At 41.2% G+C, this 144179-nt stretch overlaps 5 protein-coding genes across 9 annotated transcripts in view; 3 read left to right on the forward strand and 2 right to left on the reverse strand.

Moving 5' to 3' along the window:
• Window positions 1-10902: 10902 nt before the first annotated feature.
• On the reverse strand, window positions 10903-57264 carry LOC135468572 (protein-glucosylgalactosylhydroxylysine glucosidase-like). 2 transcript variants are annotated; one of them, XR_010444235.1, is made up of 13 exons: window positions 57145-57264; window positions 55022-55378; window positions 54082-54293; window positions 53670-53892; window positions 51041-51225; window positions 49125-49348; window positions 47808-47982; window positions 47011-47220; window positions 46341-46550; window positions 40628-40728; window positions 39682-39810; window positions 38560-39057; window positions 10903-11260 (listed from the first exon to the last, which is right to left on the reverse strand). XR_010444235.1 is itself a non-coding variant. In XM_064746908.1 (12 exons), the coding sequence occupies exons 1-12, from the start codon at window positions 57171-57173 to the stop codon at window positions 38674-38676; spliced, it is 2427 nt and encodes an 808-aa protein (XP_064602978.1). In that variant the 5' UTR covers window positions 57174-57258; the 3' UTR covers window positions 35372-38673. The 2 variants fall into 2 exon arrangements, 1 of the variants encoding a protein (XP_064602978.1); XM_064746908.1 differs by lacking the exon at window positions 10903-11260 and having other exon boundaries at window positions 35372-39057; window positions 57157-57258.
• LOC135468570 (uncharacterized) lies at window positions 56461-91311 on the forward strand. 4 transcript variants are annotated; one of them, XM_064746904.1, is made up of 17 exons: window positions 56461-56635; window positions 59128-59328; window positions 64132-64258; window positions 74366-74491; window positions 78477-78675; window positions 79123-79232; window positions 79761-79973; window positions 80568-80675; window positions 80991-81083; window positions 82533-82721; window positions 82988-83178; window positions 83512-83620; window positions 84093-85017; window positions 85560-85881; window positions 86283-86540; window positions 88387-88444; window positions 89282-91311. In XM_064746904.1, the coding sequence occupies exons 5-17, from the start codon at window positions 78633-78635 to the stop codon at window positions 89447-89449; spliced, it is 2787 nt and encodes a 928-aa protein (XP_064602974.1). In that variant the 5' UTR covers window positions 56461-56635; window positions 59128-59328; window positions 64132-64258; window positions 74366-74491; window positions 78477-78632; the 3' UTR covers window positions 89450-91311. The 4 variants fall into 4 exon arrangements, with proteins under 4 accessions (XP_064602974.1, XP_064602976.1, XP_064602977.1 ...); XM_064746906.1 differs by having other exon boundaries at window positions 78481-78675; XM_064746907.1 differs by lacking the exon at window positions 80991-81083.
• A 9472-nt stretch (window positions 91312-100783) lies between these two features.
• LOC135466761 (cytochrome P450 10-like) lies at window positions 100784-107519 on the forward strand. The gene is made up of 9 exons (XM_064744426.1): window positions 100784-101375; window positions 101952-102142; window positions 102674-102877; window positions 103365-103525; window positions 104544-104710; window positions 105046-105124; window positions 105606-105765; window positions 106666-106709; window positions 106953-107519. Exons 1-9 carry the CDS (start codon window positions 100822-100824, stop codon window positions 107064-107066), a joined length of 1674 nt encoding a protein of 557 aa, XP_064600496.1. The 5' UTR covers window positions 100784-100821; the 3' UTR covers window positions 107067-107519.
• A 7719-nt stretch (window positions 107520-115238) lies between these two features.
• On the reverse strand, window positions 115239-118183 carry LOC135468744 (cytochrome c oxidase assembly protein COX16 homolog, mitochondrial-like). The gene is made up of 4 exons (XM_064747149.1): window positions 118088-118183; window positions 117638-117712; window positions 117259-117333; window positions 115239-116775 (listed from the first exon to the last, which is right to left on the reverse strand). The coding sequence occupies exons 1-4, from the start codon at window positions 118160-118162 to the stop codon at window positions 116662-116664; spliced, it is 339 nt and encodes a 112-aa protein (XP_064603219.1). The 5' UTR covers window positions 118163-118183; the 3' UTR covers window positions 115239-116661.
• A 7688-nt stretch (window positions 118184-125871) lies between these two features.
• The window catches only part of LOC135468202 (cdc42 homolog), a 20789-nt gene continuing 2481 nt past the window's right edge, over window positions 125872-144179 (forward strand). Inside the window, exons 1-4 of the mRNA XM_064746324.1 lie at window positions 125872-125884; window positions 126268-127068; window positions 140705-140763; window positions 143849-144179. The exon at window positions 143849-144179 is cut by the window's right edge and continues 2481 nt beyond it. Coding sequence (XP_064602394.1) covers window positions 126933-127068; window positions 140705-140763; window positions 143849-144179 — 526 coding nt within the window. The 5' untranslated portion in view covers window positions 125872-125884; window positions 126268-126932. The remainder of the gene's footprint in view (window positions 125885-126267; window positions 127069-140704; window positions 140764-143848) is intronic.

The following is a 144179-nucleotide window of genomic DNA, read 5'->3' on the forward strand; positions in this document are numbered from 1 at the left end:
TACATACATGCAACATATTTGTAGACCTATAAAAAGGCAAGCTCAAATATAATCATTTTTTGGGCCCACAGTATGTAAAACCATGATATATTTAAAGACGTACGGCAAAGAGCATAGCTATCAATTGTTTATCCATAGGTATCGGCCAATACAGTTGTTCTCGTTGGAGTGAGTGAGTGCTTGGGGTTTAACGTCGTACTCAACAATTTTTCAGTCATATGACGACGAAGGAATCTTTAGGGTGCATGTACGCGTAAAGTGCCTCCTTGTAGCAGGACGGATTTCCACCGCTCTTTTATTTAGTGCTGCTTCACTGAGACGACTTACCGAAGGCAAGTAAGCCGCCCCGCCCGAGCCATTATACTGATACGGGTCAACCAGTCGTTGCACCATACCAACTGTGCTATCCGGGCCGGTGTTCTCGTTGGATATTAACACTGCGGCAACACTGGAACAGGTTTGGGTTTACACGGAACTGACCAGTTTCATCTAGGACAAATTACTGACGACAGAATCACATAGCTAATTTACTATGCTGACAGGAATTACCAATAGTATCACACCGATATAGTTCTGGGAGGGACGGAGAATTTCACGCGGAAAGATGGAACAAGGACGCAGGCCTGTCCACAGTATCACACAGCCTGACCGACAAAGGTATCACACAAACATGAGGAACGGCCACAGGACTGAGAACTGTATCATACTCACACAGATGGAGCATTATCGTTTCTGACATCGGAACAAGAACGAACGCCTTCCGGAATTATCGTTTCTGACATTCGAATACTCACGGATGACTTCCGGTATTATCGTTTCTAATACTGGAACAGGTATGAACGACTTCCTGTGTTATCTTTTCTGTCATTGGAACAAGCATGCACGACTTCCAGTATTATTGTTTCTTAACAGGTGACGCATTGAACTGATTGTAAATATCTTTTTTTGAAGATTACAACATACTAGTAGCTTTGCTGGAGCAGAAGTCAGAGGTATATTCATGGTAAAGAATTCCAATATTCGTTTCCAAGAATTCTCTTGGGCTTTAGCATGATAAGGTATATCTCCTCCCCAGCGAATCCGTAAACCTACAACATACAGGGAGATTAAACAACTCAATCCCCACACAAGCATTGCTATGTGTATATAATCTGAGATGTGCTCTATTATTACCAGCTTATGACTTTCAGAAATACAGTAACCTCCCATTCTTTAAACTTGAACTTTAATCCCACAGTAATACTGACATTATACCACCTGGTTATTGGTGAATAATAAAGACCATAACGTCACAATTAAACTTGGCTAATCGCCATTTTCGATACGAGTCTACCACACTGGACAACGTCTGGAAAAAGAGATAAACTCCTGAAACGTTTGGATTGAAACCAAGAAAATTTCACTATTATAAAACAGTGAATGGCATCTTGTATGGGAGTCTTAGCATTAAGTTTTATTTTTAGAAAAAAAAAACACAGAAAAATATAAGCAACTTTTAAGAAAATAACTGATCCTAATTTTGCAAAGACCAGCTGTGTCCACCCTAGTTACATGTGGATATGTGGTTCGAACATGGCAATCTGCAAAGTGGGGATTTTGTCCCAGTGGGTGTGTCGGTTATATTTGTGTTACCTCCGACATTATGGTTTTCCTTATTTTTCATAAAAAGGTGATATGAATTTTAGAATTACTTTAAGATCACACGGGAAACCTGTTTTTGTCCCGACAGCTTTCACGCTCAAAGGGCAGCACAGGCAACTGGATCGAGTTCCAGGCTAGTGAATGTAACAATTTCAGACAGGTCAACGTGGAAACTGGATCGAGTTCCAGGCTAGTGAATGTAGCAAGTTCAGACAGGTTAACGTGGGAAACTGGATCGAGTTCCAGGCTAGTGAATGTAACGATTCAGACAGGTCAACGTGGAAACTGGATCGAGTTCCAGGCTGGTGAATGTAACGATTCAGATCAGTTAACGTGGAAACTGGATTGAGTTCCAGACTAGTGAATGTAACGATTCAAACCGGCCAACATGGAAACTGGATCGAGTTACAGGCTAGTGAATGCAACGATTCAGACCGGCCAATGTGGAAACTGGATCGAGCTCCAAGCTAGTGAATGTAACGATTCAGACTGGTCAACGTGGAAACTGGATCGAGTTCCAGGCTAGTGAATGTAACGATTTCAGACAGGTCAACGTGGAAAATGGATCGAGTTCCAGGCTAGTGAATGTAACGATTCAGATCGGCCAACGTGGAAACTGGATCGAGTTACAGGCTAGTGTATGTAACAATTTCAGACAGGTCAGCGTGGAAAATGGATCGAGTTCCATGCTAGTGAATGTAACGATTCAGACCAGTTAACGTGGAAACTGGATCGAGTTCCATGCTAGTGAATGTAACGATTCAGACCGGTCAACGTGGAAACTGGATCGAGTTACAGGCTAGTGAATGTAACAATTTCAGACAGGTTAACATGGAAACTGGATTGAGTTACAGGCTAGTGAATGTAACAATTTCAGACAGGTTAACGTGGAAACTGGATTGAGTTACAGGCTAGTGAATGTAACGATTCAGACCAGTTAACGTGGAAACTGGATCGAGTTACAGGCTAGTGAATGTAACGATTCAGACCGGTCAACGTGGAAACTGGATCGAGTTCCATGTTAGTGAATGTAACGATTCAGACCGGTCAACGTGGAAACTGGATCGAGTTACAGGCTAGTGAATGTAACGATTCAGATCAGTTAACGTGGAAACTGGATTGAGTTCCAGGCTAGTGAATGTAACGATTCAGACCGGTCAACGTGGAAATTGGATCGAGTTCCAGACTAGTGAATGTAACGATTCAGACCGGTCAACGTGGAAATTGGATCGAGCTCCAAGCTAGTGAATGTAACGATTCAGACCGGTCAACGTGGAAATTGGATCAAGTTCCATGCTAGTGAATGTAACGATTCAGACTGGTCAACGTGGAAACTGGATCGAGTTCCAGGCTAGTGAATGTAACGATTCAGACCGGTCAACGTGGAAATTGGATCGAGTTACAGGCTAGTGAATGTAACGATTCAGACCGGCCAATGTGGAAACTGGATCGAGCTCCAAGCTAGTGAATGTAACGATTCAGACCGGTCAACGTGGAAACTGGATCGAGTTACAGGCTAGTGAATGTAACAATTTCAGACAGGTTAACGTGGAAACTGGATCGAGTTACAGGCTAGTGAATGTAACGATTCAGACCGGTCAACATGGAAACTGGATTGAGTTACAGGCTAGTGAATGTAACGATTCAGACAGGTCAACGTGGAAACTGGATCGAGTTACAGGCTAGTGAATGTAACGATTCAGACTGGTCAACGTGGAAATTGGATCGAGTTTCAGGCTAGTGAATGTAACGATTCAGACCAGTCAACGTGGAAATTGGATAGAGTTCCATGCTAGTGAATGTAACGATTCAGACCGGTCAACGTGGAAACTGGATCGAGTTACAGGCTAGTGAATGTAACGATTCAGACCAGTTAACGTGGAAACTGGATTGAGTTCCAGGCTAGTGAATGTAACGATTCAGACCGGTCAACGTGGAAATTGGATCGAGTTCCAGGCTAGTGAATGTAACGATTCAGACCGGTCAACGTGGAAATTGGATCGAGTTCCATGCTAGTGAATGTAATGATTCAGACCGGTCAACGTGGAAATTGGATCGAGCTCCAAGCCAGTGAATGTAACGATTCAGACCGGTCAACGTGGAAATTGGATCGAGTTCCATGCTAGTGAATGTAATGATTCAGACCGGTCAACGTGGAAATTGGATTGAGCTCCAAGCTAGTGAATGTAACGATTCAGACCGCCCAATGTGGAAACTGGATCGAGCTCCAAGCTAGTGAATGTAACGATTCAGACCGGCCAATGTGGAAACTGGATCGAGCTCCAAGCTAGTGAATGTAACGATTCAGACCGGTCAACGTGGAAACTGGATCGAGTTCCAGGCTAGTGAATGTAACAATTTCAGACCAGTTAACATGGAAACTTGATCGAGTTCCATGCTGGTGAATGTAACGATTCAGATGGAACGTGGAAACTAAGCTGGGAACGTGACTCGCCGATCTTTGAGCTAGTTTCCACACTGAAATATCTTGTACAGAAAAAAAACCCCATAATAATCATAGAAAGACCGCTGCAGAGTGTTTCCACAAGGTATAGTGCACCTATACGTATAACAGTGATATTTGATATATACAAATAGATCATGTTCTACAATGCAATGGTCAGAGCATCCGCCTCGAAGTTGGGAGACCCGGGATCAAACCCAGGTCGGGTCATACCAAAAACTTTAAAAATGGTACTTGTTGCTACCTCACTTGGCGGTCAGCACTGAGAGACTAGAGCAAGGAAACAAGACTGGTTGGCCCAGTGTCAGTATAATGTGATGCACAGTGGAGGCAGCACTTTGGTTGGCCCGGTGTCAGTATAATGTGACTTCGGCATTATGCTTCAGTGGAGGGATGACCTTGCCCTGCCACAAGGAGACACAGTAAATGAACACACACCTAATGATTTCTCCTCGCCATATGATTGCTAAGTACGACGTAAAACCCAGAGTATAATTCATACAAATGCATAGACAACACAATGAAAATTGCTTCAAATCTGCCAATATATTTGTTATCCTTACCTTGTTCATGTAGTGTTTTAGCTACTTGATATAATCTTACCTACGACCTTGTGGTATGTGTTGGTCATCACGGGTGTATAAGGTGGCTCAATAAGGTGCCCCGTCCTTGGGTAAACCAATGAGGTGAACTTTGACCTTTGCGCCGGGGTCAGTTTCGCCAGGGCTGGGTCGTGCATCCCTGGTCGCAAGGAGCCATCGTCGTCACCGGCCACAAACAACACACGGCCATGTATTTTGGAGTACTTAGAAAGACAAACACTAAAAGATTACGGAACCGCTACCTGCCAACTCTGTCTAGCTACTATGTTTTTCTGTTAGCCGTTTTATTTAGTAAACATATATTTGTTGTACAATATGCAAAAAATATAACACAAAAGTGAGCCGTATGGGGAAAGGTCTTCCAGCAACGTGCAGATGGTTGTCTGTTCCTATGGGGGCAAGTCGATTGGGAATATTTTCTCTGTCCATGCCTTTAGTGCTACAGGCATAATGTTTGCAACAGTGTGGCACCTATACTACCAACAACACGAGTTTAGATGCCCTCAGAGATGTCCCCAGTGTTCTTCTGAATGACCAACTTTTTCCAGCGTCACTGTAATCTAGGTTACATATTATGAAGATGGTAACATTGATTTACACATACATTTAAACGGGCTTTAACGTAGTGCTCATGAATATTTAAGTATTAGGACAGATTATGTGTACCAGAAACAGCGCAGATGTTCTACATACTACATATTAAAATCTAAAGTGTTTTAAAGACCACTGACTACACTAAAAAAATGAATGTTAATTTTAACAGTCAAGTCTGTTGTCTAAGTGATGCCAGAATGTGTTCTGATATTGCAGCAGATTGTTTAAATAAAACACACATATTCCATGAATTCAGCATAACGATTTTATTATACTAACAGAATGTTATGTTATGATAACAGAATACATTCTAGCATCAATCAGAAAACAGACTTTCTGTTAAAATTAACAGATTCATTTTTTGAGTGTAAAGTACATCAGTACTAACATGACTGCAGTTAATGGTGCTCGGTGAAGTTGCTGCAATTTAATGTGAACAGTTAGAATAAAACTTGGTTATGCGTGACCATTTGGCAGCCATCACACTGGTTTTACTCTTTTGTGCTAAACGGTCTTGGGAAGCCACTGCACCTTAAGAAATACTTCATACAGGCCTCCTGACGTTAGGCCGCAGTTCAGCCTGTTGTTAGACTCAATCGCATGACCACTTTGTATAGGTGGGATGGTCACCTAAACGGTACCGTCAAAATCCAGACTAGTTGTTATGATTTAAATCATTAACCCTAGCAACCTACATCGAATAGACTATCATCATCGTGTTGAAGTGTGTCTCTAGCCATGACCCCCTCGTCTGTTTCTTCATATTTTGCGTTCCAATTCACCCTGTTCGATTTACATGTAAAGAAAGCAAGTTAAAACGTTAGCAAAGAGCACAGAGTCAATGTGGTATAAAAAAAATTTTGTTTGGATGTGATCTGCCAGAGAAGATATATAGTGCTGGTCAAGTCCACTTTCCAACAGAATCGTTGAAACCATGGCATGCGTGATGTAGGCATATATAATGATCACAGTGATAACACTGACGGAAGATCACGTTACCACTATAAACACATACTGGTCAAGGCAGCACGAAAACGATGTTAGAAATCTATGATGTTAGAAACAACACGAACATGTCCTGGAGAAAATATTCGTATCAATATGGATAGACCACTTACGCCTGTACTGCCCCCGACACTCGACACTCTGAGATGCATGGAACAAGACTGGTTCAACAGTAAAGTCGGCTTGATTGCACAATTTACCGACAGTCTGTTGCCATGGAAGCCTGCAATCTAGGAGGAAGACAACAGGAAAACGACCGAAAAGACATCCTAATGGATCAAAGGTCTGATTGGGGCAGAGAATATATGTGTATATACTTTCCAAAATTATTAAAATCATTCATGGTGTTCTGTAAAAGTACGTTTCCTGAAATGTCGATATTAATTGTCTATGATGTTACCGACTGATCTGATGATGTTTTACTCCCTACTCAATAATATTTCACTTTTACCACGGCACCCAGTATTATATCACCATCTACCTGATTGAAGCCCCATTTCGAGCGAACACACCAGAGGCCCAAAAACTCAGCACAGCCAATAGTTTTGGCCTATCCCCTGGATACCATGACCTACCATCCCAAACCTAAAATAGCTCTGCCCAGCTACACCATTAACTCTATATGCTGATTTCCAAGCCTTTGAGATCTGCTGACTGGTCTCCATGAGTAAGTTATGGAGTTAATCCTGAAGTCTACACCGCGAACTCTTACTCTACACTTTAGCACAAACTTACGGTGCAGATTTTAGGTAGACATCTCCGAACTTCAGGTCGTTGAACATAATGAAGGGCGTGCCTCCAATACTCACAACAGCCTTCACCTGTTGAAAACATTAATGAAAAATAATAACTATCAATATAATACTTTAGATGATTGAAAACATTTCTTCAAATGTTTCTGTAGACCAAAATTGTTTGTTCATTTGTTTTTGGATTTGGGGTAGCTTTTTGCATTATTCATACCACTTCTGTGGCACCATATAACAGAGTCCCAATGCTGACATAGTTTCAGTGTTACCTAACCCAAACGTCATGCGCAGGACACCAGACATGACGCCCCATCTACCAGTGTACTCAAACCGTGCCCACCAGTACATGGCCCATATTTCCTTCACTGAGAAGACGGGATGCACCCTGATTGCCCATTTTCACCTCTTATACAAAATCTGGTTTGGGATTGAACTGGATGAAATGTGACGGTTATGAACAACATTTACCTCCGGGCGAGTCATTGCCAGTAACAACGCAAAGTCTGAGCCTTTGGAAACTGCCATCACGCCTATGCCCGAAGAACATACTTCCCGTTGAGATTTAAACCAGTCAATGGCTTCCTGAAGAACATGATCAACCTTTGACAACAAATGTTATGAAACTGAATTTAACCGATTAATGTTGACAGTGAAAGTTACCCAATAGCAATAAAACCTAACGGCATAATTTGTCTTCAGAAACTCTACCACAGTACACATATGTAAGATGGCATATTGTTGCATGCCTTGAAAGCACTGCCTGGACCTCTTCAAAAGCATTAGGCGCCATTTACTTTGTTTAATTTTTGGTATACTCTTTCCAATTCCCATATGCACGCGAGCAGAATAAAACTATCCTTCAAGAAGGGCAATAATTGTTATTTAATTCGTCTTTGGCATATTACACCCAGTAATATGTACCTTTCATACAATTTTAATATTTTCGCCTGGTTCCTCGTGGGACTGAAGTAGCACTTCAAAGAATTTTTTAAATATTTTTCTGTGATACCTCAGAGTGCCCTTCTTCCTTTTTTTCTATGTATATATAGTGACAGACTCTATATTCACTTTACTCGTATTTCTTTCTCAAAAGCCCTCTAGTCTCATCCGCTGACTTCCTAGCCGTACTCACGTAAAAATAGTTTAGATCCACATCTTCGAATGATTTTGGCAGGTCCTCAAAATCAAACCAAGCCAAGGCCAAGGTGGTGAAACCTCGAGAGGCGAGGAGAGATGCCTTGTACTCCAACAACCCACCAACAGTCCCAAATATGTCAATCACTCCTCGGTGGGGGCCAGGACCTAAACCCGAAATCGCTCTCCATCAATACATTAGTTTTAAAAGAAATTTGTCAATATTAGTACAAACATCAACTGTATTAGCAATATATGTGGTTGGTCATCGTGCCACAGCCACAATGAGTCATATTGAAAGACTAATCTAGAACTGACACATGGCAGCTTAGAATAGCCTGTTCTCTTTCTGCCTTTTTCAAATTTTGAAGCCATTTATCACCTTATTACACATACTTTGACATTCACATCCATCCATCCAGGATCTGACCACCCGATGGTCACCCTCACTAACTCATTCATTCATTTTGCACAATTCAATCAACGTCTGGGCTGTGTAACATATAAACATCACTGGCTCTTTATGTGAGAATCCGTGAAAAGTCAACAACTACTGAAAAGTTGTCCCAAGCACCTAAAACAATCATCCATTAACACATACAACAAGATTATGTCTTCATGCATCACACTGGCTCTATCTTACGAAGTGGTACGAACACAGTGCCTTGGCTCTATCTTACCGGGTGGTATGAACATGGTGCCTTGGCTCTCTCTATCTTCCCGGGTGGCACGAACATGGTGCTTTCGCTCTATCTAACTGGGTGTTACAGGCATGGTGCCTTGGCTCTATTTTACTGTGTGATATGAATATGGTGCCTTGGCTCTATCTTAACGTGTGGTATAAACACGGTGCTTTGGCTCTATCTTACCAGGTGGTATGAACATGGTGCCTTGGTTCCAGCTTACCAAGTGGTATGAACACGGTGCCTTGGCTCTATCTTACCGGGTGGTATCAACATGATGGCTTGACTCTATCTTACTGGGTGTTACAGGCATGGTGCCTTGGCTCTATTTTACTGTGTGGTATAAACATAGTGCCTTGGCTCTATCTTACCATGTGGTACAAACATAGTGCCTTGGCTCTATATTACTGGGTGTTACAGGCATAGTGCCTTGGCTCTATTTTACTGTGTGGTATAAACATAGTGCTTTGGCTCTATATTACTGGGTGTTACAGGCATGGTGCCTTGGCTCTATTTTACTGTGTGGTATGAATATGGTGCCTTGGCTCTATCTTAATGTGTGGTATAAACACAGTGCTTTGGCTCTATCTTACCAGGTGGTATGAACATGGTGCCTTGGCTCTACCTTACCAAGTGGTATGAACACGGTGCCTTGGCTCTATCTTACCGGGTGGTATCAGCATGGTGGCTTGACTATCTCACTGGGTGTTACAGGCATGGTGCCTTGGCTCTATTTTACCATGTGATATGAACATGGTGCCTTGGCTCTATCTTACCATGTGGTACAAACATAGTGCCTTGGCTCTATATTACTGGGTGTTACAGGCATGGTGCCTTGGCTCTATTTTACTGTGTGGTATGAACACGGTGCCTTGGCTCTATCTTAATGTGTGGTATAAACACGGTTCCTTGACTCTATCTTACCGAGTGGTATAAACATGGTGCCTTGGCTCTATTTTACCGCGTGGTATAAACATGGTGCCTTGGCTCTACCTTACCAAGTGGTATAAACATGGTGACTTGGCTCTTTTTTACTGGGTGGTATAAACATGGTGCCTTGGTTCTACCTTACCAAGTGGTATAAACATGGTGACTTGGCTCTATCTTACCAGGTGGTATAAACCTGGTGCCTTGGCTCTATCTTACCGGGTGGCATAAACATGGTGCCTTGGCTCTATCTTACCAGGTGGTATAAACATGGTGCCTCGAATGTTCCCATGACGTATTTCCCTTCTTTGGACATCCTTTAATATATACCACCGAAACACATGTTCCCGACACAGGTAATCAAATGACTGCCTAGACAGATTTTCCCAGGAAACGTGTCCGTCGATCACAGATATAGCGATGTTATATGGTGTTGTGACGTCCTTTTTCACCAGTCTCAATCCTTTTTGCTGACCAGGTTCAAACGTCATGCTCCAAAACAGACCCATTGGCTCAACACCTTATCCCAAGAAAGACATGTTAGTATGTATAAAACCAATCAGGACCCATACCACAGATGTTATGTCTTTAATGATATAGAGAACAAGGAAAACTAAACATACACCAGAATATCATAACAAATACATGCAACATTCTTATCCACATTAGTGCTTTAAAGTTTATTCTACCAGATTTTTGATTCACTAAAATATACACAGTTATCTCCCAAATGAATTGTACAATCTGCTATAGCCGTTTACCAACGATGCATCCAACAATCCAACTGTACTTGGGTTGGGTATTATTTAATGTGCTATTTACAAAAGTCTATGGGTTATCCTATTCTGCAGGTTCGTTACCTGTGTATGATCCAGACAAACTCTGCTGATGACTTAAATCCAGACAGCCTTCCATCGTGGCAATGAAGTGCCCGCATGATGCCATGCAAATATCCTTCTCTATCAATCGGGCATGAAGTGTTACAGGTTGCTTTGGTGACAACCCAGTTACTGTGATTCTCACTGGCTCATCCACCAGTGCCTCTGCTGGTATCACAGACAGCGAAGCAAACGACTGTCTAGACATTCTTCCAATGTAACGAATTCTCGACAAATGGTACAATACGCCGAATGTTATGTGAAAAGAAATGCAACTCGTTAATAAGGATTTGACACATAACTTGCATGTAATAGCTAATTAATTCATAGGCACTGGGTTAATCTCTTTTTGATAGGTCAAACATTTTGAAAACAATGAACATTGTCCATTATGATAAGTCAACATGTCACTGGACATTTAAACACAAGTCTGCCTTGAATGAAGATAATCTAAAATACTGAAACAAAATCTGGCCACCAGATACTGACGAGGATATACATACCTCTCACAAACAAATCTGTAAACATAACTAGACCAGATTCAAGTCACCATCAGCAATCATCACAAGAGTTCCCTTGTCATCTGGAACAATATAAGACATCCAGATAAGAACATTGCTACCCACTTTATTATGAATACTTCACCTATAAAGCGTGTCCAAACACATCAATCTACTATTCACATTGGTAATAAAACTATATTCGTGCCAGCTCATGTTTAATTAATGCTGGGGTGTCCGCTCTGTGCACCCGACCCTTCTGGTGCATAAGTTAATTAGGGTTATGTACATGCGCTAGACCAAGATTGCTCTAACGTTAGTTTTGGTAAAATTTTGATCGGCCAAGGTTGGAATCTAAGACAAAACTGAGCGAATAAAATTTTGCCAAACCTATCATCAGAGTAATCTGGGGTATGTGTAAACATCATATAAACACAGATCTTCAGGACAAAGAAATATCTGCAGTACAGAATTACCATCATCTTATGTTTCGTAAGGCTCATAAAGCAACTTACAAACTTAATGCCGAACTTAAATAGGCCTAATATAGGGCCTACACTCTTAAAACCGAAGTGCTGCATTTACACTTAAAGATTCCAAGATCGAGTGACCAAACTTTTAAAGTGTTGTACAGAGGAGTTGCAACTTTTACATATAACATTGCATTGCGTGTATTACATAGCACATTTTCAAAGTGTGGTCACTCCTCTAACCATTTAAATTTCAATGCAACACTTAATTTTTAAGAGTGTATAGTTAAACTGGAGCGGACTGCTGATGCGCTATCTGGGTTAAGTACCCTAAATCTACACAGGATCTACACAATGTATCGTTGTGAAAACTAATCACCAGATGACCTGTTTAAATATGTAACATGTAGAGCAGAGTTTGCCACCTTAGAATTAGGCTTATATAAATTTATCTGACAGAGGAGTATCTGACGGAGGGGACCACATATTCCCATTCCCCCATTTGCCTTATGACCTAATGTAAGCATAGCAATAAGGCCATGTTCCTACACTGGTCAATTTGTCGTATTTCACATCTGAACTCTACACAATGGGAAAGTGTCAAGAACCCGGATCCATTTTAGTCGACAGGAGCCAGCCGTATGAAATAGGCCTTGTTCTATATTAGCACACAAGTTAATTGTTGAATTCAACAAATCCACTTCACAAACCCAACACTGTGAATGTGGCTTTGGGATTTTACTATCCATGCTTAGTACTTCCAGATCTGAGGGACAGACTGAAGAGTAAATAACATTTGCAAAGCTTGGAAACATTTGGAAAAATTATTTATGCAACAAGTCTATGGAGTGGCACTGTGCTATTAATGTGGTATTTTTTTTTTATCAAAGCTTTGAAATTCGATTTTTCACTTCAGAGGGATACAGAATGGATAATGATTGGCTGGAGCGAGAGATAAGGAAGTCCAGGCTGTCCAGGCAAGAAGTATATCAGGTCAGTTTTGCTGCTCGTGGGTATAGGAGGCTGAGGAGGCTGAGTAAATCCTGGGTTATACTTATGGGAAGGTCGGGTGAGTCAGGTGGGCAAGGTGGGCGAGGAGGGGGAGGAGGGTGCGGAGGTGGAGGGGTAAATGGGTCGTTGTAATTTGGGGGGGGTGGGGGTGGTTGTGCGCGTGCGAGGAAGTCATGATGTCAAAGGAAGCGGTATAACATCATGGTGTTCTAGAAGGTGTGTGATGTTCTGGAAGCGTCCTGTGTAGTAGCAGTAGTAACAGTGTTGTAGCACACGATTCAGGTGCACGGCCAGCCTATCACCCAAGGTCGTGGACTTCGCACTGTGGGGCGGGTGCATTCCACGACCTGGTCTGCTGCCTACATAAGCCTGTCATGATGACACACATAAACCGTAAGTGCTCAGATGGAAATATCTCTTTCGGAAAGATATACTTGGCCCTGAAAAGGGCCGTTGGAAAAAAAAAATCCTGAAAAAGACTGCCACGCAAAACTGGCACGGCGAGAGGCAGGTATCCGCTGGGGTGGTGGTACACACGACCCACTGTTTCATTGGAGTTCCCAGTGGGGGGCCGACGTTGTGAGGTTGGTGATGATGGTAACATCCCTGGTAAGCCGCCCCGCCTGAGCCATTATACTGACACGGGTCAACCAGTACTTGCACTATCCCCTTCATGCTGAATGCCAAGCAAGGTATTAGGTCATGATGTCGACATGTGAGCGTCAGTCCCAACTGTGAATTATCTTGGATTCACTGGTTGTAAAGGCTAAAGAATGTGGAAAACATTGGCAGAGGAACAATGTCGAGGTGAACTTAATTTATTAGAGTTTTATCTGGTTAATGCATGCATTGGTTCACTTTGCATGGATTCATGGAGTTTCTCCACACTGAGCTGTTCTTAAATACCAATGTTTTAATTTGGAAGACTCCTCGGCTGTGGTCTAAGCCTAACCCCACATTAAAAGATCACAGCCGAGATCCTTGGTTAGTCATATTGTGGTCGCAGTGAGTAGTGAACACCGAACGCAATCTTACAAAGCGATAGGTCACGTGAGCTGTGATGAACACCTTACATGAATATTCAAAAGGACAAAAATGAGGCCTTTGAAGGCCTTAGCAGATATATGAATAAGTTTTCAAACTAGGTCTCACTGCTGGGAGTTATGAGGTGTTCCTGCAACCTAGCTACTTAGGACGCCTGATGCGGTGAACGGTTTGAGGCTGGGGGCCCTGCTTGTGGCGGATCTGTGTCGATCGGGTGTTTGCGCTAAGCTAGGCATCATTATGGCTACATCGGGGGAGCTTAGTGTATCCAGGTTGTCTGAGGAGGGTACCGGCCCAGGGCGGAGACGCAGCAGACAAAACCTCTCATGTGCAGCAGTAGTGGGATCGCGCCCCTAAATAGGCAAGAGCTCATAGCCCGTCAAACATGATCGGATCCGTGCCTCCTCCCCCCACCCCTCCCCAACCAAACAAATCACGTAAAATTAAATCAATTACCCATAAAATTCAAATTCCATGATACCGATGAAAGCAACAATATACACTGAATAAAACTCAGTGGCGGAAATCAGCATTTGACCATGATTTAATCCAGATTAAGAAAGATGTATATCTCAATCCCAGGTTTAATTAAGGCAGTTAAACTGGGTCATGCACAGACTATATATCAGGTGGGATTAAATTAGCAGATAAGTTAGACTACGTTTAAGAGTGGCATTGTGTCTGCGCAGTCACTGGCGTACATGCCTGTGTCCCACGTGCAATAGTAGGTCTACTAAGCCTACACACGTTTTCCCACGATGTGAACCCACAAATATACAGCCATCTTTGAGGTTAACAAAATTAGTAGAAGGTGTCACATCCACAGGTCTGATACGTTATAGGGCGAGTCAAATTAAAATAGCGAAGTTTATATGGGCGTAGGCTTAGCCAAGAAATCAGCTGTGAACTTCAAATATTAGGTGAGGTCTTGTTCACAGCCGAGAACAGAGCCAGGAACACAATACAAGAAAACAGTTAGGCGTCATCGGCAAAAGTCAAGTGAATTACATTTGCTGACGGCTTCGTGGTCATCTGGACAATTTTTGTCCAATTCCGTGGAGTATACGACTAGTAATTCCATGATATCTCGTTTTTGTCCCCTACTCACAAATATCGTCTTCGTGGTGCATGCGCCTATGTGGTTGACATTTAGCTGGTGAAAAAAAAAACTCGCAGTCGCAGCGTCAATTTCTGGTCATTTTAAATGCATGTGTCCCTTCATACTTCTACTTCACTCAACAATTAGCTTCCAAAACAACACCGTTGTCCACTTCTGTATGCGGAGCTGTTCTATAGATTGGAATAGTTAAATAACGTTGTGATATACTTTTACATGATGTCAGATTCACAACAGACGTCAACGTGATTGACGCCCCAATTTAGGTCAGTCGGGTAGACGGCATCACGTGGTGAGTAGCTCAAAGCAGACCTTATTTTCGAATTCGACTGAGTTTTTCTGAGGAAATATCAAATAAAGGCCAGTGTCAATGGCTGCAAAAAGTGCATAAATGTCTTAGCTTGCGGATAGGCCATGTAATTAGTGGATTTGGATATTGTGGCGATTTTGCTAGAGCTATACACATGCTACCACAAAAAGGATTAATTCCAGTAACTGACTCATGTACATATGTAAATAGCCTACCAACAAACTGCCATAATCTATCAAAAATATTCATGCGTTGAAAAAAAGAATAAAACGCAGATTTGATGGGCCACGATATCCGTCAGGAAAATGACCCTAACACTAGTATTTAAACCAAAAAAAAACTTTTAGTCCCAGATGATCTCTGACGACTGTCATGTTAACATCTCAATTTCCACCTAGTTAGCTTTCTAAGGCAGGTATTTTACATTCATATCAGCAGTTAAAGTAGTAGTTAGACAAGTTGTCAGCACTAAAGTGGGATTTCAGCTTTAGAGCTTACCAGTGGGGTTGTTGAGAGCTTAACATTGGGGCTGTTAGTTCCAAATTGTGACACAAGTGTTCCCAGGCTGTGGGACTGACTTTCCCAGGCTGTGGGAATGATATTCCCAACCATGATTGTGACAGTATATCTCAACAGTTTGTAACTGGGATTTTCTGGACCAAAAGTTTATAATTCCTATGTATGTGCTGAAATATCTATATTGGGAGAAGTTGTCTATACATATAAGTGCCCCTGAGCAACAGTGGGACTGGGATTCACAGCACAGTGAGACGCAGAGTCCCAGATTTTGGAACTCGTTTTCCCAAGTTATCACTGGACCATTTCTGGAACTGTTACTCCCAGAGAAGACCTGGAAGTATTATTTGCTGATAATTTCCCCACATATAGCTGACATATTGTCTATATAACAACAGTTGGACATATCGGTATCACAACAGAACTAGAATTAATACCTCCCTGAGATATCCCCAACAAGTTACCCACACCAACTGAAGTACACGTCATGTGCCTGTATACAGTACCTCCACCTTTACACATATATATTAACATACTCCTGTCACTCTATTTTAATAAAACTGTTCCTGCTGTTTGTTGAACCTCGAAATCGGACTTTTCTTGGTTATTCGAAGTTCAGAGCTAACTAGTGGTTTTCCAACGACTATTTCTTATTGGATCCCATTAACTTTCAATGGAATTGCTATGTTGAGAAATCATTTTCGGACAATTATGTTTAAACTGACCGGTGTTTCCACACATAAAGCATTATACACGCGTGAGTGACAAACTGATTGCCATGACCTAATCATGCCATTCATGGATAATACAAGGCTTTCTAGTATTTCTTCCAGCTTAACAATTTAATTTTACTTTCAGGTAATTCTTAAAAATTCCTTGACATATATGAGGAAGGTTTCCCAAGTTATAGCCCCAAATTCCAAGTGGGTTTTGAGATAAGACCATCTAAAAACACCCTGTAAAGTTCATTTTCAACAGTCGCGAATAGGATATCTGTTCTGGAGGCATTTTTGGATGACCATCTCCGCGTAAAACCAGTCATCCCTTAATGTTTCCCTGGCAATCTTCTTTTTGCAACTAACTGCAAACTTGGCTGCAAGATTTTGGACAATAGCTTTTGAATACACCATACTGCCGTGATGCACAGTACACCATACTGCCGTGATGCACAGTACACCAACATTCCACCCAGAGTAGCATCCAAAGCTCTCCTCATCATTTCAGGATCATACTGCCGTCTTATTTGAATTTTGTGCGGATATCAAAGGAAAGCCTGTTCTTAGAGCATTATTCTAAAATATACATGTTTTAAAAAAATTGAAGTTCTACGTACATACATGTATTTAATTTAATTTATTTAATTTAATTATATTTAATATTTAATGGAGTGTATTTAATATGTAGTGAGGTAAGTGTGGTATGAGCTGCTGTGAGCTGCTAACGAGGAGCTGCACTTCCTCGTTACCCATTTCCACAAGTACGGCCGCCAGAGGGCTTATTCCGCGAGACTCGACGGAAATAGGTCACCCCGCGAAACGACAAAGAACGAGTATAAATTCCACCTTCTGACGCCAATTTGCCACGGGAACTGCTTGACAGTCCTGGTCTTAAATCTGGTTGCAAAGTAATAACAATCTGGAAACTGCAATAGTAGACAGACGAAGGTTGGTTGCATACATACCAGAGACGTCTGGCGATACCGGGCGTCCTGAGTGATAGCTGTGTAGCAGTTCAGAGAAAAAACTTATGCAGTAATTACATCCAAAGGTTGACTGGGATATACGCAAACTCAGAGTGTCAGAAGAGTCTATTCCAGACTGAGGGGGTATGCCTTGTTGTCTTGTCTGAGAGGAGACTTCGTTATAAATAAAAGCATGACGTTCATGTAGGCCCATAGGTCTACTGGTCCAAAAGTTTCGCATATTTATTAAGGTCACCCAGCGCTATACACATTGTTACCATCAATATCCTTTAAACTCTTGATTTAAGATTCAAATGTCACGGTATGAAACCTTGTGCCGTACGTGGTCGTGGGTTTCCTCCGGGCTCTGACCAGTTTCCACCCACCATAATGCTGGCCGCCGTCGTATAAGTGAAATATTCTCGAGTAAGGCGTAAAACACCAATCAAATAAATAAATAAATAAATAAATGAGACTTTGTGCACTTGAAGCACCAGAAGTTAGAACATAACACACCTTGGCTGGCAAAATCATGTCGGAATTAGAAGTACACTGTTATAAACAAGTTGCCATATCATCATATCAAGGCATACATGTATGTATACCATGCTACCATATCACAATAAAACTATAAGATTAGTGCTCAAATAGTCCTGCTTTGACGTCACCATCGCTCCGACATGATTTTAAAGTCACTACGCGTACATTACTCTGGGGTGGCTTTAAAATCACATCTAAGTGAAGGGGCCGTCAAGCGGGACTAGTGCCCCCGACAATCAACGATATGTGGTTACACTTGTTTAGTGAGCATACATGTATATACAATACAGGTAGCTCAGCATGTTGTTGTTGTTGACGTATACCAAAAAGATACTTGTATTGGGACTGTGTGTTAATGCTGGCAGTATATGTGATCCTAATTTCAGTGGCCTGTCACCAAATACTCGGCTTAAAACACCAATCAAATAGATAAATAAATTTCCAGGGATGATTGCTTCACCTTACATTTACTAGTGTTGACAACTTATGTTTCCTTAGATGTCAGTGTTGATGGGCTTTCTGGTTTCATTGGAAGGATTGCCATAAACTGCTATAAGCTATATACTGTTTCGTAACAGACTGTTGCATGCAACGCGTGTTCAGCGTATACCTTACTTATTCGATGTCATGTGTACATGTATGTCTGCCTGTCTGCCTGCTCAAACGTGTACTACATGTTAAACCAGGCTTAAATCTTAATGTCAGTCTTGGCTTAGAACCAATCTAATGTGATTCTAGTCAAGACTTAAGTAGTAGTAGGGGGAACGAGGGTTCTGGCACACTCTCCATTTGGCAAATGGAGGCCCCCAGCCCCTATTCCCGGCGAGGTCCAGAAGTTCTAGTATACACACTATAGGTTCTGGCACAACCCCCACCCCCTTGGGACCCTCCCCAGAACAAAATATAGGCCCCACCCCGCTTTCCCTGCTTCCCCACAAACCCCGCCTTAGGCGCCTCCCCAGCCAAGGCATACACGCTTATTTACAAGTCTCGCCTTCACACACACACATTGATATGAGGCGACCTAGCTGGCATTTAATACGTAAGGATAATAGTCTATATGTAGGCTGGCTGTATTGCACAACAGGGTGATTCAGATGATTTTCTCCCCACTATAGGGCTTAAACCACGGATTTTTATAAAAAATAAATGTGACAGCCTTTTTCAGCGTGCCTTGATTGATAAGATCCAGTATTTTTAGGAGAATTATTTGGAAATATTTTGTTTATGCGGAATAGACTTTCCAATTTAGTCTATGTTTCGTGGGTCGTGGGATATACCTCAATCAGCTGACAGAGGTGGGAAAGGCGCTGTGTGTAAGGGGCGTATTCATATACTACATGTATAAGGGGATGTTTGCTAGCTCAAATCCGGATTTGGTCTCCTGTATATGTAGTATATGAATGCGTTACCTGCATATGGCGCCGGGCTCTACGCACTTCTAAGGAATCTCTGCAACTTTCGACAGTTTCGGGGGCAGAGAGACCTTACCAAGGGGTGTTGTAGATGGCCCAAAGGTAGTGGGATGTGTCAGCCCCAATTAACCCCCCTAACGGTGGGTCGCTAGCGCAAAAAATCCGGAGCCCGCCGTTAGGGTGGTGATTAATTGGTAAAAGGCTGAGCTATAAACCTTTTGCTTTTTTGGACCATGGGTTCGAACCCCACACTGGGCAGAATTTTTTTTTTACCCCCGGGCACCAGGCTAGCCAGACACCCGTCCACCCGTCCAACTGGACGGGCAATCCAGCCAAAGGGGGTATTTTTGACGGGTAAAATTTTGAATCAACAGCCCACAGACCAGTACACTGTTTCAAAGTGTATTAATATTATATGTATGTATACTAGATTGTGAATATTTTTCTAACATGTAAGTTTACAAAGTGTATTCATATATGTATTCAGATGACAGAAATGATGTTTGACATGCACTACTGTGCCCAGAGTTAATTTCTCGACATAGATAGTACATGTATTTGAATTGTTTCTTGTTTATTTCTACCTACTGTGACTTAGGTGCTCAAAACGTATGGTGCCACTACTCTTTTAGTGGTGAGTGACAGTCACAGATTCAGATTCATTTGCCTGTTCTCAGTCTCAGAGCGATGTATACTGTATTCTGATTTGGTTCCGCTGCATGTGAAGTAGTGTAACAAGTTCCCCCTGGGCACCTCCCCAGAACTAGTTTTCGACCGCGATCTATAAGCTGTTTTTTCGTGCTTTCATCGATCTCTACGGCGTTGAATACCTTATGAGACTTAGCGCGTATCTCCTGCTTCAGATCAGAGTAGTTCTTGAGCTCCTGAACGACTTGCTTGAACTCTACGTCCGAAATAACACCATCAGATAATGCCGTAGATACCTGCGCACGGATGATGTTAAGTTTGGCCTCGGCCAACAGCCGTATATCGTTATGTTTCTTGGCCTTTGCGTGAAGCCGGCGGCTAACGAATTTTTTTTTTTTTTTTTTTGATTGGTGTTTTACGCCGTACTCAAGAATATTTCACTTATACGACGGCGGCCAGCATTATGGTGGGTGGAAACCGGGCAGAGCCGGGGGAAACCCACGACCATCCGCAGGTTGCTGGCAGACCTTCTCACGTACGGCCGCCAGCATGAGCTGGACTTGAACTCACAGCGACCGCATTGGTGAGAGACTCCTGGGTCATTACGCTGCGCTAGCGCTTTAACCGACTGAGCCACGGAGGCCCCCGACATTTAAGACACCGCAAGCTAGGGCCGCAGCTTCCATGGCCAAGACAGCAGGGGCTGCAATTATTGTTGTGAGTAGTCCCACGCCTGCAACCCCTAGTCCCAAACCGGCCGTGAGCATGGCCGAATCAAGGGCCTCGGCGGCTAAGACACCGCGCCGGTACTTTTTGTACAAGGCCCGGCGGAGATCTCCCTCAGATTCAAGCTGCCTCTGTATTTCGCTGATATACTGGAGGCGATGGGCGTGCGCCACACCCTCAGGGTGGTTTTCAACCATCGGTGCGGTCGGGGTCAACGGGTGGTCATCCGTCGGCTCTTCATCCTTGATCGCTGGGTACAGGCGTCCCATATTGCTCGTCCTACGAATCAATAACGTCGGTAAACTCTAAATCGTCATCGGGAATACTAACACGAAAGCTGCGAGGGTATATACCGGACTCTAAATAGATTTTCTCAAGATTGACATCGCCCCCTGCAAAGACCCGTATATCCTCGAGAGAGCTCCGGATGACTGGGTCGCCCTGGGCCGGTAATTTGATCATAAGTCTGAGCTCCTTTCCATTGTGCTCTGCAGGCCACTTTAGTCTCACCCCGTTAATCAAGGAGGAACGGCGCTGAGAGTCCGCGCCAAGTATGATGCTGAAGATAAGTATAGATCCAGGATTTATTTCTAACATGGACGTAGATGGGGCGTGCGCTGTAAGACATTCGGTCTCTACACCATCCTTCGCAGCTAGTGCGTAGATACCTGCACCTGGTCTACTACCCCGAGCTACCCTACAGCCGTTGTTTGGCATCCACGACACGAAATAGGTTCCGGAGTTGAAAACTTTTTTCACATCGCCACTAGCGCCCCCGAAGATCGGGACCGTCATCGGGGTCACCTTCAAATCTACAACCCAAGTGGGGTCGCGAGCTCTGGTAAGAACAAAGCGGTCTTCAAAGCGAATTAATGAGAGTTTTTGTTCTTCAATCACCTCAGAAGGTGACCTGCGCTCTTGCTCTACAGAGGATGAGACATCTTGAAGGGAAGCAAACGTGGCAGGTTCTGCTTGCCCCCCAGCAATCTTTTTGCGGTGGTACAAGCCATTTTTTAACTCGAAGGCGAAGATTTTACCTTCCTGGTCTTCGAGTTCGAACTTCGCCACATCTGTCAAGTCGGTTAAAGCCAGGCACGCAGAGCGGGGGCCGAATGCTTCCACCATACTTATTGTATTTCTAGGGTAGCACTGAGGTACTCTACATTAATATACTTACCGTTTTTGTCTAAAGGTGCCACGGTCAAGTGTGTTATATAGTCGGCGCGCAAGGCTTTCTACTGTGGGTTGGGAAATGAAACTGTCTTCCCGCAGTTTATCCCTTCACCAGTCACGGCGACGGCCTGAAGTAGTGTCGAACCGCCACCGAAATCTGAGGTTATTCTCACGTTTTCTGAGGTGCTCAGTTCATCAAAATGGACGAAGACTTCTTTGTGTAGGGCCAAGTTAGGTAGATTTTCACCCTCCATAGTCCCCCCTATGGGCGCAATCCCGTCGGAGAACCCTAAGATGGGGGCAAGCTCTTGGAGTATTATGAAGGTATTTCTAGGGAGGGTAAGGACTAAGCGGACCGTGGCTTCATTCAATCCCAGAGAAATCCCATGCGGGCGGAATATGTCCTTGTCCAGCATACAGACATTGTAGTAGCCCGTCGGCAATTTAACATTTACCATCAAGCAAGAAGCCCATTTTTTGGGGAATATTCAACCAGGCTGGGTAGAATGTTATCTCGTGAAGGGCGGTTTTAAGGCGGCCGTCGAGGTTGTTAAGGGCATGAGGCAGCGTGTGCTGTGCCCCATTTAGAGCGCAGAGCAGCTCACGCGATTTAACATCTACATCGATGAAAAGAAGGTCTTTACAGTCCAGTTCACAGATGTGTTGGCCAAGTACCGGCTGCCAAAGATAACGGCAATGACATTCTTTGGGCCTGGAACACCAATCCTATGCAATTCTGGCAGAACCAAGTGAACTTCGCGGTCTGGTGCGCAACCACGGGCTGTGGCGTCTCTGCAAAAGACCATCTTCTCGCCCCCGACCAACGAATTACCAAGTTAGGCGGTTCTTGGAAGAGATCCAGGCCCCCCTGCTGCAAGACAGAGCGTGGGCGACATTCGAAAACCCCTACGACAAGAGGGCCTATGAGAGGATTTGTAGGGAGTTCCACGTAGATACGCACACAGACTGGAGGCGCAGTGGGGTGAATCACGGCCTCGGAGTAGCATATTACTATGTGATGAGAACGGGCTACAGCCCCATTGGCGATGGGTCCTTCGATTCGAGCAGGATGTCGTTCTCTACAAAGCCTACAGCGCTCCACGTCGACTACATCGAGCAGGACGCCGAGGAGGCTTGGGCGGCGTTCATTGTCGACACATCCCAAGGATTCACGCAGCCGGGCGTAGATATATTCCATCCGGACATATGTGTGGGCTATTCTAAGCGCCCAAGCGCAAACAAGGGCGCGTATTCTAGGCACGGGCACAGCCTTCGACACGCAAAAACAGTTTGCCGCGAACGTTGAAGACGTTATTTCTTCTCCGATCGACCTTCCGTCTGCTATCAAACGCTACCATGACGTGCTACAGTATTCCAGGAGCGCTGTAGACTTTGTGCATGGCATAGGCCTATATATGGCCCCCAGCGACATGCTTCTGCAGATCGGCCATATGGCGAACTACAACAACAAAATCATCGTGGCCACAGAGGACCAGAAGCTAGGCGCCAATGAGGGTGTGAACGCTAAAGTGCCACCCACTTTGCACAAGCGCGCACCTTCCCACGGGATCGTTGAGCCACAAGAAAGCGTCCCACCACCCACCGCGTGCGTTCAGCATGTTGCTGCCGCCGAAGGCAAACAAGAACCCCTATTTCCAAAGTAAAAGAATCACGATGCAGAGAAGAGAAGACAGCCATCGTCGTCGCTGGGGTTGGTATCGGCTTACTGCTGCTGTGGACTATGCGTTAAATACTTGCGAACAGCCACGAGCGTTAGGCCACCTACTGCGACGACTAGAGCCCAGACATTATCGGCCAGCCACCCAGACGCTTTCCCGAGAAGGTTCAGTAGCCAGGACACGATACTGCCAATAATACCTGGAATCGCAGCGGCAGCCTTCCCAGCCAGCTTGCCAAGGGCGCGCGCCAGGGACTGGTAGATTCGTTAGCGTGCTTTATTGATGACGCCCACTGCGTGATTATCTGCGGGCAGACGAACTGCGGCAAAACAGTCTTCGTGCTGGACCTACTTGACGGGCCTTTCTGTGGTTTTTTTCATCACATTGTGATCCTGTGCCCCACTCTTAATCATACTGGCGGCGATGGATACTGTCTGACCCTGAGGTCTATTGTTTTGATCCCGGCGAGCGGCTCAACGACTGCCTCAGAGCTTTCTACAGATTGTTCGAGGGGGAGCCCACCCTATACATCATCGATGACTGTAGCGCGTTAGAGGCGATGAAGAAGAAACAAAAAATGCTGTCATTCATGGCTTTCTCGGGCCGCCATGCAAAGCAAAGCGTCTGGGTCCTCACTCAGAAATACAACGCCGTCCTCAAAGACTTTCGCGAGCAGACAAGGTGGGTGGCTTTATTCCACTGCAAAGATTGGCACTCGTTCAATGAATGCCTGGAGGAGAACCACATCATCGAGGCCGATAGCGAAAAGGCAGAGGTTCGACAGAAGCTCCAGAACAATCCGCATTCTAAGCTCCTGCTAATGACTGATACGCCCGCCACATCTAAGATTATATATTAGACGTAGTCGCCCCTACATATTAATAATGGATACCGACAAGCTTATAGACGATATTCTGGGCACAGAGGAGGAGGAGAAGAAGCCCAGCCAATAGCCCAGCAAACATGCACAGCAGCTCAGGGATAGGGTGGCGGCACTTGCGGTGGGTGGGCAGGTCAAGCGATATCTGGGAAAAGACGTAACAGCCGCTGAGATCGACGCCATGAGCGACAAAGACGTTGAAAGGCTGCACTCCCGATACGAGGCTAAGCTCGGTGCGCAGATGGTTAACGGTCTCGGAGGTATATTCTTGAGATCATATGTAAGGGCGGCCAGCTGGCTTCTACCAATCCCACCTGAGAATTGACCAATGCTCATGGCACAGCTCGCCACCGACCAATTTGTTGAACAGACGCTTAGCAGTGCTAGCTGCTGGCTATACTACTGCTATGGTAAGTACTTGGCACCGTTAACCATGGCGCTAACCACTACTGAGCACTGCTCATTTAAACACCACTGCTTTCCTAGAAATGATGATCCAGAGGAACATGAGTACAACGAATCCGGAAGGCCCGAAGGAAGCGGAGGGGGTGACAGCGGATTCTATGAATGACGGCCCTGCGAAGAATCCCAAAAGAGTCGCTGCGGGTCGAGCGGGTGCTGCAGCGAGAAAGGCCAAGGCTGAAAAGCTCAAGGACGAGCTTTGCGAGGCAAAGGCTGCTTTGCTTGGCGCAGCTGATTCCACCAACAAACAGCTGAAGGAACCGGATTCTACGAAGGAGGGGGGAGCCACAGATTTTGCGAAGGAACCGGATTCTACGAATGCACACCAAATCACCTGCTGGAGGGCGCCCCTAGCATTATTAGGCGTTGGCGGCCTTGCAGTGCTTGTGTTGCTATGCGCGTGGCGCAGCCGCTATACTGCACATGCACAAGGTGCAGATATTACGCCGCATGCACGTGGTGCAGATATTACGCCGCATGCAGATATCACGCCGCAAGAAAAGAATCTCCATTTGAATACACGTCGCGACCCTTTCTATATAGATCAGCATATCTACTCCACCCGGTGACGGAAAAGTGCTAGTCAACGCGGCCTACCACGCCGCTGTGGTCTCTCTCCTGGCTACTGGGTACGCTCGTCTCGGCCAGATGTTCCTGAAAGGAGCCCTTCCGAAGCTGGACTTAACACCCCGTGACGTCGGCATGGTCATTGCAGATGTAGGCCTGGCCATGTTTTCGAAGGACCTGCTAATTAAACAAGGGCTCCTTTCTCCCAATATAATCAAGTAGTAATGGCCTCCATCGCAATGATATTGGGCGGCGCCCTCGTAAACGCTTTGGCCTTCAGCAGGAGCAACTATATGTTTTTGATGCTGAGGAGTTCCGGTGTCGGCGAAGAGCGGAGGCGCCATGACCGCGCTGTAGAGCAGCTCCAAGCCGCCCAGGAAAAATGAGCCTGAAAGCGCACTGAGCGCTTGGACTGGATCAACGATGAACTCCGCCGCCAGGGCCACGCTGTCCAAACGTTCCGGGATGTCGACGCTGCAATCCGCGAGTATTCTAGGGTCACGGGCAAAACTCTTACACGCGATGCACGCGATTCGCTGCTGGGTTCAGAGCCACAGCTCTCAGATTTCTATGTGCCTAGTGAAGATAAAAAATACAGCGAGATGACCTTCGTCATCCTGGGGATGTGTGTGGTTGGGGTTCTGAGTTACGGAATCGCAAAACTCACCAAGTAATCCGAACTGACTGTGCCGGACTCGCCATCGAGCTCCTCGCCAGGCACGATCTTAGTAGTGAGGTGGTTCTGCGCCGCGACGATTAACATCTTTTTCGTCGCAAATCTGTTAGAGGGCTGCTAGAATGCCTTGATGACATGGCTAGTAAGGTGTCTGCTCGCCTGGCAAATATCTCCTACAGCCCTCGTGGGTACTGGAAGGGCCGCGCGGCCATCCAGAAACTTGCCACTGCGGCTAAAGTCTCCGAAGATGTGGTCCGGGCCTGGCTGAAAAAGCAGGCTATCTGGCAGATATACCTGCCTCGTCCCCGAAAAATACCGAGGCCTATGTTCGATGTTTCCACGCCGAATGACATCCACCAAGCTGATCTTCTATTTCTACCACATGATCGGCGAGTACGCGCTGACAGTTGTTGATGTCGCTTCTCGCTACAAGGAGGCGGAACCTCTGGCTACTAAAGATTCCAAAGAAGTTGCTGATGCTCTCTCTTGCATTTACAAGCAGGGGCCCCTGAGATGGCCGAAGCTTCTCCAAGTTGACCCTGGGCGCGAATTTATGGGTGCGGTGAGCCAACTGCTGGCCAAACACGATGTCACAGTCTGCCGAGGCCGCGTGGATATCCACCGAGACCAAGGCATAGTGGAGCGTTTCAACCGTACTCTGGCTGAGCGGCTCTTTGGACATCAGCACGCCCAGGAGATGCGCCTCCCTCCCGAACACCGGTCTACTGAATGGGTGGCTCGGCTGCCCTCTGTTGTGGCCGCTCTGAATAACGAGACAATGAGACTGATCGGTAAAAAGCCGAAAGACGCCATCAAGGCAAAAGGGGTGCCCCATAAGCCTTCCTCGGCGGTTCCAGGTCGTCCAGTTGGACTTAATGAGCGAAAGATCCCCGAGGGTGTTGGCGTTGGTTATCTCTATCAGCCTGGAGAGCTGGAGGGTGGCCGCCGTCGCGCGACTTATCCTGCCTGGTCTCTAGAGATATATCGGCTTGGGCGCTCTGTCACAAAGCCTAATGAACCCGTGCTGTACTATCTAGACGATACGTCGGATTCCCGGGACATCTCTATGGCTGTAAGCCAAGGTGTGGACACTATCTTCGGCGATCCAGCGCTTACTATCGAAGGGGGAGAGTGAGACCTTATTCAGGTGCTGCCCATAGATATGGTGGCGCTCTGATCGCAGCACGTCCATACCGTGTCGGAAGATCTTCTCGAAGAGGGCCTCTTTGTACTGTTTATGGCGGATGCACTTTTCCACAACTCCCTTTTTCATGCCCTTGGCCTTCTTAATGTTGGCTCCACCTGCCTCCAGAATGGAGAACATCTTGGGGCGCAGACCAATGTATTCGGCGATCGGCTGCCCCGCGCACTCGTCCTTCATTTTCCCCAAGACCTTCATATTTGCTACGCTGTGCAGGGGGTGGTCTTGGGGGTAATCTGAGATGTTGTACAGGGTTGCATTCTCAGCCATATCCCTATAAACATCTTCAGTCTGAATCTCGAGTAGCAGACTATCCGTGTCGGTGTAGAGGAGCTGGCAGCGCTCTCCGTACTGGGCGTTCATGTGGTTGTAGTAGAAGTCGTACATCAGGTGCTTGGAGAGATCTAGAATGCTCATGCCCACGTAGATAGGTCGGTTTAGGACTAGACGGGTCTTGAGCATCTGAATCGCTGCAAGGTCATCATCAAATATGTTTGCCCGTGCAAAGCTCGGGCTGGCTATCAAGCGTCAGAGCTTGTCGTCTTCTCCAGAGCGTACCAGCATGACGTCCACACGCTTCCAGAGGTTCTCCATGGTTTTTCCGAAGACCGAGTTGTTCATTAGCTTGTACAGGTCCTTCTCGAATTTACTTGCGGCCGTTTTTCAGAGCTCGGTGTTCATCCTGATATAGGGTTCCATCCAAGGGCTCTGGGCGAATCTCAGGGCCCGGTGAGGCGCATTCCCAGAGATAGATACAGCTGTAGGTTCCGGTAGTGCAGGACGTACCGTTCCTTGTTGCGGAGGTTGGGGACCAGCTTGTCGACCTCGGTAGGCGCTTTCTTGCCTAGGAGGCTGTGCTGATAGTCAGACATCCACTCCTTCTGGACCATGAGACGCTCCGGGGCTAATGGGTAGCTGTTATGTGCGTTATGTAGGCCGGCCGGATACTCTAGGTCGGCCTCGAGGATGTAACCAGAAGGACTGTCGTGGGGGTGGGTAGCAATCGTTTCACCGAGACGCTGCGCGTCACCTACCCACTAGAAGCCGCCCGTTGGAAGAAACTGACTCATAGCCCAGCCATATAGATTATTGGCGTCTAGGTATTGGATGTAGCTGTAGGCTTTCGGGGTTGTATCCCTCCACCTGCAGATTATTGGCTTTGGCGTGTCGCTTACTTACCATGGAGATACCTCCACGCAACCCCTTCTCAATGAAGAGATGTTGGTCGTAGTCAGTCAACAGCTCCAGCTCTACCCCAGTCTTCTTGAACAGCGCATCCCTCGAGAGACCTGGGCTCGTGAAATAGTGAGCGGGGTCCAATCCATACTGCCGTAAAGTCTTCCGGAAGGCCTCAAACACATCAGCCAATAGGAGCACGTCTGTGCGGCAGTAAAGGTATGTGTAGTCCCCCAGATTGGTGCAGTCAAATGCCTTCCATACCTGTTGAGCGTGGATGTAGTCCTCATCGCTAATGCCTCCGAGCTTCCTGTACAAAGCCTCTTTGGGTGGGAGGCTGGACTCGTTGAAGTGCTCCCAGGAGTCCATATACTCATAGGGGTAGACACCATTGCGCATGAGTAGCTTTTGTTTTTCTTCGGCGGGCTCATACCGGGCTGTGATGTGGAAAGCCTCAGGTTTGTTGGCCTCAACCAGGTTGTCAAGGGAAGTCCGTAAGAATTGAACGCTGTCGATGAAGCGGAGCTGCACTAGCGAGAAGGAGATGTACTTTTCCGTGTTGTTGGGGATGCAGGTGATGCGGCCCTCCACCTTACTTATGGCTTGCATCAGGAGGTGCCTGTCGTAGCCTCGTAGGTTGTGGAAGACTACTGGTATGGCTGTCTTGGGACCCAGCCGCAACTTTAGGTTGCATGCGTTATGGGCCGCGCCTCTCTACTTGCTGGTGATATGGCTGTGATCGCGCACAGAATCGGCGCCTAGAGGCTTCTCACACACGTGGCAGGTTGCGGCGTTGTTGTGGGCCTGCCAATCTTGGGGAGTCATATTCATGGCTATTGGGTTGGCTAGAACATTTTTGATTTCCCGCTCCTCCTGTTGGAGAGCTCTGAGGAAGTGTTCTGTCGCGTTAGGGCCTCTGCATTCCACGGGGCGTTTTGTGTGGCCGTCGCAACGCACCACAACATAGAAGTAACTGCAGGGCTCGTGGTGCTGAGTCTTTTGAGTGCTGCTCTCTGTAGGTGATGGCGGCGGGCCTTCAACCTTTCTGGTCAGAGCCTCGAAGTCGGCATATATGATGAACGGAGCCGGTAGCCGTTTGTGGTGGTTCTGAAAGGTGAACTTGTTTTCCCCCTCCTGGGGCATTTCCACCCTCACCGCCGTCTGGCCAATCCCTCGGCATTCCGGCTTATGTGCCTCGAGCAGATCCTCCCTTGTGTAACCGTGTAGGCAGCGCTCGCAGAAGTGTTTGCGATTTCGTTTCTTACTTTCTTGGAACAGGAAACGATCGAGATCTTTTATCTTTTTATTGCCTGCCTTCTCAATCAGCAGCAGATTGATTCGGGGCATGTCGCCGGGCTTCTTGCTGAGGCGGTGCACGATCACACCCTTGTCCCACCCGAACACGTTGATGGCGAGGTTGTTCTTTTCCTCCACTTTAGGGATCTGAGAGATGGGCGTGGGGGCGTCGATCCCACTAAAGTCAAGACCATCATTGGTGGGATACTTTGTTGGTCTCTGAGGGTCCCGGGCAGCTGGAAATAAGGCAGAGCGGAGTGCCCATCGGAGGCAGTCGTCGTCTTTGTTCTTCACATTGATGACTGCTTTCTTGTTACTCACAGCTGCAGGTAGGGGGATGTAGGACCCCCCTCTCAGTGGCTGATACCTTGCAATGTCAAGCCAGAGGGTTTGCACGCTATTGACAACCCACCCTGACCCTCGCTGTGTCCATTTTTCCAGCACCTCCTGGATGGTGGGGAAGGCCTTATCTAGAGCCCCGTCAATGTCACCAGCCTCTAAGAGGGCCTCCTGTTTGCTGTGGAGTACTGGGCTGGTATACTCTTCACTGCCATCGGCGTTGCCCTTTCGCAGCTGAACCCTGAGGCCTAGTTGGAACTTAACCCCGTTGAGTGCCAGGATCTCTTCTTCTAGCTTCTGGCGAATAATGGCTCGAATTTCTTCTAAGAAGGCTATTGGGTCCGTCCAAACGCCTTTGGGTATGCCCATCCCCCAGGCCTGGAGGAGATTCCTTATAGCCCGGCCGGTGTTAGTGAATTCTAGTTTCTTTTCGCCCAGTATTCCGCCTAGCAATTCATCCAACTCCTCGTTACTGAGGAGGTTCTTGGCGTCTTGCTTCAACCCCTCATTACTGAGCGGGTTCTTGACGTCTTGCTTCCTCGTTACTTCGGGAGTTCAACTCAGCCACAGCCGTTTTATGCCTGTCGAGGATCCCCTGCAATTCTTTCAAGGCATTGCGGGACCGTGGGTACTTAGGCCGCACACCTAGGAGCGTCTCAAACTCCCCCTGTAGTGCTCGCGCTTTTTGATGGTGCCTCATTGTACGCGCCGATATCATCATTATACTAATAAAAGCATCTCTCTAATTGTAAATTTCAATAGCCGCCAGCCGTTTGAACTCCGTTTGAAAAGTCTTGAGCCTCTGCTGTCTTTCACGCATCTGGACCCTATTATATCCGCAGGCCATGCAAAGCTGAAATCGGTTTTTAACACCCCGACCACAGCTAATACATGGCAGGGTACCAAGACCCTTGCGCAGACGGTTTAGGTGAACCCCACAGTACTACCCCAGACAACTCTTACCACAGAGCTCCGTGGAGCCTATGGGTAGCCACCGGCAATTATTATAACCCTTTGGCATGTTGCTGTTGTATACACAATTGGTGTAGAAGCATATCTGAGCAATGGGTATGTCTAATAGAACCCCAAATGGGGGGTGGGGCCTCTGTTTTGTTCTGGGGAGGGCCCCAAGGGGGGGTTGTGCCAGAACCTATAGTGTGTATACTAGAACTTCTGGACCTCGCCGGGAATAGGGGCTGGGTGCCTCCATTTGCCAAATGGAGAGTGCGCCAGAACCCTTCTTCCCCCTACTACTTAAGTTAATGTTGGGATCAACAGCTAATATATTTTTGAACAACTGAGCCTTGAATATTATATTTTTCCAATAACAGACTGTTCCGACCCTAACTTATTGAATGTTTAGTAGCTGCAGATCATATCTTTCCAGTGAAAAACTGATCCGCTCCACATATGTACTGTGAACAGTTGCTGGATTCTGTGACAGGCGATTACAGATTCTCATGTCATAGCACATAAGAAAGTATACTGAGACAAGACATCATAAAGTTTCCTGACTCATACTGTATTGTGACAGATACACAGTAAGAGCACATGCACACATATATGCAACCAGCTCACTCCGAGTCTCCTGCTCGACTGACTTTTCGATGTCACTGCACAGCTCTCTTGCTATCGTAGGTGTGAATTTACCCTAAATTTACCAAATGCCAATTATGTAGGGCCTATAGTTGCCAAAGGCTATATTCATTCAAAGACTGCTCTGTACCAAACATTATTAATAGTTTACAGTTGCTGAGTGGCATAACTTTTAGAGAAATATTGCTCCATCCAACACATGTTCAATGTCGAGTTGCTGCATGTCACACTTTTTAAAATAACTGACTTCTTTGCATGTCACATTTTATCAGCACATTGTGACACCATACATTTGCAATCACATACCGCTGTGAGCCGAACTTGTCCAGTGTCTAGTCATACTTTTTCAACTACATAACACTGTGAGCCAAACTTGTCCAGTGTCTAGTCATACTTTTTCCATCACGTACCGCTGTGAGTCAAACTTGTCCAGTGTCTAGTCATACTTTTTCCATCACGTACCGCTGTGAGCCAAACTTGTCCAGTGTCTAGTCATACTTTTTCCATCACGTACCGCTGTGAGCCAAACTTAGCCAGTGTCTAGTCATACTTTTTCCATCACGTACCGCTGTGAGCCAAACTTGTCCAGTGTCTAGTCATACTTTTTCAACCACATAACACTGTGAGCCAAACTTGTCCAGTGTCTAGTCATACTTTTTCAACCACATAACACTGTGAGCCAAACTTGTCCAGTGTCTAGTCATACTTTTTCCATCACGTACCGCTGTGAGCCAAACTTGTCCAGTCATACTTTTTCAACCACATAACACTGTGAGCCAAACTTGTCCAGTGTCTAGTCATACTTTTTCAACCACATAACACTGTGAGCCAAACTTGTCCAGTGTCTAGTCATACTTTTTCCATCACGTACTGCTGTGAGCCAAACTTGTCCAGTGTGTAGTCATACTTTTTCCATCACGTACCGCTGTGAGTCAAACTTGTCCCGTGTCTAATCATACTTTTTCAATCACGCACCGCTGTGTGTCAAACTTGTCCAGTGTCTAGCCATACTTTTTCAACCACATAACACTGTGAGCCAAACTTGTCCAGTGTCTAGTCATACTTTTTCCATCATGTACCGCTGTGAGCCAAACTTGTCCAGTGTCTAGTCATACTTTTTCCATCACGTACCGCTGTGAGTCAAACTTGTCCAGTGTCTAATCATACTTTTTCCATCACGTACCGCTGTGAGCCAAACTTGTCCAGTGTCTAGTCATACTTTTTCAACCACATAACACTGTGAGCCAAACTTGTCCAGTGTCTAGTCATACTTTTTCAACCACATAACACTGTGAGCCAAACTTGTCCAGTGTCTAGTCATACTTTTTCCATCACGTACGCTGTGAGCCAAACTTGTCCAGTGTCTAGTCATACTTTTTCAACCACATAACACTGTGAGCCAAACTTGTCCAGTGTCTAATCATACTTTTTCCATCACGTACGCTGTGAGCCAAACTTGTCCAGTGTCTAGTCATACTTTTTCAACCACATAACACTGTGAGCCGAACTTGTCCAGTGTCTAGTCATACTTTTTCCATCACGTACCGCTGTGAGTCAAACTTGTCCAGTGTCAAGTCATACTTTTTCCATCACGTACCGCTGTGAGTCAAACTTGTCCAGTGTCTAATCATACTTTTTCCATCACGTACCGCTGTGAGCCATTCTTGTCCAGTGTCTAGCCATACTTTTTCCATCACGTACCGCTGTGAGCCAAACTTGTCCAGTGTCTAGTCATACTTTTTCCATCATGTACCGCTGTGAGCCAAACTTGTCCAGTGTCTAGTCATACTTTTTCCATCATGTACCGCTGTGAGCCAAACTTGTCCAGTGTCTAGTCATACTTTTTCAACCACATAACACTGTGAGCCAAACTTGTCCAGTGTCTAGTCATACTTTTTCAACCACATAACACTGTGAGCCAAACTTGTCCAGTGTCTAGTCATACTTTTTCAACCACATAACACTGTGAGCCAAACTTGTCCAGTGTCTAGTCATACTTTTTCAACCACATAACGCTGTGAGCCAAACTTGTCCAGTGTCTAGTCATACTTTTTCAACCACATAACACTGTGAGACAAACTTGTCCAGTGTCTAGTCATACTTTTTCAACCACATAACACTGTGAGCCAAACTTGTCCAGTGTCTAGTCATACTTTTTCCATCACGTACCGCTGTGAGCCAAACTTGTCCAGTGTCTAGTCATACTTTTTCAACCACATAACACTGTGAGCCAAACTTGTCCAGTGTCTAGTCATACTTTTTCCATCACGTACCGCTGTGAGCCAAACTTGTCCAGTGTCTAGTCATGCTTTTTCCATCACATACCACTGTGAGCCAAACTTGTCCAGTGTCTAGCCATACTTTTTCAATCACGTACCGCTGTGAGCCAAACTTGTCCAGTGTCTAGCCATACTTTTTCAACCACATAACACTGTGAGCCAAACTTGTCCAGTGTCTAATCATACTTTTTCCATCACGTACCGCTGTGAGCCAAACTTGTCCAGTGTCTAGTCATACTTTTTCAACCACATAACACTGTGAGCCGAACTTGTCCAGTGTCTAGTCATACTTTTTCCATCACATACCACTGTGAGCCAAACTTGTCCAGTGTCTAGCCATACTTTTTCAATCACGTACCGCTGTGAGCCAAACTTGTCCAGTGTCTAGCCATACTTTTTCAACCACATAACACTGTGAGCCAAACTTGTCCAGTGTCTAATCATACTTTTTCCATCACGTACCGCTGTGAGCCAAACTTGTCCAGTGTCTAGTCATACTTTTTCAACCACATAACACTGTGAGCCAAACTTGTCAGTGTCTAGTCATACTTTTCCCATCACGTACCGCTGTGAGCCAAACTTGTCCAGTGTCTAGTCATACTTTCTCAACCACATAACACTGTGAGCCAAACTTGTCCAGTGTCTAGTCATACTTTTTCCATCACGTACCGCTGTGAGTCAAACTTGTCCAGTGTCTAGTCATACTTTTTCCATCACGTACCGCTGTGAGCCAAACTTGTCCAGTGTCTAGTCATACTTTTCCCATCACGTACCACTGTGAGCCAAACTTGTCCCAGTGTCTAGCCATACTTTTTCAACCAATAACACTGTGAGCCAAACTTGTCCAGTGTCTAATCATACTTTTTCCATCACGTCGCTGTGAGCCAAACTTGTCCAGTGTCTAGTCATACTTTTTCAACCACATAACACTGTGAGCCAAACTTGTCCAGTGTCTAGTCATACTTTTCCCATCACGTACCGCTGTGAGCCAAACTTGTCCAGTATCTAGTCATACTTTTTCAACCATGCACCGCTGTGAGTCAAACTTGTTCAGTGTCTAGCCATACTTTAGCCACTCCTCCAACTTACACTTATCTTACAAGTCTTCTTCTTGTCAAACAACAGACTGCTCTTAATCACACTTATGTCCAGTTGCTGAAGCGTTTAATACAGACCACTCAGTTAAGGAGGAACCCAGTATATGCACCCACTACATGTGTGCGTACTTAATCAGCACTGAGAACATTAGATCTAAACCTTATAGTCTAACGTCCTGTTCCAGTCCGAACCATGTCCGACACACGTGGGATACCACACAAAGGTGTGTTCTGATACACTGTATAAACTTAAAGCCTATCCATAGCACCACCGTCATGGAAATGGGTGGTTTTCATGAGATTTTATTCCACTTTCATATAAAAATACATCATTAAAAGTTGACGTACATAGCAGTTCACTGTTCTATAACAGGCCTATAAAGCATACCTTACACAAATATCATCTCTCAAATGTTCTATTGATTGATGTATAACATGTATAGAGTGCCAAAACACAGCAATACTTGTATAAGTAATGGCCTATCATGGGCGAACAGCACTCACCACTTAATCATATGTGTATGTCTACAATGACATTTGCATACATTGACCTTGTAATCAAATTTGCAGGAAATAATGTTGTATATTTCTCCATGTACAAAACAAAATCATACCTTCAATATCAAATCACACGAGTCCTCTCAACATTGACCTGTGTTTGTAACATATTTGTCCACAGCACCTCCAAACTATCACATAAATAACAGTGTTTACCATGTATGCCATACACCCTGCCAAAAGAATACTTTGGGGAGACCCTAACTGTTACAAAACTGGTTATTTCTAAGAGTCTCTCAGGTACCAGTTAGTAACCAATCATTACTGATCCAGTTTCCCATTTTAGAACAGCAAAGAAGCATCCCCCCCCCCCCCCCCCACCGACCGAGTACATTATTTGACTGGAAGATTAGAATTGTAGGACTGATCTATAATAGTTACCACATGCGTGCATCTAACACCTACTAATGCACATTACAGAATTCATCTGATTGGGATTTTGCATCATGCATACATCATGGCAGTTTCCAGGTGAAACATTCAAGTCCCTTCAGATAAAATGGTGACTGAATCCGCAGGCCCTGGGTTTATGATGTGTAAAGTTAACATTAGAAAGTCTTTTCTCTGACTTACTCCTACTTCCCATCTCTCACACAAGCATGGTTTAATACAACCTCAACTACAGGATCAAACACATGTTAATGATTACAAGCAGTCCATGACAAAAACTGCACAGTGTGAATACCAGTCTGACATATGTAGGCCTACATATCAAAGAACATCTAATCACCACCTGACTTCTCATATCCTCTAAGACTGGAGAGAAACTCAACTTTTACCTCCACTGGTATTGGCTTTGACTAGTTAGTAGGAGACTGCCTGATTGTACCTGGGATATCTAACCATCACCCCATCTATCATATTGCAAAGGAATGACAGACAATATCGGCTCGATTTGAATGCTTCTTCCAGATTAACAATCCAGTATTCCATGAATAAATACCACTTATTTTAACAGTAATGTTCTAACTTCAGTAAAAACTATAATATCGCTTCTCTATAGAGAGGGGGCGTCCGTGACTCAGTTGGTTAGCGCAGCGTAATGACCCAGATGCCTCTCACCAATGCGGTCGCTGTGAGCTCAAGTCCAGCCATCCTCCCACCATTATATATAATGCTGGCTGCCGTTGTATAGGTGAAATATTCTTGACTATGGCATAAAACACCAATCAAATAAACAAATAAATCTCTATAGAGAAATTACCATTTGACTTATGGTATACTCTGACTATACATGTCCATATTTACACCCAAAAAGATAGATATTTCACTAACCAAAAACATACAACTATATTCAACTATAACTCACCCTAACACTAACAGATCAATAATGCTGAGTACATATGGCCAGAAAACCAATGAAGTAAACACAGAAGGTATTCAACTCAAGGGGAAATAACTCTACATTTCCAAGCAATCCTATAAAATGCCTCAGTGAACCAAATTTGAAAGAATTATTGCCCTTGGTGGTGAAAAATATAACACAAAAAGACAACCTTTCAAGCACTAACATGAATGCTGAGAATTCATTTACCACTTTCAAGATGCTGCTTCACAAAGCACAAGGCTGACAAAAAAAAAATCAAAAATTTTGTGGGGTACCTGTACGTATTAATTCGTGTACTTATTTTCCTAGAAAATTATACATAAATATACATTTTTCAGTCTGGGCTCTAAATTTTTTCCCTAAACATTGCTTTGGTCTAAAATCAACCTATCACAGTTTATCTTAATGAGATGACCTAATGACAATATCTTTGGACCAAATCGGTACTTAAACCCATTTGGACAGTTTGTCACACTGTAATGACAGACTACGGACACAAAGGCCTACCGATTTATTAATATCTCATACTATCATAATCTCACAACACATTGGGGCTATTGTCCACTGATTTTTGGTGCATGCTGTAGCACGTATCAACAAATATGGACTAGTCATTATGTGATCATTCAATGGCTGTTCAATAATATAAACCAAAGAATTCAGGGATTAGCCTTTCTCCAGCATGATTTCCGCAGGTAATTTCAAACATAGCCAGTGTTTGGGAGAGGTTTATTCATGAGTAGCCTACACATCCAATGATGTCCTGTCTAAATCACTTGACAGTGCCAGTTTATAATTTAATTTGTACAAAACCTGGTGTAGAAAACTGCAATGTCACCATACGTCATGCCCAATTCTGTTTGATAGCACTTGCTCAACTGGGTACTCTACTCTCCTATAAACTACTTCCTGTTTATCAACTTCTGATCCAGGAATTTGAGACCGTGCATACTCAAGCACTTGTCATTACTGGATACAGACTACTTGCTCAGACACAGAGGTGAAAGTGTTGTCTCAATGACACAAAACACAGGATCAGACAGCTACATCTGTATATTTCCTCGCCCTAACTGTAAGGAGCCTTGATGACAATAAACAGCTGACGATGGTGGTGTGGCAGTTTACACATTCGTCATTCGCCGCAGGCCACTTCATCCATCATTGTCATGGTGTGCATACCTAAGTCACATGGGAAACTCTCAGGTACTTAGCAGAAATGTGTTTTACTATGAGCACTGTACTTTCCTCAACAAAACTGACAGCAGTCTTATAAGTGAAAAATTCTTGAGTATGCGTTAAAAAACAATCAAATAAATCATTACATAATACAAAACTGCTTCAAAGCAGAACTACTCAACACTGTTCCCAATCTGAGTGTGCTAAGCAGATCGTTCTGTTGTAAAACACACTATATGGTAATTTTCCAATATTATCAGGTAATTTTCCAATATTATCAGGTAATTTTCCAATATTATTAGGTAATTTTCCAATATTATCAGGTAATTTTCCAATATTATCAGGCATAATTCTCAGAATATAATCCACTGTCGTTCATTCCATACAGTGCCTTCCCATCTTTCAGCTCGTTGTCTGCTTACCTCTGCCACAAGGTAAGTGAAGTGCCAGGATGTCACCGATACATATTTGTGGCATATGGAATGAGATTGGTGGAAGTTTACTTCAGTATTTCAGATCCCAAATGTTACTTGTCGCTATCTAACCATATCCTTTTGAGGACGAAGCTGTCGAATCACACCCTTCGTTCCAGCTTTTAGCCTCACTGTCCTGTTGTTTTTAAAAGTGTGAGTTTTTGTTGTCTGCAGATCAACCACAATTAACAACAACTGCCGGGTTCTGGAGGGTGTCAAACTTATTACAATGCTATCCTTGGTGATGACGAAAGTTAACGACTGACCCAGATAATCCACACCATGGACTGTGAATTGGGTCACCTTTGGTGGCAAAACTGGGTCAAAGGCCAGCTGTTGTTGTTGTATTCTAAAGCCAGCGTACCCATATAGAAGAGTCTGCAGATAGGCAGCCATGGCTGGCACAAAACTAACGGCTCCTGTCCCGTCTGTGTGCTCTGACCACACCTACAAAAGGAACAATTTAACAACAAAGATGACAATTAGTGTATAATAAACAGAAAATTATAATCTAGCTGTTAGACAGTACATGTAACTAACAAAATGAATAAGACCAATTTGACATCATCTTTATCTTTCATCTGAAGTTCAGATTGTAAACATGCAGTTTTGGAAGCACTTAAAGGCCTTATATAATGCTAAGTTTGATGCATGAACTAAGCTCGTTCTGATAAGAAATAATCAAATATTAACTTTACAATAAAATCTTTAGTGACCCTACAAAATCAATCGAAACCACAGCAAGCAAAATGTGACCTGTTGAAAAAGACTTCTCATGGAAATACAGTAATTCTGCACAACCTGAATGGTTATGGTATTGCAATAATGAAGCACCCTCACACATTCTACTGTCTTCTTGGAAAAGTATGTATGGAACAAAAAACCAAATGTATAGTGGTACACTTTGACATTTGGCACAAAATAACTGACCAATTGTTTTACCCTATTGAGCAAACATGGCAGTACTTTCAATAGTTGGTTTATCTGATTGTTGGTTAAGGCCACTGTATTAAAATCAAGTATATGACCCTCTGATAATTATTAATTTGCACAGTGTATGACTTTACACACCTTGAATGGTCCCCTGACAGACTGTAGGCATCTGCTGAGCGATTCTTCAGCCTTAACTCCATCCTTCACAAAGAGCCAGTTCATTGTGACCGAGGCATGGGTCAGTGGAGACCGGCTAGCACTTGAGCTCTGTCAAGGAAATGGTCATTTATTTATTCATTTTTCAATTGTGGTATAACGTAAAATGCTGTTAGGCACTGACCTCCATCAGGTATACCTGAAAAACTTCTGACTGAAAAAGTAATCCTTGGTTGACATGGAAAATGTCAATCGTCCTGTCATTTGTCCAGCTACAATGGTAATATTACCGGTATGGAGGAAACATTTGCAGGTATGGAGGTAACATTTGCAGGTACGAAGGTAGGGAGGTAACATTTGCAGGTACAGAGGTAACATTTGCAGGTATGGAGGTAACATCTGCAGGTACGGAGGTAGGGAGGTAACATTTGCAGGTACAGAGGTAGCATTTGCTGGTATGGAGGTAACATCTGCAGGTACGGAGGTAGGGAGGTAACATTCGCAGGTAGGGAGATAACATTTGTAGGTAGGGAGGTAACACTTGCAGGTACGGAGGTAACATTTGCAGATATGGAGGATCACATCTGCCGGTATTAATGTAACATTTTCAGGTACCGGGCGTAATATTCTGTAACAGTTTTATCACAGGTGTTATAAAATCCACTAAATTTACTAGGATCTTGACATCCTTTCTGACTACGGATATCTACATTTAGCTATGTAGATGTGCATGTCAGAGGATCTACTGATGTCATTTATATACCAAGTATTACACATAATAACTTTAATCCTACTGTAGCAATACAGATATGGTGTTCATACCAACGGCAAAAATGGCCTAGGATACAATACAGTTTGAGGACAAACTTCTCCAGCCAGATTAAAATACAAGATGTCAGAAATACCAATGATGATTTATCAGACAAACCTTTTCATAAACTTTAAGGTTCTTCTTCTCTACATCAACTCCGATGTCATCTGTCAGGGCTATATTCAACAACAACACCTCAGGTTCTTTTACTGGAGAGCCTGAAGGTTATAAACATTCATTATTTAAGTACTATTTATAAATGCACATCACCATTACCACAAACATATATATATATAAGTACTAATTACAAATGCACATCACCATTACCACAAACATATATATATAAGTACTATTTACAAATGCACATCACCATTACCACAAACATATATATATATAAGTACTATTTACAAACGCACATCACCAATACCACAAACATATATATATAAGTACTAATTACAAATGCACATCACCATTACCACAAACATATATATATAAGTACTATATACAAACGCACATCACCATTACCACAAACATATATATATAAGTACTATTTACAAATGCACATCACCATTACCACAAACATATATATATAAGTACTATTTACAAATGCACATCACCATTACCACAAACATACATATATATAAGTACTATTTACAAATGCACATCACCATTACCACAAACATATATATATAAGTACTATTTACAAACGCACATCACCATTACCACAAACATATATATATAAGTACTATTTACAAACGCACATCACCATTACCACAAACATATATATATAAGTACTATTTACAAATGCACATCACCATTACCACAAACATATATATATAAGTACTATTTACAAATGCACATCACCATTACCACAAACATATATATATAAGTACTATTTACAAATGCACATCACCATTACCACAAACATATATATATAAGTACTATTTACAAACGCACATCACCATTACCACAAACATATATATATAAGTACTATTTACAAACGCACATCACCATTACCACAAACATATATATATAAGTACTATATACAAACGCACATCACCATTACCACAAACATATATATATAAGTACTATTTACAAACGCACATCATCATTACCACAAACATACTATTTACACATGCATATCATCTTTACCACAAACATACTATTTACAAACGTACATCATAACTGTTATCACAAACGTAAGTACTGTTTACAAACGTACATCATAACTGTTATCACAAACGTAAGTACTGTTTACAAACGTACATCATAACTGTTATCACAAACATAAGCATTATTTACAAACGTACATCATAACTGTTATCACAAACATACATGACCACTGCTTACAAATACACCTATGCCTAATTCAAACTTACACATTAAAGTTTATTCACAAAGTTAAACATAGCATGTATTTTCCACAAACATAGATAAATAAAAGTGGATAAAAAACAAACATGTTGACTGACTTAAGGTTTGGTTAAAAGATACAGTACCTCAGGGCAAACTTTTACCATGAAATTGCAAATTTTTTTTTTTTTTTTTGATTGGTGTTTTACGCCGTACTCAAGAATATTTCACTTATACGACGGCGGTCAGCATTATGGTGGGTGGAAACCGGGCAGAGCCCGGCGGAAACCCACGACCATCCGCAGGTTGCTGACAGACCTTCTCACGTACGGCCGGAGAGGAAGCCAGCATGGAAATTGCAAATGGCCCCTTGACTATTCATAAGTCAAGGTTATCTGTTATTGTTAATATCTTTAATATCCTTTATAGGACCCTGCAACATGTTATGTGACTGACTGAATATTGCACATGGCTTGCACTGAAAAGGCATTTAAATAGAAGACAAAACTATCAGATAATTTTACAGTTTAAAATATGTATAAATGCTACTTACATATTGCACATTCATACATAACAGCATTTCAATGTTAATGAGACCATGGAGGTAGAACAGAAGAAGGCACTACTTGGCCTGGTTACTATTGACTGACCCACTGAACGCATGCTGTTCCATTGAATTATGAAAGCGCTTCATGAAATCTTGTACCCGTTTGATAAACACTGTTATTTACAGACGATTAGTTACAGATGATCAGCTAGATTTGCCCAGAAAAGGAGCTTTCTCCAAAGAACACATAAATTACCTCTGTGTAGCATTTTTCCCTCGTGCGTACTTCATTACAAGCTGGTCACCAATAAGGGTTCTAAATTGCTTACAAAATGACCTATGAGCAGAAGTTTGATTGACAGCTGTACGAGACTAGGCTATGTTGTTACAGTAATCTGAAAAAGACCTTGCTGTAAAATGATTTTTTTGTAATTTGAAATACTTTCCCATCAACTGAGAAAAATAAAATTTCGTGTCAATGTATATAACATATCAAGTTATTGACTACATAAGTGAACTGGAGGACGGAAGCATATTTTCAAAGAAAAGCAGTGTTAAGAAATCCAGAAAAGGCCCATTTGATTAACATTAGAAAAACTGAGAAAATCACAATATTGCCTGTCTTTGACAGAGTACTAATATACTTTCTGATCAGCTTTCATGAAAAAAGGTTATGCCAATCAAAAGAGCAAAATAAAGTGTTCACGTACCGCATTATTTGGGATTCGGAAGCCCGAATTCCGAGTTCTTGGAACTAACGCAAGAACTACTTCTGCAATATTTTCTTCTCAGCGCATGAGCACAAGAGCTCAGGGCTATCCATGGTGAACAATTAAATCTATAGGCCTACATATTGTGTAATGCCATTCATATAGAGTAAGGACGTGGTCTAACAAAAGTCACAACAATGCTTTAAGGAAACTCCTACTGGCACGCAGTAGTGTTTAAAAACGTCCACTCTTGTTATATCTGGGGTTAAAACTTAAATAAGCCTGTTGATAACGTAGGAGTCGCAATTAGTGCCTGCTTGGGTGGAGGGGTATATACACATACTGACTGTCAGGCCTGTTGCTCAGCAGCTGCATGAGTGGGGCGGCCAGGTGACTTAAATAATTAGTGCCTGCTTGGGTGGAGTGGTATATACATGTACAGACTGTCAGGCCTGTCGCTCAGCAGCTGCATGAGTGGGGCGGCCAGGTGACTTAAATAATTAGTGCCTGCTTGGGTGGAGGGGTATATACATGTACAGACTGTCAGGCCTGTTGCTCAGCAGCTGCATGAGTGGGGCGGCCAGGTGACTTAAATAATTAGTGCCTGCTTGGGTGGAGTGGTATATACACATACTGACTGTCAGGTCTGTTGCTCAGCAGCTGCATGTGTGGGGCGGCCAGGTGACTTAAATAATTAGTGCCTGCTTGGGTGGAGGGGTATATACATGTAGAGACTGTCAGGCCTGTTGCTCAGCAGCTGCATGTGTGGGGCGGCCAGGTGACTTAAATAATTAGTGCCTGCTTGGGTGGAGTGGTATATACATGTACAGACTGTCAGGCCTGTTGCTCAGCAGCTGCATGTGTGGGGCGGCCAGGTGACTTAAATAATTAGTGCCTGCTTGGGTGGAGTGGTATATACATGTACAGACTGTCAGGCCTGTTGCTCAGCAGCTGCATGTGTGGGGCGGCCAGGTGACTTAAATAATTAGTGCCTGCTTGGGTGGAGTGGTATATACATGTACAGACTGTCAGGCCTGTTGCTCAGCAGCTGCATGTGTGGGGCGGCCAGGTGACTTAAATAATTAGTGCCTGCTTGGGTGGAGGGGTATATACATGTACAGACTGTCAGGCCTGTTGCTCAGCAGCTGCATGTGTGGGGCGGCCAGGTGACTTAAATAATTTGTGCCTGCTTGGGTGGAGTGGTATATACATGTACAGACTGTCAGGCCTGTTGCTCAGCAGCTGCATGTGTGGGGCGGCCAGGTGACCTAAATAATTAGTGCCTGCTTGGGTGGAGTGGTATATACATGTACAGACTGTCAGGCCTGTTGCTCAGCAGCTGCATGTGTGGGGCGGCCAGGTGACTTAAATAATTAGTGCCTGCTTGGGTGGAGTGGTATATACATGTACAGACTGTCAGGCCTGTTGCTCAGCAGCTGCATGTGTGGGGCGGCCAGGTGACTTAAATAATTAGTGCCTGCTTGGGTGGAGTGGTATATACATGTACAGACTGTCAGGCCTGTTGCTCAGCAGCTGCATGTGTGGGGCGGCCAGGTGACCTAAATAATTAGTGCCTGCTTGGGTGGAGTGGTATATACATGTACAGACTGTCAGGCCTGTTGCTCAGCAGCTGCATGTGTGGGGCGGCCAGGTGACTTAAATAATTAGTGCCTGCTTGGGTGGAGTGGTATATACATGTACAGACTGTCAGGCCTGTTGCTCAGCAGCTGCATGTGTGGGGCGGCCAGGTGACTTAAATAATTAGTGCCTGCTTGGGTGGAGGGGTATATACATGTACAGACTGTCAGGCCTGTCGCTCAGCAGCTGCATGTGTGGGGCGGCCAGGTGACTTAAATAATTAGTGCCTGCTTGGGTGAATTGGTATATACATGTACAGACTGTCAGGCCTGTTGCTCAGCAGCTGCATGAGTGGGGCGGCCAGGTGACTTAAATAAAAGAAAAGTAGTTAGGACAGCTGGGACTTACACCGCTTCCAGCATTACCCGGGCTGATCTCCCCTAGATCTAATAAAAACATTAAGGATTAATTAAAACCAACATATACGTATTTATATATAGACCCCAACAGTTTAAGCCCTCTATGCCAACCATGGATTTATATACCACAGTTATATTTTTTTACTTATTATTTACTTTCAACTGCCTGTGAACAAATGGTACTATGACCTCCTCATATACATACAAATGAAAAACGCAAAGACTTACGTCTCAATTTTATTTAGGAAGAGCATGGCTGATTGAGACCCTCAAGCATGGATATTTACGCAGAAAAGCTGTCTGAATACCCTCTTATTTGTGGTGAAAGGGTTGCTGTGCAAAAAAGTCCAGCCAACAAGGCAAAATAGGGGTGACTTACTGAATTTCTTCCAACCTGACATGTGCAATGAGATTATCATATTATCTTTTTGTCCAGCTGAATTCCATCTGAGATCCGTGTCCATTTATCTCAGTGTTGAAGACAAAACTTCCAAATGGATCAAAATAAACAAAATAATGACCAGCGCCTCGAGTTTGTTCCAAACAAACTAGTTAAACCGGTAGGAATGCATCAACTCCAAACATGTAAATTTTAAGCTTTACCGAATCTTATACAATATGTTGATGAATCCATGAAATTCAGTAACTATAGATCAACACTGTAACCATTAGACTACACCCTATCAGTCCTGGAGATTTTGTTACTTATTGCACAGAAGGCATAAAGGATGCTAATTAAAGAACCATCAACAACTCCCATGAATTTCAGAAAAACTTTAATATTACACATGTATGTGTATTTTCTCCTTTGTTCCTGTGATTCCTAGAGCAAAACACCAGCCAGTCTTTTCTTTGTCTTGCTGGCCTGCTTATTTGCCAAAATACAAAGGCTTTAAGGTTCAAAACATTTATTTACTTCAATTTTCACCAAAAACCACAAACAGGAGTACACAAATTTACAGGCGGCATCGGCAAATGCCTGCAAGCTGGACTTTAGTCTTTATCAAAACACGTGCCCTGGCTGTTCGCCTACGACAGCCTCGCAAGAGCACTTGTGCCAAGGCCTGACCAAGCCAGACTGCTCTAACCTCCTGTCACAACAGAGCAGCCCTCGTGGTGTCGGGAACATGCAGTAAACACTTTGAAGCATCACAGTTGTGCTCCTACTATTTTACCTCCATGATGAGACGTACACACCAAGGTGTTATTAAGGTTACACATACCTGGCTGATATTTGTCAAAGGCTGGGTTGAACCGGAGGTTTTCATCAAACGGGATGAATAGGCTGTCAGCATAGGCTTTAAACTTGTCGGAAAATGGTATGCCTTGCTCTGGAAAAAGCTGATGTGGTAACATGAGGCTGATGTTGGCCACGCTGTTTGTATACATGGAGTTATTCACCAAAAACGAAGATTTCCCAGGGGGCATAACTCCTATAAACATAGAAAAACAATTACTGCCTCTATTCATTCTTACAATCTAAATTTATAATGTAATTTAAACTCCATGGATCATTATTTCAGAAAATAAAAAACACCTCTTGTTTTTTACAATAAAAGTCAGGCCTCATTAAAAAATAAGTAATTACTTAAGAAATTATATCATTTCAACTAACAAACTTTTTACATTTGAGAAGTCTGCAAAGCAAACAATTTTTGCATTTGGCAATTACATGTCTACCATGAGGAAGTTGCATCTAACATCTATGTTTCTATTGGAAAGAGGTCCTTGGTGGTAAAGATGTTATGGATGAGACAATGCTGATCACTAATTATCTGCTGCTTTCCACCTCAAAGTAATTAGGTACATGCTGCGAGGGTCATTTACAACAGTCGGATGCACTGGCATACCGCCCTCCATTTATGTACTCAGGTGACACTCAGTCAGACTTACCTGAAATTTTATATAACTTTTTGCTAGTGTCATAGGTAATTCGAGATTCCCAGAATTCCGCAATGGCCTTGACCAGATCTGACCCTTGACCTCTGGTTAAAAAACTTGTATCATTGGTTAGCCACATGTATTGCTGCACGGCTAAAGCTAAATCACCTGTGCTGTAGTGACGATACAAGTCTGCCGACTTGTCAGAGCTAACACTTCGTCCTGAAAGGTAAAGTTGTGCAGACCCGTTGACTACGAACAAGGTTTACCTAAAGTCTTTCATCAGCATTAACATTAATAAACCAATGGTATTTACAACATAGACCACAAACACGTTACACTAAAAGTAGTTGTCAAGCTCAAATGTTTGCATGATAGTGAAGTCACATTTCTTTGTCAGGAAAACTCAAAAGTTACCATATATATCATCCCAATGACTTTTTTTTTTTCTTTCACTGAGACTAGTGTGTTTACATACTTATAAACAGTTCCCTCAGATGAAGTGTATTTCATATATCAGGAGTTTATGGTCATTAATTTGGGACGGTTTCTATTACTGGACGTGCCAACTCATGAGGACTTTTCAAAAAATGCCCTAAATATTTTTACAGCGACAATATCACAGAGTTACATGACTGAAAGTGGAACTAGTACTGAAGCTTTTTTCACACTCACAGGAAAGACTGATAACATGAAAAACCCTTTAACTTGCACGATGCACCTAACACAGAGCATAAACACCATTCTTATTTATACGCTAATCTCGTAGACCACAACCATAACCAAGCATCTGACGACCAGAAAAGTACCAGAATATGCTGTCTCCCAGGAATACAGAGCCCCTTTGTAATGCTGTGATGCTGCCGTTTCCATGGCAACCTTGAGTGTGTGAGCTCGATAATCCAGCATAGACCTGCTCAGGTTAGAATGCAACAATAGGAGTGGGGGGAAGATCCACCGTTCTTGATCCCCAGTCACATGACCCTGAAACATCCAGCAAACATAACACGAAGTTACCATAAGGCATGTTTGTATCATAGTGGTATTTGTTTATTTATTTATTATCTAATTGTTATTTAATAGTCATTTAATTAGTTTCACTATTGTTTAAGGTCATACTGAGGAGTTTTTTCTTATATGATTATGGTCAGCTTTCTGGGTCCAGGATATCCAAGAGCTCAGAGTAAACAACAGACACAGTGGAACAGTCTGCCTGCCTCGGTGCAACCTGCCTCCTTAGTCAAATCGTTTAAAAATTTGCACCAAAGATATCCAAGAGCCCAGAGTAAACAACAGACACAGTAGAACAGTCTGCCTGCCTCGGTGCAACCTGCCTCCTCAGTCAAATCGTTCAAAAATTTGCACCAAAGATATCCAAGAGCCCAGAGTAAACAACAGACACAGTGGAACAGTCTGCCTGCCTCGGTGCAACCTGCCTCCTCAGTCAAATCGTTTAAAAATTTGCACCAAAAGTCTCAGAAAGTGCCAAACACATAGCAAAGCCTTCTCTCTCTCCTTCTTTCTTTCTTTCTTTCTTTCTTTCTTTCTCTCTCTCTCTCTCTCTATATATATGTACATGTTAACTTTGAACTGATTAATGCTTTGTGTAATTTTTTTTGTTTTTTTTTTTATTTTAATATTTTTTTTATTTTATTATTTTTTTTTATTTTTATTTCAATAACCCGTGTGACTGCCGAGTGGTTGTGTGAGTGAATGAAGGGCCTCAGGGAAGATCAATACTGTCATACTGACTGAAATTGTTACTCTCTGAAAATGAAGATATTATTAGTATTATTATTATCTGGCAAGTTTCTGCTGAACTTTTCCACAGGACCCAGATTTCCACTCCATATTGGTAGAAGACATGTAGAATTTGTCCCACAAATGCTCCTGACCACTTGATATCACCAAGAAAAATGGCATTAGGTGGAACAGCTTACGAGGTAGGGCCTAACATATTCTCCATATCACTGACAAATTTGGACACATACAGTTTATGTGAAACTGTCAGAATCATTACTAATGTTATCTCAGAACAGAGAACACACAGTTACATTCTGTAGCTTGAAGTCCATGAGAAGAAATTCAGTTATTCTTCATGTTTTGATTATTTGATTTTAACTCACCTGTCGTTGTTCTCCATTGGCCAACCCTCCTAAAGACATGCCACCAAAGGGGTTGTTTACATCCCATTCCAAGGGCAGACAACTCAGAATATAGTACAGGCTGGAATAACTGAGCTGGGCCAGTTCAGAGTTACTTCCCATATCCATTCGTCCCTCTGCCCATATTGATGCCCAGGCGCTCATGTGACTTCTGCTGAGTGGATGTCTTTGGTTTAAACGGAATCCTGAGATATAGGTGCCAAAGACAGCTTCGTTTAGTCACAAGAAAGCCAGGGTAGTGATTACAGGTGTCAGAAATGCACAGCATTTGCTATTAAATCAAAAAGTATAATCGACAGTATATAGGTCGATGAACAAAAAAGTGTAACCCAGCCATCAAGACAATTTCCTCATCTTGAATACAAAGAAATAAACACAAAATAAAGACACAAGCATACACTTCAGCCTATTGAATGTACACACCGGCTGTTTGACTTATGCAGCAGATGTATGCACCGGATGTTTGATTCATGTGGCCGATGTTTACACGGGATGTTTGATTCATGTGGCCGATGTTTACACCGGTTGTTTGATTCATGTGGCCGATGTATGCACTGGATGTTTCATTCATGTGGCCAATGTTTACACCTAATGTTTGATTCATGTGGTCGATGTTTACACCGGTTGTTTAATTCATGTGGCCGATGTTTACACTGGACGTTTGATTCATGCTGCAGATGTATGCACCGGATGTTTAATTCATGTGGCCGATGTTTACACTGGACGTTTGATTCATGCTGCAGATGTATGCACCGGATGTTTGATTCATGTGGCCGATGTTTACACCGGATGTTTGATTCATGTGGCCGATGTTTACACCAAATGTTTGATTCATGTGGCCGATGTTTACACCAAATGTTTGATTCATGCTGCAGATGTATACGCTGGATGTTTCATTCATGTGGCCGATGTTTACACCAGTTGTTTGATTCATGTGGCCGATGTTTACACCAAATGTTTGATTCATGTGGCCGATGTTTACACCAGTTGTTTGATTCATGTGGCCGATGTTTACACCAAATGTTTGATTCATGTGGCCGATGTTTACACCAAATGTTTGATTCATGCTGCGGATGTATACGCTGGATGTTTCATTCATGTGGCCGATGTTTACACCGGTTGTTCGATTCATGTGGCCGATGTTTACACAGGATGTTTGATTCATGCTGCGGATGTATACGCCGGATGTTTGATTCATGTGGCCGATGTATGCACTGGATGTTTGTTTCATGTGGCGACACACAAAATCTCTAGCCCTCACCCACATGATATACAATTATTCATCCAATGATTCAAACAGGAGAAAATAAGGAGACCAAACCTGGTATTTTTTAAAAAATCTCAAAATTAAGACACTTACTTCTTCAAAACATATTCATCAAGCCCATTTATTTACAAGATAGAGTGAAGTTGACTCAAACATAAAACCTTCCTCTGGGACTATGTGAATATGAACACTAACAAAACTTTCACGTCCATTAAGTTTGCTGAAGATTTAGTGAAAAATGTGAGAAATGTTGACCCAAACATCCGGGGCTAGATGCTTAAAAACTGGCTGAACCACAGAAATTTTGAAGAAAAAAAAAATCATCTATAATCCCAGAATTGAGAGGTCTTTATCTTCAGAGCATGTTCGTCAAGCTGATGTACTGAAAACAAAACAAACGAAAAAGCTAACAGCTGACCTTAACAAAAAAGCTTACCCAGCAAAAAAAAGTGTCATTTTTGGGCATATCTTTCTTAATGTTCCTTAAAACCATAACAAGAACATGTTAACCTGCTGTGGTGGCTATTGTTACATGTATTCACACACTAACATAAGCTCACTATGGGAGCTATTGCTACTACATTATCTACTGCTAAGCACGCAACTGTACCATTGTCAAACTTGTCCTTAGCCAGCCTGGGGTCAGGACTGAGAGACATGAGGTAAAGGTGGGAGGCCTCCTCCACCATCCCATCATCCATGGTGATGTTAGTGGGTATATCTGTGTAGAAGATATGAACTTCTCCAGGCTTCTCGCCCTCACACTCTGGCTGCTTCACTGTTCCATGGACATAACTGAAAAAAAGAAAAATGGACCTGTAGCTTCACCTGCTGACATGCTTGCAGTTCATGTGGACAAATGTGTCAGATGCATATTACCTGTACACCATAGTTATCATCACCCTACATGTATAACTGCCTGCAGTCCATTGTTATGAACGGCCCACATGTAAAACTGCCTGCAGTCCACAGTTATGAACGGCCCACATGTAAAACTGCCTGCAGTCCACAGTTGTGAACGGCCCACATGTAAAACTGCCTGCAGTACACAGTTATGAACGGCCCACATGTAAAACTGCCTGCAGTCCACAGTTATGAACGGCCCACATGTAAAACTGCCTGCAGTCCACAGTTGTGAACGGCCCGCATGTAAAACTGCCTGCAGTCCACAGTTATGAATGGCCCACATGTAAAACTGCCTGCAGTCCACAGTTGCGAACAGCTCACATGTAAAACTGCCTGCAGTCCACAGTTATGAACGGCCCACATGTAAAACTGCCTGCAATCCACAGTTGTGAACGGCCCACAGGTAAAACTGCCTGCAGTCCACAGTTATGAACGGCCCACATGTAAAACTGCCTGCAGTCCACAGTTATGAACGGCCCACATGTAAAACTGCCTGCAGTCCACAGTTGTGAACGGCCCGCATGTAAAACTGCCTGCAGTACACAGTTATGAATGGCCCACATGTAAAACTGCCTGCAGTCCACAGTTGCGAACAGCTCACATGTAAAACGGCCTGCAGTCCACAGTTATGAACGGCCCATATGTAAAACTGCCTGCAGTCCACAGTTGTGAACGGCCCACAGGTAAAACTGCCTGCAGTCCACAGTTGTAAACGGCCCACATGTAAAACTGCCTGCAGTCCACAGTTATGAACGGCCCACATGTAAAACTGCCTGCAGTACACAATTATGAGCGGCCCACATGTAAAACTGCCTGCAGTCCACAGTTGTGAACGGCCCACAGGTAAAACTGCCTGCAATCCACAGTTGTGAACGGCCCACATGTAAAACGGCCTGCAGTCCACAGTTATGAGCGGCCCACATGTAAAACTGCCTGCAGTCCACAGTTGTGAACGGCCCACAGGTAAAACTGCCTGCAATCCACAGTTATGAACGGCCCACAGGTAAAACTGCCTGCAGTCCACAGTTGCGAACAGCTCACATGTAAAACGGCCTGCAGTCCACAGTTATGAACGGCCCACAGGTAAAACTGCCTGCAGTCCACAGTTGTGAACGGCCCACAGGTAAAACTGCCTGCAGTCCACAGTTGTGAACGGCCCACATGTAAAACTGCCTGCAGTCCACAGTTATGAACGGCCCGCATGTAAAACTGCCTGCAGTACACAGTTATGAACGGCCCACATGTAAAACTGCCTGCAGTCCACAGTTGTGAACGGCCCACAGGTAAAACTGCCTGCAATCCACAGTTGTGAACGGCTCACATGTAAAACTACCTGCAGTCCACAGTTATGAGCGGCCCACATGTAAAACTGCCTGCAGTCCACAGTTGTGAACGGCCCACATGTAAAACTGCCTGCAGTCCACAGTTATGAACGACCCACATGTAAAACTGCCTGCAGTCCACAGTTGCGAACAGCTCACATGTAAAACTGCCTGCAGTCCACAGTTATGAACGGCCCATATGTAAAACTGCCTGCAGTCCACAGTTATGAACCGCCCATATGTAAAACTGCCTGCAGTCCACAGTTGTGAACGGCCCACATGTAAAACTGCCTGCAGTCCACAGTTATGAACGACCCACATGTAAAACTGCCTGCAGTCCACAGTTGTGAACGGCCCACATGTAAAACTGCCTGCAGTACACAGTAATGAACGGCCCATATGTAAAACTGCCTGCAGTCCACAGCTGTGAACGGCCCACATGTAAAACGGCCTGCAGTCCACAGTTGTGAACGGCCCACATGTAAAACTGCCTGCAGTCCACAGTTGTGAACGGCCCACATGTAAAACTGCCTGCAGTCCACAGTTGCGAACAGCTCACATGTAAAACGGCCTGCAGTCCACAGTTATGAACGGCCCATATGTAAAACTGCCTGCAGTCCACAGTTGTGAACGGCCCACATGTAAAACTGCCTGCAGTCCACAGTTGTGAATGGCCCACATGTAAAACTGCCTGCAGTCCACAGTTGTGAACGGCCCACATGTAAAACTGCCTGCAGTCCACAGCTATGAACGACCCACAGGTAAAACTGCCTGCAGTCCACAGTTGTGAACGGCCCGCATGTAAAACTGCCTGCAGTCCACAGTTATGAGCGGCCAACATGTAAAACTGCCTGCAGTCCACAGTTGTGAACGGCCCACAGGTAAAACTGCCTGCAGTCCACAGTTATGAACGGCCCACCTGTAAAACTGCCTGCAGTCCACAGTTATGAACGGCCCACACGTAAAACTACCTGCAGTCCACAGTTGTGACCAGCCCAAATGTAAAATTACCTGCAGTCCACAGTTGGTATGTCACAGGTACCTTCTGTAATATCCAAGTCATCGCTACTAACATCAGATTTTACGGACAGCTTCAGGATTAATGGCTCACGGGTTGGATGATCGTGGATTTTTATTTTCAACTCCACAACAAAGAGTTCTCGGTAGGTTCTATGAGCATACGTCAGCTTCTCTATTCTGAAGAATGTTCCCACCGTAGTTTCATTGAAAATTCCTAAAAAAAAGCATTTCATACTGGTTATTTTCAGTTTAAACACACCATTTGTTGGGTATGAGATCTTCATTAAATAGAAAATAACAGTACACATTTAATTTCATTTCAAATAGATCACCCATTGGGTGTGTCATTATTAGAAAATAGAAAACAACACATCACTTCCAATATTATCATCACTGAACCTACCTCCTCCCATCTCTAGAGAATAGGTTTTAATGACTGGAACTTTTGGTGCTGCTATGGAAATTTCAATTGCAATCAAGGCAGGAATCCTTGCCCTGTGAGAAGTTGCCTGAGCACCATTGTACAGTCCATTCATATGTATGGTGTCACTGTTAACGACGGTAGCAATATGACCATTACCAACTGTTGGCCATAAACCTCTATCAGTTGGCATTCTGAAACAATGAAAATACTAGAATCTAGACAGGGCACATTTAGGAACACCACACAAGAATTTAAATTGGGATGTAGCCCCACACAGCAGTAGTTAATCAATCTGTACATCAATCAATACAACCTGTCCAGTTTGACAACATTTTAGGAATATTACTACCCTGTAGAGCTTATATCGCTGAATCACTCTCAGGTATGTGGTACAGCTCAAGGGCCAACTGTAGAAAGCTGTTTCTGACCAAACAGCAAGTCAAATTTAAAACCTCGTCATAATGTCTAGTATTTGGTAATGAAAGTTGATATTTTAACATGTCTGGTTGAAGATAACATTGATGATGTGGTCAAAACCTTGTTTTTTAGGACCATCATTGTGTGTCAAAAGTCAGAATTTATGTCAGAAATAGCCCTGTTAACTTTGCCCCCTGAAACGTTCACAATGATTGCTTACTACTGTTGGACAATAATGTCATAGTCAAAAAACAGTTTGTAGCTCCACAGTAGCCTGGACTTTATTGTGAACCCGGCAGTAACATTTGGCTACGATGTTGTAAGCAGTGCAGAACTGAGCAGAGACCATTATGCCATTAAGTACTTTACTACATTCTTCTCCATGATCGCTTTAGTTGATACAAAAAACGCAGATAAAGAAAAGCCTTCTGTAACAATGGTAACACTAGTCTAGGGCATTAACCACAATGTAATGTACAAGATACAAGATGTGATTTCTTACTGGTCAACCTGGAATATGCTGTCATGTGGAGGTACATTTCCCAGCAGCCTTTGAATGTCATGTGACCTGTGAGGCAACACCTCTGGAGCTGACTCTACATTGTTACTCTTTTTCTCCAGGTCTATGAGATCATTTTGCACAGGGGGCTTGACCTTATCAGGAGGTAACTCGTCCTTCACAACTGGCTGCCCAAACCTGTTACCTGCCCGGTGCTGGATGTTATGAAGCTTTAAATAAGGTTTTCTCTGCCATGGTGAAGTCTTGTAACAGATTCCAGCAAACAGTAGAAAGACCAAGATCAATGTTGCTACTATCACAGTTTTCAGTTTCATATCTAACAACCATTCCACCAATTGCCTACAACATAAATAAAACAAAATTTAAGACAAAGTAAATGAATTTCTGCAGAGGGAGAAATAATCTCTATTTCAAAAACACCAAAAATAGTTTTTACAATTACATCGACATTTTTTTATTTATTTAGTTATTTACATCACATGTGTTTAAAGTTGTACTGGTACTTTCACTTTAATTTGTATACCATTTGTTTCATCATTTAGACATTTTGGGTTTACTACCGGTAGTGACAGATATCAGCCAGAGTGCATAGGAAACTTGACCTTAGCCACTACTTGACAAATGTTCACACATTGAGCTATAGATGAACCATGAGCTGGATTTGAACCATATGACATGACATAATACTCATGGCTTGAAGACAAACAACATTTTTATAAGCAATCACTCAGCAATAAATAAGGTTGTTTCTCTAACGTGAAAGTTTGCAGAAAGTAAGATCAGATTCCCTTTGAACATTTACATAAACAGTTGACCTGTCAAGGTTAAATTTGGCTGTGATCACAGGTCCAAATATCAAAATTGTCACAACCAAGGTTTCTCAGCTACTACAGTCTATAACACACCCATTACATTCTTATCATGTTATGGTGGGATCATATTAGTGAGTGCATTATCAAAACCTTGCATCACGCTCTTTTACATCTTATAGTGAATAATTCTATCAGATCCATCATACATCTCAATCTATAATTTTTTTCTCTTTCAGATTCTACATAGGGAAGAATACAGAAGAGCCACTTGACAGATGTCTTTAATATGGGCACATAACATTTTAGTCTTTGACAAACATATTATCCACTAATTATTTATCGATTCTGACAATTATGTCAGCTGTAAAAAATAAAGCATCGAATTTAAATTGTTGAACTAAATTGATATCTTCAGCCTCTTGAATGTCTTTTACAATGGTGCATACAAAGCATGCTAGCAGGACAAATATCTGTGGACAATCATTCAACAGATGGTTTGCAATGGCAGTCATCTTTGAGGTAAGTTTGTGTATTGCCCACTGGGTGTCTATTGTTGGAGGTGACATAAGCTGGGCAGAGGCCCTTGGCTGGAAAGGGCATACAATGGGCAATATACACAGACTTACCTCAAAGATGGCTACCATTGCAAACCATCTATACAACCAAATATAATCCAATAAAAGATTACAGAATGATTCTAACACATGGTAGGCTTACACCTAGTCAGAGTAGTGTGTGGGGATTTGAACAGGAGATGCTACGACGATGATTTGATCAGCTTAAGGTAAGTTCTTATTCGGGCCGCCACGTGCTCTTCACCATGTAACTTAGGGTGCTCGTATCGACTGGGGTTGAGCAGCCATGAATATGGTGTATACAAATATTTAGTGTTCTTGGACTAGCCTACAGAGCGGTGAAGGCTACACAATGTCTTCTTATTCAACAACGTTAAATGTACTACCTCTACATTTTATATTTCTGACATTCATTCGGTCGATCGGTCGATCGGTCGACCGACCGACAGAGTAAATATCAGAATGATAAACAAGGAGGGAGATCATTTAGCTCCCTGAATTGCATGTTTTCTAATAATTCCAGTGTGGCCCTGTCCTCTCTGTCATTTTAAGTTGCACTTGAGGAACCTGGGTCACAATAAATATTACTGTAACGGACAATAGTAATGTTTTTGTTATCTAAAACAATGACACGTTGTTGTTGTTTTGTTATCATCTTTTGAGAGGAAAACATTCAAGATAACCGCAAATTAATGCTTCGCCATACTTGACTGCGTACCGTTTTACATACTTGCAATTTCTTTCCATAGCAAAACTGCACGTCGCATTTCATCAAGTTTTGACAGTCATTTTTGACAACAGTTTTGAGTTTTAGTAACTTCGTTTTAACTGGACTGGTACAAACGTGGAAATCCCCTTCAAGGGAAGTAACTCATGCTTGGTTAACTGTGAAGCGGATGGCGCCTCGCAGTCATTCGATGACAGATTCGTCTGGCGCCGGTGTGCTGTTCCATGCTTCTGAATATTTGAAGATTAAAATTGATTTTTTTAAATGTTTCAAAGTCACGCTTTAAAAAAAATTCAAAACTTTAAGAATATGGTACTAGGCGGATTATGTCACTATTGGGCCTACATAGGCCTACATGCCAACGGATGATGTATATTAATATATGAAAAATAATTCCACCACACCGATGCCTACAATTTTTTTTTTCACTTTTTTGTGCATTGGTGGATAAAGTAAACTTATGCAGATATCAGTCGACCACGTAATGTATACTGGATTAAGCTCTAATGTATGTTTATGAAACAATGCAGGGCCTATTGTTAATTGTGCTGTATATAGATGCATGTGTCTGCATGTTTGAAAAAATAAATATAACATAGACACTACCGTTATGCCATTTGTTAAGATTGTGAACTTATTGGTCTTTCATTTAGGACTAGATCTGAACAATGTAATTTTTAGATCGACGAGTTTGCTTTGAATATATTTAACACGAATCAATGATATCTGATATGTCGGCCTAATGTAATGTTTATTGGTCTAAACTGTATATATCCACATGCCCTTCACACGCATGTAGACAGTGTATCACACACTTAAACTTAATTTACATGAGTCTGTGCACAAAATGCAACTGTACCCTACGGTGTACAGTTAAATCGAGGAAAAACTGTTGTTGGTTAAACGCAACTTGCGTCCTGATCACCATATATAACTTACGTGCGCATACGTTCGGGACCGGGATATGTAGCGACATACACGTGTATATAATCATGCACGAGTCCAAGATTGCTCTGATGATATAGATTTGGTAAAATATTGCTCGTGGTTTGGGGTCATCCTTGGCAAAACAAAATTTTGCGAAACCTAACGTCAGAGCCATCTGAGACGTGTAGGCCTACATGTGCATGCATATGCATGGCTGCATGTACCTACCTTTGTACGGCTCAGTACGATGTATGCCTCCATTGTAAAGTTCTGCAAAATCAATCACACTTTGCGCAATATAAGGTTTGTTCGAAGCACCGGTCGCCCAGGCTTCAGATTTATGAACTGTGTCAGCCGTTAGGCGGAAACCCGTGTCGGCACAATGTCACCATGCATAGCTCATTTAACTTTTCACATCACCGCCAATTCCTGTGACAAGGGCGAACACCAGCCAATAAAAACTATATCGATACAAATGAATGGTCTGTTGGCGTGCGTAGATGGATGCGTGCTTGACGGACAAGTAGCAACCTGTAAATAATTGCAGACGGGGACCTGCGTGAGTGAGTTGTGGTACCTGTACTAGAATTCGACAGACCGTGCATATAAGTGCATTGACTAATTTAGGCAGACCTGAATAACGGAATGTTCCTTTGATGCATACAACCTAAAGGTAAACTGGAAAACACCTAGGCTATAGATTCATGAAGTATATTAATTACTGCATACCGGTATGTGTTTGGTAATCACGATAATTCTCTTATACCACAACCAGTTCATTTTAACTGGTACATGTATTTACAGTATTTGTTTGTGTACTTTTACCTGAATGATTTATGTGCAAGGAAAAAAATATCTAAAATGATGATTTAGCCAAGTTAGCATCGTTTAATTGTGACATGTAGCCTAATTATATATATTGACTGGTACATATATAGCTCGACGGGAAACAAATGTAAAATGATTATTTAGCCAAGTTATAGGTCTATGTACAGATAATTTACACATGATATATGACTTGCATGGGTATATTTGTATTTACTGCAGAAAAATATCACCAACCGGTGCCATAAACAGAGAATGTATGAGCCATTGCCTGTATAACATAAGGGTACATGTACTGAAAGAACCATGGAATAGGTGGAAGATAACGTCAAGCATCCCGATAGATGGCGCCTCGGTGGAAAAGCGGCGAATGTGATTTCCACACAGGCCTTCGACAGACGAGAGGCTTTGGAAATTTGTGAGGTGAGTTCAGATCATTTATGTCAAGGCTGATAGTTACTGTTTGATTGTAAAACAATGTTATGGCTGTTCGTGAATGCTCTGTTCGATCAGTGGATGATTTATTTCCTGTTAGCCTGAGCCAGGTCTCGGCGGTTTGGTTGATGAACTGCTCATACAATTACCAAATCAAACTGCAATTAGCCAAGGATCTCGGCTGTGATCTTTTAATATGGGATTAGGCGTAGATGGCTAGCGGTCCCCGCGTATCAGTATATGTAAGCCACCCTTAGACCGAGGTCTCAGACTATACTGCGATAGGCAATAAATCGTAAAATTGCACATTTGTTGTATTTTTAGATTTTCAGAGGTTTCATATTTGTTTTCAGAAGAAATCATTTTAAAGGGCATAGGTTCATAAATGAAATTTAAAAACAAAACAGAAAAAAATAAACGTTTATCCTGTATGTTTCACGAAAAACTATTATTAAAACATAGTAAACAAACGATTGAGAAAAGTGAGGAATTGAGGGTTTGTGGACAAGAAGGTCCTGATGGAACGCAATGTCAGTTGTACCTCAGAAAACAGATGAGACATTCAATGTTTTTTGAGTAAATTAGACATTGATTGTTGGATTAATTAGTCAATGAAAATTGCCTGCTGTGATTCTTCAGCCTTTTTCTGAAGGCATTATTTTGTTTAGACTGATAAAATTATACTTTTTATGAAGCCCTGAAACTGGCCAATCCAATAAATGTGCATAAATTGCACTGAAAGTTGCTCTTTCATATAGGCGAAAAGGTTGAGGAATTAGGGTAACATTTTTGACAAGGCACAGTGGGACATTTTTTACCTTTGGGGATAAACTGTTAGAACTCAAAATTCTCTTATTAAATAAGTAGGCTATATTAGATCTTTCTGTACTTAGGTTTTGTTCGTTAGAATAATCATTTTACGGTAATATCAATGCGACTTAATATTTACTGCACATATTTATTTTAAGAGAGGAATTCACTCCTCAGGCATGAATCTGTAATCTGAGACCACTATCACAAAACTTCTACGATTGAAATGCTGTAATATGCATTGATGTAACAACTGCAGGCTAATTAATTTCTGGACTGACGGCTGGTGAATTCAGGTTAAATGCCATTTTGTCCTTCAAGAACATGCGTTAATACATGTACCTATCATTCACTGCATGTTAAGAAAGAAAACCAATTCACAAATCGTGGTAATGGGGGCTTACACTGTAGCTCAGCTGGCCATTCATATGGTAGTAAAGGTAAGACCATTGTACAGTCTGCAGACCAGCTGTATAAGAGGTATATGTATAGATCTTGACATCCTAGGTTTATCTTTAAGCACCTCATTAACGGGGGACCATTTCTTTGTGGCCTGTTTGTTGTGGTGAATACAACATTGATAAGTGAAGAAACAAAACTCTTAAGAGTTGTGCATGTCCAAGAGCTGGGTGATAGCCTAGGTGATCAGCCTGCGAGTGGTGTTTGTTAGACAGGTGTGATGGGCAGGTAACAAGGTAAGGAGGGGAATGGAGTGGGATGGCCTCTGTTCATTCACCTTAAACTCTGACATGTATGCAGTTAGAAAATGTTGCAATAAAGCATTTCTGAAAGTTTCTGTGAGTACCAATTGGAAGTTGTTCTTGGTAAAAAAAAATTTATATATGTAGGTTATTTTGGCCTCTTGCTTTGATAATGAGCAAAAGTGTTTATAAATTAAAGGTTTATATGTGTTAATTTAGAATTTTTTAATTTATGTCTTCTGTACAGTAAATTCTACAGTTGGCTATGACAGTCTTTAAGTGTTAAATAAGCTTGTAGCTTTTAAACTGTGGTGTGTACCAAAGTGTATTTCCTAGTACATAGGCACATATATATATTATATATATGTATATATATATAATATTTTGATAGTAGTTCATAGTATAATTCATGTGATTGATAACATTTTTACTCTCTAGATGTTTGAAGGAACAAAGGAGGCTCTAATATTTATTACTATTTTTAGCGAATCATTAGTCAAAGAAGAATGTTTGCTTTACAGGGTTAATTTGCACCTTACCTGCTTACAGATCTTGTAATAGGACAGCTTAGTGCCTACATCTGGACTATATGAAAGAGTTTGCCGAAGACAAAGTGCCTTACAGTGGCAAAGAGCGGTTCAGTGCTGCGAAACTTGGCATTGTGTACTGGTAATCTTGTTATATCCTTGGATTTTTACCGTTGTTTGTCAGCTTTTTATGAATAGTGCTCTATTGTCCATTCAGTGGATTAAGCAGTGCCTGACTTACCACTTATACAAGCGATAATCTGTTTTTGTAACAGTTTACTGTTATTAGATCATAGTGGTTTTAGTCTAAGTACAAATCCCCAAGGCACGTCATAAATGTGGAATTGAAATTACACACCTGCCACAGTGTCACTGATAATGGATTATTGGTTCATAATGAAGGAGACTCAAGTGACAATGCAACGGATTCTGTGAAGTACATATATGACAGTGAAATCTGTTTTGACATGTCTTACCAGGCTCAGGCATTGACTGATAATCAGATTCAAAACTCTGAGGAGCAAGCATGTGTAAATAGGTCTACACTGAAACAATGTTTGTACTCTGCTTGCTCAATCCACTTTCTATTGAAGGTGGAGAAAACATAAAAATGACATAAAGTTCAGATGAAAGAGCACGAAAAATTATTCCTAAATGTGGATTTCAATATTTTTTTTCAATTTTTCCTTAAGGAGAAAAAGACACTTGAAAATAATTTTTGTATGGTGGGCATATGGGACCACCTTTTGGTATTTATAGTCTTTGTTTAATAATGTTATAAATGAGGATGTAACACAGGTTTAATAAATATTTTTGCACTAGAATTTGTTCTTTTCAACTAACAAATGCATTAACCCTCAATTTGGATCATAGTTATATTTTTGATATGTTCATAAATATTATCGTAATTTAGGTTTCGATATAAACAACAAATTTACATTCAAATTAATTTATTAGACAAGCATCACATCATTATTTATGACGTTGTTTTACAACAACGATAAATACCAAAAGTTGGTTCTAAATACTCACCATACAAAAATATTTTCTAACACCCTTTTCTCTTGAAAAAAAAATCCCAAAAAATATTAAAGATCATATTTGCAAATAAGTTTTGACACTCTTTCATCTGATTTTGGCATCATTTTTATGTTTTCTTCTTTTTTAACCTATTAAATTTAAATGACGTGGGCAGGTGGTACATGTATGTAAGGTGTAAGATCTGGTTTTCTTCTTGAGAAAAGCATGATTTCCCTTTATTAAATTTGGTTAGAACTACAATTATAGTGTAAAATGTGTAACAATTTTGAATGTGCGACAAAAAACCTAATATTGTTATTAAATGTGCCAGTTAATAAATGTGAATAATAATAGATTTGTAACTGCAGTCCACCTATACCCCCCATGGCAGTTTTGTTGTGTTTTATAAACTGTTCTGCTTAAATCAAGATTTCAGTTAATGTAAACAGCCAAGTGCTTGAACCTTGCTACCTAGAAGGTGTGTATTCTGCTTGGTCTCTTGTTCCATAATGGCTTGTGTTACACATGATCATTCTTGTTATGGTCATAATTGTAAACTCTGAAGTTACCATTGAGGAACAACATGGTATGTCATACCGGCACTGTATAATACCGGCACTGTATAAAACCTATGATAGACTCTGTGCACATTGCTGGGTTTACTAGCTATTTTATTGTGTAACAGTAGGTGTTGTATATCCTTTAATAGCCCAGTGTGCTATCTGACTTTTATGGTGGGTAATTGTGAAGAGGTCTGCTGTCAGGATCATCATGTGGGAGGTCTGTGGCTTACTCAGAAAACTGAATATGTCACAAGACAAACATACATATAATTATATATATATATAGCACTATAGCCAGAAAGAAAGATAAGCATCAGTGTTTGTCACATTTTACATTCACAAAGCATTTGCAGTTTCATTTCACTCTGGGATCTAGAAGGAAGCTTTCTTTATCTTTCTTCCCCTTTCCTTAGATTTCTTGTTTAAATTTTATAACATTATTTTTTCTTTTTAATGAAATGTTATGTATTTATTTAATACATTAAATGTCACACAAGCTAGGTGTGTTAAATTATGCATAGATAATACAGTGAATGTTACTTGTACAGGTATAACAACATTTGTGTACAGGTATATGAAGCAACATTTACATTAGCTGAGATATAATTCTGAACTATTTGCTACAAGGAGATAGGAAACAGGCTTTGAGTTAAACTATATTGTACTCTAATAGTAGGTGTATAAAACGTGTGTTTGCAGGTAGAGACCTACACAAGGTCTGTAGAGCATAGGATATTTAAAACTTTAAACAGTACTGATAAAAAAAGCCAAGCCCCAAGCCCTGCCCTTTAGCAGAACAAACAAAAATGGGCAGCGTGAAAAGTTCGGCAGCGGTGTGGCCGTCCAGGCGGTGATTTGTTCTAACTGTGCTCTGCCTGTACAGACTTGACAGAGCCGACAGAGGGGTCTTCCATTGCTCAGGTAGTCAAGGCTGCTCTGGGCTCGTGTTATTGCTTCATGTTACCCACTCCAGGTAACCAGCCCTTAATGGCCTGGCCTGTGCCTTATTACATGTAAGGTGTGCACTGGGTGATTGTTAAACAGGAATGTTTTGAAGAGACAGAGTTTGTGTCTTTGTTGGCAGGCTAGGAGTGTCATTGTGAAGGTCTGGTGTTTACCTCAAGACAATCTGAGCTAATTGTCTTTGTGTACTCTTGGATATGTCTTTAGGAACATACCACCTGGGCTAACGAGATTCTGAAGCAAGTCCCACCTGGTCATTGTGGAGGACAGATCCAGGATCTGCTCAGGAGTGTCGCTGATGGTGTAACCCTACCTAACATTATCTCAGCTCTTAGTAAGTATCCACATATTATAAGATTTTAATTGTCTTGTCAGTTTTAATGAGTTTTTTATGTGTTGCTCTTTTTCATCATCACAATGTCTCCGTGTTTAAAAATTCAGCAGTTTTCCAGCTGGGTCTTGTCTTTCCATTTTGTAATGTTGATTTTACCTATTTTAAAAGAAAAGTCAGAAATATGGTGAAAAGAATGTTTTGTGTATATTTTTTCCTATGTGTAATTAAAAGGATTGTGTTTGATATACTGAAAATGTTACTATTGCTAGTTTATAATTTTGAATACACAAAATAGAAGACTAAAGACATGCTGATAAGTGCATTGACAACTAACTACAAATGAGGGTCAGAGGTTAACCTAAGGTTGATATTAGACAATGCAAGAGCTCTACACTGACTGTGTAATTGGCTAACCACAAATAGTTGAGGCGTAAGGTTTACCTGTACTATTTCTACAGGGTAGAAGCTCTTGTATTGTTTATTATTTTTGGTTTACAGATGAATCATTCATGTGATTATACCTTGTTCAGATTCAAAGTTTATGAATTAAAGACAAAATATAGTTCTTTTTTATCTAAGTTTGTTGTTCATGTACTGAAAAGTGGAGTGAACCAGTTGACAAATTTGCAAACCTTACATTTCATACATGTATGTGAAACTGGGAAATTGTTCATTCATTGGTTAATAGCTCACGAGTAGCATGTACACTCTGGTAGCATGATCGTGGTGGTTATATTGATTGCCAGATTCAAGCTACGTATGTACCTGTGAGCTTAACAGGTAAACAGATACAGGTCTCTTAAAGTTGGTTGTACTTGCTCAGGTGAGATCATAGCCTCAGCCAAATGTGCTGGCTGGGCATGCATCAGGCACACTTCCTCTTACAGGAGTAGTAATTATCATAGGCAAAATGAAGGAAATAACTTAAAGACTGGTGATTAAAACCTCAACATCTATGAATTGTTGATGTATTAATCCAGCTAATTCACACTTTCATGTGGGTAATTATGTCTGTAGACTGAACACTGCGAAAAGCTGATTTTCTCCTAGTTAAATTACTCTTGAGTTGATGACGTGCACCCTGAAGACATTCTGCCCATAATACATATGGTTTTACTCTGACTGCTTTATCCCTTCGTAATAATGAGGGATGCTGTTGTCATCAGTATGAAGTACACACCACATGAAAAAGCTGTAATGATATAGTCGTCCCGGATTGAAGCTTGGATGTAGAACAGCCATTCTGTATCCTGGACTATATGTAGTAATATGCGTGTTAAAGTCATATTATCGTATTGCTGATAAACAAACTGACAAAACTAGGTGTGGTTCAAAGAATGGTAAAGTGGAGCAATTGTTAAGTCAAGTGTAATCAGTCCATTGTCACCTGTAGACGTTGTATAGTCTTTACGCTGTGGCTGTCCACAGTGGTGACATGATTCTCTTTCTGCCTGAACTAGCCGAGTGGCTTCACCTGGACTGACGGCACACCTATGTTACGGTCACCAGCTGTGCAAAGGTAGCATTATTAGACTACAGTGGTACATGTAGCTAGTGTCAGATCTCTAACATCACTGATTTGTGTGATTAAGTGTTGTTAGTCATGGAGTTTGCTCAGAGCCCAGGGCTGTTGATAGCAGTAAATCCCCACCCCCTTCAAAAAACAAAATCAAAGCAAGAAAAAAAAAATCTTCTTTATTCAAGCTTTCAAGCTGTATAAGAAGACATCACTGATGCTAAGGAATCCAATGCATAAAGCTTCACTGACAGAGTTGGTAGTACCTTCAGAAATCCTTACTTTTATGAGGAAAACGCAGCAAAACAGCATGTACATGTATATATGCTATGCTAAACTGCGAATTACAGTATTGATCTGTTGTTTATATTTAAGTGAGGTTATTTTCCGCACTGGTACACATCTACACAATTTTATATTTTCAGTCTATACTGGACACCCATTCACTTTGTAATAGCTTTAGTCAGGTTTTTCTAATACATGATGCACATACATGATGGAGGGTTCTCCCCTCAAGCTGCACTGTTTCTCCACCTGAGGGTAGCAGGGAAGATCAGTTAACAGTGACTATTTGATCACACAGTGGAGTCAGGTTCATATCACCTTTGGCTTGTATGTATGTATGTACATGTACAGTTGTATGTATCACTCAACATGTATGTGTGCGTGCTTTGCCTACATTAACTTACATGTAACAGTGGGTCTACGCCAGCCTGTTATTATGTCTAAAAAAAGAGGTTCAGAAGACTGCCTATCAGCATTTCCAATTGACCAGTTACATCATTATGTTCTTGTGACAGATAGATGTAGGCACTGTCCTATCCTTGTATCTATGTGTATCATGTGCTATCATGGACTTCCCACAAGGGTGTAACTCTGATTTTGAGAAACCTCTTTTTTCAGTCCTAAGGTCTGAAAATCTCTCCTTTATCGCGAAGTTGATAGAATAAAGTCATTCCGTTAATATGGGTGAATAAATCTAATCATGTACAGCTCCTATCAGATCAGTGCTTCAGTTGACTATAATGTTGTACTTGTATTACTTTTTATCATAAATCCTTTCATGTTTTCATAATTATCTTCAGAAGATTTTTGATTTCATAATGATTATCTATGTTAAATACTTTTTGAGTACTAAGATTTCTCAACATGTGTATATAGGGGATCGTAATTCCCATGGTAATTAATATGCATCTTCACAGTTGGGGAGCACAGCGTGATGCATTGGTAAGGTACACAATTCCAAACTCTGATGCACAAGATTTCAGTTGGGCAGCATGTATATATATATATATGGCATTTAACATGATCCAGTTAAATATATAAATGCTAATCTTCACAGGCTATGGTAGTTAAGCCATCAAGTATTAAAGCGTAACAGCTCTCACAGCCTTGCATGCATAATGACTGCGGTAGATTGATGATTTTTTCTGGGCCTGACAGGAATATGTAGGTGATAAAGACCTGATTTAAATTCACTAATTTACATGTTGAAATTTTGGAATGCCTGAAAAAACAACAACTCAGGTATGTAGAAAGTATTTTCTGATGAAAATGTTTTAAACAAAACCAAAGTATAGAATCATGCATTGCCTTGTATCTTTTGTTGGAGTTACCACAATACTCTAGTTTATGAAGCTTATCAGTGGAAATGGAAAAATGTGATCATGATAACACCCTGCATCTGGTGATGAGTATAAGCCATCCTGTCCTGGACATTTTGTCAGGTTTCTGTGCCATTATCTCGTGGCCAGCGTAAGATGGGCGTTTGTTCACTTGTCAGTCTGTAGCTTTGTTCATATACCTGGAAATGTACACAGGCCTCTGGTGTGTACAGGTAAGTGTTTATCAGCTGTGTGCATTAGACACTATGCTTCATTAGATCTGGAGACATAGCCTGGGAGGATAGCCATTTATTCACCAACATGTCTGGGCAAACCCTGTGCAACAGGTAGCACATATCCAGTAAGCCAGGTAAATGCCTGTAACTGACAGTGGGCTATTATTCCAAATCTACAGGTAATGATTTGTGCATGTTACACACCTGGACATTTATACAGTTTGTCTGCATAGCTGTTATGGAGGGGCATGGTTTGTCTGTCTTCCTTTATCCTGGGAAAACAACAGATTTGTTACAGGGCACATGACATTTAGAGCTTTTTTTGCCTTTAATTTGTAATTTGTTTATCGAAGTACGTTGTGGAAAATCTGAAGAAAAAGTAAAATAACAAATATTTAATAACTTTGTAAATAGCTTAAACTTTTGATAACTTTGATTGGCTGATATCAGTGTATAAAGTCTAGGTGAAATTTTTGAACCTGTCTGTGTGTTGCTAGTCAAGAATTGACCTAGATTTGTAGACATGTGAAATCACTCTGCAGTCCTTGTTACATTACACTGACAAAACTGTCTAACTATAAATCAATTGAGCATGTTCCTGCTTAGAGTTCTGAGCCAGATAACATGAATTGATAGCTCAGGTGAATTGATGACATCTTATTCTGTGTGTATATTAATACAGGCATGCACATCTATTCAAAAGTTATTAATAACCCTCATATCTTCAGGCTATGGGGATATGTGTAATTAAGTTCATATTTGATTGTCAGATTTATCCTCTTTCAAAATGTACATCTGAGTTTATAACTCTATGTCCTGTCTTTTAATACATTTTTATAAATATGACCTACTGGTGGATGCTAATTGTGTTATGACTGTTGTCATGTTCAGATTGCTTGTGTTATGACTGTTCTCATGGTTCAAATTGCTTGTGTTATGACTGTTGTCATGTTCAGATTGCTTGTGTTATGACTGTTCTCATGTTTAGATCGCTAGTGTTCTGACTGTTCTCATGTTTAGATTGTTAGTGTTCGGACTGTTCTCATGTTCAGATTGCTTGTGTTGTGACTGTTGTCATGTTCAGATTGCTTGTGTTATGACTGTCCTCATGTTCATATTGCTTGTGTTATGACTGTTGTCATGTTCAGATTGCTTGTGTTATGACTGTTGTCATGTTCAGATTGCTTGTGTTATGACTGTTGTCATGTTCAGATTGCTTGTGTTATGACTGTCCTCATGTTCATATTGCTTGTGTTATGACTGTTGTCATGTTCAGATTGCTTGTGTTATGACTGTCCTCATGTTCATATTGCTTGTGTTATGACTGTTGTCATGTTCAGATTGCTTGTGTTATGACTGTCCTCATGTTCATATTGCTTGTGTTATGACTGTCCTCATGTTCATATTGCTTGTGTTATGACTGTTCTCATGTTCATATTGCTTGTGTTATGACTGTTCTCATGTTCAGATTGCTTGTGTTATGACTGTCCTCATGTTCATATTGCTTGTGTTATGACTGTTCTCATGTTCATATTGCTTGTGTTATGACTGTTCTCATGTTCAGATTGCTAGTATAAACCAATATGACTAAACATGAGTTACATCATACAATTTTTAGAGGTGAACAAGTTCAGCGAAAGTCTTAATGATGGAATTTATGATGGTGACATGTTAGGCCGTATGGCACAAATAAGGACTAAACGTTAAAGGCAAAAAAAGCTCTAAATGTCATGTGCCCTGTAACAAATCTGTTGTTTTCCCAGGATAAAGGAAGACAGGCAAACCATGCCCCACCATAACAGCTACACAGACAAACTGTATAAATGTCCAGGTGTGTAACATGCACAAATCATTACCTGTAGATATGGAACTAAATCAAAATTGATAGTGGATCTCAGTCTCATTGTCAAGATTCAAATGACCACACCACCTTACATTGTACATCGAAATATAGCAAAACAACATGTATGTAAAATATTTCGCCACACAACATTGATTAAGTTAATTAACACATCTTTGGCTGATTCCACAAAGCTTTTCTGAATTAGGTCAAAATTTGAAGCCTCCTCACAATGCTTAGTGTGCAGTACTGGAAAATGATGTTTAGACACATTGTCCTGCAATCACATTTATCAGGTGGTCAAAAGTTTAATGAACATAGCGCCAAAATAAAGCTCTAAAATCACAATTCAAAATTTTGACTTAAGTCAGAAATGGCTTTGTGGAATCGACCCAGTGTCTAAACTGAAGATCAGTTGTTGATCCTGATGAAATTGTCTGCCTATCTGGATATATGAAGCATTCATCATGTGTTAAGATCATATATTATAAGGAAATACAAAAACAAACAAAAAAAAGTCGAGTGAGATACAGCTGGGTGTTGTCATGATGTATCACTGTCTTGTCAGTATAACAAGCACCACAGTCAAGTGAGACACAGCTGGGTGTTGTCATGATGTATCACTATCTTGTCCGTATAACAAGCACCACAGTCGAGTGAGACACAGCTGGGTGTTGTCATGATGTATCACTGTCTTGTCAGTATAACAAGCACCACAGTCGAGTGAGACACAGCTGGGTGTTGTCATGATGTACCACTATCTTGTCAGTATAACAAGCACCACAGTCAAGTGAGAGACAGCTGGGTGTTGTCATGATGTATCACTATCTTGTCAGTATAACAAGCACTACAGTCGAGTGAGACACAGCTGGGTGTTGTCATGATGTACCACTATCTTGTCAGTATAACAAGCACCACAGTCAAGTGAGAGACAGCTGGGTGTTGTCATGATGTATCACTATCTTGTCAGTATAACAAGCACCACAGTCGAGTGAGACACAGCTGGGTGTTGTCATGATGTATCACTATCTTGTCAGTATAACAAGCACCACAGTCGAGTGAGACACAGCTGGGTGTTGTCATGATGTATCACTGTCTTGTCAGTATAACAAGCACCACAGTCGAGTGAGACACAGCTGGGTGTTGTCATGATGTATCACTGTCTTGTCAGTATAACAAGCACCACAGTCGAGTGAGACACAGCTGGGTGTTGTCATGATGTATCACTGTCTTGTCAGTATAACAAGCACCACAGTCGAGTGAGACACAGCTGGGTGTTGTCATGATGTATCACTATCTTGTCAGTATAACAAGCACCACAGTCGAGTGAGACACAGCTGGGTGTTGTCATGATGTATCACTATCTTGTCAGTATAACAAGCACCACAGTCAAGTGAGACACAGCTGGGTGTTGTCATGATGTATCACTGTCTTGTCAGTATAACAAGCACCACAGTCGAGTGAGACACAGCTGGGTGTTGTCATGATGTATCACTGTCTTGTCAGTATAACAAGCACCACAGTCGAGTGAGACACAGCTGGGTGTTGTCATGATGTATCACTGTCTTGTCAGTATAACAAGCACCACAGTCGAGTGAGACACAGCTGGGTGTTGTCATGATGTATCACTATCTTGTCAGTATAACAAGCACCACAGTCGAGTGAGACACAGCTGGGTGTTGTCATGATGTATCACTGTCTTGTCAGTATAACAAGCACCACAGTCGAGTGAGACACAGCTGGGTGTTGTCATGATGTATCACTATCTTGTCAGTATAACAAGCACCACAGTCGAGTGAGACACAGCTGGGTGTTGTCATGATGTATCACTGTCTTGTCAGTATAACAAGCACTACAGTCGAGTGAGACACAGCTGGGTGTTGTCATGATGTATCACTATCTTGTCCGTATAACAAGCACCACAGTCGAGTGAGAGACAGCTGGGTGTTGTCATGATGTATCACTATCTTGTCCGTATAACAAGCACTACAGTCGAGTGAGATACAGCTGGGTGTTGTCATGATGTATCACTGTCTTGTCAATATAACAAGCACCACAGTCAAGTGAGAGACAGCTGGGTGTTGTCATGATGTATCACTATCTTGTCAGTATAACAAGCACTACAGTCGAGTGAGACACAGCTGGGTGTTGTCATGATGTATCACTGTCTTGTCAGTATAACAAGCACCACAGTCGAGTGAGACACAGCTGGGTGTTGTCATGATGTATCAAGTATAACAAGCACCACAGTCAAGTGAGATACAGCTGGGTGTTGTCATGATGTATCACTATCTTGTCAGTATAATTTAAAGGAATATGTCATATTTGGTTGGGTTTTAAATGCTATACTAATTTCACTTTACCTAACTGCTCAATGTTTTAAACAGCCTCTGCAACTAATATTTTAAAACTTTCTCAGAAAACTATGGGGTGTAGAGAAATAATTTGCACAGTTTTATAAAGCTTGCATCTTAAGTGAAACAAACAAATCATTTTTAGCATCATTTTCATATTTGTGTGCATGAATTCAATGAAAAAAAGGCTGTAGTGGTTGATAAGTGCACATTTACAGTAAATGACATCAGACAAACGGCTGGAGAACGCCAAAGTGTCCATAGGTGACTACCCACTGAACCCCCGTGACTTATACTCAAAGAACACTTATGGGCTAATTACATGTTTATTACATAAAACTCTTGTATTCAATGATAAATGTTGGATGTATTTTAATTGAAACATGTAATGTACAAATATAGCAACAGTATAATCAAAGTTTTTTTGCTGTTTTTGCTGTGAATGCAGTTTATGTTCTACATACCAATTCTTGAAAATGAGTAAGTATTAGTAATCTTTCTGTTTATAGCAAAACTGTAACTCACATTGGAAGACATTAATGTTTATGCAAGCCAGGTCATATTGGGTGTAAACATGGATATTTGTCTGTATATCTGTTTTAGTTAACTTACTTGCAGGACTTTGTCATCCTGTGTTTCTGTGTGTCATTTTGCACTGTTTACTTATTGTTTACAAATGTTTTACCTACATTATTGTAGAACTGCCACTTGCTCAAATAAATGATATGTTTTCTGTCTTTGTGCTAATTTAGAACATTTGTGGCCTCTCATGTCAAGTTTCATTCTGCCTTTTTTGTTGATTTTTGTCTGTGGCAATTTAGACACTTGGGTGAGCCATAATCTTCAGTGACAGTTTAAAAACCCTACAAAGTTAGGCTTTTGATCTACCAATGTTTTCAGCAAATAACAGAAGTTCACCTTGCGCTCATTTGAAATAAGTACTGGTATGTTATGAAGGAAAAAAAAAGTTAAAGAGCATCTTCTAGCTGTACTTTTGTTCAGATAACAAAAAAGTCTTGCCATCCCATTCTTCACTTTGCTCTTCCACTCGTAAAACAAAGCTCCTCGTTAATGGCCTGTTAAGCAGAACTGTTTTCACAGTTTATGTGATACAAGATAACAGTATGAATATATTATGGCTACAGCATGACTGTAACGTTGATTCATATACTGTACCGACACATATCTGTCTTCCATGGTCCACTGCTCGCAGGCTGTAACAACACTGATTTTGTGAATCAGTTTAGACTGAGTATGTAGTCGCAGCTTTTGCATAAAAATTCTGCTTAGCAAGTGTATGATAGGTGATATGTAAATGAAGGCACAGTTGTGATAATACTATTTTTAGCCAGAAAATCCCACACATTAGGTGTCAGTTTTCAGTGGGTTGGTATAAGGAATTTTTGAAGTAGAATAGTGTGTAAAATTGTCGGTTTAGCCTATCATTGCTATCATGTATTGATTGTGAAAGCTGATTGTAGATCAAATGGGAAAACGCAAGAAGTTTTGTTCAACTCAATTGTAGCACTTTGTGTAACATTTTTATGAAGTTGATTTTGTCCAGTCAGAGGGCGAACACATAGCATGAATTAATCTTTCGGGCTGAACAATGAACACACATGTTTGTGTAGCTATAATAAATCAGATGTAAGTTTTCATTGTCTTTAACACAACCAGTCATGTATGTGATCTGTATGGGAAGTTAAATATAATAACAATAGACATAGTGTGGGATATATTTAAGTACATGTGTATGTGTGGTGTAAAACTGGTACTTGTCAGGAAGTTTACCAGGTGGTGTAGATCTGTGAAGTCGTCTGTATAAGGGGTAGATATAATGTACCAACATCAGTAATAACATGCCTAATAACACACTTATGTACCCACTATCAGAAGGAGCAATGGTGCTATTTCATAACTGTTAGAACAGGATGAGCAACAGATAACAACGATCATAAATTGACAATGATGTTTCTTCATGATATAACTATATTGATTAGAAATTCGTGTATAATTTGTCTTCCCCTTGAAACACAATTATTTGGTGGTCATGGGACAAATGTCCGGGCTGTAAATCAAGGTTCAGAGAATCCGATATTGCATTGACTCTTGGGTGCATTTCTTGATTCCATCTCTTATCAGAGGCGTGTTAATGAAGAAAACTCTCTTGTTGTTAATATGTTTACAGTGAAACACTTGTGGTATTTATTAATTTGCCCAAGTTTTAGTGGCATATCATTTTCTAAAAAGCAGATTGTTTGGTTCATAGAAGAATAATTGCTAATTTATGAAAAGAAATCCCTTGCTGGACAATCAGAATAATAACTTTTGTAATAAGCTCTCTAACCCTTGACCAGTGAGGTTTGAATCAAAAGAAGTAAAATATTCTTGATCATAGTGTATTCAATATTAAATGAATAAATACATAAAAAATGTAATAGGTTATTTATGTGTGTGTGTGTGTTACAGTGCCTTATAATTTACTAGATGCTATCTTAAAGGAAATGTAATTATGGATTTAATTGTGCAATCCATCATAGTTCTGTTTAATTTTCAGCCAATGAGAGCCCAGTCGGTATTCTGTCAGAACCACTGACCCCTGATTAGCATTTGGAGAACTTAAGGTTGTGTCTGACTCATTTAACGCAGCACGGTGTGGACACTTCATCTGTACAGGCCACTGGTGAGTAGGTAGTGCTGGCCTAGACCTATTAGATCACCAGTTTTTACAGGTACATGTACATGGTTACATTTTTGCCCCATATGCATAGGTAGAAATGTTTTTTAAAAACTGCCCGTCACAGAAACAGGTGGACTTTTTTGTACCTGTCACTTACAGGTATCTACCTGTTGTCATCAGTCTGGCTTGGAAAGCCATATCAGTCTACCATGTTACAAGAACATTTGGTTTCAGTAGCATTTTCCTTTTTATTCAATATTCTGATGGGAGCGGGACTTCTGCATAGTTGATTGTCAAAATAACACTTACTTGCAGGAGTTCAGTCTGTACTTGTGTACACAGGCACTTCCCATTCAAGGGGAACAACCTCAGAAAAGCATTCGGTCTGTGTGCGTTTAGATTTATGTGTGTCTAGAGTTGCTCCATTTCTAAACCTGCAACGCTCCGTGTACTTCTCAAGCAGGAAAAGTTAACAGTGCGTTCCTAAAGCTGTACACTTTGGGAGGATAGAGAGAGGCCGGGACTATAAATATTAACTTAACATTGTATTATTTGGGTTATTTGACTGGTGTTTCAATCTGTACTGAAAAAGATTTGACCAACAAGTCATAGCGACTGCAATGCGGAGAGACTGTTGAGGCGTGCTTGACAATTTTTTATTGATTCACTGGTCTGCTCTGCGTTTTTGGTAGGGTGTGACCTGGTGCAGGGATGTATCAGAATGGCTTTGTTGTTGCCCAATATGTTTCTGGTAGGATGTAACCTGTGGCTAGGATGTATCGGAATGGCTATGTTGTTGCCCCTTATATTTCTGGTAGGATGTAACCTGTGGCTGGGATGTATCAAATTGGCTTCAATGTTGCTTCATATGTTTCTGGTAGGATGAAACCTGTGGTTGGGATGTATCAGAATGGCTATGCTGTTGCCCCATATATTTCTTGTTGGATGTAACCTGTGGTTGGGATTTATCAACATAGCTGCGTTATTGCCCAATACGTTGCTGGTGGGATGTAACCTGTGGCTGAGATGTATCAGAATAGCTGCGTTATTGCCCCATATGTTTCTGGTATGATGTAACCTGTGGCTGGGATGTATCAGAATGGCTACGTTTTTCACCTATATGTTTCTGGTGGGATGTAACTTGTGGCTGGTATGTATCAGAATAGCTGCATTATTGCCCCATACGTTTCTGGTAAGATGTAACGTGTGGTTGGGATGTATCAGAACAGCTGCTTTATTGCCCCTATGTGTTTCTGGTAGGATGTAACATGTGGCTGAGAGGTATCAGAATGGCTGTGCTGATGACCTATATGTTTCTGGTAGGATGTAACCTGTGGCAGGGATGTATCAGAATGGCTACGTTATTGCCCCATATGTTTCTGGTGGGATGTAACCCCTGGGTGGGATGTATCAGAATGGCTATGCTCTTGCCCCATATGTTTCTGATAGGATGTAACCTGTGGCTGGGATGTATCAGAATAGCTGGGTTATTGCCTCATATGTTTCAGGTGGGATGTAACCCCTGGCTGGGATGTATCAGAATAGCTACGTTATTGCCCCATATGTTTCTGGTAGGATGTAACGTGTGGCTGGGATGTATCAGAATAGCTGCGTTATTGCCCCATTTGTTTCTGGTAGGATGTAACTTGTGGTTGGGATGTATCAGAATGGCTACATTTTTCACCTATATGTTTCTGGTTGGATGTAACTTGTGGCTGGGATGTATCAGAATAGCTGCATTATTGCCCCATCTGTTTCTGGTAGGATGTAACATTTGGCTGGGATGTATCAGAATAGCTGCGTTATTGCCCCATATGTTTCTGGTGGAATGTAACATGTGGCTGGGATGTATCAGAATACCTGCATTATTGCCCCATATGTTTCTGGTAGGATGTAACTTCTGTCTGGAATGTATCAGAATGGCTACCTTGTTTGCCCCATAGGTTTCTAGTGGGATATAACTTGTGGCTGGGATGTATCAGAATGGCTATGCTGTTGCCCCGTATGTTTCTGGTAGGATGTAACCTGTGGCTGGTATGTATCAGAATGGCTATGTTGCTTGCCCCATATGTTTCTGGTAAAATGTAACTTGTGGTTGGGATGTATCAGAATAGCTGCGTTATTGCCCCACATGTTTCTGGTGGGATATAACCTGTGGCTGGTATGTATCAAAATGGCTGCGTTATTGCCCCATATGTTTCTGGTAGGATGTAACCTGTGGCTGGTATGTATCAGAATGGCTGCGTTATTGCCCCATATGTTTCTGGTAGGATGTAAGTTGTGGTTGGGATGTATCAGAATGGCTACGTTTTTCACCTATATGTATCTGGTGGGATGTAACTTGTGGCTGGTATGTATCAGAATAGCTGCATTATTGCCCCATACGTTTCTGGTAAGATGTAACGTGTGGTTGGGATGTATCAGAACAGCTGCTTTATTGCCCCTATGTGTTTCTGGTAGGATGTAACATGTGGCTGAGAGGTATCAGAATGGCTGTGCTGATGACCTGTATGTTTCTGGTAGGATGTAACCTGTGGCAGGGATGTATCAGAATGGCTACGTTACTGCCCCATATGTTTCTGGTGGGATGTAACCCCTGGGTGGGATGTATCAGAATAGCTGCATTATTGCCCCATATGTTTCTGGTAAGATGTAACATATGGCTGGGATGTATCAGAATGGCTATGCTGTTGCCCCGTATGTTTCTGGTAGGATATAACTTGTGGTTGGGATGTATCAGAATGGCTATGCTGTTGACCTATATGTTTCTGGTAGGATGTAACCTGTGGCTGGGATGTATCAGAATGGCTGCGTTATTGCCCCATATGTTTCTGGTGGGATGTAACCCCTGGGTGGGATGTATCAGAATAGCTACGTTATTGCCCCATATGTTTCTGGTATGATGTTACCTGTGGCTGGGATGTATCAGAATAGCTGCATTATTGCCCCATATGTTTCTGATAGGATGTAACCTGTGGCTGGGATGTATCAGAATAGCTGCATTATTGCCCCATATGTTTCTGATAGGATGTAACCTGTGGCTGGGATGTATCAGAATAGCTGCTTTATTGCCCCATATGTTTCTGGTAAGATTTAACGCGTGGCTGGGATGTATCAGAATAGCTGCGTTATTGCCCCATATGTTTCTGGTAAGATTTAACGTGTGGCTGGGATGTATCAGAATAGCTGCTTTATTACCCCATATGTTTCTGGTAAGATGTAACATATGGCTGGGATGTATCAGAATGGTTTTTTGTTGCCACTGCTGTGTAATTCCATTAATTGTAAAATATGAGCAGATGAGTATCACAATGTGTTAAACGCTGATGCGATATTTGTGCATATTTTTCGTTCCTGTTTTGAAGCTTTACTGCATTCTTAGCACTGTATGTTGTATTTTTCCGCATGTAAGTTTGAATGGTTGGTCAGTTAATAGTAAACATAGTGGAACAGTGACTTGAAATGAAGGAAATGAAGTAATGCGTAGCTGATTTATCTCCAAGATCGTACTGTACTTCCACTGTACTTGAATCCTGTATAATACATCCCAATTTTGAGTTTGTGATGTTTTGTACCAAAAAGTTATTTGTGTGTTCTTTTTAGACCTGTCAAGTAGAAATTCTTCATCCGCATTACTGTTTATTCGGAACATCAGGAAAGCATTCCCTCAAGGCATAAGTTTAACCAAAGGGTACACCATTATATGCTTATTTCTTGATGAAAGAAATGTTTTCAATTTACCAACTGTGTGTTTTGTTAGTATAAAGCCAATGCCATATTAATTAAATTTCCTATAAAATATTATGAGGTTAATGTATTAACATACATTAGAAATAATTTGACAGAGAACTAATAAAATGGAGTGAGCTTTGTTTCCCGCGGGCTCTGTCTAGTTTCCTCCCACCGTAATGCTCGTCACCATCGTATAAGTGAAATATTCTTGAGGACGGCATGAAACACCAATCAAATAAATGAATAAATGTTTCAGACAGGTTATTGTGAAGAACCATTGTCAGAGGAACTCGACAGTGCTACCAATGGACAGTCCATCTCCACCTTAGAGCTGAGGACGACTTGTGAGCGGTCACCTAGTTCACCAGGTGCACAGGGGTCAGCAAGTGCACAGGTGTCACCCAGTGCAGGGATGCTGGCTGGAGTCAGACCTGCTGGGGTCATTAGCAGGAGAGGTGAGTTTGAGGTGGGATCCATTGGATACATCTAACAGTCACTATTAGGTTGATAAGGTGAAACTTCTCCATATTTTATAGTAAAATATATTCATTTATTCTGAAGAAAAAGGCAGGGGGGGGGGGGGGGGGGGGGTGTATTGGCTGATCCTTGTGGTATTAAGTATCTTCTCAATGTCAAAGTCCAGTTGTAGGTAAAAAAAATTTTTGAGAGTGTATGGTGTTCATGATGATCGTTGGTGTTTCACCAATATGATGTGTACATGAGAAAGTCTGCAGGTAACTACGTACATTTTAGTTATTTTGCTCACTGAAGTTTTACTCTGGGGACTTTAATTCACACATAGCTGGCTGCTGTGGTGTAAGTGTAAACATTTTTCAGTTTCTTACACACTAATAAAATAAATGCAATCATCCTTCACTGTGTTCATTTTTGGATGTTGCCAGTACATGGCCAGCCCAGCCAGAGATTTACAGGGGGCCCTAACTACCTGCCCGGCACTCTTAGAGGTACAGATGGGGAGATTCATACCTCTACAGCCAGCACCCTTCATGTGGTGAGTCGGTATCAGTCCCTAAGATACAGCTGGCATAATGTCTGATATTTTCACTGTTGCTATTTACCCCAAGTGTTGTATATACATATATACAAACCAACACATATACAACCAACAATGTTTTCCCATTTCACCAAAATGCATGCTCCTATTATGATTTATATTTAATACTATTCTAAAAAATAAGGTTTATGTTTTTTTTATGTTTTTGTTCTGAATATCAGGAAATACTTCTGCTACAACTGTCATAATTTGATGGATTTAACATTGAAAGAATTGTAACAAAGAGAGAGTTCAATCTCAATGTATTCGAGAATTTATTTTCATTGGGCACATTTTCCACCAATGGTGTGCTCACAGTATTTATACGCCACACTTCAGATTATTTGCCATGGGTCACAACTTGCCATGGGACAATTAATCAATCATTAACCCACAAGAAAGCAAATGAACAAACCATTTTGGACCAACAGCTGTAAATCAAGAAGAAACCTTGTAATAACGAAAAGTGTTGATGTATTTTGACAGTCCAGCACAGAGCTGGATGCACATGGTGTGTCTCAGTACAGTGGTCATCAGAAGACACAGAATATCCCTGATCACCACTCCACAGCTGTCCACCTGAACCAGGCCCGACCCCGGACTGCCCCCACTCTCTACACCAGTGGCCCCGCCCCCCAGGAACACCCACCTGTCGCCAAGAACAATGCCTGGTCTTCTAGCCACAAGCCCTCCATGCAGGTAACCTCCATATATGGTAGTTTGGCTGTAGAAGGTGTTCTTACTGGATTTCCAGTTTCTCACCAGTGATGTTGTGAGTTCAAGTCCCCGCTGACTCTCTGGTGATTTTGTGTGGGTAATACTGGACTGAATTGTTGTTTACTCCATTGTTAAACTTAAATGTTTTTGAATAGTGACAAAAAAATATAGTACAAAATCAAACAAGAAAATTTGTTTTACACATATTACATTTATATGTTATGTTAAAGACTTTTCTTATAATTGTTCCTATACTAAATCATCTTGGGGCCTCCATGACTCAGTTGGTTACCGCGCTAGCGCAGCGTGTGAAATATTCCTGAGCACGGAGTAAAACACCAATCAAATAAATACTAAATCATCTTCAGTAAGGTTTAATGTTGAGGTGGTACATGTATTTAAAATCTTTTTCAGATAATGACAGTGTTCAATCTGCTGATGACGTGCATGGTGTATCATACAGTATAGCATTGCAAAGCTTTCACTAGTTTTGTAATTGTGATGCACATTGCATATTATTTTACAATACAGTAGTAGCTGTACAGTTGCATCTACCATGTACTATCTCTGATTCAGAACGGTGGTCGAACAGCAGTCCCTCGTATGTCTAATACAGTTGAAGACAGACTCAAAACTCTTTTATCCAACTCTCCCTCTGGTACTGGGAACAAAGTAACAAAAAATGTAAGTAACTTACAAACAAAACTATGTTCTTCTATTTTTGGCATTTATGGTGTAGAAAGATATTTTCATATTGATATTGATTTGCTGTGGTATAATTGTGGTTTCTGAAAAGTCAAGAGCGTTGAAACATAATAAAATAGATAACTCATTAGCAGGCATTTAGCTGTGAAGTTGTGTGTTAGGTCCAACTTTTATTGGCTTGCTTCAACTGTGTGGGCCTTTTATGATGTACACTGAAGTCCTACAAACGTATACAAGACGATAAACCTTCAATACACAAATCTGCTAATGACTGCTTAAATTCCTCATGAACAGCATCGGGTGAATTACTCTCAGCCCAGACCCTGGGTCACAGAGCAGCGCTACCCTCATCATCTCCCCCACAACAGCGTTGTTGTGTACATCACTGTAAGTGGCCTGTTGTCCATGGCATGCACCCAGGATCATCCCTGGCTGTGTAACACGCTATACCTGTGTGCATGCTGTCAGTTATCACTCAGACTTTTGCCTGGGATACCAGCTTGATTCTTATTACTTCTCCTGGGTCATTCTTCGGTTCAGTGCCTGTTACCTGTGTGTGTCCATATCACCATCCTTGTCATCATTCTTTTAATGCATCCTTTGTATATGAATTAAGTTAAGCGAATGAGCATGTAGACAAAATGTAAGGACTTGCTGCATTGTCTTCTACTTTTCTTATCTTTTTCTAATACAATTCCATGGTTTGATTATCTTATGCATGGAAATTTTCTGTCTACCACTGTTTATCCAGTCATTTCCTAGTGTTTTTATCGTATAAATGTTATTTTGTGGTATTTTCTTGCATTGTTCTCAGACTTGTGTACTGCCTGATGTTTCATTTTCTTCACCTGCTAATTGAGGTCTGGGTTTTCAATATTTTCTTGTTAGCTATTGATTTGTCTATATTCAGACTGCAGTGTTTTGTGATATGATCAGTTTAAGGCAAAATGCAAGTGTTTATTGGAACAGTGTACTTAGTTGGTATGTGTGTACATATGCATATACATGGTTATCCAGTGTGTAAAGCTATACTTTATTGTATGAAAAGCCAGACTGTGTTGTGATACAGGTACTTTATTTGGTTGACACATACATGTATACATGTATATAAATGTAATATGAAATGTGGTTTTAAGAAAATTTTGGGGGATACCTGTGTCATCATTTATTGAACACATTTATTCACGAAAGTGGGATGAGATCTCAGTCTTGCCAGAGAAATACTGTAGCATTGGTACCCTGATGTATTGGTATCCCAGATGTGTTGGTATCCCTGATATATTGGTATCCCGGATGTTTTGGTATCCCTGATATATTGGTACCCGGATGTGTTGGTATCCCTGATATATTGGTATCCCGGATGTGTTGGTATCCCTGATGTATTGGTATCCCAGATGTATTGGTATCCCAGATGTATTGGTATCTCTGATGTATTGGCATTCCTGAAGTCATTATCGTACATTGGAAAATCTAGTTTTCTAGTTTTTGCTTATATATTACTTGGGATTTGTGATATTCATGAAGGAAGTCAGACTGAGAAGTTTCATTTATTATATTCATCCCAAAAATTAAGTGTTTTGATTGTAAAATAAACGCTCATAACCTTTAACATGTATCAAAATATCCTGAAGTGCTTTCTTCACTTTGTCAGAATTGTGAATTTGTATGTTTTGTTTGCATTCTTAATTCATATATATATATATATATATAAAAAAAAAAAATATATATATATATATATATATATATATATATATATATATATATATACATTGTACAATGTATGTGCTTAAGGTTTCCTGATGGTGACCCATGTCTTTTTTTTTACTGTAATTTCAGCCTTATGAGGATGGGGAGCTGCTGAAGCCACCCACACCTGTGCCAAGGCAGACAACTCTGCCCTCAGACCATGCTGACAACACTGCCATCATTGAGGAGGACAGTCACCTTCAGCACCCTGTCTCTAAGCACCTGTCAGAAGTACAGAGACATAGCGTGAATAGCACGGTCTCTAGTTCCGGATATGTGGTGAGTTCATCATTGTGTAGTTATTGCTGTAACATCAGTTCTTTAGCATTGTATTAACTCCAGAATAACCACCGTCTCCTTCTTTCGTCACAGATCCATTCCTGGAGAAATATTTATCTGATTTATCTGTTGGTGCTGATCAGCAACTGTCTGGGAAATGATGCTTGTAATGATACCCTGCTGAACTTACATTACTGTCACTCACTTGACTGAGCACACAGATATGCCGTGAAGATGTTTGGTGAACAATGTGTTGCTTTTCTCAGCCTTCGATACCATCAGACAGATGGTCAAGTTCATACGGAGAAACGGTCTTCGAGCGCACTTTTCCGCCTGATCATCTTCCTTCTCACTCACCTTCTCTGATGACAGCGCTCCCTGGCCGGGGACATGAGAACTACGCCTACCAGCCTGACAATCATCAGCAGATATCATCTGGGAGCAGCCAGGAACAGAGGTAGGCCTGCGTTGTGCCGTGTACCGGAGAGAAATCATTCAAGATTGAATTATAACCTGACAAAACTTTTATATTGTTCCCGTGTTGTATTACTCTGTTGAAGCGGTATCTTCAATTTTATTCATTATATTTTCTTTTTAGCTGTGTATGCATTTGTTGGGTTTTTTTTGCACCAAGAGACTATTTGTAAAATTACACCTTACATGTACATTGGTGCAGCAGTTTTGCGTAAAAAGTGAAACTATGTTAAATGTCATTGATGCATCCGCTCATTGATTCATTTGGTGCTATTTGCTCAAGGGACTTAACTCTGCCTTGATTTTTGTTATGTAGACAGACAGGAGGGAGCAGTGACTTGAGAGCTGCCTGGAATCGTCTGTATGGCCAAGAAGGAAAAACTGTGTTAAAACCTCCTGTTCCTCTGTACAGACCACAGCAGAATGTATGTTTTATTTGCTATTAAACATTTCCTCTAATTTTTGAATTCTATTTTCTTTTATTTTCATGGAAGCATGTTCAGACATGTTAATTTTATGAACAAAAATAAGCCTTGTCCTAGTACAAACTTGATCTCTCTACAGTTGACCAGAATGAGTGTTATGTTAATTTTATGAGTAAAAATAAGCCTTTACTGGATTCCTAAAATGCATAAATCCCCATACAAGGCTCAATTTATTGAGGGTTCAAGAAATTGTACCACTAAACTCTTGTCAGTCTTAATCACGAGAGCGTTACAGGAAGTAAAGCCATTTTTGAATAAGGATTGTTGACCAGTATGAGTGGCATGTTAATTTTATGAGTAGAAATAAGCCTTGTCCCAGTACAAACTTGATCTCTCTTGAACAGTTGACCAGTGTGAATGGTATGTTAATTTTGTTATTCTGATATAATTATAAACTGAATTTCAAATTCAGATAACCAATGCTGTTAAGAAGGGACCTCCACCTCCCCCACCAATCAGAAATGAGTCTGTTCAGAGGGAGGAAGAGCCAAGAGTCTCTAAAGCAATAACACAGCCCAGAAATAGCACACTTCTTCCACCCACTCACTCCTCAGTGAGTGTTTCTCCAGCAGTCAGATTGGAGGAGAGAAAACTCGCCAACGTCCCAATACATGTTTCAAGACCGGACAACTTTTTGTATCCTGATGCAGCTGGTTATCCTCATGATGCCCATGGAAATGTAGGTACAGGTAGGAACAGCAACAAGACGGAGAACTCTGAAAACACTTCTCGTACTGTCATTGGTGTCAGTCAAGGCAGGCCAGTCACGACAGTCAATCATGTGACATCTACATTCCCACCTGGTACTCCAGGGGTCATTGAAAGGTCAGGGTCATATGAAGAGTTGGGAATAGTTTCTGAGAAGAAGAAGAATCCATCCACCAAACCATCTCGAGATCCAGGGTTTGTATCACGGCTTTCTTCACAAGTGAGGCACGCCAACGAGTTTCCGTCCAGTTATATACCTTCCAGTTCTGACTATGCTGACATTGACGGCCTGGAAGATACTCCTCTGGCAGCCCATGACAGTATATTTGACCGCAATAGTGAGGAGTCGTCGGGATCTGTAACTCCGCCTCTTCCACCACTCTCACCATCCAATTCCCCGCCCACCAGTGTGCCGTCCTCCCCCAACCCTGAACCAAAGTTCCCACGGTCCCTCAGTGCTGACATGCTGTCTACCCCCAAAGCTCCAGACCTTCTGGCCTCCACCAAACAAGCACCTGCCTCAGCAAAGAATCGCAAAATGACCTCTTCAGAACTCAACTGGAGAAAGTACTCCCCGAGAGAAAATTCCTCCAAGCATCGAAACCAGAAGAGATCTAAAAATCAGTATGGTAAGCACTGGTGGGTTTTACATGTGTTGTCAGTGTTTCCTGATCATCATTATCTGAATTGCTTGCTAAAATGAAGCTTCACCATCATCAGCCCACCTGTAGTTGTTATAATGTAGTGTATTAACCACAGACATTTGAAAGTGGTCTTTGTAATGCTACCCTACCGCCAATGTTAGCTCATTTTCTTGTCATTGGGCAACAATATGTATTGCTCTACATATGTGTTTATAGATTTTTTTTCTTGAAAGTATTAATTATGATCGATTCAATTTTAAAACATCATGTATACGTTTGATTTTTGTACGTTTGATTTCTGGCAATTTCCGACTTCACAGCAGCATAATTTTAGACAGGATAAATTAGTACCATGTAAATGTATGATGAATTATCTACATGATTTTTGTTACAGTGTCAGCACTTACAATTTCATGTCTTCTGCATACCTGGATGTATAGTAATTAAATGAGGAGTTTGTGGATCATTTTGAAGCATTCATATTATAGGTACAGTAACAGAGAAGTAATGATCTTTGTCGTTTTCAGGTATCTCTTTAAATGGGGTCAAAGACTCTGATGAAGAAAGTTTTCCTTTTGATATTCACAACACAACTTTGACCGTTGAACAGTCCCCTAGAACATCCCAAGATACGGCTAGGGCATCATCCAATCAAATCCGAGACATGCAGCGTAAGTTGGATGGCCTTGAGGCGTTGTACAGCGAGGTTCTGAAACGTGTGGAACCTTCACGGGGCCTTGGGGTCAGAGAGAGACGCCACAGTATTGGCAGCTCGGACACAAGCTCCTTCAGGAGAGTAGGACCATTCCGACACTCATCCAGCCACAAACCCCGCATTAAGGATCTCAAGTAGGTTTTCTGTGTTAGACACCAACCAAGTGTCATTGAAAGATAAAGGCTTTGTCTTATTAGTTGAAGGTATAAAGAATTGGAAGTCAGTTATGAAAACATTTTTGAAATATTACAGCTATCTGTTTTGACCAATCTCAAACTCAAACTCACCTGCATTTTCATCTGTAGTTTACTACTGCCCTACAACTGGTGCCCTACTGTCTACCTTCTTAAGGTGTTAAAATCCCAATAAAGAAATAAAGCACCACTCTGTACTAAAACAAACATATGTTAATTGAATGTTTGTGGCTGTTAGAATACATATCTAGTCAGTGGTAAAGAAATGAGCAGATATAAGAAGAATCCTTTTTTCAAAGCCATCCAGTTGCATGTATGATCACTGTCTGTATACGTCACAGGACCATCAACAAGCGTTTCCAGAAGCTTGAATCTCATGTCGTCACGCTGGCCAGAAGTGTCGCCCATCTGTCCTCTGAGATGAAATCCCAGAATGCCTTGTTAGTGGAGATGGACAGGTTACGCCAGGAGGTGAAGGATCTCCGTGAAGTGGCGCTGTCCAATCACAAGAAAGGCCAAGGTCATGTCCCTGACTTTGATAGGTTCCGGGGATGGGTTCCGGCCCTAACTAACCCCAAACGTGTCAACAAATTGACAAAGTGAGTAGTGTTTATAGTATCGGGGAGTTTTAAGCGAACTCGTGCCTAAAGCGTTTTCAGGTGGAGACTGTCTAGATTAAAGATTCTGTCTTCTTAAAGTATGATGAGTATGTAGTCTACATGTTTTATGATGAGTATGTAGTCTACATGTTTTATGATGAGTATGTAGTCTACATGTTTTATGATGAGTATGTAGTCTACATGTTTTATTATGAGTATGTAGTCTACATGTTTTATGATGAGTATGTAGTCTACATGTTTTATGATGAGTATGTAGTCTACATGTTTTATGATGAGTATGTAGTCTACATGTTTTATGATGAGTATGTAGTCTACATGTTTTATGATGAGTATGTAGTCTACATGTTTTATGATGAGTATGTAGTCTACATGTGTATGATGAGTATGTAGTCTACATGTTTTATGATGAGTATGTAGTCTACATGTTTTATGATGAGTATGTAGTCTACATGTTTTATGATGAGTATGTAGTCTACATGTTTTATGATGAGTATGTAGTCTACATGTTTTAGGCGGATTTAGGATAATATCCACTGAATTATAATTTTCTCCAGTTTCCTGCATGTTTGACTGATAGGACTAATGGGTTCTGCTGAAAGTTCATTAGCCCTTGACCAGTGAGATTGTTCAAACACAGCTGATGTTAGGTAACTGACCAGGTAACTGTTTCCCCACGACTATGGGCATGACTTCTGCTCAACCAAGCCCATTGGTTCAGTTAGTAGAGTCCGCTTCAGGAGCAGAAGAACCAGGGTCATTCCTGGGTCGGGCCACATCTAAGACCTTAAAAGAGGAAGTTGTAGCTTCTTCACTTGACGTCTTCATTAAGGGGATAGGGCAACGACTGGTTGACTCTTGTCAGTATAATGGCTCGGGTGGGGCGCCTTACTTGCCTTCGGTTAAGCCGTCTCAGTGAAGCCGCACTAGATATAAGAGTGATGGAAATCTGTCCTGCAACAAGGAGGCACATCACATGTTCTTGCACTTTAATGACCCCTTCGTCATCATATGACTGAAACATTGTTAAGTACATTTATGACGTTAAATCCTAAGCACTCACTCACTCACTCACTCTTCCCTTACTATGGCCAGGTAACTGTTTCCCCACGACTATTGGCTTGACTTCTTCCCCCCTTCAAGTTGCGTGTGTAAAATATCTTTGCCTGTAGGGTAAAGCAGCTGTCAGATATATATATAAGTATCTTGTATATCACTAAAGATTAGCTGCATATATAATGAATGTTCTCAGACACAACTGAGTCCAGCTATTAAAACTGGCTGGCTTGGCAGAGGACAGTCTCAGCATAAGGGAAAAGCGGTGAATTAAGCATGGAAAATCAGGCAAATCTCTAGACCTGAAGGTTTTCATTGAAGTGCTTTGATAGAAAAATGATTGATATTTTTTGGGGGATGGGAGTTTTATACCATAGAAATGTTAGGAAGTGTTATCCTATTTGCTGTGAAATGATGATTATCATAAACGATTTTAAGACTTCTCTATGTAGTTTATCTGTTCTGGACCAGATCATAAGACAAAATATGAAAATATAAAATTGCTTGGTACTTTCCACATTTGGAAATTATAAGCATTAGTGGTATATAAAGATGAGAGAAAAGACATAGACAGGAGACAGATTTCCAGTTTCATCTTGCAATGGGAATTCTGTAGAAATCTGAATTAAGAAAAAATTGTTATGTCACAGGTAAAAGCTGTTCTTTGAGACTGAGAAACAAATTTCATGTGCCATATTATACCAACATCTTACCTTTTCTTACGGTTAATTTGTCTTAATTTTACGGTACTCATTATGAGTGTTCTTTTCAGATTTTTTGGTCAGGAGCCTCCACTGTTAGAGATTTTCCTGCGGAGACTTGGTTATGAGGTAGGTGAAATTTGATTTGTGAATATGAATGACGGTATGGTAACGATGTACATTGTATGCTACAACGGTCATTTCAGGTACTGCAGATACATGTACATGGATATTTTGCATGTAAGTACTTAAGTATCTAGGTACATGTTATGATGTGGGTGTGTCAGCACCCAGGTATTCGCGTGTGTCAGTTATCAGCTATGACCATGATCATGTGTAAATTGTTTACACCCACACAAGTACTTATGCATCAGTAGGTCTATGGTTGTGTTAAGATGTTCAGTGTGTCATATTCTAGCCTGTACAGGGGAATGACAGGAAATGTCCACTACAGTCACATACACATGTATAAGAGAGTCACATGTGAGAGATTAACCAGTGTAATTCAGCAGTTCACATTAGGTTTAAAGTAGATGACTGGGGCCTGACATCACTGACTTATTTACAGTTTACGATTTTTACGATTACATTTTGCAGTTTTTGTTGTGAACTTAAGAACACATTGCAATTACATGTACATGCAGTACCTGTAATAAAATGAATAAAAATACAATAATGTGTTTACTTACTGGATTACTTACTGTAGCCTATAAGCTTCTCAATGTTGTTGCCCTGTTGTGTCTTGTCCAGTATGACCTTTCCTCCTAATGTACACTTACACAATAAACTAAGATGTTGGACAGTGTTTTATGAGCCCATAAGATAACACATGTACAAATGTGAAGCTTCAAAGTGTTTTCTAGTCTTCTAGGTTTGCAAATTCTGTGAAGGTAAAAGGATAAGAGTTATATAAAAACTCTTGAAGATCTTTAGTTGCATGTAGGTCTCATTTCATCTAATTTTCAGAAATTTACACAAAACTTCAAGGTGGAACATATTGGTATGATTGAGCTTCCATACATGACAGAGGAGAGGTTAAAAACAATAGGGATTCCCATGGGACCTAGGCTAAGGATCCTACAGGAGGCTCAGCTCTGCTTCAGACAGGAGAACTTTGACATTTACATCGTCTGAGGATCCTACAGGAGGTCTAGCTCTGCTTCAGACAGGAGAACTTTGACATTTACATCGTCTGAAGATCCTACAGGAGGTCTAGCTCTGCTTCAGACATGTTAACTTCGGCATTTACATTGTCTGAGGACCCTACAGGAGGTCCAGCTCTGCTTCAGACAGGAGAACTTTGACATTACATTGTCTGAGGATCCTACAGGAGGCTCAGCTCTACTTCAGACAGGAGAACTTTGACATTTACTTCGTCTGAGGATCCTACAGGAGGTCTAGCTCTGCTTCAGACAGGAGAACTTTGACATTTACATCGTCTGAAGATCCTACAGGAGGTCTAGCTCTGCTTCAGACATGTTAACTTCGGCATTTACATTGTCTGAGGACCCTACAGGAGGTCCAGCTCTGCTTCAGACAGGAGAACTTTGACATTACATTGTCTGAAGATGGTACAGGAGGCACAGCACTGCTTCAGACAGGTGAATAACATTTGCATCATCTCAGGACCCTACAGGAGGTCCAGCTCTGCTTCAGACAGGAGAACTTTAACATTACATTGTCTGAAGATGGTACAGGAGGCACAACACTGCTTCAGACAGGTGAATAACATTTGCATCATCTCAGGACCCTACAGGAGGGCCCAGCACTGCTTCAGACAGGAGAACTTTGACATTTATATTGTCTGAGGATGCCTAAAGGAGGTCCAGTTTTGCTTCATAAAGGGCACAGTTTGACACTTAGGATCCTAGTACTATGACAATTATTAGCTGAGGATCCAGGATTTGTGACATTATCATTGTCAGAGTATTCAGAAAATGTGAGTAACATGGTGTGAGGATCCTACAACTGTCACATTAACATTAAGATTCTGCAGGAAGCACAGCTCTACTCTATACAGGATGTCTTTGACATAAAACATTGTGCAGGATCCTACATTGACAGAACTCTGCCTTTTTGACATTGTCACAGGGATCTTACCTGAGGACCTTACATGATCTGACAAATTTAGAAATCAGTTGACAGCTGATGCGGTAATTCTGAGTCTTGAGTGCTAAACCATCTACACAATGAACAGCTGCTGTGCATTCAAGACATTTGTACATGAGAAAACTGTATGTATTGTATAAACCTTCATGCTCCTCTGTATGACTGATATGTGAGAGATATGTGGACATGTGATAACAAACGTGTATCCAGTGTGTATGACTGATATGAGAGATACGTGGACGTGTGATAACAAACTTGTATCCAGTGTGTATGACTGGTGTGTGAGAGATACGTGGACGTGTGATAACAAACGTGTATCCAGTGTGTATGACTGGTGTGTGAGAGATACATGGACATGTGATAACAAACGTGTATCCAGTGTGTATGACTGATATGAGAGATACGTGGACGTGTGATAACAAACGTGTATCCAGTGTGTATGACTGATATGTGAGAGATACGTGGACATGTGATAACAAACGTGTATCCAGTGTGTATGACTGGTGTGTGAGAGATACGTGGATGTGTGATAACAAACGTGTATCCAGTGTGTATGACTGAGATGTGAGAGAGACGTGGACATGTGATAACAAACGTGTATCCAGTGTGTATGACTGATATGTGAGAGATACGTGGACGTGTGATAACAAACGTGTATCCAGTGTGTATGACTGGTGTGTGAGAGATACGTGGATGTGTGATAACAAACGTGTATCCAGTGTGTATGACTGATATGAGAGATACGTGGACGTGTGATAACAAACGTGTATCCAGTGTGTATGACTGATATGTGAGAGATACGTGGACATGTGATAACAAACGTGTATCCAGTGTGTATGACTAATATGTGAGAGATACATGGACATGTGATTACAAACATGTATCCAGTTTATGCACCTTTATAAAATTCCTTTTGAATTACTACTTTTCTGTGTTGGGAAGCACAGTCAGGCACTCTGGCCAATGATAATTCACCAGTTCATTCAGAAAGCTAATGACTGTTCAGGTTTAATCCAATTGGTTAATGATAAATAATGGTACAGTAAGATTACATTAGAAGCTGCCCCATGTGCTGAGCGCAAGTAATAAGCATCTTTGGCACAAATTAGTTTTAGAACTCCATTCATAAATTTTTCTTCTCACCGGTAATTATGAACATAATTCAAAACCATGCACTTTATTTAAAGCAAAGGAATTGTTTGTGGTGTGTGTCTTTAAATTTTTTTCCAGAAGTATTTAGCAGTATTTTTTTATATTTACATGATCAGTGGGTGTGAGAAGTGATTTTTTTTAAAGTATTTAGAAAATTTGCATAATGCACTTTAGGACTGTCAAAACATTCCAAACTCTTAGTTTTGTACAAGGTGGGGTTTTACAGATATCCATTTTCTACTATTTGTACATATTTATCATCAGGTTTATGTTTTATCTTACCTATCATCAAATATTGACATATATACTATATTCTTATAAGTTATACATGTATATTGATGTTTGAAATAACTACTCACTGAAAACATTGTATATGCTTAATTTGTGCTACACACCACCTTTGACAGCCTCTGTATTGTTGAAGCTGAAGAAAGAAATAAAGATATATAATCAGTCAAAGTATGATTCTCTTTTGACATTAGAATTTTCTAAATTTGCTGTGGCTGGTTCAGATGGTTACAGCAAAAGATACCTTGACAATTGTGTGCTTGCATACAGCTTGCTACTCTTGGCCTGCAGTTTTTAGTCAGGAGGTTTACCAGGAGAAGAGCATTTGTTTACCCCACACACTGCTGCTTCTCCACCTTTCTGGGAAAAATTCTTCAGTGCAGCATTAATCACCATGCAAATGAAGAAATGCATTTCTGAGATACTGACATCATGTTGGCAGCTCAATTATTAAAGTAAATTGCAAGCTGAAAAATGTGTGAATGAAAACAGGATTATGGTAATCAGCTTTTAAGAGAAATTATTGGTAACTATTCAGTCTAAGAAATGGATGAACTTCTGATTTTTATACTCCGAAAATGAGAGGTTAGAATGCCTCTTAACTTCAGGAGATCATTCACCCGTTGGAGATCTGGTTCTTGACACTAGGGGATGATACTTTACATCTGGGGGTGATTTTGTCATCAGGGGAGGGGTGGTTTTTCATATCAGAGGATTCTTTTCATATCAAGGGAGTTACAGACGATTCTTCATATCAGGGGGAGGCTTTTCATATCAAGGGTGTTGCAGACGATTCTTCGTATCAGGGGAAGGTTTTGCATATCGAGGGAGTTGCAGACGCTTCTTCATATCAGGGGAAAGGTTTTCATATCAAAGGAGTTGCAGGCGCTTCTTCATATCAGGGGAAGATTTTTCATATCAGGGGAGTTGCAGACGATTCTTCATATCAGGGGAAGCTTTTCATATCAAGGGAGTTGCAAACTCTTCTTCCTATCAGGGGAAGCTTTTCCATATTGGGGGAGTTTGCAGATGATTCTTCAGATCAGGAGTTGATTCTGCAGGGGAGCTGCAGACGCTTCTTCATATCAGGAAGATCTTTCATATCAGGGGAGTTGCAGACGATTCTTCATATCAGGGGAAACTTTTCATATCAAGGGAGTTGCAAACTCTTCATTCCTATCAGGGGAAGCTTTTCCATATTGGGGGAGTTGCAGATGATTCTTCAGATCAGGAGTTGATTCTGCAGGGGAGCTGCAGACGCTTCTTCATATCAGGGAAGATCTTTCATATCAGGGGAGTTGCAGACGATACTTCATATCAGGGGAAACTTTTCATATCAAGGGAGTTGCAAACTCTTCTTTCTATCAGGGGAAGCTTTTCCATATTGGAAGTTGCAGATGATTCTTCAGATCAGGGGGTTGATTCTGCACAATGTATGGTTGTTCAACCAGAAATTGGTTCTTGACATAAGAAAATGCTCTTGTAAAGAAAGGCTTTTCATACCTCTTCATTTTGTGAATGCTTCATTGACATTAAAGAATAAATGACGGTTACATACGTCTGTAAACAAACAGAAGAGCCCCACTCTTCCACTTTGATTATAAGTGTTTTGTATCTTGAAAAGCAGTTGCCTATTTATCTCCTGGATAAACTTTCATCTTTCATCCTAAGTTTGTTTCACTGGTTTCTGAATCCTTCATCACATGTTGGTTAATGGCTTTATTCTGGTCTCTGAATCCTTGCCCTGAAGTAGATCAGCCTTGTTCTGATCCTGGAAACGTTTTGTATGGAATCCTGACCACCGTTGAGTACTACTTGAAACACCAATCAAATAGATAAATGTCCTACGATTTTCCACTAACAATTTATCATGCTGGCTTCCTCTCTGGCCGTGGTTGGGAAGGTCTGCCAGCAATCTGCGGATGGTCATGGGTTTCCCTCGGGCTCTGCCCGATTTCCTCCCATCACAATGCTGAGCCGCCGTCGTATAAGTGAAATTTTCTTCATTACGCATAAAACACCTGTCAAATAAATTAACCAAATAAAAGTCCAGTGACTCCTAAGCTCCTATTTTTCTCATTGTCCTATTGTGTGTCCGAAACCTCCTATATTGCCTATATTTTTGCCAGTTTTCCTCCTATATGTTTGTTTTTTTTAGTTTTATTTTTGTGGGCCTTTCGGCAAATTGCAAATTGAATTGCATTTCGGCAAATATTAGTATGTCCACTCTTTTGTTCTGTCAAAACGCATCACATGTAATGCGGAGGCTGGTTAGTTATAACTCCAAGGTTCAACGTCATGAATGTAGCCTTATGAGAAAGAGGTGCATGTTCTAGGGATGGTGAGGTGTAGCCACGCTCCATTTATCGTGAAAGTCTGCCGACCTGGTCGGGGCTTGAATGTTCTCCCATCATTCGATCTCTGGAATACAATTCGCTCTTAATATAATCAAAATAATCCTGTATGATAGGAGATGTAGGACGCACGCATAATTCGAAAGAATCTGTGTGTGGGAAAGCGGATTGTTGATCCAAAATGTGAAGAAGAAAAAGATTTTAAATTTCCCGCTTAGAATAATGTTGAACATTAAAGTGTTTAACGAAACGGTTTAGCGAAATTTTGCCATTTTCTGGGTGTTTACTGGATCTCGTGTACGCCGTCCAAGGCAAAACGCAAGGACGGTTGATGAACCTTAACTGGTACTCGCCTACATGTCCTTGGTCTTTCGCATTTCCACGATGCAGCCGGTGATATTAGATAGGCCGATAGTGGCTCATTGTGCCAAATTACTGAATGCTATTGTGTCTGAGTAATTTTCTGAGTATGTATAAACCCGTTATATGGTGTAAGGAGCCGTGTTAGTGTAAGGAGCAAGAAAGGAAGGAAATGATCAGCATATACAGGGTCACGGCGTATAAAGGTCACGGTTAGCTTTGTTTAGGCTAGAAATGGTGAACAGTGAATACTAACCTATTTATCATGAAACAAAAATTGTTAAGTACAACGTTAAACCGCAAGCACTCACTCACTCACTCATGAAACAAAGACCGATATTCACAATTCATTGTTTATGTTTAACTTGCGTCATCTCGCATGTTAACAAGGCTTATGTAGCCTTGTTAACATGAACAGAAATCCAAGCTGCAGGTTTAATAATAAACTTTTTGTAAATTACTATATATTTAGTCTGGCAGTGGTAATCTATATACCGGATGTAGTGTGGTTAAACTAAAATTCATTCAAAATGCCCTTGAACTGACATCGTGTATCATAAAGATCAGCACAAAGGTGACATGACCAAGGTCAGTGAGTACATACCTTTACTGTATGCACGAAAGTCTGTGACTATTGTTTTATATCTATAACTCTTTCTTGAATACAGCGTTACACACCAATCAAACAAATAAATATTTATAATATATATACTTGCTGGTTTAATGCCATGAACTGATAATTCTCCATGTCAAAATGTTAACGAATGCAACATAGGGATGTTTTCAAAAATGCACACATTTACAAAACTTTTTACCTTTGTATCTGAACTACGACGAAAACCCGAATGACAAATCTCTATGTACCGTATACCTATATCGAAACCTATACAGAACACATAGTACAGAATAGCTGTTGCCAATACAGAGATTCGGCACCAGCGAAAAATATTGCCCGACTCTGACTGAATAGAGATGAAAAGATATGCGTGTGGAAATATGCGCGAGTGGAAATATGTGCGAGTGGAAATATGTGCGTGTGTAGATATGAAGTGATTTTCCAACTTTTTCTCAATACAACCATGTTTTGGACATATTGTATTTTCTTTTTATTTTTTTTTTTTGTTTATTAATTTTACTAGTGTTATTTGACTACACCGTACTTAAGAATGTTTCAGTTATACGACGGCATTATGGCGGGAGAAAAGCGGGCAGAGCCCTAGAGAAACCCACGACCATCCGTAGTTTACTGTAAGACCTTCCCATGCATGTGAATGTTCCGTCGGAGAGGAAGACAGCATAAGCATGTGGGTTATTGTACCGCGCTGGCACGCTAACCACGCGGGCCACGGAACTCTGAGGACATAATATATTTATTTATTGATTTGATTGGTGTTGTACGCCGTACTCACGAGTATTTCACTGTACGATGAGGACATATTATACATCCGTGTCGTTAAATTTACATTCGCAAATTAAGATCAGTGTGATCTAACTTATATTGTTGCACCATTTGTTGTGTCAGAAATGGTATGGATTTTCCAGTGGCCTGGTGGCTCAGGTGCTTAAAGCGTTGGCTCACTGCCACTATCAGACCCTTGAACAATTAAGTCGTGCGTTCGAATATAGCTCTCGTTTTCTGCCTTGCTTTTAATTTTCTTCCTACCAATACAAGCCTATTGTACGTTCAAATCCTCCCAACCGAGGGATGAGTTTGGACCCCAGTGTAACTTTATGTCTCTGACTTTTACCTCCCCATTTGTAACTGCATAAAGATGGAGAACTTTCAAAAGTTACCAGCATATTTTCCAGTATTACAAATAACAGTAATCTGTATGATGCCTGTTGTTGATATTGTCTTTATGATGCCAGATGATTCACTGTAAAGAAAACAACACGTGTTAAATGCATTGTTTATGGATATTGGCATATCTTTATCTGGGGCTGATTAGGAGCCAATACGAAACTGGCTGCTACTTTTCCATATCTTTTAGAGTATGAGATTAATGTATTATATAAAGCTATTATAAACCAGCATACTCCTACAACCTGATCTGACATTTGTGTGGCATGTGAATAACTCCCTTTACGCTCGGTAGGATAAAGGTGAAGTCAAGACGTTTGTCAGGTACAAACGTCAAGACGTTTGAAAAAGTTCATTGTGTGACAGAAAAGATTAGGCCTAGTATGAGAATCTGAAAAGTAGCCCAGTTGCATGAAGGTAAGTTCGCTACAAACACCAGAGAGTAATGTAAGACACAAATGGAAGTCTTGATATATAAATTCATAGGATTATTATTTCACAACAAGGTTCACAAGGTATGAAATTTGAACATCGATACACAATACTCTTGATGTTAATTGCATTTTGCGTAAGTGAAATAGCGGAATTTCATATTATGAATTTATTATAAATTTCTATTCTAAATTTAGCTGACAATTTAAAAGGTAGATGTGCAACTTCATTAGGGCTATAAATATTTCTTACAGATTGTCTGAAAGCCTGGGGATTCCAGATTTTGGCACTTTACGTGAGCTCATAGCCGATACTCCTTTTGTTGTTGTTGTACTTCGGGACCGTCATCTGCTTTAGCCTTGTTTTCTTCGTCTTCCTCTTCCTTTAAAACAGTGTACTGCTCACGCTTAACGCAGGCAGAAAAACCAAACTCTTCGTCGGACAGTTCATCTGAGGAAGATGACCACAGCTCCCATGGGTAGCTCTTCTGGCTCAAGAAGGAGCCTTGATCACCTATATCGGCTATCTTGGTCAGGAACAATTCTTCCTCCAGTCCCAGGTTGTTTAGGATCACCAACAGTGGGGAGTTGTCAAAACGATGGCCATATTTCACTTGCTCCCAGTTGATGTCACGGAATATCTGATGACGCATGACCTCCTTGGCGCCAGAGGAGAATCCCAGTCGCTCATGTGGAGTCGGTCTGAGCTGGGACATTACGAACTCATGGTTTGACATCCAGGTGGAGGACTGACTTACTGTGGAGAAAGTCGAGGCCGCTTAAAACGTAGGCGCAAATCCAGATGGCCTCTTGCTCGCCAAAGTATTTTCGGGGATTATCTTTGTACAGCCAATGAGCCAGATCTTTATGTTTATAATAATCCATACAGAGAAAACGATCGTCTCCGAGAACGAAACGGGCGCATAATTTCACTACAAAGGGCTTTGGCACTCAGTGAGAATGTCTGCTTCTTTAGCACTGTTCTCATAAGTCAGGGTTTTCAAGGCTACCGGACTGGGGCAATGTGGAAGTGTGATAATATCCACTTGGCTCATGCTGTTTCGCGAGATATTCAGTTGTACTAGCCAATCTGGCGGTCGGATTCCGTACCAGAAGTCATCGCAGGCAAACTCCCGATTGAAACAAGGTAGTGAAACCTCACGTGGTGAATCAAGCCCAGAAAAATCTAGAGCCAAACCAGAGTCTTTGCTGAAAACGGAACTCTCTTGTAATTTTAATGATGGAACCAACTGGAAGTCTGAGTAACTCGGATATGCATCTACATTTTCAGCTAAATCCAATAGAGAAGTGTTGAAATTTTTAATGTGCGGGGCGTGGTGCAAAGTACTGTTTCTTGGAATGGACCTGCCTCTGCCCAACTTATTTAAAGGTGTATGGACTTCACTGAATTGTGAATACTGAGTGGCGGTATAAGGTCTGTCAGCCAAAATGTCATTGGTCACACTGTAGTGGGATTCCGGTGGCGTTTTAATAGAAATGACAGGACTGACTGATTCTAGACGGACATTTCTTGATAAAAGGTTCTCAACAGAGGCCGAGTTACCGTCGCAGACAACTGAGATTTTACTGACCTGTTTTGGCAGCTCAGGGTCAGTTATTATCTTGGCTGATGCTGAAGTTCCCGGTTTTCCCGACTCGCTGAAAGCTATCCTGTCTCCACAACGTGGAGATGCACGCGATGTGTCGTCTGACGACGTTATATGCGTACAGTGACAATGGCTTGTCCGTCGCAAGGTCATCCAGGCATCCAAACGTAATTGTGACGTTGGAAGTATTGGCGCTTCAAGCGCGGACGTCACAGAAATGCTATAATTTTGTATACACATACACATGGTTGATGACGTATTCACTTGAACTGTAAAAGTAGACCTATAAAGAGCCACAGAGTATTTCCTTTATGGCCAGTATTTACCAACCATGTTCCCATACAGAGTTAACTATTTGTGTGTCAGGTGGGTCAACCGTTGGGTTTTGGGAAACTATGCAACTGCCCATTGTAAGTGGTAGATTAGTGATTTTACGAATCGAAAATATGAAATTATTATTTAGATATCCATTTGTGATGAATATTTACTGCTCACACGTGTCCTACCTTGTAAGCATCGACCATGGTCAACTGGTCTACCTCTTAAATGTTGTATCCGCGGGTCCTGAACTCGTTACATTCACGTTTAACAGCTATGTGTAGTCCATATGTGTAGTCTATAAATAGACCTACTTATTAAACAGAGTCTGTAAAGGCTCTAGTGTTGTCCTATGAAATAAGTAATGGTTTTGAATGAATGTCTGTACGCCACATCAATGCCATGAAAGTAAAACTCACATACCCATTCAAAAACTTCATTGTTAACACGTGCCCCTTTATTTGTGTGATTCCTGAGTCCTGTGGATTTTTTAAATTTTATTTTTGTATTTTTTTTTAGTTTTTTTGTTTTGTTTTTGTTTGTTTGTTTGTTTTGTTTTTTCTTTCGGCTTTTTTATTCCAATCCTGTTTTTGTGCATAGAACCGACTTCAGTTATATAAACTTCAGTGTAATAAGGACATGGCCAATTAACTGACACAATGATACGGTTATACAGTTATTTACATGAATTTGCTGTGACATACATAGCTATAAACACTTATGCTGAGGTGTTGAAAAAAAAAAAGGATTTTCGTACAGCTGCTTCCGCCCTGAGCTGACATTCGCTCTTAACTGTGTTTATGCCGGAATTGTTTTTCATCAGTACTTTTGAAGGACAGGAAAAACAGATTGTAATTGACTACCCTTGAAAATTGGTTTAACACGTACATACTGACGGCTGTACACACCCCCATGTAAAAAGTTGACAACAGATTTCCGCCTGTGTTCAGTCACGTGACAAAACATAAATGAAAGGTCCTCGTGTTAATTCCGTGTTGACAAATGGTCACACGTATAACCAGTGAAATATGGCCTCTTGTCAGTTTACCTCAGTTATAGGGTTTTATTCTAACTGTTTATGTAAATTATTAAATAGTAGCAAATTGCGAGTCCACTAGCACCACAGCTTAACACAATTAGGTACAAAATACTCATTGCTGTTTGTTGTGATTCATTAGATGTAACTGGTCTAAAATTACTTCAAACATTGTGTTGATATCACATTTAAAATACAATAACCGGAAAACAATGCAAATTAAGGCATGTGGTTAAGGTGTTAATGTAAGTCAGTTCTCAAAGACAAATCCGCATGAAGCGACTGGGATCTCTGAATAATTATTCTTTTATTTCTTTTACCGTCCGCATCAACGGTTTTGTCATGGAAGATTTGGAATATTAATTAAAACTTTCTGAGGCATAAGGCTAGATAGGTGTAGATGTATCAAAGGCCAAACTAATGCATTCTTTGTGCATGGCCTACTTCACAAATGTATAAACACAAGGGTTATGTTTTTTGTACAACTGATGTTATCGGGCAAACATTACATTATCACTAACACCATCTAGCCATTTTCATGTACCCGCTTGTCTACGGGGATATAGGTGCAGAAGTACTACCGATGTTTCTGTGACGTGACATTAGGCAAACAACGGCGCAATTAAAACAGGACACACATGCGTCTTGGAATGTCATAGGCCAGTTGTAAAAGTTACGCAGATCAGGACTTGGACATAAGAATTATTACGTCGATTAAAGCCTAGCCTACATAATATGGTGCAACTGCCTATGCAAAGGTTAAGCTTTGGTTACATATGCTAATTTACCCTATGGCAATCCGGCAAAGGAATCAAACTATAAGTTTATGCACGTCATTTGCACAAATAGTTGTAACACCTTGCTCTGCCCGGCAAAGTATTAACAGTCGTGGAAAGGGCACCCCTCCTCTAGATCCTCGTTAGAATTTCATTGGTGAACAGTATCGCACATTTACAATGCACTTCAATCATCCGGTTATATACTGCATATAAAAGGGGTCATTCACACACGATTTTAGCTAAATGTTTTCTTGATTTGCGCTGGTGTTACATGCACTCCTGTAGCGAGTCTTTGTACATCGTTCTTGAAAAGATCACTTCCTGGATCTATTTGTTCAAGATGTCGACTAAGAGCACCGAGGACATCGCTAACACTTTAGTGAAATATTTTAAAGAAAGTGAAGTGACGGAATATTTGAAGCGGTGGATCCTAACTTTGATGCGGTATATAAATTCTGAGTCTGGCGTTTCGCATCATCACATAAAAACATGTCACAAAAACTCACATTGCAGTTGTGACGTGTCGCATTGCGGAACCCTACCATTCTCAGCGATTCCACAGAAAAGGGGTTACCCACTGATTGGCTGCATGCTAGACTATTATCATAATCTGGGCAAAACTCATTGGCTCTTATCTCAGCGAAGTGAAGAATTCGGAGCAATCTTCAAGGAGAAGGTTGGTTCTACGGAGATCGTGTTTGTATCGGACCTCGAAGCAGTGGAGACGATGGTGAAATTTGAAGGACGTCACCCTTACCATTTTGACGTGGCACCCTGGCTCGAGTATCGGAGGGAGAGTGGGAAAGCTTGTGGAATCTTGACTGCGTGAGTAGAAAATGTATTCCTTTTAAGAAATATGAAACGAGTTTAAGTTGAGATTGTCAATAGTGGTTGAGTGAGGCAATCTCCCAAAACAGTTAAGGAGACTTACGTGGTTCTAGCGTTCTTTCTTTTGTTGCTTGGTGTGTGATTGATTAGTTGTCTTTTTCTTTTTTTTCTTTTAATTTGTTTTCTGTCTTTTCGAATGATACACAATGCACAACTGCAAACTGAAGCCTCTGATTAGCGGAAGATTCGAGTTCGATCCCCATCTCGGCTATAAAGGTTATAAGCTGTTTACCGGTCCAGTCGGCCTGTAAATGGTTAGACTGGGTGAGGTGTCTTGAACATGATGTTCCAGTACATCAGCTGTACAAGGCCTGCTTCAAGACGACACGTTGGTGTGTTGCCGTTATATCGTTAACACTGGGTTAAAAACTTCTGTTCTTTCGGAAAAGTTTGATGCATTGCCTTGCCGGTGAATGTAACAGCTGATAACGGTGTGGTTGGGAACATGACAAGTTTAAAAAGGGAAATATATTTTTTTTAAATTTGGATGTTTTTTTATGTTTCTTTTTTCAGCCAGGGCGAGGACTGGGGTAGGATGAGAAGGGCCATAAACCGTCATTTACTGAGGTCCAAGCACGTGGCAGATTTCAGCTGTGACCTGAATGTCGTGACCGAGGATTTCCTGAGTCGGTTAGCCAGAATCCGAACAGCAGATAACACTGTCCCTGACCTACACCACGAAGTGCTACGGTGGGCACTGGAATGTAAGGAGTCTTTGTTGTTATAGTATATGTACTTTATCATATAGGTAACAAGCATATCATTTTTACAAAATATGGCGAGGATTTGATAAAACATATTTTCAGTGTGTAGTGTTGGTTGTTCCTTTAATAGATAAAAGTGCCAGTTCATTTTGTGTGGTTTTTCCCTAAAAAAGTTCGCTCTGGATGGGCCGTGTGTGTCCTTACCCCAGGTAGACTGAAGGTTACCATGATATATATGCGTGTGGTATTCTCTAGCTGAGGTTTCTGGTGGGGAAGAGTTGGTCTTTCTTTTTCGCAAGCACATACAGTCAGCGACATCGTAAAAGAGGGGTATTTTAGCAACTCAAGAATTAAAAGAATCAAAGGAGAGGATCGCTCTTTCTATACATTTCTGGACTGAAACAAAATACCCTCTATAATCTATAGCATCAGCATATACATGCAAATCACATTTCTCTTTAATGTAGATATACTGGTTATATTAACACTTTGTTCTGAAAAGCCTGAAATAACGAAATGTTGCTTTGTTAGCCACGGGGGTAGTTCTGTTCGAGAAGAGGCTGGGGTGCCTGGAGGATCGCCCGAACCCAGACACGGAGACTTTCATCCGAGATGCCGAGAACATCATGTCCCTAACACAGCAACTTATATACCTACCTACGTCATTTGCCAAGGTGATTCTTCACTCCACGTGGAAAAAGCACGCGCAATGCTGGGATGCATTGTTTTCGATGGGTGAGTGTAACGCGTGCATGCATGCGTTGGATGAGCATCCCGATAGTGAGTTCCCTAGCTTCCCTATGTGGCGCGAGAGTCTGAGTTTATATATATCTTCGATACTGGTGCCAAGCATATTTATGAGGGAAATATAGCTAAACATGATCATATAGGTGTATGTTGACTTCGCATTTCATTTATCGTTTCTTTTTTTATGTTTTTTACGTGTACTTGTTCGTACGGTCGTTTATTCAACAGTTTATCAACAAAGTTTGCAAATAGTATTTCGGAGAAATCAAAACAATATTTTTTTTTTGAAGGACAACATAAACCTTTGTAAAATAAAATTTACTGTGTGGGAAGAAATGAAGGCTTGTTAAAAAAAAGCAAAAAAAAAAACATTTTTCAACAATAGCCCATGTCTCATTTTCGTCATTCTGGCAAGTCTCATTTTCATCAACAAACTGTGTCTCATTTTCATCACTAGTTCGTGTCTAATTTTCAGCGCAGAAATGTGTAGACGAGAAAATATCTGCTCTGCAGGAGAATGAGGAGAAAGACGAGGCGATGGGTGGGTTTCTGTCGTACTTACTGGCTCATGGATCTATGAGTGCGGAGGAAGTGTACGCCAATGTCATAGAGCTGATGATTGGTGGAATTCACAGCGTAAGTGTACTCACGATGCTCTTACCGACGGATACAGGTGTTTATGTTTGTGAAAGTGCTTGGGAATCAGTTGTAATTATATACTCTATACGCTGCATATGGTGGCTGTTTGGTGTGCAAACAATCTGAAAAAATAACAAATACCTGAAAATAAAAATTTCTGGAATATTGTTCCTTCTAATTTTTCCGAGAACGTAATTTGTCTACAAACGGCTAACAGCATAGCGAGTAAAATCAGAGCAGTCATGACAGTGTGATAATTGGCAAATGGTCACATGTTATTGATTAAATCGGGTCTCTTTACAAAAACCGTTCATGTAAATGCTTAAATATAACAGCAGCTTATGCACGTCTCTTAGAACCATGGTTTCAGCAGATTTATTGGGCCATTAATCGTTCATTAGGACGATATTCACATTAGGTATTCTTTACAGTCTATTGTATGCTGTGAAAAGGTATAGTAGGTGAACAGCTCCCGCTTTGAACAATTTATGATGATGATGGTTTTCATTTTTAAGTCATAGCGACTCTATTCTTCTGGAGTTTCAGTTGAACATTTGAAATATTCTGAAATATTTTCTTTGAGTAGTTTTACCTATGGCCCCTTCAAATATTTCCGTCTACATGGAGAATTCTTGCGAGAAGTTCATCCTGTTTATGACACGAAAATGTCAATTTTGCGGTCATTCGAATGAACCTCTTTCTGTGACCTTTGTTTCCACTTAAGCTTACTGTGAAACTTGTCACTGAATTGCGACAACATGCTTTCTCTTGTCGTTTTCACTATATGCTCGCATGCCCATGGAATCCAAATATATGTAATGGAAGACTACAGTAGCTCACGTGTATCATGATAAGTAGCAGTAAAACACAGGATGAACAACGATGCAGATTCCGATATGTTAGTATTGTATCCTTGGTCCGTGACACCAATAAACCGCAGTCCATTCATTGCATGTACCGGCCATGGTACTTTACTATGTCTCATGCAATAGCAGAGGTATACTTTGTGTTTCAGACGACAAGTATCGTACAGTGGTTACTGTACGAGTTGTCACGGAGCCCCTCCTCCCAGGAGAGCCTGTACACAGAGTTGTCCCAGCGGTTGCCCACTTCTGCCCAGATCACAGCTTCCCAGATGAGCCACATGCCCTACCTACAGGCCGCTCTGCAGGAGGCACTCAGGTGGGTTGTGGTTATAACAAGCTAGGACGTTTACAATACAGACAATAATTCTATTGTGTTCGGACCTAATTAAGTCAACTATCATGACAAGTTTGGTTTTGCATAAAACTTTGTACAGTGAGATAATTGTGCGACCTTTGGGCAGTAGAGTTCACATATTGTTCACTAATGTCTTTGTTGTGACATTTTGTCTGCAAACCAGCTCATTCCGAGAGAGTAGTTTTTAATTCAGCTTTGAATCGAGCCGCCATTACGCGGTAAAAGATGCCCCATTAGTTATTGCTTTGCTGGCTAACCAACACTGTTAACCGAGTGTATTTTGTCCCTCTGTCCAGACTGTATCCCGTGGCTGGTGGAATTCCCCGTATCTTACAGACTGACCAGACACTCTGTGGCTACAGACTGCCTAAAGGGGTAAGCCGGGCATACAGAGATAATGACACCCGCTCATCCACCAGACCTTGTCAACTGCAAACTTCTAAGATCGATACAGTTACATATTTTATTGTTACGGGTAAATTTACCACGTACTCAGACCAGAATATTATACTAATAGGCGGTCAGATTTACAGATGGAGTAAACAACACAAAGCCCAATGGAAGTTAAGCGCGGAACCGCGTCAGTTATCTTGGAGTAAATAAATCGAATATTTTTACAGTAATTTGACTGATATTGAAGATTATTTAATGCATTTGATTTAAGATAAAATGAATTTCAAGACATGTCAAAGTTTCTGCATAACAATGGAATACAAGCATTTTTCCTACATGTGCAGGCATGTTCATTTTGCCTACAGGTAAATAAATTTGACATTTAAAGCTTGTAACATTTGTAAAATGAAATACACTAACTAGATCACTTATCAAATTGCTGATCTTTTCTTTTGTTTGATAGGCGAACGTAATGGTGCTTACTCATGTCATTGGTCGGAGTCCAGACCTGTTTGAGAACCCTGACAATTTTTGCCCTGATCGATGGCTTCAGTCAGGTTTATCCGAACAGCACAGGCTGTTAAAGGATCTTGCTTTCGGAATGGGCAACAGGATGTGTGTTGGTAAGCCTACTGCCCTCTTACATCTAAATATAATAGGCCTATGTACATAATGATTGATATTGGTTGTTTAACGTGATTTCCTTAAGAATTTTCACATGTACAAAAGCGATCAATTTTATTCTGGGATATGACAGTAGCATGTACAGAAGGATGTAAATCTAACTGTACCCTATAGACAGATCACACACCTCCAGGATACAGATCGTGGGCTAAAGTAAACGAGGGGAATCGTGGTATAAAAAATAATGACAAATTAGATACTGTACATGGGACCGTCAACTAGGAAAGGGTCATCATTTCCGTGGTTTAAATACCTATACATGTATATCTACTGTGATTCATATAGATCATGTGACGGGGCCTCCGTGACCGAGGGGAATTAGGGCGCGCCAGCGCGGCGCAATGACCCGGAAGCCTCTCATCAATGCGGTCGCTGTGAGTTCAAGTCCAGCTCATGCTGCCTTCCTCTCCGGCCGTACGTGGGGAGGTCTGCCAACAACCTGCAGGCGGTCGTGGGTTTCCTCCTGGCTCTGCTCGGTTTCCTCCCACCATAATGCTGGCCGCCGTCATAAAAGTGAAATATTCTTGCGTAATTCGTGAAACACCAATCAAATAAATAAATAAATAGACCAGGTGAATGGACAACATACAAATATTGGCCTACTCTGTAAAATTCATTTAACTATATGCGCCTCAGCACATTCTTCCCCGTGAGAGCTGTTCAACATCGCATCTGCCTTCATCCTGAGGCGACAAATACAACATGAGCTGAAAATGTAATATGTAATCCTGTTTGTTCCGTAAACTGATGCAAGCTGTAAAATGATATTCTTTGTTCTTTGTACACATCATTATATGTCATATAGACATACCTATTAAATTTAAGTGTTATATTTCCAGGTAAACGTATTGGTGAGCTAGAGATCAAAATCCTGCTATCCCGTGTGAGTGTAGTTGTACTCTGAATGTCATATGTTCGGCTATTCTATTTTCTATGTAAATCCTAATCCTCATGTAGCCGCGGAGCCGGTAAATTTGTTCCTCGTTAATTTTGTCTTTATCTCTTTATTCAATTAACTATTGTCCTAAAATTAACTGAATATTAAGCATGTAAATATTAAGAACAATTTTCAAAAATTGTGTATTCGTTGACCACATGGATAATAGAATATACCGTCTCTTTACAGCTCAGTCAGAGATTCGTGGTGGAGCCCGTGACCCCTGACCTCGTGAATATTCAGTCGTGTCTACTTCTGCAGCCAGATAAACCGATCGAGGTGCGATTTCTGGATAGAGATTAACCTGCGGCTCGGAACCCCCACACCATATGCCAAGGGGAACGTAGGAACCGCTATATAGGTCGTGCCGAGTGGAACGTCCGCTGTTTCCGAGCCGATATCAACCAGCCTTCAAGTCTTCTTCATGGGTACCATGCAAACTACCTGCGCATTATGCAATGAAGGAGAAAAGCAAGAGACGAGTGTAACTGCTGATATATAAAGGCTGTTTGTCACAACAGATATATAGGTCGCATACTGAGTGGTGATACATGAACCTTACATATATCAGAATAGCCACCGATCATTTGGTCTGCATTTTTTTCAATCCATACCCTATGGTATACCTGTAGGCTACATATTGACTAGTCCTATTCAACATGAATGGGATGTAGACAAAGCGTTTGTCAATACTTGTAAATTTGCCAGAAACTGTCTACTCAGACGATATTCTCAATTAAAGAACATTGTTCAATATACATTTTCAGTTCTCTTTATATTTAGTATCATTTGTGTGTGTGTATATATATATATATATATATATACGTGTATTCAATACTTGTTGCATCAAGTTAAAAAACCACAGTTAAAGGTGTAAATATACTTGGAGTTTTACGTCGTATAATTTTTCGCAGTTAAAAGTGACCTCTAATTAACTGTGTACGCATCTGTGTATAAATGCTGATTATAATCATAAGCTACAAATAAATAAAAATGGAAGTCTGTGTAGACCGGACATCATAAATGCGTAAATTGTTGAATGTGTCAAAATAATTGCGCAGTCAACACATAACATGACAGGAAGTGAGGTGTACCTCACACATGTCAACACTACAACAGTGTTTCCGTACTCCGGAAATCTGCGTAGAATCGCAGGAAAACAGTTGTAAAGCACTCAACTGTAATACCTGTTAACGGAAGAACTGTGTGAATTTTTTCCCGAGCTTTAGCATATGTGCATTCGGATGTTCTTATGTGCATACTTGTGAATATATACACGTGTACAATATCTGTACATAGACAAGCTTGCAGTATAATCGCATATACTCCCCTCTATCCCCAAAATGACAGTTCGTTGTAAACAATATTCGACAGTATACTTATCTTTAACTTTCGCTTCCTATATGTGCTGATATACAGTTTGCACCGAATTTTTATTATTTGTTCGGTATAATCTCGGGCCTTTCCTCGGACGGCAGGACGGGTTCAATGTCGCCATATTTGCAGACCGGGCACCCTAATTTGTTGTTTGCTTGAAAGGTAAAATAAAAAACACCAAAATGAAGTATGTATTTCAGATGAAAGACCATTAAACATTGTCCAGGAATATAGTTGGATTAATATATTTTAGACATTTTCCAACCAAGTAAAACGGTTTTAAAACATCATATTCTACGGCGGTCTGTAGTGACCCAAGAGGTATCAATGACGTCACATCCATATTTCGACGAATGTATTCATAGATCTACATGTATATGCATTTAGAGCGATGAAATGTAACAGCCGTGGTGTGTTAAGTGGCAAAAACCCGATGTGACTTCACTGGTCCAACATGGGCAGAAAAGCTCACCATATGGAATCCAAAGTTCCAAATGCATTCTAATAAGTTGAAATAATAATAATAATAATAATAATAATAAATCCAGCTATTTGGGTGGACACTTTTTCATAGGCTATCATATGACACATGCCTCACGTTATTGTTTTCTTCGCTTTCAAGTACGGCGTCTCTTTTATAATTGGAATAGGCCTTCAGTCGTTATGGGGACTGGTTCAAGCCGGCCTTCGACTACCACATCATCATTAAACTCGAACTTGTCCTCTAACACAGAGTGTGGACCTATACAAAACACACGTAGGCCTAGCCAAAGATGCTCTTTCTTTAAAGTGAAACCGATTTGAGCTACAATCAATAATTTTCTCGCCAGAAGTGTCTATACGATATCACCCCTTTCCGGAAAGATAAATGTGTGCCTGTTTATTTAACATTAGAGATATAGCCTACCAGTATACGCTCTTTAGGCAGCCTGGTTTCTACATGGTTTCATTGAACTTGCCAAAGCGGTTGTGTACTTAGAAATGGCTATGCTGTCTTCTACATGTATTTCATAGTGTACGGATGCATAGGTAATTACGACAACAAACGACGTGAACTCCCGCTTTTCTTTATTTCACCGAGCGAACTGAACAAATATTTATTTGGATCACCGTCTACTTTTTCAATATCATAAATAGGCACGCTGTAAATGCTCGGGTTTTTTCCTGTGAGCCATTTCATTACCATATCGAAAGCCATTCACCGCCTCGTCTTTTCAGCTTGTTCTCGCCATGATATGGCTGCAATATTGCCCGCGGGGCGTAAAGCACTAATCATTCATTCATTCATTCCCGTGGACAAAGCAGCAGGTTCTGCATTATTGTAAATAATGGGAAACAAATCCTCCAACTGCAGTACAATATCAACTATGCGTAAATTACCTCCCTTGTCGCCACTCTTCTGCATTTTAGAGAACTGTCAGTTCGAGAACTGAATATGCGGCTATATTGACTCTTTTGAGATAAGGTGAGATTTTACTTACCTGCTAGGCACAAGCATGTAACCTTGCAAAATGTTTTCTGTGGAGGCGGGGACTAGACGCTGAGTACCAAGAGAGGGGAGAGAAAACTGGTAAATCTGTTATTACAGAACACCTACGGAGAGGGGAGAAAACATGCAAACCCTGTTATAGGCGACTTTCGCATTTCGGGATACGAGCCACTACACTCGCTACAACAGAACAGTCGTGATCAAGTTAGCATCCATTCTCGAACAGTGGCCTTTGAAATTTCTGATTTTCTCGGCCAATAAAACGACAAGCTTTCAAAGCAACACTATTTATTTGGTGTTTTCAATTTCTCCATTGTTTTTACTATAAGTTACAGCGAATGGGGACACGATTTCCAATGCAGGATTTCATTGAAACAGATATTTAATGCAGCAAGCATGCTGCTGCTAGGTTAGCCGCCCAAATGTGGCTCAACTGAGCTGACGATGTACTGACGTGCCGAGTAGACAGAGCCATATGGCAAGCCGTCTTACTTTTTATTCCACTTTTCGTGATATCTTAAAATAATTCAAGATATCATGAACTTATTTAATGATATCAAAAAATGGATCCATGATATCACAAATTGAATTTATAATATCAACAATGCATTTAATGATATCTGGAATGCTGACCATTTCTTGATGGCTTGAATTTAATTCTTGATATCATTAAATGTGGCGGTGCCATCTATCCCAGAACTCACTGCGTGCGATGTAACCAAAATGGTGGATTTGCAAACTGCAACTTGGTCTACTCTTGATAGAATTAGTAGGACATTACGTGAAGTTTAGCGCTTGTTTTCGGACAGTAGTGACTTAGGAGTTATCATCACAATGTTGCTAGATAACTTAAACTGGCCTGAAATGTAGCATACAATTCAACCATGTACTGAAGCCAAGGAATATTTTAACTAGGAATCACATCGAACAGCTTTGTTCTTCTGTCCGCCATCTTTGATGATATCTTGAAATGAATTTGTGATATCTGGAATTGAGTTGAAGATATCAAGAAATAAATAGTATTTGTTGATATCTTTAATTCTATTATTGGTATCTTTAATTCTTTTTCTGATATCTTTAAAGTATTTTCATGATATCTCAGTAATTCAATTAAAGATATTGGAAATTATTTTGATATCAGGAATGAAATTGGGATATCTGGAATGATTTTAAGATATCTTAAATGATTTAAAGATATCATTAATTTATTTGAAGATATCTTAAATTATGTTAAGATATAACGAAAAGTGGAATAAAAAGTAAAACGGCTTGCCATAGAGCCACGCTGACTTCTGGTATCACACAGGATGTCCAACAGATGTGTGAGCATGGGAAGAAGAACATTAGGTTTCCTTAACCATACCTTGAACACCTCTGTACTTCCCTTGCTGGCTTCAGTATACAACTGCAGGGCACCAAGTATTATAAACAGACAAATTATTTGGTGCCCAGCAGTAGTATACTGAGGCCTGCTGGGAAAGTACAGAGGTGTTCAAAGTAAGCTTATGGAACAAGACAGGCCTTTTCTAGAATACTTAATCGCAGCCCTACAGACCGAGTCAAAATCAAACGATTTCGGCGCACAAGTTGCCTCCACATCAATGGGTTGGTCGTCATTTTTGGCTGCCGTACGTGACTCGGGGATTTCAGCTCTAAACGTAATAAGCTGTCAAGCTATAAAACCACAGGGTCTCACGATGCCACGTGGCAGGAAATTGCTTATTGCGTGACATTTAGTCCAAACATGGCGAAAGTATACGGACGTGAAGATGTTTCGATAAAAAGAAACACGAATTTACTCTACCGACCCGTTGATCGGAACACAAAACTGAATCAACAGTTGTATGCAGGCATGAAGTATCTTTTCGTCGAGGCATAAATCTACAAGGTCAGGGTTAAGGTAGAACAGTGAACACAGATCATTGCAGGTGTGTGCGAAACTGACTACCAACTCGGTACGGTAGTACATTGTTAAATGTACTGTCAGTTTCACTTGTGGGGCTACCGCTAGGTTAAACCATAGACTGTTGATAGAAAATTAGGACCGAGCTTCCGTGTAATGCGAGATGCAGCTACACTTCTGGAAAAAAAAATTGCCGGCCTTATGAAATGCGAAAGTGACTTATTACAGAGTAGGCTGCCTAAGGGGAGAAAATATGAGAACATGTGATTACAAAGTACTTAGTAAGGAAGGAGGAGGGCGGGTGGACAAAGCATGCAAACCTAGCTGTAATTACACAAATCCTAAGAAAAGGGAGAGAGGACATGCAAACCTGTAATTAATCCTAAGAAAAGGGAGAGAGGACATGCAAACCTCTAATTACATAATCCTAGGAAAGGGGACAAAAACATGCAAACCTGTAATTAATCCTAAGAAAAGGGAGAGAGGACATGCAAACCTCTAATTACATAAATCCTAGGAAAGGGGACAAAAACATGCAAACCTGTAATTGCAGAGCACATATGGAGGTGTGTGTGTGGGGGGGGGGGGGGCATACACACTTGTAATTACAGATCACCTATGGTGGTGGAAGGTAACATGCAAACCTGTAATTACAGAGCAGCTATGGAGGTGTGGGGGGGGGGGGGAGGGGGCATACACACTTGTAATTACAGATCACCTATGTTGGTGGAAGGTAACATGCAAACCTATAATTACAGAGCACATATGGAGGTGTGGGGGGGAGGGGCATACACACTTGTAATTACAGATCACCTATGGTGGTGGAAGGTAACATGCAAACCTGTAATTACAGAGCACCTATGGAGGTGTGGGGGAAGGGGGGCATAACTCATTTGTAATTACAGATCACCTATGGTGGTGGAAGGTAACATGCAAACCTGTAATTACAGAGCACCTATGGAGGTGTGGGGGGGGGGGCATACACAGTTGTAATTACAGATCACCTATGGTGGTGGAAGGTAACATGCAAACCTGTAATTACAGAGCACCTATGGAGGTGTGGGGGAGGGGGCATACACACTTGTAATTACAGATCACCTATGGTGGTGGAAGGTAACATGCAAACCTCTAATTACAGAGCACCTGTGGAGGTGTGGGGGGAGGGGGCATACACACTTGTAATTACAGATCACCTATGGTGGTGGAAGGTAACATGCAAACCTGTAATTACACAACTCCAAGGAAAGGTGAGAGAGAACATGCAAAGCATCTAGGTTATTGAGAGAGAACATTACAGAGCAACTAAGTGGAGGGGGGGGGGATATAGTAAAACTTGTTATTACATGGCCCTAGGAATCGGGAAAGATGATAAGAACCTGTAATTACAGATGACATAGGGATGGGGAAAGAATATGAGAAGGCACCTAGGAAAGGGGATAGAAAATAAAAATCTCTAATGACTTAGAAATGTGGAGACGAGATAGTTAGTAATCTTAACAGATTTGTAACAGGTAACGTATGGGAAGACATTGATGAGAAGGTCTCACATCAACAGGTGACATGACATATTTTCTGCTCACAGAACTATGGCTTACAGAGCTGTTTGAAGGGGCAGATAGCTCAGTGGCAGAAGAAAGCTGACGAACACGAAGAGAGGCAGCTGATCAATCCGTCTCTCAGACTGGGAGGGGGCGTCTCACAGGACCAAGCTGTCTAAAAATGACGCTAACTATGGACGACCTGTTGAGGGTTCCATGACGGAAACCCGCGGGAAGAAGGCTGGTCAAATGGTCAGTGGGGAGATCATAGAGCTCTGCCAGGTGATTCGTGAATTAGGGGTCCGTCAACGTGATGGCACCTATGTCATACCGTTCGGCCAACTGTTTGAGGCGTACACGCGGATTTCCAACAAGCTCGTCGGCATGCTGATGAGGGCTCGTAAGCAGAACTTGGTAAGCTTTACGGGAGAGATGCTCTACCAGCGACGGGATGACCACGTGGTCATTACTTTACTGCGCGTACCAGAATGTTTGCAGGAATTTTTTCAGAAAATATCACTGACATTAAAAATTTATTCCTATGCAATCTTTCGCTGCAAATAAGATTACACGAAGAAGTAACAACTGGTGTTGAGAATACAAATACCTTGGCTAGGTGAGACGCTGTGAACTTTAGTTTCCAAACTTAGATGGCCAATTCAAACTGTCCACATTTTACAGAAGTAATTAAGGGGAGTTTTGTAACGCAGTTTCTGTAAGGTGGTTTCTGTTGAGAATTACAGATGTAAAGCTTGTTTCCCTTTTCAAAAGGATTTATTCTCATGAGGGCACGGAGACAACGTGAACGAAGAATTTTGTCGATGGTTGCAATATTTCTCTGACTGTTGTCGATTTGCTCCGTCCATTTCTGGCCAATTCACTAATGTTTACTTAGAGTATGGTTAGTTCCTACCTGTACCTTCAGCTTATTGTGTTACCAGTCCAACAGTGATGGTTTAGAGACGAATGTGTGCTGTGATGTAGGTATACTTTGATGTGCAATACTCATATCTCGCCAGAAATATTTTGGCAATTTGATGGTCTTCCGTGAATAAAGTTTTTAACCGCTTTCTAACTTGTCCATCTTGAATGCTTTAACCCCCCCCCCCCCCCCCACACCCAGTTATTTATTTGGTTGGTTTCACGCCGTACTCAAGAATATTCCCAGAATCAGTTAAAACGAATTTAATTTATATACATATGGATGTATGGAATGTAATTTCCCACCAAGGGGCACGTGTCTGTTGCTGTAAACCTCCGTTGTAAATAGCTGTTTTCTCTTTCGCTTTGCCGTCGATACGTACCATTATGGTCCAAAGCAGTCGTCTGTACAGTCTTGGGTCAACTTTCACAAATCCATACACATCAGTTTTGCGTATCTTTTCCCGTAAATGCAGTCGCCTTATTTTGCTGGGATGTCTCCTATTAATAAGGTTAACAGAAAGGCTAAGTGGCTTCATTGGCATTTAACTGCCGTTTAACCGGTAAACGCCATACGTAAGAATTGTTTTGTTAACAAACACGCAGGTGGTCAGTTTTTGCCTCGTTGAAATACGACCTGTTCAAGACATGTTTTAGACACGACATGTGGGCGACGATTTCCTCGAAATAAACATCTCAGTACTCATTATTAGAATGCTTAGTATGATTTTAACTTGATTATCACTGAACGCCATACTCGAGAATTTTTCACTATAGGCCTAGACGTACCAGGCGATCGGCACCATAGGCGGTGGAAAGGCGTAGTGCCCGGGGAAATGTACAAACTCGCATCTCTTGTGTCCCAGCACTTGCAAGGCAGAACACCTACAACCCTGCTCTCAAAATGCTTCACACGAGCCAGCTAAAGACTGATTTCGAGACAGCCATATACGGTAGAATGTAAGACCACTTAAGCTCCGGTGTACTAATGGTACATGTACTGTGTTTGAAAGAGAATATCAAGTGCTTCCTTTCTTTTCACTGTAATCAGTATCGTCAAATAACAGGACTTCATACCTGATCTTCATAACTCCTTTGATATCACGACCAGCACTGGACTAAACTGTGCAACATCAGATCAGGGTGACCCTCCTTTGCCAGCTCAATCTGACAATATTAGGCTTGGTATGTAGAATATTGAGAGAGAGAAAAAAAACATATTAAACGAGATTAGATTAATGTCCCGATTTATGTTCTTGGTTGTCAAATATAGCCACAAATACAAAGGGTAACTTGACTGTAGTTGAATCTTAACATGAATACTGTAATATTAAAGGATGGGCTAGTAACCCTGGTGTAAAATGGCCATTTCATTTTGCAAAAGGGGAGTCATTCTGGAGTCGTAATGATTTCTGGACTCAAAACCTGCATTTTGGACTTGCATTGGCTGCTCTTATTTTACAACAGACCATGGCGTGAAAGCAGTCAATATCACATGTTGCTGTCAGATAATAATGAAGACAAGAATAATTCATTCAAAGTGGCCAATTGATCTAAACTGACAAGATAATATTCAACTCCAAACACAGTACACAAATATTAAAAAGTCTCCTTTTAATTATATAAAAGTTTCAAGCACTCAAATACAACCCCACACAATTCATGTCTTACTATGTTTGCATGCATATATGTTAAATTAGTTTATCACATAGTTTATCCTTGATATCTTATAAAGCACTGTTCCCTGTATTAGTGTGCACAACACATGGGATGTCAGTCCATTTCACATGAATTCTGCCAGCTACCAATGGTTTTAACCCTATCTGCAGTAGTCAAACTCAGTGCTAGTAGAACTACTCAACAATGGTTTATACAACTCACAAAATCACTTAGGCTGGAGAAAATGCACAAAGCAATCATACATAAACAATTATAGGATTATGAAATGTATTTCTTTTAGTGCCACATCACCGAGTTTCTGTTTTACATGTGTTATAGCACATATATTCATTTGACTGATGTCCACAGGGTATTGCAGAATATATCCTGCTCAATTAGATTTGTGGGTGGAGTAAACCGGGCAAACCCCAGGGCAAACCCCATCTCCTCACCAGATACCAGATAGCTCCTCAGCCAAGGTCACAACCAGCCCTGGGACAGCTCTGGTTATTAACCTGATCTGAGTGACCAGGAAACATCTTTCAGGAATGAACATGAGCCAATCAGAGTGAACGACATTTCACCACACTATTAACAACAGAAAACACACATATGAACCACATGGCTGGCAGCCACTCAGCAAACATCAATAATCATTCAAAACACATTCAACCACATTCACAAACACCACTAACATATATTTCTCCACTACTTAGAGGTACTGACAAGTAATCAGTATGTCTTATCTTACTCGGGAATCTTCCTGCTCCTTCAACATTAATTAAGAGTATATCTGATCAATACAACATCAGACCTTCATTTATACACTTGGATTTCTACAAAATCACAAGGCTTAAACTGTCCAATGTACACTGTTCGAACACAACAACTTTGTGTCTGTCCATGTAAACCACAATATTTACCACTGCTAACTACAAAACATACATTACTGAAACACTTTTCTAGGTCAGTGGTTACTTCCCTCGGCTTCACCGCAAGCTGATACCGTTTTCACGACTGTTTACTAGAAACCTGTCGTTGTTCATCTTGAATTTTTTTAGAGTCTTCCCATGGGCGTGGACCACGGACATTTTGCCAGGTGTCAAGATTCATCTTTTGTAGAGACTGCAACAAACAACATTATTTGAATACATATTTTAAAGTCAACATGTGACTGGAGTGTAGTAAATTGATAATTATGGAAATTAATAGACCATTATTTGGGAAGAATAGTAATCGATAATTGTGACCTGTTATAATGCTGGGTCTTGTTTCACATAGCAGCTTTACAATCAAAACCAAATGATCTCAGGTACTTCAGTGATACTCATTTCATCTGGTGTACTAAGTAGCCATGTATATTACCATGAGTAATACAACTACGAAAATACTGAAAGAAGGAGCAAAATTTGTTATAAAATCAAAATATAAAGCTATAAACATGTTAAGGGTCCTAACATTGACCATGTGGCTGGAAAAGTTCAGTCCTAAATGACAACCACCATCCCACTCCACAAGTCTGCTCATCTACTTTCACTGAATATAAAGAAATCTGACAAAAACAATAAATCTATTGAAACTAAAATATTCTAAAACATGAATTCTTACCTCATATTCACTCTCAATTGTGATTTTCTCTCTTTTCATTTTAACCCCATATTTTTCTGCCTCCTCAGGAGTTATCTGAAAGGCATAAATAAAATTCAGGTGTGGACACAGAAAACATCTGGTTCAAGACTGGAGGTCTATATATATATACATCCATGGTTCACTTTCAACAGCATAATTAATTAACACGGACAAAAAATGTGTACACTTGACTGCCTTGTTTCACTATTTAATTAAATTATAACATTTTTTTAATTCAATCGAATTCAAAGAAAATCTGTCATAAACTACTAATCTATCAAAAATCCAATATTCTACAGCCTTGGTAGACTGCCATGTAGATTCCTGCAAACAGAGTCAAAACATGATATAAACATACCATCTCTGACTTTCTGAACTGGTATCTTATGGAGGAGAATTCCTTCAGCCCAAATGATCCAGCGACGACAAGGACCTGTTCACAGAACACGCAATAGTTTACTATACCGGTAGATATATTTTAATATTCTTATCACTTGATTCAAAAATCTGGTTAAGTGATCTATTTCATATGCATCTGACAAAGACATTGATTGTACCGTGTTGCTCGAAATGAAAGCTTCCCACTCCGCTAGTATGAAGCCCCGTGTTCACACCAACCAGTACGCCATGTACTTCACGGGCGTACATCACTACATGTATACAAGGAACACGCATGTTGTTGTTGTAACTTAGCTACTTCTGTTAAGACGTTGCCAGTTATCTGGGATATCACATCACATACAGGTTTTGACAGTGATCAAATATTTGGCCTCATTCAATCTTTCTCATCTACAGCAACAATACTAACCAGGAAAGGCGCACCGAAGCGAATAAACTTTCTCTTTCTGGCCCGCCTCCACCAGTTTACTATGGGCAGCGTCATTCCTTGGCATGAAAGTGGGGAACGGATGAACAGGCTTATCTCCCTTGATCCATTGCATGTCGATCCATTAAAACTGAGTTTGTATATGTATGTATGTGTGCTTGGGGTTTAACGTCGTACATAACAATTTTTCAGTCATATGACGACGAGGAGTCATTATGTGTGTGTATATATACTGTGTCTCCTTGTGGCAGAGTCAGTCCATGCCCCCAAAGTGCTGCCGCCGCTGAAGTATCACGCCGAAGACTCGCAAAGGATCTGTGATCTTTTAATATGAGCTTAGGCGTAGATAGGGATGGCCAGTGGTCCTCACGTTTCAGTACATACAAGCCATCCTTAGACCGAGGTCTTGGGCTAGCGAAAGATACCAGACATGACACTCCATCCAGCTCTAGCTTCTTTAGCTGAGCGCCAAGCGAGGCATGCAGTAAAAAGTACCATTCATTTGGTATGACCCGACCCAGGTTTGATCCCGGTGTCTCTCGACTTCGAGGCGGACTACATGGTTTGTAATTTGGAATACCCTATTATCGTACATAATTTATTCGGAGCATTTTCTTTCACAAAGTACAGTTTTAGGTTGTTCCCATCTGAACGAAATTTTAAGCCGGTGTGAACAAGTGTGGAGTTCTAAAAAGTGGTGTATGTACACAAACAAGATAAGGTTGCAGCCTACAGAAAGATCTGCGAATTTTACATAAAATCTTGCCTTGAGAGATATGATAGATGTAGCGGTATACACATGAGACGGACATATATACGTGCATAGATATATACATTTATTAAGTTTTTCTTATATGACGACTTCATCCAGCTAAAGTTTACCCAGACTGTGATAAGTAGGTCACAGTGAGTACGTTTTTCGCTCGGCGTCATATATAACGGAAATATTGGCGTGGGTGTCAAATATAACCACTACCACAAATGTAACTTCGGATCGGAAACGCGCTGATATGGAATTTCCTTGCAGAAAAATACATGATATATCATACAACTGCCACAGTGCCGAGCTCAATTCGTCTTCAGCGTGAAATCATGAAATCATGAAATTATATCCTGACACTTCACATTTACGTTCACAAAGATGATTTAATCGACCATATAATTATATGCGTTACATGTAATTTCCAAGTTGGACTTCAATGTTTCTCAATGTATTTCGCTCATTTCAAGGCGTTGTGTCATTGCTACAGCGCAGACCTAAGGCTGTCGTATTTATAACCTATACAGAAATACTTTTGTGGCACCAAAAAAAAACTGACCGTATGTGGAAAGGCCTTTCAGCAACCTGCGCGTGGTCGTGGGTTTCCGCTTACATGGCTCTGCCTTTCCACCCATCATACTGCTGGCCGCAGAGGTATAAGTGAAATAATCTTGAGTAGGGCCTAAAACACCAATCAAATAAATAAATAAATCAAATAAAACACATGGACACCGGGCAGACTTATGCTTGGCAATTCGCATCGAAGCCATGCGAGAAGTACCAAGATAGCCTGTATAGCCAATTCTAGCCTTTGGTTTTTGTCTGGACCGGATTAGACAGGTGAATGACTCCACCAGATTACACAGACTAGATCGGATATATACCACATTAAACAATCAATATCAAATTAAGTTTCTGTCAAAAATATATGTTGTTAAACATAAATCACTGGCATGCAATATACATCACATCCCGTAAAGAAAACAAGATTACCAGTAAAATTAGTATTTCATATTCATGTAACCTTGACACGCGTAGAAGCAAAATTTCGGTCGAAATTAACGCCCGCATACTTCAGCTGAATGAAGACTCAAATAATTTCAACCGACTAAACGAACAAACCCGTGTATTTCACCTGTTGACGAATTCACAAAAAAACACACCTTCCTGGTTTCACATATTGTTCCTCAGGGCCTGTGCGATAAAAGAAGCAAGCTGAATGTTTCATTTTGTTCTGTATCCACTTGACGGTAGTAATATCACCGAGGGCAACTCTATATGAGGTCGATGTAATACCTAGAGGATGATTGCCAATATAAGCTTTGTTCTGTATCCACTTGACGGTAGTAATATCACCGAGGGCAGCTCTATATGAGGTCGATGTAATACCTAGAGGATGATTGCCAATATAAGCTTTGTTCTGTATCCACTTGACGGTAGTAATATCACCGAGGGCAGCTCTATATGAGGTAGATGTAATACCTAGAGGATGATTGCCAATATAGGCAATTTCATACACACAGACCTTACATAACATAGCCAGGAAATCGACCATATGTGTTATTTCGTATTTTGTATATATAAACATCCAGCGGATTTAATATCACTCATGCTTTAATAGATGAAATATAATATGTAAGCATTCACTATTCACACAAAGAATACTGCATATGCCACCAGAATACCGGAATGCTGAAATTATATGGGGTGGATTTTATTAATGAGATAGATCTTTGAGATGATAACCGTTGTTATTGATGTTTATAAAAACTGGCATGAAATCCTATATTCCACAAACGTTTTTTTTTATATGTAATGTTTAATTGGGAAATCAACCGACCTTATTAATGGTTACTGCGACGGTCAGAATTCTGAATCAGAAATAGTGAAGAAATGAAGTGTGGTTATGGCCATGCCATGCGGGTATACACCCTAGGCAATGGTTCTGACCATGTCATGCATGTATATATCATAGGCAATGGTTTGGCCTTGCCATGCTGGTAATATACCATAGGCAACAGTTCTGGCCCTGCCATGCAGGTATATACCAAAAGCAATGGTTCTGGCCTTGTCATGCAGGTATATACCATAAGCAATGGTTCTGGTCCTCTCATGCAAGTATATACCACAGGCAATGGTTCTGGTCCTGTCATGCAGGTATGTACCATAAGCAATGGTTCTGGCCTTGCTGTGCAGGTATATACCATAGGCAATGGTTCTGGCCTTGTCAGGCACGTATATACCATAGGCAATGATTATGGCCTTGTCATGCAGGTATATACCATAGGCAATGGTTCTGACCATGTCATGCAGGTATATATCATAGGCAATGGTTCTGGCCTTGCCATGCAGGTATATACCATAGGCAGGAGTTCTGGCCCTGCCATGCAGGTATATACCCTAGGCAATTGTTCTGGCGTTGTCATTTAGGTGTATATAATGGTTCTGGCCTTGTCATGCAGGTATATACCATAGGCAATGGTTCTGACCATGTCATGCAGGTATATATCATAGGCAATGGTTCTGGCCTTGCCATGCAGGTATATACCATAGGCAGCAGTTCTGGCTCTGCCATGCAGGTATATACCCTAGGCAATTGTTCTGGCGTTGTCATTTAGGTATATATAATGGTTCTGGCCTTGTCATGCAGGTATATATCATAGGCAATGAATATGGCCTTGTCATGCTGGTATATACCCTAGGCAATTGTGCTGGCCTTGCTGTGCAGGTATATACCCCAGTCAATGGCTTTGGCCCTGCAATGCAGGTATATACCATTGGCAATGTTTACTTTGGAGATTTCACGAGTAATTATTACATTTGTTACGGTTAACACTACGTATTTTAATTAGTCTAACATATTCGCTTCAACATAATGTTAAGCTTCGCAATTTTCATCTTTTTTATTGATTTATTCTAATCGAGTACGTTGTATGGTTGATGTGAGACATCAGTTATGCTATCAGTTGGCGTATAAATCTGTGTACTCTATCTGTATAAAGATATATATGTCATAGCAAAAAGACCATTGGTGTTGATACTAGATGTGTAAATGTTAAATTTTATAACTGTTTTACACATAAATCACCAAATGAATTTTAAAAACCTCATATTCAATGTTTTAATATATAACTTTTAAGCGTGTCACGAATTTAAATGTTAATTCAGTTACGGGCCATGCTAATTATACTGTCAGATGGCTGTCTACTCGATATACTTCTATATGAGTCACTGCCTACAGGTCATGCCTGTTTATACGGTTTATGCAGAATGTATAATGCAGTTTGACGATGCTAAGATAAAATACAGAAGAGAATGTTTATGGCTTCAATCACAATTCACCACGTCGTACATGAATACGTGCCACATGGTTTGGAACGTAATTGTACTTATTTGTTTTGAGCTTGTGGCAGAAGTTACATGTGTAATACTATTCTATTCACCATTGTCCAAAATTAAAAGATTTTAACAGACACCTGTTATAAGGTTCCTCCATGCTCCCTTTGTGGTTTCCTCCCCGTTCCGCCAGATTTTCCCAAAGCTCCAAACTGCAGTTTTCTCCTTACTCCGCCAGCTGTTTCCTCCACGATACTTCAGATTTTCCCAATGCTCTAAACCACGGTTTTCTCCTTACTCCGCCAGCGGTTTCCTCCAAATTTCTTCAAATCTTCCCAATACTCCAAGCCGTGGTTTTCTCCTTACTACGCCAGCGGTTTCCTCCACGTTCCTTCAGATTTTCCCAATGCTCCAAACCGCAGTTTTCTCCATGCTCCGTCAGCTGTATCCTTCAAGTTCCCTCAGATTTCCCAATGCTCCAAGCCACAGTTTTCTCCTTACTCCACCAGCTGTTTCCTCCACTTTCCATCAGGTTTCCCAATGCTCCAAGCCACAGTTTTCTCCTTACTCTGCCAGCGGTTTCCTCTACTTTGCATCAGGTTTCCCAATTCTCCAGGCCACGGTTTTATTCTTACTCCGCCAGATGTATTATCCACGTTCCATCAGACTTCCCAATGCTCCAAGCCGCAGTGTCTCCTTACTTCTCCAGCTGTTTTCTCCACGGTACTTCAGAGTTTCCCAATGCTCCAAGCCACGGTTTTCTCCTTACTACGCCAGCGGTTTCCTCCACATTCCATCAGATTTCCCAATGCTCCAAGCCACGGTTTTCTCCTTACTACGTCTGCGGTTTCCTCCACGTTCCATCAGATTCCCAATGCTCCAAGCCGCAGTGTCTCCTTACTTCTCCAGCTGTTTCCTCCACGGTACTTCAGAGTTTCCCAATGCTCCAAGCCACGGTTTTCTCTTTACTACGCCAGCGGTTTCCTCCATGTTCTATCAGATTTCCCAATGCTCCAAGCCACGGTTTTCTCATCACTCCGCCAGCGGTTTCCTCCTCTTTCCTTCAGATTTCCCAATGCTCCAAGCCACGGTTTTCTCTTTACTACGCCAGATGTTTTATCCACGTTCCATCAGACTTCCCAGTGCTCCAAGCCGCAGTGTCTCCTTACTTCTCCAGCTGTTTCCTCCACGTTCCATCAGATTTCCCAATGCTCCAAGCCACGGTTTTCTCCTCACTCTGCCAGCTGTTTCCTCCACGTTCCATCAGGTTTCGAAATGCTCCAAGCCACGGTTTTGTCCTTACTCCGTTCGCGGTTTCCTCCACGTTCAATCAGGTTAAATCTAAACCCCTATCCTTATCCAGTAGGGGCCTCCGTGGCTCAGTTGGTTAACGCGCTAGCGCAGCGCAATGGCCCAGGAGTCTCTCACCAATGCGGCTGCTGTGAGTTCAAGTCCAGTTCATGCTGGCTTCCTCTCCGGCCGTACGTGGGAAGGTCTTGCAGCAACCTGCGGATGGTCGTGGGTTTCCCCCGGGCTCTGCCCGGTTTCCACCCACCATAATGCTGGCCGCCGTCGTATAAGTGAAATATTCTTGAGTACGGCGTAAAACACCAATCAAATAAATAAATAAATAATCCTTATCCACAACCAAATGCAAATATATACGATGCGTTTTTCAAGCCACTCATGAGTTAAATGATATTTGAAAAATCATAATGATGGAAATATTATTTTATTCTACTTTATTTTATTTTAAGTACTTTATTAAATCCGGGTATTTATGACTCTATATTTTCAAAGCTGCACCAATGTATGACGCGAAATACCCATGCATGACCTCTATCGCAGAAGTGATATAGTTTTAAGTATCTGTCGAGAAATACCGGTCAGCTAACCTGGGCGTTGTTTTGAGGTATGATCTCAGTATCAGGAGCTGGCATGCCCCGTCTCGGTGAAGGGGTTATAGAGCGCTAATATCACATCTTCTGCTATAAATTGGACACATTTTAATCTCACATTTCTGTGAGAACTACGTGCTATTAATTCCCCATGAAAAAAATATTCCGTTTATACCGTTGTCCATCTCACCCAGTACATCGAATTATCTTCTTCAATCGGAGTTGCATGGTAATTACAGCGGTATGAATATCAGAAACATTACAGCGCTGCACTTTGTGTTGCAGAACGAGTGCTTCCATAATAAATAAATTCCATAGATAGTTAAAGTTATTTTTTAAATAATACCCAATAATGTCACCAGCTGATTTTGTCTCAAGATCTCATTAATGTTTAGTATAGTTTATTTATTTTATTTGATTGGCGTTTACGCCGTACTGAAGCATATTTCACTTATACGGCGGAGGCCACCATTATAATGGGAGGAAACCGGACAGAGCCCGGGGGAAACTCACGACCATCCGCAGGTTGGTGGCGGACCATCTCCTCGGCCACGGAAGCCATATTTATAAGAAGACGTGTTTGGGCTGAGTTTGCTGTATTCCCTGCACATGCATGCATGAACTGTTTACTTGTCTTAAAGGGATTATATGTGCCTGTTATTATTCTGTTCAGCTTGTTTATCTCGATGTAATTATTATATCATGGAAGTCAAACCTCGCCAAATATGGATTGACATCTGTTTGGTGTATACGATATGAACCTTTTGTACATACATGCACGGGATCGGACTCGCCCATCCCTATGATGACACCTGCAGGTGGTTGTCACAGCGATGTTGGCGTCATGCTAGTGATTCACCGTGCCATTGTATAGACACCTGGGTCCTATTCTCTGCCCTGACATACTTCCCAAAGAATCATATTCCCAAAGAATCAATGTTACTGGTGTTGACAAAACTTGCGCAAGCTCATGTCAATGGAATTCTGTTTTGTAAGAAGAACCTACTAGAAACGGGTCAGTGAAGCCTATGTTAAGAGTATAGAAAAACGTTCGCCTCCAATTCATGGACGAATAAACTTCTGTAAGTGTTAATTCTATAGTACATTTAAAGAAAAGCAAAAAAAACCCCCCAAAAAACAAAACAAAAAAAGACAAAACAAAACAAAAAAACAAAACAAAAAAGCACGTAGAATGCAAGTTTTTAACAAAATAGGTTGAATTGACACTGGGTCATGCCTGTCTTGAATAATATTGGTATATCCCATATATATATTCTAACTATCTGTACAGAATTGATAGTTTTGCTCCGCAAAGGGTCCATAGTTATGTTGGCACTTCTTAATGACATCTTATTTTGAACTATTGCTATGTATTCAGATATGATACATGTACATTTCGTTCATCCGTATATATTCGAATGAGCAGATGTGACTCTGTATACAAGCTACTACACAGTAGATATCAAATATCTCCCTTCCGGCCCCTATAGCACAGTTGGTAGAGCAGTAGATCCAGGGTCAGTCCTGGGTCGAGTCACACCTAGACCTTAAAAGAGGGAGTTGTAACTTCCTCGCTTGGCGTTCGGCATGAATGGGGGCAGTGCAAAGACTGGTTGGCCCGTATCAATATAACGGATCGGACAGGGCGACTTACTTGCCTTCGGTAAGACGTCTCAGTGAAGCAGCACTAGATAAAAGAGCGGTGGAAATCCGTCTTGCAACAAGGAGGCACATTACATGCTCTCTAAGGACTCCTTCGTCGCCATGTGACTGAAAAATTGTTAAGTACGACGTTAAACCTCAAGCACTCACTCACTCACTCAAATATCTGCCTGATTATAAGTAACCTCATCCGGGCTATATACACAGATTTGTACCTGTCGCTTCTACTGCCGCATATATTATTGGATGTGAACGCTCACATTCTAACACTGTTTATCATAACCCCACAAAAGCCCTGAATGACGACGTATTCCTAAAATATGGCTGTGTCAGACCTGCTCTTTTCTATACATCTGTATGTAAGTTTTTAATAAAACTTAACGTCATTCTCTCGCTCACCATTTAAATGCAGGGTTTTACAGCTCATTTGTATACACGAGTGTCTAACTTTTTTTCGGCACAATTTGTATTTATCTCTTTGAATTTTTTATATAATGGCACAATAGATGCGTGATCTTCGCCCACACCTTCACGACTCCGATTTTCTGAGCGTATGTAAGTATATCACTGATTTGTCTTCTGTCGCCAAACCAAGAGGTTCGTCCATATCTTCAGTCCCTTGCCCCGTAGCTGAGGATTTTAGGACGGCGCTGTACAGCTCGCGCACTGCGGAATGCTTGACAGTGCAAGAAGGGGGATGTGTGGTTAGGTTTCGTTAATACATGAATCACTTATATGATACACCTCCTACGTCAGGTTAACACACGGAGGACACAGCGAGCTTTGAGCCGTGACCGCTACCCGGCCAATACAACTTTATACCCGTCTCACACAAGAGCGCAGAGTGCCGAGAACTTCATTCCGGACAGGTATATTTAGCCAGGCCAGTTATTTTAAAGCGACGACTGAAAAATCGTGATCAGTTCAGAGAGAAATATTTCCGCGCCTGCCTGTTCAGGTAAAAAATTTATAAATTTAGAGAACTTCGGAACTACTTTCTGTTGTCGTGAAATGGATGGAACTTTGCTGTGGCGGAGAGTGACTTAATATTCTACGCGGGGAGGCAGTCAGTTGCACGCTGACACATTGGGCCTACTGTTGACGTCTGAGTAGCAAAATACCAGTGGATAGAGCACCGCTGATTTCTGTTGCAAGGACCCGCCTGTAGGCAATGGTTATGGGGTCCCGCGACATTAAGTGTGTGGTGGTAGGGGATGGAGGGGTGGGCAAAACAAGCATGTTACTGTCCTACACCACGGGGGATTTCATGATGGAATACGTGCCCACTGTGTTCGATACTTTCTCAGGTAGGTCAGATTTGAAGGAAAAAAATGACAGTTGTTCTACTTTGACCCATGTTTTTTTTTAAAACCCAATCCTACAAGTGCTTTAAAATTGTTTATAACCACAAATTTCAAGATGGTTCTCAGAGCCATGAAGTTGTGTAATGGCGGTGTTAACCCATACCTGTGCCCAGATTATAAACAGAAGGCTGTAAATACCTGTATAGATATTCCAACACACGTCATGTAAGAGGTATTAACATTATACAAGACAGTTACCAAATCATCATACATCATCATATATATCCAATTAGGAGTTAACCAAACAGTTAACCTCATCTTATTGTATCGTATATGTGTGTGGAGAAATCACCTATATACAATAGTACCCAGTATATAAAGAATCGCCCTTGTTTCCCGGTTATAAGTGGCCAGGTAGCACGGTACCGGTGAATTCTTGTCGTGATAACAATGGATTCTGCACTGAATTAATTACCAGGTCTACGTTTTCTATCATCCTGACCTCGAGACCATATATAGATAATCTGTGTTGTCGTGAGCATTGTTTTATAAGCAGCTTATAATTATGTAAGGCTTGAGTTTAAAATTTCAGCCTGTTATCGGTCTTAATTAACGCATTCAGACGCCTAGTCGCCTGAATGTTACATGTCGATGTGCTATCATCCATTCTGTAAACGTACATTCAAGCTAAAGAACAACACACCCTGATATAGCCAGTTCAAGAAACAGACCACTCAGTGCTTTGCGTGACGCTGAGACACATGAACTATAAAGGCATTTCCCCTTATAATATAAACGCTGTAGCACAACTGTATGCATAGCTGTGTAATCCTACATAGGCTCTTGTTTAAGTCATTATAATATTTTTTTAAAAATATACTGGGTAACCGGTTTTATGACTGACTATTTTTCTCCAAATGAACTGCATACAACTGCTATACAAAGGACACACGGGAATATATATGAATAATGTATAAAACCTAGCATGTACATGTGTATGGCCTAGACGATAAATAATCGTGACGCATTTTACAGCGGATCTGAAAACTCCAGTCTTCCAGTCTTAAACTGTATTTATGTTAATTTTCCGTCTTAATTTTCCACGTGAATATTAAAGTTTAACTATTCATATAGACAATCTGTAGAGCTCTTTAACATGCATGCAAATGGCGACACGCCCTCATTACCATTGTCCACATACATCCTCGCGTTCGTAATTAATTCCATATAGCGTACCCGATTACAGGAGCCCCATGCGCTGTCCCCCGTGGGTTAGACTATGACTTAACATGTGGCATATACCTGACGAGGTGGGTATTCCCTGGGGCTCTGACACCCACATATACCTGGGCGCGTGGTGTGTATGTGAAATAAAACATTATAATCGAATTCCTGTGTATAAATAAGAAATTATAAATACCATTTGCGTTTCATCTGTTCATAGCCACCAAGTGGAAAGAATCACATGTTTTCATCGGTGAATAATCAAGTCATGCAGTCTAAAAAATTATCGAATATCAAACCAATCGATCAATTGATCGATCGATCGATCACCATGCGGATCAAATTAACAATGCTTCCATTCCCCCAAACCACCTTGTAAGAACACATTTAATGATCATTCATTTGCCTTCTGAATAGCTCAAGTAATGACTGACATATTACAACAGGGTTTTTCGAAATACATTCTACGCCTAACTCATTCTCAACATGAGTCCCTTCAAATGTGATACGGGACCGGTAGATCCAGGATCAATCCTTGATCGAGTCACCCCTAAGACTTTAAAAGAGGAAGTTGTAACTTCCTCGCTTGGCGTTCAGCATGAAGGGGATAGTGCAACGACTGGTTGACCCGTATCAGTATAATGGCTCGGGCGGGCGGCTTACTTGCCTTCGGTAAGTCGTCTCAGTGAAGCAGCACTAAATGAAAGAGCGGTGGAAATCCGTCCTGCAACAAGGAGGCACATTACACATACATGCACCCTAATGATTCCTTCGTCGTCATATGACTGAAAAATTGTTGAGTACGACGTTAAACCCCAAGCACTCACTCACTCAAATGTGATATTGTATTGAAAGAGGTCATATTCCCTGCGACTCTGATACAAGCATGTTTGCGATTGAAAACAATTTTCGTTAAATAGTTTGCCTGTTTAAATAGATTTTCTTTCTTAACTATTTTTTAAGAGAAAAGTGTTCCTTAATCATCAGTCAGGAGTGTCACTTGGCGATGTACGTTATTAATTATTTGCTCTATTCTCTCCCGCTGGGTGCTAGGCTCGGGGCTGAAGGTGTGAGATATAGCCGTGATTCATGATGCACTGAGGCAAACCTCGATACCGGGGGCTGGGTTATGGCGGAGCCCCGGAGGGACACAAATCAAATAATTACACCCTTAAATAAATAATTAATTAATTAGTTCCTATAAGTTAAAGACAGTATCTCTCAGAAGTGCTTCTTTGTAAACATTATACAGTCATAAGACGTGTACCGATATCCAACTTGTTGTATACGTGTACATATATATGTATATATCAAAGTTAACATAGCTTACATATATTATTCAGTATATTTAAACATGTGCCACTGTTTACATTCATGTTACATTTTATACAGAACTAGTTCGAACTAGAGAAGAATTTAAGGAGTAATACAGCACCACGTGCAGCTCTGGTAATAATGTTTTGTTTGTATTTTTTTTGTTTTTTTCTTTTGTTTTTTTTGGCTCCAAGGTCTTTGATAGTTCATTGACAGTCATGAATATATATTGAGAGAGTAGCTTATGTTTTATGCTGCATAGATGGGGGCTAATTTGCTGCAACAGTCCTTGTGTCGGGTGTGGGGGAATGTGGTGGTGGTAGTCGCAGTGTGAGGAGGATGGGGGAGCAGATTTAGGGGTGAGGGGGCAGATTCAGCCCTATTCCAGGTTAATGAAAACATCCTATTTCAGTTGTAACCTGGCTTGGAGATAAGTCATTCCACTCTTTGCACCTCTCAGTTTATTCCATGTGAAATTTATACGCAGATTCTGTACACGTAACAAAGGCTGTACTGTTTATGTAAATGCCCTATATATGCACGTGTTTAAATGTGAACACGTTACAAATCATTTCTCATGATTCTACATGATGTTACACCTGTTCAGGATCCTCCAGGTGCGCTTTTGTTGTCGGATTACATGTATATACACTCTAACTATGTCATCTTTGGTTGATTTTAGTTTCAAATGTTCAAATATTCCAAGTATTTTTGTACATAAGCTGACCGAGATACATGTATATAAATCAGTAATTGTATAAGCAGCAAGTTTAGTGACTGTAGGCGACCGACGATGCTCTCTGTACCTTCCCCTTTGCGCGGTCTAACGCCCCATGACTATCACTTGTCCTCCACCAACAGCGCCTACATGCACATGCTTAACTTGCCAAAGGTGGGTGTTTTACCTCCACCCACAGAATTGAACGCCATCGTACAAGTGTAAAACAAAGCTTGAGTGCGACGCTAAATAACAAATAAATATAAATAAGTAGATGTACGTACAAAACCAACTCACGTTTATAGCTGTACATGTATATGTATTCTAATGTGTTTACCATAATCTAACCATAATCTGTTAATCGAATGGACATTGATACTGTTATATGTAATATGTAAAACCGTGAGAGCGATAAACACATGAGTTGTAATATCGTAACCATATATGCTGTGTTTAGAAGGAATTCCAATCTCACACTGATTTTCTTTTTTTCTCCTATGATTAAATCACATGGCTGATTGATGGCTAATAGCACCTGTGCTTATAAAACTGTCGGCGAAATGTTTATTTATGCTAAGCACTTCATGATTCTTAAGATTGTCACATAATTGCTTTAGCCGATCCCAAATGTATATGCGATTATAATTATTAGTGCACTTTTACGCGTCCAAATGTCGTCACGGAGTTATCTGGTGCATGTCACAGGCGAGTGTAGGGCTGTATTCAAACAGGGAGTGGAAGGTTCCGAACAGCCAGGTGGCCAGCGCCATGAAGACTTGTTTGTTCAGGACACTATATACAATCTATATACAGTTAGTTATAACTATACACTACAATTCTTTATCTATGACATTGTGAAAATGAGCAGGTTTCTCATTGGGTTTTTTATATAATGCCAATTTCTGCTTGTTTTGACACGTGACGGACAGCTATAAAAATTAATCACGAAAATATCTTTCTTTCCATTTTTTTTACATTGTCAGCTATATTTTTTAACATAGGGGATGTCAAAAGAGTTTGAATTCAAAGGGAACTTAAACTCTAAGCACGTGAAAGCATGACTGTGATTTAGGGCAAAGATGAGTGGTACAGGGTATGTAGTGGCCGTGTAGGCTGTTGGTCCGTACGAGGGGTTCAAGGTTCGAATGAGTGAACGAATGCTTATTGTGTTTGACATTGGCAGTACTTAAATCAGTTACATTGCAATGAAAGCATGTTGGAGCTAGGACACGAGAATGGAGATGAGAATGATAACACCCAATATCAGAGGAAAGTGAACCTTAGCGTGATATATAGGAAAAATATATCGTGATCAATTGAATGTAACATGTGTATTAACAAAGGTCGGTTTCTATCATTTGTTTCATGTCAAATAATGTCCCAGGCAATTCCTACCGACGAAGGTCGGTTAATTACATTTGTTTCATATCAGATAATGTCCCAGGCAATTCCTACTGACGAAGGTCGGTTTATTACATTTGTTTCATGTCAGATAATGTGCCAGGTAATTCCTACTGACGAAGGTCGGTTTATTACATTTGTTTCATGTCAGATAATGTCCCAGGCAATTCCTACTGACGAAGGTCAGTTTTTATCATTTGTTTCATGTCAGATAATGTCCCAGGAAATTCCTACTGACGAAAGTCGGTTTATTAAATTTGTTTTTTTATCAGATAATGTCCCAGGCAATTCCTACTGACGAAGGTCAGTTTTTATCATTTGTTTCATGTCAGATAATGTCCCAGGCAATTCCTACTGACGAAGGTCGGTTTATTACATTTGTTTCATGTCAGATAATGTGCCAGGTAATTCCTACTGACGAAGGTCGGTTTATTACATTTGTTTCATGTCAGATAATGTCCCAGGCAATTCCTACTGACGAAGGTCAGTTTTTATCATTTGTTTCATGTCAGATAATGTCCCAAGAAATTCCTACTGACGAAAGTCGGTTTATTACATTTGTTTCATGTCAGATAATGTCCCAGGCAATTCCTACTGACGAAAGTCGGTTTATTACATTTGTTTTTTTATCAGATAATGTCCCAGGCAATTCCTACTGACGAAGGTCAGTTTTTATCATTTGTTTCATGTCAGATAATGTCCCAGGCAATTCCTACTGACGAAGGTCGGTTTATTACCTTTGTTTCATGTCAGATAATGTCCCAGGCAATTCCTACTGACGAAAGTCGGTTTATTACATTTGTTTTTTTGTCAGATAATGTCCCAGGCAATTCCTACTGGCGAAGGTCAGTTTTTATCATTTGTTTCATGTCAGATAATGTCCCAGGCAATTCCTACTGACGAAGGTCAGTTTTTATCATTTGTTTCATGTCAGATAATGTCCCAGGCAATTCCTATTGACGAAACTCGGTTTATTACATTTGTTTCATGTCAGATAATGTCCCAGGCAATTCCTACTGACGAAAGTCGGTTTATTACATTTGTTTCATGTCAGATAATGTCCCAGGCAATTCCTACTGACGAAGGTCGGTTTATTACATTTGTTTCATGTCAGATAATGTCCCAGGCAATTCCTACCGACGAAGGTCAGTTTTTATCATTTGTTTCATGTCAGATGATTTGCCAGGCAATTCCTACTGACGAAGGTCGGTTTATTACATTTGTTTCATATCAAATAAAGTCATGAATTTCCTACTGTCCTACTAACAGAGGTTGGCCAGTTTGTCATACATTGGTCCATGACTGAAGCACGTATGTCTTCTTGCCTATGTGATGAAGGCTTGTGGACAAACAGATAAAGTTTTACCCATGTATTACAAGAGATTTCTCATTGCGCCATTATTTACCTGTGTATTACAAGAGAGTTTTCATTGGGCCATTATTTACCTATGTATCACAAGAGAGTTTTCATTGGGCCATTATTTACATATGTATTACAAGAGAGTTCATGTTGCGCCATTATTTACCTATGTATTACAAGAGAGTCCTCATTGCACCATTATTTACCCATGTATTACAAAAGAGTCATCATTGCACCATTGTTTACCGGTGTATTACAAGAGGATTCTCATTGCGCCATCATTTACCTATGTATTACAAAAGAGTTCCCATTGTGCCATTATTTACCTTTGCGTGACGAGAGTTCTCATTGGGCCATTATTTACCTATGTATTATCAGAGAGTCATCATTAAGCCATTATATACCCATGTATTACAAAAGAGTCCTCATTGCACCATTATTTACTCATGTGTGACAAGACAGTTCTCATTGGGCCATTATTTACCTATGTATTATCAGAGAGTCATCATTAAGCCATTATATACCCATGTATTACAAAAGAGTCCTCATTGCACCATTATTTACCCATGTATTACAAAAGAGTCATCATTGCACCATTATTTACTCATGTGTGACAAGACAGTTCTCATTGGGCCATTATTTACATATGTATTACAAGAGAGTTTTCATTGGGCCATTGTTTACCGGTGTATTACAAGAGAGTTTTCATTGGGCCATTATTTACCTATGTATCACAAGAGAGTTTTCATTGGGCCATTATTTAGCTGTGTATTACAAGAGAGTTCTCATTGGGCCATTATTTACCTATGTATTACAAGAGAGTTTTCATTGGGCCATTATTTACCTATGTATTACAAGAGAGTTTTCATTGGGCCATTATTTAGCTGTGTATTACAAGAGAGTTTTCATTGCGCCATTATTTACCCATGTATTACAAGAGAGTCCTCATTGCACCATTATTTACCCATGTATTACAAAAGAGTCATCATTGCACCATTGTTTACCGGTGTATTACAAGAGGATTCTCACTGCGCCATCATTTACCTATGTATTACAAAAGAGTTCTCATTGTGCCATTATTTACCTTTGTATGACGAGAGTTCTCATTGGGCCATTATTTACCTATGCATTACAAGAGAGTTCTCATTACGCCATTATTTACCTGTGTATTACAAGAGAGTTCTCATTGGGCCATTATTTACCTTTGTATGACAAGAGAGTTCTCATTACGCCATTATTTACCCGTGTATTACAAGAGAGTTTTCATTGCGCCATTATTTACCTGTGTATTACAAGAGAGTCCTTATTGCGCCATTATTTACCTATGTATGACAAGAGAGTCCTCATTGCGCCATTATTTACCTGTTTATTACAAGAGAGTCCTCATTGCGCCATTATTTACCTATGTATTATTAGAGAACGCCTTGGACTTGAGTCGCCTATGGTCCGCCATTATTCACAAAGAGTATACGGTAGAACAGAAAATGGGGTGAGTGAGTAAGTGAGTGTTTGGGGTTTAACTTAAACCCCAATTTAGTACTTAACAATTTTTTAGTCATGTGACGACGAAGGAGTTCTTAGAGTTCATGTAATGTGCCTCCTTGCAGCGCAGGACGGATTTCGACCGCTCTTTAATCTGGTGTTGCTTCACTGAGACGACTTACTAAAGGCAAGTAAGGCGCCCCATCCGTGCCATTATACTGATACGGGTCAAACCAGTCGTTGCACTGCCCCTTAATGCTGAACGCCAAGCGAGGAAGGTACAACTTCCTCTTTTAAGGTCTAGGTGTGACCCGACCCAGGACTGAGCCAAGATCTACCGCTCCCGAACAGAAAATAGAGGCATGGCATTCTTTATATTGTGTATATGCCCATTAATATGCGTTCTTTGGAGACTTTTTTCTCTTATTTTAATGAATACCGGTAAGCATTATTAAAGGAAATAAAACCTGAGATGATTGTGTGAAGATGGCGTGAAGTACTGACTCCACGAGGCGTGCATGACATGGGCTGTATCCAAGTGAGACAGGTGAGCAACCTGTTTGCAATCAATCTCTGCGCTTGCGTGGTATTCTCGGACGAACCATGACCAATTGACATAGTTTTGTCTAACGCATATATGTCTCTAACTTAAAGCATTTAAAGCATCAGCTGCAAAATATTAAAATAAACACGAAAAGTACCAGAGCAGATGTAGGTCTACATGTTTCAGCGTAGGATCTAACGAAAGTAAACAAATTTTATAGTAAACAGGAGTTTATCCAAGGCTAATGCCGATCTTAAGCTGATGAAAGCGGCTTAAGCCCAGTTTAAGATGGGTAAATAGACAAGGATATTCGTGGGATTATCGGCTAATCTCTTAAGTGAGGTTTTCACAAACAAACATGGCAAATGGACATGTTTTCAGCTTAATTTAGTCAGTTATTGGGAAGTTTTTTGCCCTCGCTAAGTTCTACCATTTGTTGACAGGTAGGCGACCACAAACATCGAGTGTATAAATAGAGTACTAAAGCCAGCTCTCGGCACGACGTTTTCAACTTCTAATTACGTCTGACATACATTTTAAAAGGGGACAAGCAAAACACAAAGACTTCTGGTAAATAAGGGTCAAAAAACATAAATCACAGCACAGGGTGAAGGCATCGCGAACATGCTATATACTGCCACTGTGAATTGCATCAAGACTGGTTTGGTCCAGCAAATAATACACAAATACACAACTGACACACTCAGACCGACCGTCTCGTGAACTTATACCTGTACTGGTAATGGCAGCTTCAGGCCATCGTGTACAAAACGTGAGAGGATGATCTTGTTGAAAATCTCCAGAACCAGTTTGAATAAACTCTTGAGTTAATGTTCAGACTTGTGCATTATGTACCAGGACAGTTGTTGGGTATAATGAGCTTATAAGTGCATCGTTTATACATGTTATCCAATACACTAAGTGGCGTATGAAAACTTGTAAACGTAGAGAGGACAAAGTACTTAGTTGTGTAATATTATATGTGTTCAACAGTCCATTGCTCTGTAGGGCTATGACAAAATATTACCAGTCACGCGCGTCAGGCAAATGGCATAAATATAGGTGCTTAGATCACGGCAGATACACATGCAGGTTTGCTTTTAGATATTTAATTGACATAAGTCTATGTCGAAAATAAAAACATTCCGAAACGTTTAGCTGCAATTTACTTGAGACAGACAAAGTTATAAAGGCTTCGTTCCCGATCTTTGTTTGTCCTATCTGGCTTTAATAAGTAAGTTCTCAATCATTATGGAAACATGCCAGACTAACAATTGCACGTCAGATCCATCTCTCACAACAACCCTCAACAACAACAACAAAAAAACAACTACCTGGTCAGCGAGTCACTGGCCATGACTTATATGGGGTCGATTCCACATCTATGGGTACCAGGATGGGCCATGACTTATTCGGGGCCGATTCTACATCTATGGGTACCAGGATCGCCCATGACTTATATGGGGCCGGTTCCACATCTATGGCTACCTGGATGGCGCCATGACTTATCTGAGGCCGGTTCCACATGTATGACTTCCTGGATGACCCTTGACTTATATGACCCTTGTCGATTCCACATTTATGGGTACCTGGATCGCCCATGACTTATCTGGGGCCGATTCCACATTTATGGGTACCAGGATCGCCCATGACTTATCTGGGGCCGATTCCACATTTATGGGTACCAGGATCGCCCATGACCTATCTGGGGCCGATTCCACATCTATGGGTACCAGGATGACCCATGACTTATATGGGGTCGATTCAACATTTATGGGTACCTGGATCGCCCATGACTTATCCGGGGCCGATTCCACATTTATGGGTACCAGGATCGCCCATGACTTACCTGGGGCCGGTTCCACATTTATGGGTACCTGGATCGCCCATGACTTATCTGAGACCGGTTCCACATCTATGACTAGCTGGATGGGCCATGACTTATCTGGGGCCGATTCCACATCTATGGCTACCTGGATGACCCATGACTTATATGGGGTCGATTCCAAATTTATGGGTACCAAGATCGCCCATAACATATGGGGCCGGTTCCACATCTATGACTGGCAGGATTGCCCATGACTTATCTGGGGCCGATTCCACATCTATGGGTACCAGGATGGGCCATGACTTATCTGGAACCGATTCCACATTTATGGGTACCAGGATCGCCCATGACTTATCTGGGACCGATTCCACATTTATGGGTACCAGGATCGCCCATGACTTATCTGAGGCCGGTTCCACATTTATGGGTACCAGGATCACCCATGACTTATCTGGGGCAGGTTCCACATTTATGGGTACCAGGATCGCCGATGATTTATTTGGGAGCGATTCCACATTTATGGGTACCAGGATCACCCATAACTTATCTGTGGCGGATTCCACATCTATGGGTACCTGGATCGCCCATGACTTATCTGGGGTCGGTTCCACATTTATGGGTTCCAGGATCGCCCATGACTTATCTGGGGCCGATTCCACATCTGTGGGTACCAGGATGGTCCATGACTTATCTGGGGCCGATTCCACATCTGTGGGTATCAGGATCGCCCATGACTTATCTGGGGCCGGTTCCACATTTATGGGTACCAGGATCGCCCATGACTTATCCGGGGCCAATTCCACATTTATGGGTACCAGGATCGCCGATGACTTATTCGGGGCCGATTCCACATTTATGGGTAGCAGGATCGCCCATGACTTATCTGGGACCGATTCCACATTTATGGGTACCAGGATCACCCATAACTTATCTGTGGCGGATTCCACATCTATGGGTACCAGGATCGCCCATGACTTATCTGGGGTCGGTTCCACATTTATGGGTTCCAGGATCGCCCATGACTTATCTGGGGCCGATTCCACATCTGTAGCGTTAAATCAAAGTTTAAATCCTTATCACGATGCTCAGTTTTTGATAGTGGAAGTTGAAATGATTTAAGATAACATTTATGACGTAGTCAAAATTTCAACTTTCTATAGCCCTAATGCATGCTTTAAAGTCGTATCTCAAATTTTTAGCTTCAGTCAGAAATGGCTGAGTGGAACAAACCCCTGACAACTATCAGTGTGACTGAAAATTGTTTTATTGATCATTTAACTCTAATTAAGTAATTACAAATGATGTCTTTTAGACAACTGTTTCAGCTAATGCAGAGTGATTTGACACGGTCCCGCCTGAAAATACATAGCTCGCAATAAGCTTGTAAGATGTGACCCAGCCAATTTCAAATGCGACTTTTCATGTAGCTGTTAGTCTATCCAGCTGGATGAAGATATCAGTCTATTCAGCTGGACATAGATATCAGCCTGTTCAGCTGGATACCGATATCAGTCTGTTCTGCTAGATGTAGATATCAGCCTATTCAGCTGGGTGAAGATATCAGTCTATTCAGCTGGATATAGATGTCAGCCTATTCAGCTGGATGCAGATATCAGTCTGTTCTGCTAGATGTAGATATCAGTCTGTTCTGTTGGATGTATATATCAGCCAAATGAGTTAGATGAAGATATCAGTCTATTCAGCTGGATGTAGGTATCAGCCTATTTCGCTTTGTGCATGTATTTATTCAGCTGGACATTAGACTCAGCTTTTTAAACTGGGAGTTTATTCAGCTTTATGTATATATAAGCCTATTGGGCTGCATATAGATGTCAGCCAATTCATTCATTCATTTGAAGACTATGTTACACATACTTATCCTGTAGTTGTATCAGAGCTGGAGTGTCAATGTAACTACACAAGAGCATGTTGTTATATGCCTGGGCTGACGAACTGGAGTGTCAATGTAACTACACAAGAGCAAGTTGTTATATGTATGGGCTGACGAACTGGAGTGTCAATGTAACTACACAAGAGCATGTTGTTATACGTATGGGCTGACGAACTGGAGTGTCAATGTAACTACACAAGAGCATGTTGTTATACGTATGGGCTGACGAACTGGAGTGTCAGTGTAACTACACAAGAGCATGTTGTTATACGTATGGGCTGACGAACTGGAGTGTCAATGTAACTACACAAGAGCATGTTGTTATATGTATGGGCTGACGAACTGGAGTGTCAATGTAACTACACAAGAGCATGTTGTTATACGTATGGGCTGACGAACTGGAGTGTCAGTGTAACTACACAAGAGTATGTTGTTATACGTATGGGCTGACGAACTGGAGAGTCAGTGTAACTACACAAGAGCATGTTGTTATACGTATGGGCTGACGAACTGGAGTGTCAATGTAACTACACAAGAGCATGTTGTTATATGTATGGGCTGACGAACTGGATTGTCAATGTAACTACACAAGAGCATGTTGTTATATGTATGGGCTGACGAACTGGAGTGTCAATGTAACTACACAAGAGCATGTTGTTATATGTATGGGCTGACGAACTGGAGTGTCAATGTAACTACACAAGAGCATGTTGTTATATATCTGGGCTGACGAAGTACGACACATTTACAGGACAATTAGTTCAGTCAGATTAATTTTTTTATAGTGTACAGAAATTCGTGTTCGTTGTCCTCGGAGGCGGCCATCGGTATTTAGGAAGCTGCATGGTTTATGTGGACATAATCTGTCAAATGATACTTAATATAATACGTCAGGGAAATCGTTCTGTTGTCCAGTCACACGCCTAACAAAACCAGGGGATTAAGGCGTTAGCACACACTATCAGTCTTGGCTACCATTGTTAGAATCCAGGTCAAAAGTTCGACCCTAGTTGATCACGATTTGAGATTTTTAGTAGTGCCCTTCTCCGTGAGCTACTGTATACATCACATCACCACACAGTACATATATATACTTAGTTCACATCTTACTTGTCAGTTTAATCCATTACGTGCTCGTCCATGGGGTATGTAGGAGCCCTGCGTATTTTAACCACTGGAACAATGCAAAATTTATGCAATACTTTATGGATGTCCTGTATACATATTTGCAGGCCATCCATTGTCATGCACAAACGTACTATCTGCTCAGTTTGAACGCACCCCTCAAATATGCCTTTAGTACATATAGAGACACTAACACATTTCACAGAATTAACCAAGCGTGTGAATAGCCACGTGCTCCTCACATTGTGAATGCAGCGGAAATGATATTGTGTCACACTTTAGGGGTATTTTTATAAACCATATAAACTACAGACCAAAAAACATTTATAACACCTGCCTGCCAAAGTTAATTCCATTACCTTACAGGAAAATGCAACACAAATAAGACAGTGTTAATGTTTTGAATAGCTTGAATGTATGCGACACTTTAAACCTACATGACCCGCAAATTACCGCTGAGCAATCATTTAAATTATATAGTCTTACGTATGGTGGGTCTAACTGAACATATTTGTAAGAAACGCATAAAAGTTATTATAAAAATAGATTGTATATAGAATGGTAATATGTCTGAAAACATTGCTTTGACTTTACTATCGATCAAACAAAAAAAACAGTCATTAATTTGTTACGCCAGTGCACATCTATAAAACAAAGGATACATATAATGTCACATATATAATCTTGTATGTACACTTGAACTCGTTGGTTGTATTGTTATTGTATTTTTTTCTTGTTTTATGTTTTTTTAGTTACCATGGATATGAATAATCAGAGCTGCAATGTTGGACTCTACGACACAGCTGGTCAGGTCGGTTCACAAACTTGTTTATCTCTGGGTTGAAACATACGTGTATTGCTGTTCCAGAAAGCATTTTTGTTTTTATAGACTGGAGAATGCACACCCCTCCCATCCCCAAGCAAATGCATAAGGTCACAAAAAAGAGAAGCTTTGTGCCGTTTTCACTGTTTCACATACGGAAATTATTTTAATGGTTGCTGTTTTTGTTATATTTGCGAGTCTATGCCTCAAAGACGAGCTGTTTAAATGTAAAATACAAACTTTGGTGAAATAAATGTGTAAATGACATTTCCATTGTACACTTTTTATTATGTCTACACCGAATAAAAATCACACGCTCATTGCTTATGACCTTATGGACATGGAAGGCGAAATACAGGCATATAAGGGGCAATATGGACATAGAGGGCAATACTGACATACAGGAGGAAATACAGACATACAGGAGGGAATGCAGATATACAGGCGGATAGAGACATACAGGGGGAAATACAGACATACAAGGGACAATAGGGACATAGAGGGCAATACTGACATACAGGAGGAAATACAGACATACAGGGGGATACAGATATACAGGGGGAAATACGGACATAGAGAACAATACTGACATACAGGAGGAAATACAGACACACAGGAGGGAATACAGACATACAGGGGGAAATACAGACATACAGGTGGATAGAGACATACAGGGGGAAACACAGACATACAAGGGACAATAGGGACATAGAGGGCAATACTGACATACAGGAGGAAATACAGACATACAGGGGGATACAGATATACAGGAGGGAATACAGACATACAGGTGGATAGAGACATACAGGGGGAAATACAGACATACAAGGGACAATACGGACATAGAGAACAATATTGACATACAGGAGGAAATACAGACACACAGGAGGGAATAAAGACATACAGGGGGGAAAACAGACATACAAGGGGCAATACAGACATACAGGGAGAAATACAGACACACAGAGAGGAATACAGACATACAGGAGAGAATACAGACATACAGGAGAAAACACAGACATACAGGGGGAAATACAGACATACAAGGGGCAATACGGACATAGAGAGTAATACTGACATACAGCAGGAAAATACAAACATACAGGGGGAATACTGACATACAGAAGGAAGTACAGACATACAGAGGGAAATACAGACATACGGGGGGGGAATACAGACATACAGGGGAGAATACGGTCATACAGGGAGAAATACAGACATACAGGGGCAAATACAGACATACAGGTGGAAATACAGACATATAGCAGGGGAATACGGACATACAGGGGGGAACACGGAAATACAGGGGGGGGGGGGGGGGGATAGACATACGGAGGGAATACAGATATAAAGGAGGGAATACAGACATACAGGGGAAATACAGACATACAGGAACAAATACAAATATACAGGGGAATATAGACATACAAGGGGATATAGACGGATATAGACTTATAGACATGTAAACGGTGATTCCTTTTCAAAGAGTTTACTTCGTCTAACACCCTCTGCATAAACTCATGTACCTTTCTTATCTTACCAACAGAACTTGTATGTATCACTATTTGAATTAAGACAAACACACGTATGGTAAAAAAAAATGCCCCTTGGTCAGTTGTTTTGATTGTTCTTGTGCAATGCATGTCAACGGCATACTTTTTGTTCTCTTTGGATCGACATGGTATCAAAACTAAGTTTACTTTTATGGGTATAGTTAGCTTATTAGTCATGTGTTCTCGTTGATTTCGTGCGACACGGGTTGACGAACTGCGTGCCAGGATGTGGAAGCTATCGCATTCCTGACAGACAGTCTGTGTTTCCAGTTCGTTATTCAGATACCAGCAATTACGTCACTACATGTAAACAGAGGTCACAGACGTCAAACATATATCACACAGCTCAGCATCAAAGAAAACCACCGATCCTTAATGCGTCAGTGTGTAGAAAAGTGGTCAGACTCAAGTGAAACATATTGCCTTACGTTCATGAATGTTCTAAGAGACTTGTAACACTACCCCTGACATTTGAAATGTTACCAAGATTTGCATTAAACTTAACGAACATTGTGTACAGTCTGGCGTGTATATATAACGTCTATAGTTATCTCTTCCATATAAAGCGCAGCACAATGACCCAGGAGCCTTTCACCAATGCGGTCGCTGTGAGTTCAAGTCCAGCTCATGCTGGCGTCCTCTCCGATCGTACGTGGGAAGGTTGCAAGCAGTCTGTTGATGGTCCGTGGGTTTCTTCGGTTCCCTCCACCATAATGCTGACCGCCGTCGTATAAATGAAAATATTCTTGAGTACGGCGGAAAACTATCCTATCAAAATAAACAAATGCATACTAAAGCCCCACGCAGTACTCTTTAGTTATAAAATCGCTCATCCATGCGTCTGCGGTTCCTTTTTTTTACAGTGTAATTTATTAGTGTATACATCACTTATCGCGGTGAATTTAACGCTTTACTGTTATCTGCTCTTGATCTCATCACACAGTAAATAGACAATGTTCCAACGGGTGGGGTGGGGACCTATCTGCAGATCGGAACCTCTGAATAACAATCAAACAATCTGAACAGCTCAGCTACCCCACAGCTACATGATGTCACTTCGTGGGTATGCCTAGCCACGGGTTATGGAGGCTTTTTTATGACAGAAAACTGTCCCCAAATGACCTGACGTTACTTAGTGTTGACAATGATAAATAGACCTCAGTGTTTGTTTCCAAGAGATAAAAAGTCTATGGTTAAAAATACAAGCTATAGGTCAAACTTTGATGATCAGAGAGGAAGTTTCTCCTACTGAATGAGGTCGATGAAATGTACACGTTCATATTATCATAATGAATGGTCACAATTGCCGCTTAAACGAATTCAGAACCAGGGGAACGTGGAAAATTGCGGAATCCAGATTTTTGTGTGCAAATCTCACTACAAATGTCAATAGCAAAACTTAATTAACAAAGGAACTTGATTTCTTATCTTTAGATAGTAGTATAAGTATTATTTATTATTATGTAATCGTCATTCGTTTTGAACAAAATTTAGAATACATATTGTCTGGTATTTTTCAGGAGGCGTATGACACACTCAGAACACTGGTGTATTACGACACCGACATCTTTGTCGTCTGCTTCTCCGTTGCCAGGCCGGACTCCTTTGAAAATGTCCGCTCTAAGTGGATCCCAGAATTGAAGGTTTACCGCCCAAAAGCCAGGTTTATTCTCGTAGGCACCCAAGTCGACCTAAGAGATGAAAATATGACAGAAGACAACGATCACGAGTTTATTGGGAAGAGACAGGGAACTAAACTCTCATTGAGAATTGGTGCGGAGGGATACTACGAGTGCTCCGCCCTAACGCGTGTCGGGCTAACAAACGTTTTCGATAAAGCTGTGATGGCGG

Source organism: Liolophura sinensis, chromosome 6, assembly GCF_032854445.1.
Source record: "Liolophura sinensis isolate JHLJ2023 chromosome 6, CUHK_Ljap_v2, whole genome shotgun sequence".
In the NCBI taxonomy this organism is placed as follows: domain Eukaryota; kingdom Metazoa; phylum Mollusca; class Polyplacophora; order Chitonida; family Chitonidae; genus Liolophura; species Liolophura sinensis.

Excerpts from the sequence above, each read along its gene's own strand:
- LOC135468572 (XM_064746908.1), bottom strand. Across the intron at positions 47,221-47,807 it reads CTGGGAGACAGCATATTCTG|GACGAAGTGTTAGCTCTGAC; the intron begins GTACTTTTCTGG and ends TTTACCTTTCAG. Across the intron at positions 46,551-47,010 it reads AAAGTTATATAAAATTTCAG|GAGTTATGCCCCCTGGGAAA; the intron begins GTAAGTCTGACT and ends CTATGTTTATAG.
- LOC135468570 (XM_064746904.1), top strand. The coding sequence starts at position 78,633 with ATGCTGGCTGGAGTCAGACCTGCTGGGGTCATTAGCAGGAGAG. Across the intron at positions 83,179-83,511 it reads GGGAGCAGCCAGGAACAGAG|ACAGACAGGAGGGAGCAGTG; the intron begins GTAGGCCTGCGT and ends TTTGTTATGTAG. Across the intron at positions 86,541-88,386 it reads CGTGTCAACAAATTGACAAA|ATTTTTTGGTCAGGAGCCTC; the intron begins GTGAGTAGTGTT and ends TGTTCTTTTCAG.
- LOC135466761 (XM_064744426.1), top strand. The coding sequence starts at position 100,822 with ATGCACTCCTGTAGCGAGTCTTTGTACATCGTTCTTGAAAAGATCACT. Across the intron at positions 102,143-102,673 it reads GCTACGGTGGGCACTGGAAT|CCACGGGGGTAGTTCTGTTC; the intron begins GTAAGGAGTCTT and ends TTGCTTTGTTAG. Across the intron at positions 106,710-106,952 it reads TCAAAATCCTGCTATCCCGT|CTCAGTCAGAGATTCGTGGT; the intron begins GTGAGTGTAGTT and ends GTCTCTTTACAG.
- LOC135468744 (XM_064747149.1), bottom strand. The coding sequence starts at position 118,162 with ATGACGCTGCCCATAGTAAACTGGTGGAGGCGGGCCAGAAAGAGAAAG. Across the intron at positions 117,334-117,637 it reads AGTTCAGAAAGTCAGAGATG|ATAACTCCTGAGGAGGCAGA; the intron begins GTATGTTTATAT and ends TATGCCTTTCAG. Across the intron at positions 116,776-117,258 it reads CAATTGAGAGTGAATATGAG|TCTCTACAAAAGATGAATCT; the intron begins GTAAGAATTCAT and ends TGTTTGTTGCAG.